General features: G+C 40.7%; 7 protein-coding genes across 16 annotated transcripts; 2 read left to right on the top strand and 5 right to left on the bottom strand.

Moving 5' to 3' along the window:
* Positions 1-8,301: 8,301 nt before the first annotated feature.
* Positions 8,302-11,781, bottom strand: LOC125891185 (protein S100-B-like). Its single transcript, XM_049580230.1, has 3 exons — positions 11,647-11,781; positions 11,326-11,469; positions 8,302-8,491 (listed from the first exon to the last, which is right to left on the bottom strand). The coding sequence occupies exons 1-3, from the start codon at positions 11,650-11,652 to the stop codon at positions 8,354-8,356; spliced, it is 288 nt and encodes a 95-aa protein (XP_049436187.1). The 5' UTR covers positions 11,653-11,781; the 3' UTR covers positions 8,302-8,353.
* A 6,587-nt stretch (positions 11,782-18,368) lies between these two features.
* On the top strand, positions 18,369-25,312 carry inpp1 (inositol polyphosphate-1-phosphatase). 3 transcript variants are annotated; one of them, XM_049560548.1, is made up of 6 exons: positions 18,369-18,669; positions 19,557-19,762; positions 19,850-19,910; positions 21,864-22,064; positions 22,170-22,344; positions 23,811-25,312. In XM_049560548.1, the coding sequence occupies exons 2-6, from the start codon at positions 19,559-19,561 to the stop codon at positions 24,301-24,303; spliced, it is 1,134 nt and encodes a 377-aa protein (XP_049416505.1). In that variant the 5' UTR covers positions 18,369-18,669; positions 19,557-19,558; the 3' UTR covers positions 24,304-25,312. The 3 variants fall into 3 exon arrangements, with proteins under 3 accessions (XP_049416505.1, XP_049416670.1, XP_049416586.1); XM_049560713.1 differs by having other exon boundaries at positions 18,369-18,649; XM_049560629.1 differs by having other exon boundaries at positions 18,369-18,637.
* Positions 25,313-26,709: 1,397 nt separating this feature from the next.
* On the bottom strand, positions 26,710-38,490 carry dnajc14 (DnaJ (Hsp40) homolog, subfamily C, member 14). 3 transcript variants are annotated; one of them, XM_049560260.1, is made up of 7 exons: positions 38,353-38,490; positions 35,301-36,736; positions 35,054-35,160; positions 33,301-33,420; positions 32,998-33,158; positions 32,678-32,780; positions 26,710-31,052 (listed from the first exon to the last, which is right to left on the bottom strand). In XM_049560260.1, the coding sequence occupies exons 2-7, from the start codon at positions 36,519-36,521 to the stop codon at positions 30,758-30,760; spliced, it is 2,007 nt and encodes a 668-aa protein (XP_049416217.1). In that variant the 5' UTR covers positions 36,522-36,736; positions 38,353-38,490; the 3' UTR covers positions 26,710-30,757. The 3 variants fall into 3 exon arrangements, with proteins under 3 accessions (XP_049416217.1, XP_049416301.1, XP_049416376.1); XM_049560344.1 differs by lacking the exon at positions 38,353-38,490 and adding an exon at positions 37,792-38,213; XM_049560419.1 differs by lacking the exon at positions 38,353-38,490 and adding an exon at positions 37,053-37,120.
* A 2,334-nt stretch (positions 38,491-40,824) lies between these two features.
* Positions 40,825-49,203, top strand: nab2 (NGFI-A binding protein 2 (EGR1 binding protein 2)). 4 transcript variants are annotated; one of them, XM_049588402.1, is made up of 8 exons: positions 40,825-40,962; positions 41,160-41,265; positions 41,549-42,469; positions 42,684-42,817; positions 44,136-44,187; positions 44,350-44,464; positions 44,648-44,833; positions 47,414-49,203. In XM_049588402.1, the coding sequence occupies exons 3-8, from the start codon at positions 41,558-41,560 to the stop codon at positions 47,509-47,511; spliced, it is 1,497 nt and encodes a 498-aa protein (XP_049444359.1). In that variant the 5' UTR covers positions 40,825-40,962; positions 41,160-41,265; positions 41,549-41,557; the 3' UTR covers positions 47,512-49,203. The 4 variants fall into 4 exon arrangements, with proteins under 4 accessions (XP_049444359.1, XP_049444375.1, XP_049444382.1 ...); XM_049588418.1 differs by having other exon boundaries at positions 40,832-40,954; XM_049588425.1 differs by lacking the exon at positions 40,825-40,962 and having other exon boundaries at positions 40,970-41,265; positions 41,512-42,469.
* A 2,499-nt stretch (positions 49,204-51,702) lies between these two features.
* Positions 51,703-59,816, bottom strand: zgc:113184 (uncharacterized protein LOC553745 homolog). 3 transcript variants are annotated; one of them, XM_049584856.1, is made up of 4 exons: positions 59,660-59,816; positions 54,737-54,865; positions 54,173-54,543; positions 51,703-54,073 (listed from the first exon to the last, which is right to left on the bottom strand). In XM_049584856.1, exons 2-4 carry the CDS (start codon positions 54,846-54,848, stop codon positions 53,897-53,899), a joined length of 660 nt encoding a protein of 219 aa, XP_049440813.1. In that variant the 5' UTR covers positions 54,849-54,865; positions 59,660-59,816; the 3' UTR covers positions 51,703-53,896. The 3 variants fall into 3 exon arrangements, with proteins under 3 accessions (XP_049440813.1, XP_049440804.1, XP_049440821.1); XM_049584847.1 differs by lacking the exon at positions 59,660-59,816 and adding an exon at positions 57,225-58,060; XM_049584864.1 differs by lacking the exon at positions 54,737-54,865 and having other exon boundaries at positions 59,660-59,804.
* A 15,124-nt stretch (positions 59,817-74,940) lies between these two features.
* LOC125891793 (probable nuclear hormone receptor HR38) lies at positions 74,941-81,971 on the bottom strand. Its single transcript, XM_049581311.1, has 7 exons — positions 81,823-81,971; positions 79,441-80,279; positions 78,931-79,060; positions 78,514-78,677; positions 77,317-77,519; positions 77,034-77,212; positions 74,941-76,928 (listed from the first exon to the last, which is right to left on the bottom strand). Exons 2-7 carry the CDS (start codon positions 80,275-80,277, stop codon positions 76,666-76,668), a joined length of 1,776 nt encoding a protein of 591 aa, XP_049437268.1. The 5' UTR covers positions 80,278-80,279; positions 81,823-81,971; the 3' UTR covers positions 74,941-76,665.
* Positions 81,972-87,211: 5,240 nt separating this feature from the next.
* dgkab (diacylglycerol kinase, alpha b) lies at positions 87,212-104,338 on the bottom strand. The gene is made up of 24 exons (XM_049587236.1): positions 104,210-104,338; positions 103,389-103,474; positions 100,451-100,527; positions 98,804-98,948; positions 98,295-98,369; positions 98,094-98,143; positions 97,079-97,153; positions 96,722-96,838; positions 96,491-96,608; positions 96,214-96,302; positions 94,658-94,768; positions 94,457-94,555; positions 94,312-94,362; positions 93,408-93,481; positions 93,181-93,255; positions 93,021-93,106; positions 91,919-92,008; positions 91,654-91,814; positions 91,453-91,517; positions 91,266-91,356; positions 90,955-91,135; positions 90,685-90,805; positions 90,420-90,480; positions 87,212-88,784 (listed from the first exon to the last, which is right to left on the bottom strand). The coding sequence occupies exons 2-24, from the start codon at positions 103,459-103,461 to the stop codon at positions 88,707-88,709; spliced, it is 2,163 nt and encodes a 720-aa protein (XP_049443193.1). The 5' UTR covers positions 103,462-103,474; positions 104,210-104,338; the 3' UTR covers positions 87,212-88,706.
* Positions 104,339-105,513: the final 1,175 nt, after the last annotated feature.

Below are 105,513 nucleotides of genomic sequence, written 5' to 3' on the forward strand. Positions count from 1 at the left end.
AACTAAGTTTGGTTACATTTGCTTAAGCCATTTTTGATTCATGAGTATCTATGTAAAATTGAACATAAAGACAAATGTTTGAAAATGCAAAACTTCACAATGGATTGACCTATCGAAATTCCTTTGATGTTTTTTAATCAGCAATGTCTATAGAGGATTCTGCTGAAGTTTCAGGAAGATTGAGCCGACAGTCTGGGACAAGTATGATTTACAGCAAAGATGCAAATAAATTGAGAAATCAATATGGTGAAGTTATGTTTTAGCATTAGTCAAGCCATTCTTGAGATAATGGCAAAAATGTTAACCTGATTGTTACAGCACCACCTTAAGGTTAATGAATGTTGTTTTTTTCTGTGCCTACATAGTGGATGGAATTTGCAACCCACCTGCCAATTTTGGTGACTTATTGTCATATGGTTTTTGCTGCACAAATGCTTTTAGCGGAGAAAAATAATCAGAAGAAAAAACAATATGGCTCCAGTAGCAGTCACTGCTTGGACCCCTAATTATGTACTGTTAAGAGCTGCTATGACTAGATGTTTTGAGTGATGTTGCAGTGATGATTGGAGCAGGGATAGCCAACACATAATGAAACAGCAAGGGAATTTGGTAATGCTCTAAGCAACCAGCGCTTACTTCACAGCTGATAATTCTACCAGCAACATGCTGGCAAGAGATCAGTTCATAACACACTTTGAGATGGGTTATTTTTTTAGGTCACTCAGTTGAGTCCAATGCCTAGCACCCCAGAATCTGCCACTGATCTGGTGTCAGAAATGGAACAGAAATTTAGAACATGCTCATGTGATGTCCCCCTCCCTTTGGTTTCAGACATCACATGCTCATGTGATGTCTGAAACCAAAGGGAGGGGGATATTGGGGCATAAATATAAACGTGATGAACAAATGAAAGTGCTGTAGGGGGTTGTGGAAAGTCAAGGCAGGAAGTTAAAGGTCTCCAAACCACTGTTAACAATATACAATCAACCGCAAAGGAGCAAAGTCCCACTTAGCTCTCTGTGAACCCAGTCAGGACCTCCAGGGTAGGGCAGTATCTTATGGGGCCTCAGATTCTTTGGTGGATTTTGGCAAAAATGAATGTGAAATAATGGGTAAAATTTCTCCCCTCCTTGTGCCAAAAGAAATGGTTAAGCCCTGAATGATCATAGTCCCTGATGACACAGTAATCCTCCTAGTAGTAATTTCATCATTGCTGGCAACGTTGGACATGCACTTGGGTCCTGTTGCAAGGGAATGTTGGAACATTCAGATTCAGTATCTAATCATTGTCATATATTGGATGCTCGGTTGGTCTGTAAGATGGAGTACGGTCTGTCAGGGTGATTGATATAAGTGATGATCCCCTCACATTAAAGGGGGTGATGAAAGTTGGCACCCTACATACAGATATTGAAGTGGGTGGCAGGGCAGAACATTTGGGTGCAGCAGATGAGGAAGGTGACCCCAATGTGCCATGGACATTTGACAAGCATTTTGGGTTATGACAGAATGGTTTTGCCACCTCTTACTTGGCAGACATCTGTGATGTGTTACAAAATCATTTAGAGGTATTCAGTGTTGGGGAGATAATTTGGGTATAACTCATTTGACTTTGCACCAGAGGGTTGTAAAACCAGTTAAGCTGCCACTCCACCTGGTTTCACTCCGTTTGCAGCAGCAGTTAGTCAGCTCTCTTGGAGTCCCTGAGCAGCACCAGTGGTTCTTGTACACAAGCAGGATGGTAGCCTCTGCTTCTGTGTTGATTATCACAGGCTGAAAAATTTAACCTGGAAGAATACTATTCATTACCATCAATTGATGATGTACTTGACAGCTTGATTAAAGCCTGTTGGTTTTTAACTTTGGACTTAGCCAGTGGAAAAAGAAGATGAGGAAGAGGAGGTAGAGGTGGAGGAAGCAGAAGGGGATGTGTGGGGAGTTCTCGAGGATGGTGCTGAACTGGCAGAAAAAAGCCACTGCTGGAGCTGCTTTTGGTACCTTTCCTTGCTCCACTTATGTTGAAAGCCAAACGATATGAGTATTTGTGTAAGTGATCTATGTTGAGTAAAGGTGCTGGGTTAGTAAAAAAGGATGTTCAGTTGCATGCAAGACTCCTTAGCTAACTTACATTAACTTAGCTTTGGCAAAGCCAACTACACAATAAAATTACTACAAAAGATCACAACAATAACTCATTGAATAGCATCAAATTACAATTAACAAAAGTGTTTAGCCTGTACAATTGTACTAATGCTGTGCCCACTTGTTATGTTACCTGTCCATGAATAGAAGGACGAGTTGCTTTGTTTTGCTGCTTCTAAGCCAGCAGTCTTCCGTTGTGGACGAGCCTGGCTTATCACAACATCCTCAGTGCCAGGAACCAGATGGATCCTCTGAGGTCTAGAGAAGTGTATCACAAGGTCTAGGATGAGTTTCAAGTTGAGCAAGTCTAGGCCATTGGTGTTGAAGAAAGGAAAAAGTAGTGGACAAGTTCTGCTTCACACTACCTAGTGATACCATTCTATCCATTACTGAGAAACTGGTGAAGATTTTGGGAGAGATCTTTGACGCCAGCCTCAAGGACTCCGCTTCCATCCAAAAGACCATCAAAGACCTTGAAGAGTGGCTCACAAAGGTAGACAAGTCAGGTCTACCAGGAATATTTAAGGCCTGGATTTACCAACACGCCATCCTGCCCAGAATCCTGTGGCCACTGCTGGTATATGAGGTCCCAATGTCAACAGTTGAATCAATGGAGAGGAGGACCAGCAGCTTCCTTCGCAGATGGCTTGGTCTTCCTTGCGGCTTCAGCAGCGCAGCACTGTATGGCATCCGCAATATCCTGCAGCTCCCCTTCAGTGGACTAAAAGAGGAATTCATGGTGTCCCTGACAAGAGGTCCAGATGGACAGGAAGTGAAGAGCAGTCAAGGCACTTGAGGTGGAGGAGTCTCAGCTAAGGCAGGGGGAGCTTGTGGGGTATGTGGCCAGAGGCCGAGCTGGCCTTGGTTACTTCCCCAGGACTCTGATTACTAAAGCCAAGGGCAAAGAGAATTATCTTCTTGGCCAGGAGGAGGTTTGAGCAGGCGTGGAAGAACAGAGAGTGAGCAGGACAGTGGGTCTGAAACAGCAGGGAGTATGGACACAGTGGGAATCTGCAGAGCAGCGGAGGGTTACCTGGGATAACATCCTGTGTGCAGACTACTTCCGAGTCAGATTTCTGATTCAGGCTGTTTACGATCTCCATGCCTGGGGCAAGAGCCCATGAGCGAAAACGTGCCTAGTACCAGGGGCTGATGAAGCAGTGCAAGAAGCAGGGCTGGAATGCTACGAGCCTGTTGAGGTGGGATGTCAGGGCTTTGCAGGCCAGTCACTCTGCAGAGTCTTCACAAAGCTGGGGATAGTGGGGCTGGTGAAGAACAGGGCCATCAAGAATGTCATCAATGCCATGATGGACATGTGGGGAATGGAAGGAGGACTGGTGGAGTACCGGTCTGCCCTTTCTGCATCCAGGGGCTATGCTAGCTTGTCCCTTGTCTACTTCAATCACAAAGATTTGCCTGGCCCACAAAGCCATATCAGTGTTGGTTATTCATATTTCAAAGTAAGATGAGAGGCTTTAATCGGGAACTGCCCATTGGTTTGACAGCCCATTGGTTCGACATCCCATTGTTCCGACCATATTAAACGAAGTCTGTTCCGAAATCATCATGATGCCCTGTGGTTAAGGTCTGGTTAGGTTTAGGCACAAAAACCACTTGGTTAGGGTCAGGAAAAGATCATGGTGTGGGTTAAAATGAAAAAGAAAGTGACAAACACATAAGCCGTGAGCCTGTTCCGCCTCAAGCCGGTTGCGGAGCACCATACGCCCGCCGCTAGCCGTTCAGCACCGCGGACAGTTGGACTAATGGGATGTTGAACCAATGGGCTGTCGAACCAATGACATGGACCAGCTTTAATCTAGTATATGCTATGTTCTCCCTGCAACATGTGTACGTCTCACTTAAATAAAGCTCACATTTACTTTAATGGCTGTCATTACCTCAAAATGTCCTTTTCTTGGTGTGTTTATTTTATTTGCACAGTCAGCCCATCGCCTACTTCAAGATCATCATCAGGTCTGTGCCGACAGAATTGGGCTCATCGGTCTCTCCTATGGAGTCTATGTGACTCTTCGAGTGGCCACTCAGATTGGTGTCAAAGTATGTCAGAAAGGTCTCTCTTTGTCATCTTCTGCTAAACCTACAGTTTGATCAGTGCAAAACTCCATGTACATGAAATATCACATCTGTTTCTTCAGAATAAACAGCCATAAAAATACTGTAAGTATAGTATATGTCAAGAGGTGGAAAGTTTGGTGAGTTTGGTGAGTTCATTTTGACAGGACATCTGTATTTAACAGTATCTGACTAACAGTAACACATCAACTCTTTTCTGAGAATGAGTAAAAAGGACTCTTCCCACAGATGCTGTCAGTAAAATGTGTTTGATGGTGAGAGACAGAGAGCACAGCGACCTGATGAAAACGGTGGATGAGTGGATTTAGTTTGCCGTGTTATTTGCTGAACTCTGCAAGAGACAAACTATGTTTCATTACCTGGCAAAGAAATCTAGTTTAGTGTTTCAGCAACACACATCAACCTGCTGTTATTTACTGTGATATCTGCTCCATCATATCATGTTTTTGTCATTTTCACTGTGTATTTTCTTTTTTTTTTTCGGACAGTTTTCAAAAAATAACTAAAAAATAATGCAAGGTCTGGTTTCCTCTGTTCACTTGTCTTTTTAGTTACTCTAATTTCTTGACATTTTATGATCAGGGGTATATGAGTTTCAGAGACGCCACCTTGCCTACAAACCTTAAGCCTGAGAGCAAAGTGAAGGTAAGGACATACCAGTCAATGTGCATATGGATATTTTGTATCAATGAAAGAAAATTCAGCCTAGAATGACATCTTGTGTTATTTTTTTGCAGTTAGAACATCTCGCCTGTCCATTGATGTACATACTGGGTGAAGATGACCTGTGCAGTTTAAGCATGGAGATCGCAGACCTGGTCGATTGTCTTTGTTTTTCCAGTATTACAAATTATTTTTGCTGGAAAGCTATATAAAGTATTCCTGGATCAATGTTCAGTGCAAACCATGCCGTTTACAGTGTTTTGTTGTATGCATTTTTTGTTAAGTCAAACATTTGAGTAGTCAAAAACACATTCACCCCTAGAAATTTTTCATACGTGTGGCCACATGGAGCCACTGAAAATTTTGGGATGGCACACCAAAATCCGTCACTGACTTTGCATTTACTTACATTGCCCCTTATTTCTGGAATGGCCTTCCATTACACATTAAAGAAGCAAGATTAGTTTAAATCTTTACATCAAGACTGAAAATCTATCTTTATTTGTTCCATTACAGCGGACATGGTCAATTCCATCATCTTTTTTTACATCCTTTAATATTGATGTTCGTAAAGTGATTATTTTATTTTTAGTTTTTTTTGCTACTTATTTGCCTTTTAAATTCTAATTGTTTTATTTACTTGCTTTATACTTTGTCCTACGTCAAAAAGCTATATCATTTATGGTGGCGTTGGCTCACAGAATATATGATGTGGTGCACATTAGAATACAGGATCCAGGGAGCTGTTCCAAATTTATGGCAGACATGCAGTTGAATGGTGTTGATGGTTGAGTTTTGTTTTTGTTTTTTGTTTTTCAATAGAAAGTAGCATTAAAGAAAATGTTACAGTTCTGCATAGAATCAAATAGATAATAATAAATCAAGTTAACATGCATCAATGATGCATCCACAATCTGGTATTTAATTATTTTCCTTCTTAATTTACATAGGATTTAACTGAGGAAATTAACTCAATAAAACACAATTGACTTTCAGACAATACATGCCATATCAACCAAATAAAATATAATCAAGGTGAAAAGTCCATTTTAAACTCACACCGGTTCTCTCTTTGTTTTACCTGGCATGGTTTGGAGCAAAAAAAGGGAGTCACAGGCCTGAAGGGCAGAGGTATATATTCTTGGGGTAGTGGCCTAGTCAGGAGTGGCAGTCGATGATGGATGTGGAGACTTGTGATTTAACACTGTATGCTTTTTAATTGTAAAGTGAATCAGAGCAAACCTGTATTGTCATTTAATATGTAAATAAACGGATGATTGGTAAAACTCACTCCTTAACATTAAGTGGTGGTGGCTGATCTTTCTATAGGCCACTGAGAGAGGGCACACTATTATAAAAACAAATGTGCTAGGTGCAGGACAGTTCAGTAGACTGCAGATTCTCTAAATGGGAGAGCTGTCTGCAGGTCTTAAATATTGCTGCAATTACTTTTCTCACCCAAAGGTTTCACAGCAGGAAACCGGAGGACTGTCTTGATGCTAGTTAGACAGTTAGCACATTAACAACACAATCCAATGTTTGAAGAGCGTATTTACGGTACGCCAGTGAACAGTAACACAAACCATCACAAAACATTTCTGCTAAAGAGCTCAATGATTAAAGAAAAATAGTTGTATCTTATTTAATAAGTTTGTTTTGGTCTCACTCATTCTTGTCTTTAGCTGTCTTTATTTTACTTATTTCTATTTCTCCTCTGGTGCATTGAACTAAATTGCCACTCAGAGTGATTTCATTCATGTCAACATGCTGAATCGGCTCAAAAATGGGGCCAACAAGGGGCAATGGTGCAGGATACACAGCACCGACCAGGGCAACAGATGCTTACCGACACCCCACACTGAGCAACAGCCAACCATCGGCTTGGTGTATCAGGGCCTTTTTTAAAAAGCCTATTGCTAACAAGTGTTAAAATGAGACTGCAGAACATCATCACGGTGAACACAGCTTTACAGCCTTGTCGTGGTGGCGACAATGAAGTCATGCAACCATGGTGTAATTCATTTATAACCTGTAATATAACATTTTTTTTCACTCCTGGTGATTGTATTTATGCTGCAAAAATCATAAAAGTGGCTGTAGTTTATCAGGCCTTTCTTATTGAAATGACAAGAAGATGTTGAGATGATGGTGAAGAAAAAGACTCCGCTGATACAGACTTGTTTCAGATTAAGAGAACTTTATTAGCAAGCCAGTATCAGATCAAGCTTCTGCAGTAGCCTGGGAGAGATTCAGCCAATCATTGAAACTCTCTGCCATCTGTCCCCTTAAAGTCCACGTTTTAAGGCCTGTAAGACATCCTCATCCATATTCATAATATTAGCCCATTTCTGATAGCATAATGAGATACAAAGCCATCCTCCTAACCAAAAGTGGTCATTCCTTTCTCCAGTTTCAGAAGGCTCTTTGTCCGTGCAAAACCGACAGATGTACAAATTCCTTTAGTTTCTCCACGTAGGTTTCTGGACAGAAATTCTAGATGCATAAACACAGCATGACAGTGGCACCTTACTGCTTCTCGGCAAGCCACCCGTGAATCTATACATCATGAGGCACAAACCTCTCGAGATGTTCCTTACAAGAAGCAACACAGTTAGCCTTCACGTATGTGCCATGCAGTTACCATATATGCATGTATTCTGTGGATGACTCCTTGTATCTTGACAGACTCATGGATTCCTGTTTGCATCTGTAGAGCTGTAGGCCCTGCAGCACAGTTAGAAAGATGGATTCATCCTTACAGTCAAAAACAACGGGAGTCTGGGTGGACAGCAGTCTCTAGAGGCATCCAAAAATAATCAGCATTAATGTACATCTGATGAGCAGACACCTCATGGTGTTTGTAAAGATTGTCTTGCTGAATAAAACATGTAAGTATCATAAACTCTTGTCTAAGGTTACTTTCTTCAATAATCCAAAATCCACTATTAAAAAAATCCCATTTGCGTATTGTCGAGGGAACTAGGGCGATGTTAATTTCCAGATTATCTTATAAACATCATCAATCAGAGAAACTGAGGGGAAATGACACAAAGTTGAAGATATTTTGAAAACCTAAAAGGTTTGGGGCTTCTAAGAAAACAGTCCCACTGTCACACTGGAATGGTTTGGAAATGCAGGTCTGACGCTGAGGCTTTGCAGTTTTACGATATTGGCTGGTCTGAGTCTGGTTTCAGGTGGCCCTCATCAGCAACACTGCAGTGCCCTTTAAGTAAATATGCTTCTTCGTGTGTTTTCATCATTTACACATTTCACTTAATACTACAACTTTTATAATACTAAGCATGTCACAAAGATACACCATCCACTTTAGTCAAGATCTCCTCAGACACCTTGTTCATGTAACCCAATAATTCCTCATCCAGACACTCTGCTGCTGTGATCCTCAAATCTTTATTGAGTAATGAGTATACATGCTAACTTATCATTGTTCACATTATGGGTTGAAGAGTTCATGGCATGCTGAGGTAACCATGGCAATGAGGGCGATGAATTCTTTGAAGTCAATCTCCAGGTCTCCATTCTGGTCAAGGTCCGCAAAAAGCTCATCCAGAGTCTCATTCTCTTGGATTTTCTGTTCAGCAGAAAAATTTTAATGAAATAGCAATCTAGATATGACTGGAAAAAAGTATATATCAAGTATTCATAAAATTTTGCAATTGGAGGAGGCAGGCGATTGCTCCTATATCGAAGAAAAATGGGAGTTGGAAGCTAATGTCATAATTACTAATTAAGAATGGGAGGAAAGCAACTTAACAAGCCATAAGATCACAAACAGTCCTATGTGGAGGGAGCTTGATTGGAAAGTTAAGGTTAGATACTTCAGGACCCCTAAAGTAGTGTCTGAGTTCATTAAAGGATCCTCACCACTATGTTGGCGAGGATATGGAATGGCTGTTGATCTTACACATATTTTTTGGGACTGTCCGAAAACTGCAGAGATTTTGGGAGAATATTAAAAGTGAGATTGCAGTTATTCTAGAAGTTGTTTTACCTTTGAATCCACTGTACTATATGTTGGGATGTATACCAACAGAGACAATTTGTATATCTTAAGAGTGTTATTGTTAATTGCAAGGAAAATTATAGCTGCTGTGCAGCAGTGGTCAGGGCCGGGCAATTTTTGGCAAAATTAGGCAATCCTGAGCAACACACACACTAAAACAAAGCATATCACAACATAGAAGTTACATCATATAATTATGGCATGCCCTTCAAATTGTGGATGAGTGGCTGAAGTGATCAGACTCTTACAAAGGAAAGAAAAAACTCAAGAACAAGAAAGTTAGAATAACATTAACTGCTAGCAATTATGAACAAACTGGCCTGATCTAGCTTAAAGCTAAACATTATCCATGGTGACAAAGATGAAAACATTTTTTTAAATGTAAAAGTAGCTATTGGATAGACTCTGCATAATGACTGATAGCTAAGCCAAATAAACAGGGAAAAGAGACAAGGGATAACAGGGAAAAGTGTTGATAAAGAGTATTTGTCTCTGCGCAAAACTGCCTGGATCATAATTATTTTAACCTCAGTCTCTAATCCACATAGTATGATGCCTGGACATAGGACTTTCACATTAGAATGTCTATTCTGCTTTAGCTGAGGCTTGAACTCACAGCTTCTGAGACTGAGGTCCATCTTCTATCTCACTGAGCTAATTGGCAAGTGACAGCTCATGTGTGGCTTCACAAATTGACTAAGCCAGTCACCTGTGTGCAAGACAGCAGCTGTTAGTGTGTAAAGGCAGATTTCAAACGGCTGTCAAAAATTCAGTTATTAAGACAAAAATCCGAAAATACACAAATTGCATCTAGACAGCATGGAGATGTTGGTAATTTGTTTTTAACAATGATTTCTTGGCTCCATAAGTGAAAACTGATGTTTAAAAATGCCATTTTTGCATTGACTGCAATTGTTCACATTAGAGCGAAATTCAAAATGCTGTAAAAAAAATTCCGTTTTTGAGATAAAATTCTGATATTTTCCAAACATCATTTACCGTGACTCCAAAATTTTGAACACTGAAAATGTGTTTAGCAAGAATTTGCAAGTATATGTTTACAGTACCGTTTACAGTCAAACATTTTGATGCACTGTAGGCTCAGTTTTCGATAAATCAAAAATCAGTGTGGACCATTTGTGTAGGACAGTCTGAAGATGCTCTGTAGCAAGTCTGGTGTCAATTGAGCAAAAATTGTGGGAGGAGATAGGTTTAATAAGTTTTATAGTTTTTGAAAAAAACAGTGATGGACTTCATCATTTTTAATAGTAAATGTACAAAAGTTTCTTCAGTATTGGGGCTACAGTTTGATGGAAGTTGTGAAGTTGTAGCACATATGGTTGATTTGTTGTGAATTTTCAAAATTTTGAACTTTAGAGGCTTGCTGTAGCGCCACCATCAGGACTATTGGCCTGTTTTTGCAGCTGAGGCCATCTGCCATGGGACTGGACCTTTGTGCAAAGTTTGGTGATTTTTCGCACATGGGAAGTATGATTTCCTCGGAAGAAGAAGAAAGAAGAAGAAGAACATGCAGGATAACAATAGGGTCCTGGCAGCTTAGGCTGCCCGGCCCCTAATGATAACTGTTTCTTGGTGGCGAAGTCAACCCCTACAGTGGAACAATGGACAAAGAGGCTAAGACAGGTGTACGTAATGTAAAACTAACTGCACAATTGCAAATTAAAAAAGACATTTTTGTAGGGAGATGGATGAATAGAACATTGTGAAGATGATACTTACCCCCTTACTGTTATTATTATTTTTAATTATTTTTATATGTATTTTTAATTTAACTTTTATACTTTTTTTTTTTTTTTTGTCCTCTGGTGATATCCTTTTTAAGTTATGTTTGCCCTTCTGAAGAACTGTAATACTTAACCAGAAATGCTGGAGGAGTTTTGTTGTCAAGGAATGTTCAAGATTGTATGGGATCAATGTACAACCTTGAAACTAAATAAACACGTTACACACCAGAAAACAAAATTGTTGGATATCTTAGACTGACCTGGTCAGCATAGCAACATTCAAAACTATATCCTGCGTACATGTGTTAGCTTTAAGCTCGGTAAACATCTAAGGATTAACCTATAACAACACATCATCATTTAATAGTTGTTTTATATTTTGATTTAATAATCTAAATCTGCAAAGTAATTTAAGCTATTAAATAAATGCATCTGAATAACAAGTAAAATATTTGCCTCCAAAATGTAGTGAAGCGCATGTATATAAAGTAGCAGAAAATGGAAAACTTATACTTTAGTACAGTACTTGAGGAAATGTACTTAATTAATTACTGTTACAGTAATAGTACATTTACATTGGGTTGTTTTGACACGTGTTATGCTGCAAAGTTCTGCCATTAACATGCCAATTATTACACATTTACTTCCATAACTTACCATTATGAAATGACTCATCTCATTGTTGATAAGATCTTTAAGCTCTGCTTTCTTCAGCTTGCACTTGTGACCTGAGTATTTGTGGAAAACGTTGACGATAGTGACCATGCCACTCTCCAGGTCTGACATCTTCTTCTTTGAAGCCTGCAACAAAATAAATCAAATACACAATCATAATTTTTTATCCCGCAGGTCTGTATGTTTTTATACATGAAACACATTGTAACGTGATGTAGACTTGTCCTATTATATTCTTAACATCTAAGCATATTTCAGTATTACAAAAATGAAATCATTTGCCGTAAATATTTAGATTCTTACCTCCATCGGAAGAAACTCCTGTGCTGTTAAGATCCAGCTGTCAGTGGGACTGATGGCTTATCCAGCAGTGTGTTGAGTCGACTGCCTCGCCCAGTTCATTGTGAACACTCAATTGTATTGATCATTCATACGAAGGCTTCTCATCTGCCAGCCACTACATAATGGACTACTAATGGATATCAGTGGTCAGAGCCTTGACCAAAAATCATTTGCTCTTAAAACTTGTGTTTCACAGTGATCAAATTTCACCATTTAGTCCAGTGTGTGTGTGTGTGTGTGTGTGTGTGTGTGCGCAGCAGTATATGAACAGCATTATGCGTACATTTTCCTGTACGTAATTGCCACTTGTGGTATGTTAATGCCACTGTTGTAAGGGTCCACTCTGTGGGGTTTGAGTGTTCCTGACATTATCTTACATATTCATCGTGAAGTTTGTTATCAAAAACTATGGTGGTTAATACAGGAGACTTGAAAGCTACATGTGGCTGAAAACATTTCAGAGTTCCTACAAACATAATTTTTGCCTCTCTCTCATAATGCGTGAGAGGCATAATTTTTGCCTCTCATGCATTATGATCAACTGCTCTTCTGTTGGCACAAATCAGGTTAAAGAATATTTGAGAATTATGTTGAAATAATGTTCAGAGATGATTTTAAAGGCTATGATCGTATACGTCACCCTTTGTAAACCAGTGAAACAAATCTGCATGAGGAATGAAAGTTTGTGAATGTGTAGACAAGATTTGTGGTTACAGAAAAAACATGAGAAAGTAAAAACAGAGTCACACAGAGAGGCTGAGAAAACAATAAGTTCTTTTGTGAACATCCGAGTACAATAGCAGAAAACTGTTAAACTCATCACTCAAAGTTCCCACACTTTTTGCCCTGATTTTGGCTGTAAAAACAGCCACAAAGCATATATATGAGTGCATACAAAACACTTAAACTGATATTGTTAAGGCTTCAGGGAGAACATACTGTATAGCTTTTGTTATAGCCAGTGCTCATAGTGTGTTTGTGGTTTTTGGTTTTGCAGGGAGAGGTAGGGGAGACCGGGGATGGTTGTAACAAAAGGATAGTTGTAACACTCTCAGTTTGGCCAATTAGAAACGAGCTGTGGTGACATCATCAACATAGTCCATGCCCATTTACAATTGGAGCTCACTGGTGAAGCCGCATGTCTCTGAGTCCAAGTTTGTCTTTTTCAGTTGCAACATTTTCAGGAACAGTTTTTCAGGTGAGAAACCAAATATTTTCATCACAATTGTTTTTTGCATAGTGTCCATTGTGTTGTATGTACAATTGTTTCGCTTACATAGGTTCAAGTAGTAGTTTCTCTAGTTTAATTTGATGTGTTTCATTAGTGCTAGCTTTGAAGCTAAATGCTAAAAACTGTTAGCTCTTTCATACCTGCTAGGTATGGGGAGGGTTGTAACAGTTCTTAAAAAGTGGGAATTTTGGGCCCACAAAGCCTGCACCCCAGGCAAGGACATCTACATTTGCCACAGCTGCCAATCAGATTAAAATACGCTATAGGTATTATGCCTTAGTTTGCTCAGATTATAGTTACTCTTCGAAAGTGCTTATTGTTCAACTGTTCAAATGCTGTTCAAACGTCAAACTTTTTTGTATTTATGTTATGTAACATCTAGTCCCTGAGTATAGCTATGCTTTTCTGTCTTTGTGCATTTTTGGTTACTTCCTGTTTTATTCTGTATTTTCCTTTCATTCCAGATCCTCACCTCCTGTCCTCCTGTGTTTCCCGCCTTGTGTGATTACCTGCCCCGCCCTGATTAGTGTCACCTGTGTCTCATTATCCCACCTTCCCTTGTGTATTTAGTCTGTGTGCATCCCTTTGTCTCTGCCAGTTCGTCTTTTCAGTTCTCTGTAAGCGTCCCAGCCTTTTACCCAGTGTTAGTCTCATGAGTGTATGATCTAGTTCTGTTTTTTGGACCCTGCCTCTGCCTTAGCGTTTTTGGATACCTCTGCCTTGTCTGACTGCCTTCCTGTGTACCGAACCTGCCTTCTTCATTAAAGACTTTTGATTTGAACTGAACCTGAGTTGAGTCCTGCTCTTGAGTCCTATCAGTTCAACCTTAACATGTTATACATTTCTATTAATTTTAATATTATAATTATTGTATTCTTACAAGTTTATTGTTCCTTCTTTATTATCCATTGAAGTGCTTGAATACATTTCGCCTATTGTGAATCTTTTTTAAGCACAATCATTTAATTGTTACATCCATCCCCAGCTAGTGTTACAACTCACCCCAGTACTGAGGTGAGTTGTAATAATATACCTCTTTGTAGTTGACATTAATTTCCACAATCTGTGATGGTGTAGTAGAGGTCAAAGTGTGTGTTATTTATAGCAGACAAATATGGGTACCACATATCAAAATTTAAGAGCTCTAACAAAAAACCCACAGAGTTACACTTGCTCAAACAAAAAGTGTTACAATCATCCCCGGTCTCCCTGAATGAGGTTAGCTTTTGTTTAGCTGTGACCTCAGTTTTCAAGAGCTCTAAAGAGTCCAAATAATTTATTTAGAACACCATATTGACAGTTATAATATTGAAACAGCCAAATCTGGATGCTGTGTCAAACATGAACATGTCTACAGTGTGTTTCCATTTCTTCTCTTTTACAATCTGTAGATAAGATTACTGGGGCTTAATTAGTAAACACAGTTGTAGTGACTATGGGCTGGGAATTTATTAAATTTGTTCCCTGGCAATAAGTGACTTTGATTTTCTGGGTAATTTGGCACTGATGCTACACAGGGAGAAGCGGCAAGAGGGAAAAAGTATATATCCACGAATGCAAGACAATAAAAGAAGCCGTGAGAAGGCAAGAGTAAATGGAGAAAGGTCACTGTGCAAATCTATTGTCCAAAGAAACACAGATGATCCAAAACATTAAAACCACTGACAGGTGAAGTGAATAACTTTGATTATTTTGTTCCAATGCATTGTTCTGCTGGGAAACCTTTGGTTCTGGCAATCATGTGGATACCACCTGACATGTTCCACCCACTCAAACACTGTTGCAGACCAAGTACCCCCCACCCCCATGGCAACAGTACTCCCCAATGGCAGTGCCTCCCCAGCAGGATAATGCACCATGCCACACTGCAAACATTACTCAGGAATGGCCCAAGGAATGTGACAAAGACCTCAAAGTGTCAACCTGGCCTCCAAATTCCCCAGATCCCAATCTGAATGAGCATCTGTGGCACGTGCCATTAACCCACCTCAAAACCGACTGGACTAAATGGATCTGCCGCCAAAGCACTAGTACCAGACACAGCAGGACACTCCCAGAGATCCTGTGTCCATGCCTTGACAGGTCAGAGCCAAGTCCGATCCAACGAGGCCCCACCTTGGCCTAGGGGTACATCTGGGATACAGGCATATCACAAGAATCCTTGAGCAGATTGGGACCTGGGAATTTTAGAAGCCCTGTCAACACTTTGAGCTTTTTGTCACACTCCACAGGCCATTTCTAAACAGTTTTTGTAGCGCGGCATGCTGTTTTTTTCTACTACTGTTGCCATGAGGGGGGGGTACTTGGTCTGCAACGGTGTTTGGGTGGGTGGAGCATGTTAGGTGGTATCCACATGATTGCCAGAACCAAAGGTTTCCTAGCAGAACAATGCATTGGAACAAAATAATCAAAGTTATTCATTTCACCTGTCTGGGGTTTTAATGTTTTATGCTGATCAGTGTGTATTGCATTATTAAGGCAGAACCCTTGGAGTAATTTATTTTATGATCAGTTGTTTTTAATCTAACAACATTACATCTTTTAATTCAGTGAAATGTAATCCATTTGGACCGTTCTTCATCAATTCCCATCTATCTAACCTTATCCATTGCATTCAGTGGGGAGTACAATGAATCAGCTAAATGAATGTATGGATGCAATTTAGATTAAAGAGACATATCTAAATAAATTGTGTTGCAGTGTTTGTCGCATGGGAACTTTTAAAGTTCTCATGTGTGAGATTTAGTGGCAACTAGCGGTGAGGTTGCAGAACTGAAACTTTTCCCATGTGCCAAGTGTGCAGGGGAACTACAGTGGCCAGTGTGAAAACATGAATGGCCCTATCAAGAGCCAGTGTTTGATTGTCCGTTCTGGGCTACTGTAACAACATGGCAGACTCTGCAGAATTGGACCATAGACTTTAATAATACTTAGATACCAGTTGCTCACCTGGCGCCAAAAAAGTTTCTAGCTTCCAGGTTTATTTCCGCAGTATGCAGCCAATGAATATGTGCAGTCCAGCTTGCCCCGCCGATGAGTTCCTCCACAGCTCATAACCTTTACATTGTGATGATGTCACAGATTCTTAAAATGTTTTTCACAGCTTGAGGAAAGTTTTATAAAGGTAAAACCTCTATGAATCAAAAAGTCATTATAGAAATAGTCATAACTGACGTTGTTTGCAGTTTGAGGTGTTGACAGTTGTCTATTTTATAATGGTGTCCTACGGGGAAAATGCTTTTTTATGCTGCAATACCATGAGTGGCCACTGGGGGAACATGTGCTGCATGACTGAGCAGCACTTATGGGTGCCTGAGGAGGACCCATGCCTTATGTAGTTTTTGACTGCTCCAGGCATGGGTTTTTTTCTGCAGTCTAATGTGGAAGTTAGCATCACACTGGTTCCCTCATCAAGAAGCCAATGGTATTTTTTCACTGGATTCTGGATCATTGCCAAAAATAAGCTCTGTGGCAAACAAATGTTTATGGTACATACACGTTTTGTTCAGCAGGATAATCTTCCCAAATCAACACTAATCTCATGATTACTGAAGCCTAAATGCAATCACTAGAAGTAAAAAGCTTCCGAAACTGAACCAAACAGGGCAGGTGCGAAAGCACCCTTAAGCTTGTGTTAACCACTGACCTTATTTCAGGTATCTAACCAAAAACCCACTGACTTTGAGATAAGGGAACTGTGAGTGGCAAAATGCTAATTAATTTCTGGCTTTAGGATTCATGACTGGTGTACTCTACAAATGGTTTGTTCTAAGGTAACAACACCACAACAATTTTAATTTTCAGGTGATTATAAACCAATGAAAACATTCATTCATTCATTCATTCATTCATCTTCTAACCGCTTCATCCTCTTGAGGGTCGCGGGGGGCTGGAGCCTATCCCAGCTCACATCAGGCGAGAGGCAGGGTACACCCTGGACAGGTCGCCAGACTATCACAGGGCTGACACATAGAGACAAACAACCATTCACGCTCACATTCACACCTACGGACAATTTAGAGTTACCCAATGAAAACATATTTATGAATATTAAATACCATTTCTGCCAATAGATGCCCCTAAAACACTGGACCTTTAAGACGAGACATGGCAGGCAAAAACATTGATTTTTCATGCAGTGGTCAATTTTGAGATTTTGGGATAGTTTACTTCTTGAATATGTATTCTTTCAAACTGCTATAAAGAAAAAAAATTCAAATTATACATTTAGATGTGTATTTTATTACATTTTGTCAACTTGCATTTTGTTATTATATAAATCTTTGAATACCGTTTTCTCAAAATGAGTTTTTTTTTGTCATACTCCAACCTCGAACATCTCAGCCTCTGTAGCATCTGTGTACACCAAACTTTCCAGTTATACACCTAGCTATATTCTGAAGATATTTACAGAGGGATTTGTTAATAAATAATTCCTAGCCTGACTTATGTGACATTTTATTCCCAAACATATGGCGAAAATCAATTTTTTTTAAGGCTATGGACAGTATATTTTGATTTTCTAGCTAATAAAAGTAGATATTCTTATTTTTTTTTTCATCTTATATGTTAACAAAATGAAAAAGAATTTTGCACCTGGCTTTATCAGATGTTTAGATTTATCTTCCTAAAATCTATGCAAATGAGTGCATATTTAATGAGATAATGCATAATTTGCATGATTAAACATGAAAAACATTTTTTTTTATACTATTGTAAGTAATCAACTGAGCAAGTTTCATGATGATATATATTTTAAAATTTTACCCTATTCTCCTGTAGTGTCTCACCTTAAAGGGATAGTGCACCCAAAAATGAAAATTCAGCCATTATCTACTCACCCATATGCAGAGGGAGGCTCAGGTGAAGTTTTAGAGTCCTCACAACACTTGCAGAGATCCAGGGGGAGAGGGAGTAGCAACACAACTCCACCTAATGGAGGCTTACGGTGCCCCAGACTCAAACGTCCAAAAACACATAATTGAAACCACAAAATATCTCCATGCTGCTCGTCCGTAGTGATCCAAGTGTCCTGAAGCCCCGGCATAAAAAGTTGTTTGGAAAAACGTCATTTGAACTCTGTTTTTAGCCTCACTGTAGCCTGTCGCTCTGACTGCCTCTCTGTGCACCGCATTCACGTGTGTGCGCTCTAAAACTTCACCCGAGCCTCCCTCTGCATAGGGGTGAGTAGATAATGGCTGAATTTTCATTTTTGGGTGCACTATCCCTTTAAAGAGACATATCTGCATTAATATTTTTTGCATTGTTTGCTCACGTGCACTTCACCAACAAAAGCAAAAACAGAAAATTATGTGTCTGCATAAGATGACAAATGGAGTTTGTGTCAAAATAACTTGTTGTTATATAGTCTGAAGGTAGAAGCTTGAATTTCACATTTGCATTTGAACGCAGCACGGCTCCATTTCCTGTTGTCCTTTCCTTGTGTATAACACTCACCGTGCTCTGTGCCGTGACGCGCCTGGCTACACCTTCTGTCTGTCGGCCTAGATGTGAGGAGATCGTCCGCCCTTCCTTCCAGAGGAAACTCATACTGACGTAAAGAAACCAGAGCAGGCAGAGCTCAGTGTTAATTAGGCGCTTTAATGCCACTGTTTTACTGAAACTACGTCCTCCCGCATTCCCGTCACTACATTATCCGCGTTTGGTGACTGCAGGGCGGACAGGAGAAAAAACAGCTACCGACAGAGCTACTGACGAGAGGTAAAACCAGCGGTGTGTAACCTGGGTTTTTGGTAAGGTTTCAGTCATTTTACAGAGCTGTTCTGTCTTTGGGCGTTTGAAATTCCTTTGCTATATTACCTAACCTCATAAATGCTAAGCTAAAGCCTAACAAACCTGTTCACTGGGATGTCAGGAGCTGTGGCGTTAATATAGTTAGCTGAAGGAAAGTTGGGTGCAGTTACAAGTCAAAACAGCTCAATTGACATTATTCATTTTTTATGGAGACCTTTTTTTTCATCACCAGAGGACATGTAGCTGCTGTAATATTTCTGACATTACTAATAGCACGTAACAGTGGCCATTTAATACACACACTGTTGTGCTTTTTGGTATTTTTGCTCCCAGTATTTTACTGTGAAATGCTGCAAGTAGCTTTATACGCTTTCTGAATAATTATTTGAAAATTTGGATACTGAATTATTTTTTGAGAGGATTGTGAACTGTTGTGTTATACTATTTTCACTTAGTATTCATCATATATCTTAAAAATATAGATATGAATGTGTATGCGGTCATGAGAATGATGTATTGAGCTTATGCAAGTGTGTGTTGGTGCATGTGGAAACATTTATATGCTGCTAACTGGATTGCTCCAACAAAGTTACATTGTTTAACACAATGTCAATACAGGACCTATCTATCTGTCTATCTATCTATCTATCTGTATCTGAATCTGTTGGGCAAAGGAGATACTGTGTTAGTTCACACACAAAGACCTGAACCCACTTCCCTCCCTCACACACTTGTCTTTTTTCAGAATTGCCCTGTTTTCATTTGGAGGCTATATTTAGCTCGGTATGTTCAAGTGTGACCTTCCTCGTCTCTTTTTCTCTCGTTCTCTCTCACACGCACAGTTTCGTTGACGAAAACCTCCCGTTTTTTTCCTCTTTCTGTTCAGGCATGGCTGATCTGCTGAGGCTGCTGCTCCGGGTGGCTGAGAAGGCAGCTAACGTGGCTCGGGTCTGCAGGCAGGAGGCTCCCCTCTTCCAGCTCCTTGTTCAAGAGAAGACCGGAGATGACAAGAACAAGAAGTTTGTCCAGGACTTCAAGACGCTTGCTGACGTGGTGATCCAGGAGATGATCAGGCATGATGTTGGTGCAAAGGTAGGAGAAATCTGAGGACTGAGGTATGGACTGTCTGAATCAACTGGAGTCGGGCTGTAATAATGTCCTGTCTGCTTTTTTGGTCAGTTCCCTGAGATGGCTGGCTTCATTAATGGAGAGGAGTCCAACAAGTTTGAAAATGGGCTTGGTAATGACTTGATAACGCACTTAACACACTACATGTTCATGGTTGTGAATCACTTAAAAGTTGAAGCAGAATTACGTTTGTCCAAATCTAATCTGTCCAAACACTGTGGTGTTTAGGTTAGGATTATAGTCAAGAACAATCTCCAGTCTGATTATTCTAGGCGTACACGAAGTCCATATCCTGAAGCATGTGTTTGGGGTCAGTTAGGGTCATGCATGGGAACATTATTAATCTAGTGCTGAATTCCTCTGCTTCTGCAACAGTTTCCTGCAAAGGCTGACATTCAGATTTGCATCGTAAGCAGTTTAGCAACTTTAATTTGTCCTTCTAGCACTATTGGGAATGTAAAATAGGAGTTTTGCAGCGTTGAAGGTGTAGGGCAACAATACTGGATTATCAAGTGGGCAAAGTGGGCACCTTCCCTGGTCCCAGATGTCCCACAATGGCCCCAAAGTCCCGTGTTACCTGCATGTCAGTTTATTTTGATTGGTTGCACATGTATTTGAAATTGCACCATGAAAGTACTGTGTCAACAAAGGCAGGTCCTGTGATATTACTCACTCCTGTGATGTGCCCAACCTCAAAATATCTTCTTCTTGAATTAGTTGATATTCAGGTTACGACTAAGGATTAATTGTATAATTATTAAACATTATAAAATAGTGAAAAACACAGTTTTCCACATTAACAGTTTCTAAAAGACCAAACTTGCGTCTTCACATGTTTTGTTTTGGTCAGTAATAAATGACTGACTGTATCTATGACAACATACACGGTGATTATGACGTGCAACAGACGCGTGTAATGAATGGACCAGCCAACGCCAATATGACAGTGTATACAGCAATTCAGCAAAACAGCATTCATAGTGGTTATGACACAAAAAAGAGGAGAGTGTGTGCCAAAGGGTCAGCTGTCGTCATTGTGACTGTGCATACAGCGATAATGACATACAAAAGGACCAAAAGGGGCAGCTACCGTTGCTATGACAGCATACATAATGATTATGACATGTTAAAGGTTCAGCTGCTGTTGTTATGACGCTGTACTCAATGATTATGGTGTACAAAGGGCTTTGCGTGAAATGATTATGACATACAAAACAGTCATATACGTGCAAATGGACCAGCCGCCATCATTATGATGGCATACAACAATTATGGCATAAAACAGGATCGATAGAGAAACAAGTCATTTCACGGGGGTAAGGACGTTCAATAAAATGTATCCACTGATTGACAGACTTCTCTTTGCCAAAGTAAGTCTATGGGAAAAAGTATTTTGGGTCCGTTAGCATCACATGACAGACCTGGACGTTTTAATTCTACATTTGGCCACTGAGTAAAACTGGCTTTAAAGCCCAGCGCTGTTTCTGGGGGCTTTAGTGGTATGTGAAAAAGGACAACCTAAGGCATCCATCGATACCAATCACGTTGGCATAGCTTGTTGGAAAGGCAGCTAAATAATGCTCTGAAGTTAGGCTTAATTTGGGTGAGGGAACAAATCAAATCAGTTAAAAACAAGTGGCATGGTGAATTTCAAAGGGGTCCCTTAACCTCTGATAAACTGAGTGAAGACAACCTGATAATGACAAACAACATCTGTGGAGACTGTTGTAGGCTGCAGGAATATTGAAACTTTACTCTGTTAAAATGTGATAAAAGATGAAGAAGTGCTGTATGATAATAATAATAATAATAATAATAATCACTCAACCTTCATATGGGTAGACTAAATACTAGCAGGACTAAAAATACACTTGACCTAATAATCCCAACTTGAACCTCACAGTGACTGAAACATCTTTCAGCTAAAATAATCAGAACATAAAGCTAACACATCAATGTATCACTGTCCAAATATTTAAGGTCGCTGCATGTTGCACTGTGTCAATATTTAAAGTTATTAGTTGTTAAGTAATCAAATGAAACCCCGCTGACTCTGTTTCACCAGGAGAGAGTGTGATAGTCACGGTGTGCGGTACGGAGGAGGACACCGCGGCGCTGCTGGCCACGGTGCTGGACGGTGACCACACAGCAGCGTCTCTGCTGGCTCGAGCCATCCACCAGGATCCAGTGACCATCGATGCCAGCACAGACGGTCTGACGGTGCCACTCAGCCCCTCTGAGCTCGGCATCTGGATTGACCCTATAGGTGAAATGCTTACTGTTTTCCTGTTTGACGCACTGAAATAATCCAGAAAACAATGCAGAGGGTTGAGCCTTGGTGAGAACTGTCTGTCTCACGTTTGTCATTAAGATGCTACCAGCCAGTACATAGAGGGCAAAGAGGAGGTGCTGGAGGAGGGCCACCTGTCTCCTTCAGGTCTGCACTGTGCTTTGGTCCTCATCGGGGTTTATCTACGGAGCACAGGCGAGCCCGTCATGGGCGTCATCAACCAGCCGTTCAACTATAAAGCTCCAGCAGGTGGAGGGTAAGTTAAAAAAAAACGCTATATGTCCTCTTCTGTAACGTTTATTTCTGAGGTCACAGTTAGTGATGGTGTTGTACTGTCCTCCCTGTTTTCATACACGAGGGGGCAGAATGTTAAAAAACATCTCTCAATATAAGATGAAAGACTTAATTGTCATCCATCTATGTACAGTTTATTAAGTACGCAGAGGAACAAAACTGTGTTTCTATCATCCCGGTACAAAACAAAAGAATGACCAAATGAGTGTAAGGTGCAAACAACAAGGTACAAACATATATCAAAATAACAAACGTGTGGTGCAATAATAGAAAAATATAAATGCATATAGTGTAAAAGCAAAAACAATGAGTGAAACAAATGCTAAGTGCTCTAAACAACAGTAAAAGCGTTTCTCTGAGGATATTTATGTAGTAACGTGACGTGTGTGTGTTATAGGCAGGATGAAAGTGACTTCATGACTGTGGACTTGTATTGGATTGCATTAAACTGTACAAGTATACCTAATAAAGTGGCCACTGAGTGTCGTTCCTCCACAATTCTTAACTTGTTGATAGATATTTTCAATATAGTGTTTTCTTTCTCAGTCATTGGTGCATCTGCACTGTTTGTACCTTTCACTGTCTTTGTCTTTATCTCTGTTTCTCTTTCTCTGTGCGTCACAAGGCCAGAACTCACACTGTGAGTTTTATCCAGTTTGAGCCTGACCAGATTCTCTATGTGACAGATCAATCAGAAAACTGAGAGTGTTTAGATGATGAGGTGACGCACCACCTGATAAAACTCCTGAACCTTGTGAATAACTACGTAACCAAGATGTTATAACATTTATTGTAGGGCCATCTGTTAACCTGAAGGAATACTTCACCTCCCAAATGAACATTTGTATATCAATTGCTCAGCACTTGTTACTTTTACTTTGTGAAGAAGACTTTGTTTTTCTGGCATATGTCCACATTGAACGAAGAATCCAAAAATGGAGAAAATTCTGCTATGTTTAACTTCATATTCTTTGCTCCGGTCACTGCAGCCTCAACGTCACCATCAAACATGCGCTCTCGCTCTCCCTCATGGCCGCACACTTGCTACGCACTCAATCTGGCACCAAAATCTGTGTCATGATTTAGTCCGGAGGGTAATTGATATACAAATAGGCATTAAGCGGGTGAAGTATTCCTTTAAAGCAGATGAAATAAATATTTTTATCATAACAGTGTATAAAATAACAGTGTAATCACCTGAGTCTGCAGCTCCCCTTGGCTTCACTGAGCCATCGTTAAGTCATCCGGTCTGTAACTTTATTGTTATGGTTCACTCTCACCTCTCTCACTGCATCATTTTCGGATGCAGCAGGCGGCAGTTTTCAGAGAAAAACCTGCTCGTCACCAAATAGCAGACACAGAGCAACTGCCATTTAGGAAAGGAAAGTACAGTATTCTCAACCTACCAATAATCATTTGTGTTCACAGCTGGAGGGGGAAGCATTTCTGGGGGGTGTCCTGCGGCAGCATCAATGTCTGCTCTGTGTCTCGGCCTAAAGAAGGACCAGGAGGGGGGCTGTCTGTGGTACTGAGCTCCAGTGAGAAGCAGGTGGTAAAGGAAGCCCTGAGCTCGCTGTGCGGTCCTGACAAGCTGATGTACGCCTCTGGAGCCGGCTACAAGATCCTGTGTGTCATTCAGGGCCTAGCTGATGCTTACGTCCTCTCAGAGGGAAGCACCTTCAAGTGGGACTCCTGCGCTCCTCACGCCCTGCTCCGAGCCCTCGGAGGCGGGGTGGTGGACCTTAAAAAGTGTCTACAGAACAGCTCTGCACCACGGGATCACCAGGCAGAACTGACCTACCACCAGTCTTACACTGAGTGTAAAGGAGCTGACCGCTGGGCCAACCACGGCGGCTTGGTGGCTTATCGAGACTGTTCTCAGCTTTGCAGCATCATGGGAACTCTGAAAGGCAAGCTGTAGTTGAAAGAGCAGTGAATGTCAGTCAGCACGACCTGACGCAGTTATTGTTGCTATATGATCATATTCACGTTTTCTATATTAGTAGAGAGAGAGGGTTGGGGGTACAGAGTGAAATATGAAGTAATATTTTAAATATAAATGATACTGTCTTTTTTTTAACCAGATATATTTGCAAGTGTATATATTACAAGATGAGCATCTGGTCTGGGCCAAATAATGTTTTCACATAGTGTCTTGTCTTTGGTTTTAATTACATAGGTCTTACAAACTTCACAAGGCTGTTAGGATTCAAGTTAGAGAGATTTGTTCAGAAGTCGAAATAACATTTTGGGTACAAAAAAAACAGGTGATACCTATCAATCAGATGCAAAATATAAAGAAGCCTGTCTTGCTCTCAGGTTTATTGTTAAAGGTCCAGTGTGAAGGATTTATGGGGACATAATGGCAGAAATGGAATTTGTTTTGAAATTGTTTTCTCGTGTGTATAATCACCTGAAAATAAGAATCATGTTTTAGTTACCTTGAAATAAGCCATTTATATCTACATAGGGAGCAGGTCCATCATCCAATAGGATGATTTGAGAGGTGGGCCTTTTATGGTGGTCACAATAATACAACTGGTAAACAATGGAGGAGAAACTGGTGGTAGCAGTTGCGAAAAACCCAGAGCTATATGGCTCAATGATAGACAGCAGGTTGTCAAACTGCCGCTGAGTCATCCTAACATATGCCTGGAAACATCCATCATTGAGGCGAAGCTCCTGGACCACACAGGTCTCCGTTTCACTGTGCCCAACAAACTACTTACTGACAGCCTCTCATCCTCAACCAGAGCTACAGCAAGGACCCTCTGCCTGTCCATTCCAATAACTAGCTACTGATTACTGTGAAATAAATGAAATGAATAAATTCATCGTAGATTGATTACACAGAAAGATTAGGATGAGGTGATGGCATGGTTGCCTGGCAACAATAAAAAGCGGCAGCAAGGGTTTTGTTTTTGTTTTTTTACTAGTGGCATGCAATTTTGTTAAAAAAAAAAAAGGCAGTGTGGTGCATGTCATATTTCTCACCCTGCAGAAGGCTTTCTGTGTGATCAGGGCATTACTGGATGTTTCTACCGGTTTAAATCGTGAGCACACATTAAGTTATCAGAGAAAACGGGTGAGCACATATTTGCCGGTGCTGGGCAAGCTGACTGTCTGTAATGTACCAAACAGCATCAGGGATACACTGATTTATAATATGAAACCGGTTTATTCAGTGTTTTTACTGGCTTTAATCACCTGGTCCATTTATTTTGTAGAGGAAGAGACCTCTGCAAATAATTCAGCTTCTGGTAAAACCTCCTTTTAACTAGTAGAAGTGCTTGATGCCACTAAATCCCCCTAAATTTTACACACTGGACTTTAAATATACCAAGAAAGCCTTGTGTCTTTGTGCATTAAAAACACACAGGAAATCAAACATACAGTTGTTGTTCCCAGAAAAAAAGTCAAAGAACTGATGTTTGAGGAAGAGGAGGTCAAAGGGTGGAGTGACAGAAAAAGTCTGGGAACCACTGATCTGCATCCTACCAGATGAGTGGGATTTGTCACGGAGGAGAGTGCAACAGACAGCAGAAAGTTCAGACAACCACAATCATGTTTCTCAGTCTTACTGTTGAGAAGCTTCCTCCTTGCAGCTCCAACAAAGTCAACATTATTTGTGAATTTTGTTTGGCTCAGACCTGATGAGCATTTATTAAACACAGCTAAGCTTTGTAAGAGTTTGTCTACGTGAAGAAAGTGTATCATGTTAGTTAAAAGCAGGAACAGTGCTCACTGCTGGACAGCTGAGGAACGCTTCACTGCCAGAGGAAAGGTAATGTGTCACCATGATGCTGCTCCTGACTGATCCCAAGGATTTCTCTTGGATTTAAGGGAGACTAAATTACAGTTATGAAAAGTGATACTACATTTTTTTCCCAGCCTGTCTAACCTGAATAAGGTTACAATAAGTCAAGTGAGTGAATGAGACTCAAATCAAGCTGCAAGAATCTGCACCTCTCTGAAACAGCTCCTTTTAAGGAGCAGAAGTAGATGTACCTTGCCCTCTTTCCATGGCCATAGCACCATTAGATAATAAGGTCAGAGAATGGAAAAGCCATGTGAGGTAAAATGGTGTCACAGAGCTCTTTTCAGTGAGGGTGCACAGTAAAATGAAATATTCAAGAATGGGACCTATGCAGGCGAACAGGCTGCTCTAAAGGACCGAAAACAGATTCTTATCAAGATGTTTGTAATAATGACATGTGTAACCTGACTTTTATCATATATGTTTTAAATGGTATAACTTTGATATGCACTGCCAAAATAAATGAGGCATCATTTACGTACCTAACGAGCATAAAACAGAACAACAATGTGCATATAGGAAATCATCTTTATTCTGAAAACCAGAGAAAGCGGGGGAAAGAAACCCAACAGTGATATTTTAAAACTGTTTGCCAGCCAGGGAACTCGCCTTACAATTCCCTACAAAAAAACCCTGATGATTGTCAGATATTTTTTGCAATACTTCTGCATATTCTGTTAAAAACTTGGAAAAGGAAGAAAAAAAAATCTGAATTGTTGGCTCTTTCATTGACCTCTTGGACTTCGACCTGCTACCTTTAAACATACAGGACTGTACATTCTCAAGTCAAGGTGGACATGTGGATAACAACGCACTCTGCTCAACGTGGATTCAGCTGTGGATCCAGTTTCCCAGATAAAGACAGATTATTTGACAATCGATTTTGATCTAAAAATCTGAAAATGTGGATATGAACCCATAATCGAGGTCTAAATGAGTATGCAAGATGAAAAATTGCATGTTGTCGGAAAAAAAATCTGGAGCAATTTAACCAAATTTGTGAATGAAATATTTTCAAATTTATTTTGGTTGATTTCTTTCTGATTATCACACAGTAACAGAATGAATGTTACAATAGCACAACGCATTTATTTGAGAAAAAAAAAAAATCTGTTTTTCTGAATCAAGGAGATCAATGTGTCAAAAATTAGAAAATTTTTCATGGGGAGGAAAATTCTTTTCAGAAATGTTCATCTTTCTGAATTAACAAAAAACAGCAGATTTTTTTTAAAGGAAAACCTTTCTTGTAAGTGTCATAATCTGCTCGTTTTTTTTTTTTTATCTCAGACTCATTAGAAAAGTTTTTATCGGGGGGAAGAAATATTTGTCATTTTTCTGAATTAATGAGACCATTATCTCAAACCTATAAGTAAAGTTTTAACAGAAAAAAATCTGCTTCTTTTTCTGAATTAATTAGATAATCTTTTTATGTCAGAAAAACAAAAACTTACGATTCTCATTCATTTAGAAAAACAAGGCAAATGTATTTTTTCCCATGAAATTTTGCTCAGAATTCTGAGATAATTCAGAAAAATAGAGATTTTATTTTTCAGGTGACTGCATCACGCTTCTGTAAAATTTAACCCTGCCCAACTGAAAAAATAATTTAAGCCCTCGTAGATCTGGTTTAGCTGTAACCTTCCTTTATGCTATCAAATTGCTTTCACCATAATCAAACAACTCAAGGACTATTTTTACATTTTAAGTTGGATTTCATTTAAAAGAGCTGTTTTAATTGATGACAACTGAATCCATGTCTGGGAAACTGGTCAAACGTATATAAAAGACAAACAATTTGACACATGAAAAGAAACATGGCAAACTTAATCTCCTGCTTCAATGAGCTCGAACAACATTTTCAACATCTTTGTCTTCAGGCTACCAGACAAACCCACATTATGAGTTACAATTATGCCAGAAAGTAGTTCTGATGCTGGGTGGTAACCAGAGTGTGATGGGTCGTACAATTCAAATGTTCTTCAAAAATTTGTCACTCATTTAACATTCAGATTCTACACCAAAAAAAAAGATCTTAATTTGCAAATGAGCTGTTAGCTTAGCGAGCTACACCTCCTACTCAGCTGCAGCTGGAGGAGTCTGGTTAGGCTAAATCACTGATGACTGTTCAGAATCCCTCTGATGTTATTACAGGGGTGGGTGTGCAAATTAACACAACAAAAAAAAAACATTGAACATGGTACTTTTCATCATCAACTGTCAATATAAAAAAATAGCCTTTATCAAACGCCTTATCACACATTTCACTACATTCTCACAGTCTTCACATATCAGGTGTAAACAATAACAGCTCTGTTTTCTTAAATTAATCTGTGAGGGAAATTAAATTATTTCTATGCAAGAACCATATCAAGAAACAAAACCCAATATTTAACCCATTATCGTTTTTCTGACCCCATCATGGCATTTCATACAGGAACAAAAGGAAATCAGTTTTTTAGATTTAGATTGGATTTTCTAACAATCTGCAACCTTGACATTTTGAAAGCTGAACCACATCCAGGTAGCAAAATTAATCAGAGGACAAGATGACACCAGTTTATAGCACAAGACTCCAAAGAGTCAGATTATGGAGCCACTGAGACGACACTGCAGACTAAAACAAGACGATAAAAATAAATAATTTCAAATCTAATAACCTGGAAATCTGATGTAATCTCTTGACACTCAGAGTAGTACAATTATTTTGAAGGTTTATTTTTTTTATGGTAGATTTTTTTCTTCACAGACGTGTCCTGAGCTGGGTGACAGTCATGGCAGATCACTGATGTAGATGGCTTAAGATCCGAAACAACATCGCTGGCATAAAATGGCACTTAACAGGAAGTAGAACTATCATGAAAATAGTGTTAATATTTAACCGACTGGAACATTTGTTTTTCCACTTGCCACATGAATAACTATGCAAATCAACTATATGACATTAACATATTGTATGTGTTGGAAATGCAATGTGTTTTTTTTTTAACTGCTGTCTTATTCAGGAATCACTGTAACGTCAGTGATGATCATATTAAAGTAAGTATTTGTAAACTAGTTCATATTTCTGAAGTCATATTACACGTAAGACTCTGATAGCTGTTAATCATAAGCTTTGTAAATCACTTTTGCTGTTTTCATTTTGTGTGGTTACACAGTGAATCGACAGGGGGTGGTGTAGATCAATTCTGTGTGGTCTTAAAAACATAAATGAGGTCCTGCCGAAGAAAAATATCAACATTTCAAAATGTCAAGGTGTCACTATTAATCTTTCGAGACCTTCTCAAAGCAGCTCAGCTGCTATTCAGTATTATAGAAACACAACTGAGTTCACTCCTGCTGTTAGATTTGAACCTGCGGTGTAATTATAACGTCAATCTGGAGCTGAGACAATAAACAGCAGGCAGAGTAACTGTGTTTGAATCAGTATATCTCAAAACAATAATGGCTCTTTAATCATTTTCCCTACTCAGGTCCAGATCTTCACTTTGACCTCTCAGGCTCAGTTAATAAATGCAGGATGTGATTCTCTGGTAGCTGCCACACAAATGTCAGCATCAGTTTTTGCATGAATACATCTGAACAAATTGCCATATATTCATACAACTTTGGAAGGATTTACTTGAACTTCTAGAGACATTTGTTATTTCACAGCTCTAGAAAGATTCAGATAATATTAAATTTTGCATACTGCCAGTCGAAAAGACAATTTTCTTGTTTATAATAACAAATAAGTAGGAAAAATAACAAATGCTAGTCACCTCCATGGATCCCAAATGCTAGAGGTTGACTGCGTGGAACTTTCATTAAGGTTTGTGTACTGAAATCTTGCTGTCTGTGGGCTCACTACCAGAGATTCACACCCTACCCTCTGATGTTACTGTAAAATCTCTCGGGCCATCTCGCCCATAAAAATGTGGCTACTGCATAAGTCTTATAAATTTCGTTCATATGTGTTGGGTTTAACTGGTTTCGGTTCATTCTTGAAATATGGTGGGCAAGGTGCAGATCGAACATGAGTAACCAGTGACACAGTTCAGCTGCCCAGATACTTATCTTCTTCATGTTAATTATAGTGATCCATAACTCACATGAACCCTCTCTTCAAGTGTCACTCTGTCTGGAACCAACGTCTCAAACTAACCTTATACAAAACATTAACAACAAAAGTGAGAAAACTGAAGTGTTAAAATGCAGGTGAATAAATCATGCATCGCAGGATTTGGCAGGAGAGGAAAACGTTTCATTACAGCATCCCAATAAGGATTTCAATGCCAAGGCTACAGTCGTCTTAAAGACCAACAAAAAAAAAATAATTAAGGTGAAATGAGAGGTAAAGCACCATCACTGCCACCTCTTCAGCCCTCCTTCAATACTTGTTCTTCATGATCCAGTCTCTCCCTCTCTCTCTCTCCTCTGGCTGGTCTGATCGCAGCCATACCCACATTAATAATCTCCAGTTCAGATCTTGGCATGCCAACAGGCAGGCGAGAGACAAACATGGCCATTATTTATTGTGTCCCTGTGTTGCTATGTTGATACACTGAGAGGTCGACAAGCTTCACCTCTGGAAGGGTTTGCGCACCTTCTTCCTCCGTCTGGGGGGTTTGCCACTTTCAGCCCACGTCTCGCTGGACTCTGGCCGTTGACCCCCCGGCATGTAGAAACCTGTCTGGCTTGGGGGAGGGGAGAACGGTGGCGCTCCAGCACCAGGTGGGTGATGATGGGGTGGACCTGAGGGGAAGAAGCCCCCGTTGGCAGCCATGTCGTTAGGAGGCCCTCCCTTGAAGATGCGGTTAAAGAAGTCCTGCAGATCTGCAGGGTTGGTGGGACCTGTGGCGTGCTCTGAGGGCGTCCTGAAAGTGACAGTCAGAAAGATCGGAGATTTTTTACACTGCAGCTTCAAGTGAAATGATGGTCTCTTGTGCTTTTATAGACAGCCATGTGGCAACAGCATGTGAGCAGAATAAATTATGGCCAATTGTAAATGAGGGAAACGAGGAATTGATAATAATCTGAAACAAAGTATATTAAAAAGCCAACAGCGCTGGTTTTGTTTTTTGTTTACTACGCATGATCTTACTAGAAAAAAAATTGTAATGACCTGAAATGTGTAGACTCCGAGACACCGGAAGTGTGTGGTGGTGCACTATCTGCTGCCCTCTGCCTGTATTTTCTTACTGTTGTTACTGTTGCTCCCAGCCAATCACAGCGCGCAGGTAAGGCGGGACTTAATAAAAATATAGCTTAGTAAAATGCCAAGCAGACAAAGCTCGTCCCGACACAATAGTGAAATCGCTAGTGGGTTGGGGCTCAGTACGCGATACCTTTAAGTTACTAGCCAAAGTAACCCAGCACAAAGTAATATCAACATTTCTTTAGTCAAACAACACTTGCATTCAGTCCTTTTTACCCAGATGTAGAGCAATATGATTATTTGAATGGTATTTCTCACAGCTAATCACTGCAGGCATTCTTCAATTGAATGTGTCATGATTGGCTCATCATTGCGGCAGCTACAGCTCATACAGTCTGTGGTGTGGTGAAGTCGAGCGTGGTGTTTCTATGAACCTGGCAGTTTAGCATATCGAGATGCAATCAAATCATTTGGAAGTATGGCTACACTACACACCTGTGGCATCTGATTGTATTTTATGCAACTAAATGCCTTCATTTGCGTGAGGGGTATGAAATGAATGTCTCTGTTGCTATTAATATCACTTTAAGGTTACTGGTATTGGTATCATAATTTTCTGAACAATACCCAGCTCTAATCTCAGGTTGGCTGTCACTTTTGCTGGCGAGCACTGAAGGAGAGGATGGGGATGAAGAGTGACATGGAGTTAGCCTGTTTTCTTTTGGACAGGTAGGTGCCAGTAACTAGCTTAGTTAGCTTGCTAAAGTATCAGCCTTTCCACTACAACAAATGCAATTTTCCTAAAACAGTAGCTTGCAGTGTACGTATATGCAGGGCAGGGAAGAGGGGCCAAGTCTGAATGTTGTGTTTACAAACAGGAACTGACAATTCTCCCATAGTAAACCTTTAACATCATTATCACAACAAAACACAAGGGAAGTCCCTCCAGCACCACACATATTAGAGTCTGGGAAATGTATCTGTCACACAGGAAAGTGCTCTGTCAGCAGAGATACAAGAAAATTACAGAAGATGAACAAAATGATTAAAATTAAGTTATTACATATACATGCTTTAACTTCTTTTTTAGGAAAACACATTTTACAAAGAGTTGTCTGGTTATCTGTTAACTGTGTCCTAAATTTGTCTCAGTAATAGAAATATCATGTACCATAATACTTCACATTTTCATAAGAGGACTCTTTTGTCTGCTACTGATATTTGTATTATATGTTTATATATATGTTTATATATAGGAAAACTATGGCAGATGTTACAGACATGTACAACACCCAAAACTATCACAAACTGCGCAAACAGACTGTTTCACTTGAGGGGACGTACCTGTGTCGTGTGGAGTTGCTGTTGTTCTTTGAACCAAAAGAGATGTGATAGGGCACACGGTGTGTGTCAGGAGAGATGCCTATTCTTTGGCAACCAGCCCACTCTGAAACAAGACAGCATCACAACAGGTCACATGTGAGGAAAACATGGATCTCAGAGATACTCTAAAACTCTGTTCTGAATCTTTTCTTGCACCTTGGAATACAAGCACTGAGTGGGAGGATACAGATAATATATGAGCTCATGCAAACTACAGAATATATGACTGTTAAGTTACTGGTGACGAGAGCAGATGATCTTCACAAAAAGCTGATGTTCACCTGTAATATCATACACCTTGCCATCCATACAGGCAAAGTATGTGATACGTAGGCCCAACATGCTGGACTCAGCCCACAGGTCCCCCTCCTCGGCGCTATGGCAACGATTGCATTCAGCACAGAACCGGGCCTCAGCAGGTTCACGATCCATCTCAAACCGCCTGCACAGACAGACACAGGTCACAAAGGAAACACAACTGTGGTGAAAGTTTACCACATCAGGCGAGACCCAGTTGTGTGTTTAATGTTTAACTTCAGGAGTCATTTGACAGTTAATGATGTGCAGGGTGTGTAACAACATACTTGTGTTTTCCTTCACACTTTGTGCACATCATGGTGTTCATGGCTTCCTTCAGGTCATCCTGCAGTTTGGTGAGAAACTCATTCATGGACTTTGAGAGCTCTGTCGCTGCCATACGCTTCCTGTGTGAGAACCAAACATACCGGCTGGTGATACATGAACATAACACGCCTAATGCTGTGTTCACACTATGAGCGATGACACTACGAGTGACAAGCAACAGTGTGACCAGCTACTGAAGTGTTGCTCAAACCCTAGTGGTTACGATGTCACAGGCTTGCGTGTGTCTGCTACCTGCCAAAAAGCACCTCAACGAAACAGCATCTTAAGTTTGTATTTGGTCCCAATATAACATCAGATTTCACTATCCTATTTCATCCCTGTGTGCACTGCACGTCATTGTAGCACTTAAAAAAGTTGAGGCCAGCTCAAATTCATGTCACCAGCTTCCACTGTAAATGACTTGTAGCCTGCTGCTGTGTCACTGTACAATTTTACGTTCATTAACCCACATAATTTCATGAGAGAACACTGGACATCTTAAAACAATATGCCTACGATAGCTCCAGTCAGTCTCGATTTGATTTGATTGAAATATCATATCACTATTTTAAATACAGTAAGACTTCAATTAATAGCCCTGGTTATTATTTGCTTAAATCACTAAAATCAACAGGTCTATATTTGGGACAGACTTTTAATGCCTTGTTCAGCAAAGATCAGGAAATAAAATCAAATTGTTTATTTAAACCAGTATGAATATTACTTCTTTAAAAATAAGGCTTCAGATAACATATCAATTATGAATCATTCACTTGATGTGGCTCCGACAGACAGAGCATCAAAGAGAGACAAAGAGTTACGGCACCTGGCATACCGACACAACACGACATTGTCCTGTTGAACTGATTAATTTTTATGAAAAACCCTTTTGATTCTTTTGATCTGAGGACTCTTACTGACTTAAGGAATATGAAAAACTTACAGGTTAAGTGAGGAATGTTCAAGGTAGAGCTAACAACTCGGTTTTATACATCCAGAGAGCTTCTATTAAAAAATGAATTGCTTGCCAACCAGACCAGGCATCTAATTAAGACAGGCATTTGTCAAAATGTGTAGCCACACTGGGCTAGTGAAAGGAACTGGGCTTTTAACTTAAGTTTTATGGTATATTGAAACTTAAATTTTGTATAAATATTTAAAGGACAGTGTTCACAGAGAGGCAGGGAATGAGAGAGAAATAATAAGTTAGATTACATTCTACCAAACTGATGACACAACTTAACTGCAGAAAAAATAAACGATTATTATATCAATGTAACTAATAAAAGATTTTTTTAAAAAGGCTACTAAGTTGTTATGGCTAGGGATACATGATAATATCAGCACATTATCTGTATTGGCCGATACTGGCTTTAAATTGAACAGAATCGGCCGATTTTTCTTATTTTGCACAATGAATAAATATTACGTACATTTGAAAGTACTGTATTTCACGTCTCCATCTGCTGGTGGACCATCACAATAAGAGTATGCATGCAAAATATGATGTTAATTCCACTACAGATGAGACTCTTGATATGACTCTTGACTCTGGATATATCGGTATCAGCAATTGGCCAAGTAAGTTTTAATATATCGGCATATCGGATATCGGCAAAAAATCCAGTATCGTGCATCCCTAGTTTTGGCAGATACTTGATTTTTTTTTTAGTTGTTTTCTTCCTGTGAAAACCGCTTTTTCTGTGTACTCACAACTCATACTCTCGTCGTGTCTCTGGGTTACTGACGATATCCCAGGCAGCCCTCAGTACTTTGAACGCCTCTCCAGCTCGTGGGTGTTTATTCTTGTCTGGATGGACCTGAAGAAGAAAGTACAGAGGAAAAGGTTGTATGAGTAAAGAAGAAAAATTCTGCCTCAGATGCAATTCGTTAGTCATTAATTCAGGCATCCAACAGCTGTATTTTTACTCAGCTGCAGGCACTTCACACACAAACACACCTGGACAGCCAGCTGTCTGTAGGCCTTCTTCAGTTCAGCCTCAGTGGCGTGCACCTCCACACCAAGCACTGTAAAGGGGTCGAGCTCATCCTCTGGCACCTCAGCCAAGGCCAGCAGTCTCTCCAGCTCCTGGCCTGGCTGGCTCCTCCCTGCTCTGCCGGGTGAGTCAGGGCTGGACGGTGGTAGTTGGCCACGTCTCTTGAACCTGCTTCGGACTCTCTCCAGCAGGGACAGCACCCTTTTCCAAAACCTTGACTCTTGAAAAGCTGTCCAATAGCGTTTTCCCCTCTCTCCGCCAAGGCGAACCAACGCACCCTTTGCCCACTGGGAGCCGAGAATAACAATAGCGCAGAAAAGTCTTAAACAAGATAAGGCAGCTGTCTTTACCCACTTTACCGACCTAACAATTTTATCCACCAGGTCTGCTCCTGTGCATTTCGTCCATTTCAGAATCCGACAAGCGTCAGCCTTCATTCCTGCAATGTCTGTGATCTTTACAAGAAGCTGCTGCCCAAAGTTGTATAGTTTCATCCCTCCAGTCTCCACGCCGACTCCACAATTGTGAGTTAATGTGACAATAATCTCAATCATCATGTGGACGCAGGAGATGCACCAAAAGCTCAGAGACTCTGACAGCATCTCCTTGAAAGCCAAGACAAGCTGGTTGCCCGTTCGCCGGCGGCCTCGGGTCTGTTGATGGTGGTGGTGGTTACGTCTGCGGGTCTGCTTGTGCCGTCCACCACCTGACATAACATTGCCTTTTTGAATGGAGGAAAAAGCACTTTGACCGCTCTGCTCTGAGACTGACCCACCGGTCTTCAATTTGCATCTCCGTCCAGGTCCTACGTTCCTCCACCCAGACTCCCCATTCATGTGCTGCTCCTTTGCAGCTTCATCCTCCTCTTGATTTATAACATGCGAGTTCTCGTGATCTGCGGTGTCATCTTGCTCAAAACCATCTGAAGCCTCCTCAGTATCCTCTTTGGCCTCTGTAGATCCACAATACTCTGCTTCACCAATTCCAGAGTCTTGTGGAGTAGCTGGATTTGGGGTGTCCTGAGATTTGAGATAGGCTGTTTCGTCCTCCTGCCCACATTCATCATAAGTCTGTCTGGCCTCCGACTGAGTAGACTCAGTCACTGAGGTGGGATCACCATCAGGCTTCTTTTCATCAGCGTCTGTAATGCCATCCACCTCCTTCTCAGCTGCTTCTCTCTCCATGTTTCTTACAGCTGTTTGATTGAGGCGCTGTGAAACTGGAATCTCATGGAAGATGATATCCTAGATCCATAATCTGTGGCAACATTTTCCCCAGGCTCTCATTAAAAAGTGAGACTGGGGGCTCCTGAGGGTCAGACTCAGGTCCACCATATCAGCAGCCGCTTCCAGGTGTCAAAAGGCTTTTACACACCTCACATCATGCACCAGGTCGTTATCTGAAAAGAAACACAGAGTTCAGTGTAAACCCACTTGTTGAATAAGCAGAGTTATAAGAGTAAAAAGCAATAATTTATATTATAATGCAGGTTTTTACACCTTAAATTTGTCAGCCACCAGAGACTTTGACATACTGGTTAAACTATGGCAGCTATCCCTTTAATCAGACCACTGGTACTGATAATGGACCTCAGCTCTTTGCACCGATGCCAAGACGCATCTATTATTTAGATATTTAGATATAGAACTCAACTCAATTTTCAAGAAAAACCGCTGCATTACACATGAACCAAGCAATATTAAATTACAACATACCACAATAGATGTTATCCATACTGCACTTCCTACAGGGCACCAGAGCTGAAACCATTTCTCTATCAGCTGATTGATTTGGTTAACAGAAAGCTGACTGCAAAGAACAAATTCATCATTTTAATTATTTATCAAACTAAAATGTCAAACGCTGACTGGTTTCAGTGTTTCAAACATGACGATTTGCTGCTTTTCTCATTGTAAGCTGAATATCTTTGGGCTTGGACTGTTCGTCAGTCAACAAAACAAGCCCCTCTGGACTCTGAACGGTGAAAGGCATTTTCACTATCTTCTAGCATGTTACAGACTAAACTGTTGAATTTACAGATTAAACAATCATGAAAATATCAATTAGCTGCAGCCCAGGAATAAACTAACACTGTATGTGGGGTCAAGTAGATTTTCTTTACCTTACACCAGCTGCTATCAGCTCTATGAAGAGGAGATCATTTGTTTTGCCATCACCACAGAGTTCATCACAACCGTATTAACCGTATACCAATACACTTTCGGAGCTTTAGCTAAATAAATAAACTAAGAACGAATGAGTAATGTCATTTATTAATGATTAACCTACATGTGCTGTAGCTACATGATCTCATCTGTCCAGCACAGAAGTGTTACAGACGTGAACATACATAAATGAAGACATCCAGACGTGTTTTGACACGTACATGTGCAATAGTGCAACACACACACACACACACACACATTACATCCAGTTTACTATTTTTTTGCTTACTTGTTAGCCAGAGAGGAACACGGTGTCTCTATGAACGAGCTACATGCACAAACGTTTGACCTTTGAGATCCAATAAAAAGCGAGAAAACCAGCCATTGCAGAGCAGTAACGTTAAATCCTGTCTGGTGAACTGGCTGACGGGCTAATTTGATATTAATGCAACACTGATAACATCACCAGATATTTTCAAGGCGGCTAATGTTAGCAGACAGCCAAGCTGTTAGCATGAAGAAGCAGCCAACCAACAGGAGGACAGACAGGCGCTACAGGGGCTAAAATTAGCTTGCCTCTGGCTGGCTAACCTGAACATTTCGACTAAATAAGGTCTCAAACGCAGATTAAACGACAGCACAGTAGCAAACTGTTTACGTCTTTAGCTAGCAGACAGCCAACCGAGCAGCTAACTGTTAGCTAATAACAGTAGCGAGCTGGACTAGCTAATATTAACGTCCCCTTCCTGTGGGGAAGCAAGCTAAGGCATGTTTTGGTCAACGGACGAGCCCAGTAATGAGGCAAATTATTTTGCATTTTGCATTCAAACAAACTAGATGTCATATATACCTCTCGGATAATTGTGTAACCTTGTTTGTCAACAGACAAGCCAAGTGTCCGTGTTGTTTTTTTAGCCACTTCTTCTTCTCCTGCTCCTTTTCCTACTTTCTCCCAGTTTCTTCTTCCTCCTCCTCCCCCTGCTTCTTCTTCGACGTTTTCTGGGTGTTAGCAAACAACTCAGAAAGGCACTACTGCTACCCACTGATTTATCGGTATGGCTGAGGCATTACAATCTTCATTTTTTTTAAAGTAGATTTTCTTTTGCTGAATCCAATATTGTATCATTTATTTTCACTCTACTCATCCTGTTAAATAAGCTTTACAATTTAACACAGCCCTTTACCCGTATAGATAGATAGATAGATAGATAGATAGATAGATAGATAGATAGATAGATAGATAGATAGATATAAGCATTAAAATATTAAATAGATCCATAGGATAACATACCACCAATATATCCATAAAGCAAATGTGTAATAATTCCTTCTTAGGATGCTTCAATGAGCATTATACACATTACTAGAAGCATTTGGACAAGCCTATCAATATGGTTTGATCAAGGTCCCTTAGTTCCAGTTAAGGGAAACCTTAATTCTTGAAAATATATTCAAATTACCTTGCATTAGTCTGGCAACCTGTCCAGGATATGCCCCGCCTCTTACGCAGTGTCAGCTGGGATAGGCTTCAGCCACTCCAAGACCCCTAACAAGATAAGCAGTGACAGAAAATGAATAAATGGATATTTAAATTACATTTAAGATGATAGTGTGCTTCCAATCAGTGTGGCAACTGAGAAAGGCCTTTGCTTGTTTTCGCATAATGAACCTTCGTGCAAGGTGTAAAAAATGGTAGATAAATCCTTTGCTCAGTCCTGACTCCAGCTAAGGAGCTTTGCAACAATCAGTCCCTTCCTGTTGTCACAACTCCTCCCCGATTACTCTGTATTCATTCAGTCAGTCTGTCAGTTACATTGCATTGTATAGCAACTCTCCCTGCCACTTCCTCCTGTCCTCCACTATCTCCTTTCCCGCCAGTTCTCCCACTTGACCTCCTCCACCCACTCACTCACTCACTCACTCACCTGCTTCCTTTTCCATATCCTGGCAGTTTATATACCGTCCACATTCACCTGCTCTATGTCAGATTGTACTCTGTGTTATCTAAGCATTGCAGCATTACTACCTGTGACCTGATCTTGATCCCAAACCCCGCTTTATTTATCGGACTTTGATTCTCGCCTACTCCCTGCCTGGTGAAGTTTGCCTTCCTTTGTTTGCCTTTCTGGTTTTTGATGCCTGCTGTTTTTGGAATAAACCTTTGGATTTGGACTTGTTTGTCTCTGAGTTGTTTTTATGGATAACTACTTGCTCTGTGACCAGTGATTGCTACTACTACCCACTGTCCACATACCTCTGGTCATATAGTGTATCACAGCCTACTAACTTTACCCAGTGCATCTTCTTTGAAGACAAAGATTGAGCATTTCTCCAGTTCATGTGTTTGACTTCACTCAGCCTGACTTTATCCTGCAAAATAAATCCTGGCAGCGATCAATCAATTTATTGTCCCACGAGAAGATGCTTTTGCAAGCAAACCAGGAAGACAGCATGTACTCTGTGGGCTGTAAATACCTCATTATGTCAAAGTATTTTATGAGCAAAGTTGTCTATGGTCCACGTTATACTATGTTCACCATGGTGACAGGTGGCTTTTAGGCTACTGCTTTAAAGACTGGAAACCTGGCAACCCTAGAAGTGAGGAGTAGGTGCACAATAAATACCACACATGCAGTCACTGTGTGTGAGCTGTGGTATCTCTGGCAAATAGCATGATGGTATATATAAAACAGAAGAGTAATGAGCCCTGGGTTGTACACACAAGAGAATATTGTGTGGCAGATCTATAAGGTGCAGAGCTGTGTGTGATGTTTTTGGGCATTAGCAGTGAGATTGTGCAATAAAAAGTACATTGGCAGTACACGCAGAGAATGCAGTAAGGTTTGCAGATGCTGATCCTGTGCATGGGCAGTTGATATTGTTGGGGATAAGCTTATTTGGGTGAACTGGTCCTTTAAATTTGCAAAGCAATATAATACCAGCATTTTTTAAAAGTAGTGGGGGGGGGGGTGTAACTGCGTTTCACCTGTACTCACAGAATAATTTACGACCACCCACCTAAGAGCAGATGACTGCTCAGTGAAACCCACATCTGTCACATCTGTTCATTGTTCTCTAAATAAGTCTCCAGCGTTGGTAGTGCTGATGACTGCTTGTTTAGGGGTCTCTCACATGGCCAAACTCCGGGAACCCCCCACAGCTTCTGCATAAAAGACAAATCTTGAAGACGCAGAGGGTTAATTTCAAGCCCCCACCACCACCACCCACATCTCCAATTTGAAAGCCGCCTCTCTACCGGGAGAGGAAGGCTCTTTTTCGGTCAGATGGCGTGCTGCAGTCCGCCCCCGTCATTCTCCAGCCCACACAGACAGGGCAGCCAGCAACCAATACGCTGCGCCGGAGGAGGATTTCTGCCAGTGATTTCAGACGAGGTACGATACGCAAAGGGGATTTACTACGCCAATCTGAGCCGGGGAAGCTGTCGGCAATAGGTAACAGGGTAAGAAACGAATAGGATAACAACTGCGCAGGGTGTTTTCTGCGAACATCTGGCTCAGGAATACTTGTCTCCAGTCGATGGTTTTATTGTCTGAGCTGGAGCCAATAGTACAAGTGTTTCTACTTTAGTGTGATCTAAATGTGACGTGCGTTTGTCTCATTGTTCAACCGAAATTTAGTTTTTTATTTCTTTGTCAGTTTCGCTCCGAGAGAACCGACCTGTGACATCGGTGGTTTGGAGAGACACCTTTGCGTAATAACAGCGGTCCCCTCACTGCACATCCGTCTACCTGACCTGAGGAAGGTAAGAGAGCTTCATGTGTATTCAAACGTCACTCATATTGGGGCATGACTGAGGAAAAACGTGATTATAAAGGTGAAAATAGTTTGCATATGAAGGAACTAGTCTGCTCCAAAGCATGCATGAACTTCCTATATTCATCTATGTTTGTTAATGCTTCATTAAAATAGAAGAGTTCAAACAGGTGCAGTCCAGATGGCAGAATCTTTATCTAAATAAATAACTTGTAAAGGATTTCTCCACCTGCAGGTTCATGTCTTTCCTTTCTCCTGCCTAAACTTTCCAGAGCTGTGCCATGTCTCTGCCACGCACGCTTGGAGAGTTGCAGCTCTATCGGGTGCTGCAGAGGGCCAACCTGCTGGCCTATTATGAAACCTTCATCCAGCAGGGTGGTGACGACGTGCAGCAGCTCTGCGAGGCAGCAGAGGAGGAGTTTCTGGAGATCATGGCACTAGTTGGCATGGCCACCAAGCCGCTGCATGTGCGTAGGCTCCAGAAGGCCCTCCGAGACTGGGCGGCCAACCCTGCCCTTTTCAGCCAGCCCGTCTCCAACGTTCCTCTTGGGGGCATCCCGCTGTTCAAAGTGGACGGGACGGGCACTGGTGGGTCAGCAGGCGGGCCCAGGAAGTCTATGAGCAACGGGCAGCCAGGGTCACCGTGTGAAAGGGAAGACCGGGCATGTCTGACTCCAATGCACAGTGGGAGCCCAAGAAGTCCTTGCTCCCAGGCCTCCCCACAGCCACCAGACGCACACTACAGGGAAAAACTGTCACCCATGGACCCACACTGGCTCAGCCCAGAGCCTGACGGGAACTGCACTTTGACATCTGCATCTGGAATAGAGGAGGAGCCACCAAGCCCTCCTCTGCTGTCAACATGTCCTCCAGGTCCCTCCACATCTCCCAGCTCCTCTGCCTCTTTTACCCCGGCGGCCTTGTCAGCCTGGCCCACAGGACAACTGGATGGGGAGACGGCGAGGGCGGTGGTGGAGAGCGTGGACCGGCTCCTCAGGACCCTGCCCAGGTCAGATCCTGCAGAGGTGAAGACTCTGCTTCGGATGAACAAGAAGATGGCAAAGACTGTGGGACACATCTTCAAGATGGGGTCCCAGGACGTGAACAAAGAAGAAGAGATCCGGAAGTACAGTCTCATTTATGGACGCTTTGACTCCAAGAGGAGAGAGGGGAAGCAGCTCACACATCACGAGGTAAAAGCACCAAAGACAAGAACAAAGGGTTTGAATGAATCACATCATGTTTTATACCTGCAATAACCTGTCAGTGACGAGACGTTCACATCCAGAGGTCAGCTGTAATCAGCCATAAATATCATTTCAAACAAAAAAAATATGATTTCTTTATTGTCTGCGTGTTATTTTCACAGTGTCCGTCCCTCCTTCACACAGTGCTTTTCCTCCTCAGTTGATCATCAATGAAGCTGCAGCCCAGTTCTGTATGCGCGACAATGCCCTGTTGCTGAGACGGGTGGAGCTCTTTTCTTTGGCTCGGCAGGTGGCGAGAAAATGTGCCTACACCTCCACACTAAAGCATGCAAGGTAGGGGCGCTGTCTTTAAAGAAGAGTGATGTGTTCACCCAGCAACCAGTAACCATCACACCTCACACCTGCTGTCTCTTCATTGCTCCATCTTGAGAAAAAAAATCTGTTAGCAAATTAGGGATATAGTCTTAATTTAAGTCCAGAACCTCCACAGCAATGTAGCGAACCTTAAAATACATTCAAGGTAGAGTAGCATCTTGTTATAATAAGCCACATGTGAAATAAAGACATCATATCATAGCTGCAAAAAAACACTTATGAGTCATCTTCCCACCAGTACATTCATTTTCTCAATGAACCTGGTTCAGATCACAGTGGGAATTAAACTCCAGCCTCTATAGTGTTCATATATTGAGCTAACTTTGGAGCCACACACGAATCCCCTCTGTTTGTTAACTTGCACAAAACATCACATCATTTTTGTGAAAGTAAATACCAGCAGTTTGTCATCAGTTTTCCCTCATGATGAACTGCAGAAAATAACAACAAGCACTCATGAAATTATTATATCAGAGTTAACGAGTGTTTCAAATCCCGTTGTTTAATAGTGTCTTTATTTCAGATATATAGATAGTTTTCATACATTTCCTAGTCAAACGATTCAGACAAAATACATGTATGCTAAGAAAAAAGTTCCCCCTTCTACTCACTACCACATGGCAGCCTAATGTTTACACCCTCATCCAAAATATATGTTTGCACAAAAATTATTCTGATAACTACATTTCGTTTATTGGGAAAGTCATAGAAAGATAGTGCACAGCGAGCAGGTCATTATAGAAAATAAACCCCAACAGGGTGATACACAACCCTACGCTAAGCAAAGCGGAGGTCCTGCATCAAGGCACACTGCACAAAATACTGATTTAAAAATGATTTCATTGCTTCCGTTAAGCATCTATGATTAGAAGCGTGTCCATAGCAACTGTCTGTCAGAAATAAGAGACTGCCGCCATTGACCAATCAGAATGGAGTATGTAACAAAGCAGCATAATAATCACAGTTAATATTATGTTCCAGGTCTTTTCACAAATTGAATAAAAGTTGTATTGACTGTGACTTGTCTCTTTCTGTGTCTTATTCAAAAACATTAGATGATGTTTTAAAGGAAAACCGCCAAGGACGTTTACTAGCTTTGTTCCTTAGACTTAAACCAGAACCTCTATCTACTGAGAAAGACCTTGCTGTTAAAAGCTCTGCGAAGAAAAACTGTTAAGTTGTGTCAGAGTTAGAATCTACTTTTGTAAAATTACTTGTTTCCGAGGTCAAGAACGAACTTTTATGTTAAATTGGCTCCACTGTTTTCCTTCTGCAGGTCGAATGCAGATGAGAACAGTGTGCTGTCCCAGAAGAGGCCGAGACATGAGGTGAGTTTTCAGAGTTTTCAGAGCAGCAATATTCAGTGTGTCTTCTAGACGAATGTGTGATTCTAACACAGGACCTTGTGCGTAAACGTAGCCAAAGTTCAGGTCACTTGTCAATTGTTGGAAGTGGGTCATCAGCGTTACATTGACAGTGATGTGTTTTAGGTAATTGTGCCTGAGAGCGTGTCATCACTTCTCGGAGTGGAGGGCTCAGAGAGTTTGACCCAGAGGGCAGATGATGACAGCTTATCTGCAGAAAGCCTCGACAGTGTTTCACACGGTAAAGACCTCTGACCTCTTAGTCATAAAAAATGTGCTTGTTGTTTTTGCCTGAGCTGTAAACTGGTCTTCAATTGATCATTTGATCAGCTGATCTTCGCCTCCAGACGTTCTTCCTGCCTGTTTCTATAAGAACTTAGTGTTTGAAGGCAGCGTTGACACCCAAATCTGTCTGTCCTATTAGACATCGGCTCACAGTGCAACCAGTCTCCATCCCCCCGTCCCCACACCGACACGTCCAACCCCGCCAGCTGGAGTCGCCACCTCATACAGCAAACGCTAATGGACGAAGGGCTGCGATTGGCTCGGATGGTGTCACATGATCGGGCTGGCAAGATCAGCCTAGGGTCAGAACGAACTCACTCTTCAGGTGACTTTTCCAATAATGACTCAACTATATCATGTGCTTAACAATGCTCACAGAATAAAAGTCTATTTTACAATGTTTGTCCAACTTTGTTCAGGTTCAAGAAATAGTTTGACATTTTGGGAAACATGCCTCTTTGCTTCCTGGCCAAAAAAGTTAGATGAAAAGATTGATGCTACTTTTATATTTGAGCAGTAAATGTAAGGCTACAGCTAGCAGCCGTTAGCATAGCATAGCAAAAAGACTGGAAACAGAGAAACTGCTGGCAAGACTCTGTCCAAAACTCACAGGTTAGCATCTTTGTTTGTTTAATGGGAGTAAAATTGTAAAAACAGTTTTTAAAATCACAATTTGCCTTACGACAGGGGGTTTATGTGCTATTTCTTGGCTGGAAGCAGCTCTCGACTTTGTTTTTTGTAGAGATTAAACACACAAGATATAATGTGTACACTTGCTAGGCTGCTATTGAAAATTAGAATTTGTTCTTGATGATTCGCCTGGTGAAATAAAGGTTGAATAAAATAAAAAATAAAATTATGTTACCCTCGGAAAGAGCCAGGCTAGCTGTTTCCCTGTTTCCAGCCTTTATGCTAAGCTAAGCTAACTGGCTGCTGGTGTTAGCTTTATATTTGGCGCACAGAGTTGAGAGTGGTGTCAGTGTTCTCGCTTAAGTTTCTGCAAGAAAGCAGTTTAGCTTATTTCCCAAAATATCAAACTTTTTCTTAAAGTTGGAATTTGAGGGGGGATTAAAAGAGAGCGAGCTGATGTTGGGGTCGAATTGAAAATGACAGACAGAGACTCCCTAACCTTTCCCTAACAATGAATATTTTATAGCTCTAGAGCTTGAACTGTAGTGAGTCACAATCTCTCTGAGGTGACGCCTCCCACCATGCACAGCTGAACTTCACCAGACTGTAAATTAGAGAGGATAGAAGTTAGAGGGGGAAACAGAAGGAGGTGTAGAGCGATATATAGAGAGGAAAAGAGTGAGAGAAGGAGGGTAGAGAGGGAGGGGGGAGGGGGGTGTTACACTGTTATAGCACTTCTTTAATACCCTGTTACTGTAGCATTTTTCTGATGCATCACAGCTTCTCACAAGAAAGAGAGAAAAAAAAGAAGCAAGTGATCTGGGCAAGTTAGTCGTTCTGGGCTGTGATAGCCAGTCGAAGAGATGAAGCGGAGAGAAGGAAGCCAGCAAAGACATGAGGGGGCGGGGAGGGAGGGGAGGGGGGGGATAGGAAGTACTCTGTGGGCGGCAGAATCGGACCCCCCCTCTTGGCAGCGACTGACGTCAGAGTGTGTTAGGTGCGTGGGCTGAAGGGCGGGATGGATGGGGCGTGGGGGCGAAGGAGTGGGAGGTAATTGGAGGGGCGTTGCATTGACTCACCAAGCGACAGTGTACAAAAATAAAACCTGTGGGCAGGGAAATGGCACAGTCTTTTTTATACATCTTCTCCCTCTACCAAAAGGACTGCGGAAATAACAAAAAATGACATATGTTTCATCTCTGACGTCGATCTCCTTCGCTTTGTCTTGTTTTTTTTGTCTCCCTCACTCATCCAAGTTTCCTCCGTCTGTCTCTCTCATTAATCAGAACTTTCTCTCACTTCCTCTCAACGTCACTGCTCTCTGCCATAACTTGTCTTCCGGTATATGATAAGGACGTCTTTTCTCATGCATGATTTGACATTCATATCATGAATTTAAAATCTGATTAAATCTAACCACATGTATTTTTCCATGGTTTGTCACTGAATATGTGCTATTAAAATTTTGTGATATCAGAACTAACATTCTTCACAAGTTATTATAATACTGCTTGCTGTGAAAGCACATGAGCAAATAAATAAATGAATAGTCAATAAATGAATATTTCTTGACTCTTAAACATGGGAAACACTTTTACAGTTACAACTTCTCTTGCATGCGAATGAATGCACATCAGAGGCACTTGTTTCAATACAAAAATACAACGAACTTTTGTTTTTTGGTTTATTCACGTGTCTCTTTCACTTGATCTAATGACTGCATCACTACTTTGTCAGCAGCCCAAATCCAATTAAACTTGTAAGGCTGCAGAGTTTCTGTTATTCAACAGCTTGGGTTGTTGGTCATATAAACCATGATGACTTCACTGCACGTGGGAGAGTTTCTCGCTGAATTCCCCAAACTGTTATTCAAAGGTCTCAAAACACTGGTTGCATCTTAATTACTGTGACTTCTAACTTATATTTATCCTTCACCTCAGTACTATAATAACTGGCTGTCCGGCCATTAAAAACTAGCTGCTGTTTATCTAGCACTCACAGTGTTCTCAGCAACAGTTTCTGTGCTTGATATGATGCAAAAACACATCAAGCTTGACATATTTTATGTTGCTTTAATTTCCCAGTTGACTGACATGGCTCGCTGTAGATTTTAGGGTGTAACAGATGAAAGTGGATCCATTCATCATCCTAAATATCACTTGCTTCAGTCTTTTTACACTTTTCATTGGCTCTCCTAACTAGAGTTTATTCTTTAAGTGTCTCCTAAGTTAGTTTTCATATCAGGTCTTATTTTAAACTTTACCTCTCTCCACAGACCATGACAGTAAAGTGGAGAGGCGGAGCTCGATAACGGCGTGCAGGAGCAGCAGCCATTGCATCACCAAAGATGACTCTAATCACCGGGGGAAATGAAAATTCTCAGCTTTTGTAAGGGAACTTGTCCTCAGGCCCACCACCCAGCGCCACTCAGAGTCTGCTCTACAGGCTGCTACTGACACCTGTTGAGGAGAATCAAAATCAACACAGTAATTGTCCGAATTTACCAGCGACCTATATCATAAACCTGCAGTGACTTCTAAACACTGAAATCGTGCATCAAAAGTGTTCTGTTTTGACTTTATATTCAGTAAATATGTAGGGGAGACACTTTTTTGGTTTATTTTTTTAAATACATGGACGACATGTCCTGCAGATTTTAGCTCATATTGGAAAAAAAATGACTGATTTTATCAGGAAAAAATGATATTTTGTTGTGAGACGTGCCATGTGTTGACAGTGCCACCTGTTTCTGATGAAATGGGCTCGACACAGCAGGGGGCACTACAACTTTGGAAACTGACACTCTCAGCTTACTCCAGTAACATACTGTAGTTATGTAAAGGAAATTTGGTTCAATTACATCTACATTTTCAGCTAAATACAGTATGAGCAGCTCTTCACCCTCAGGAAACAAATAGATGTCCTGGTTTTTGAAGTCAGTGTATTATGTGGGATTCAAAGATGAAGATTTAAAAAAAAAAAAAAAAAAAGGAGGGTGTGTGGCCCATGTTAATATCTAGATTACCCAGAGTGTACACACAAACATTGCCGTCAGGTTCAGGGGCCTTTTGTCCTTTGCTGCATCTTCTAATCGAACAGGCGAGTCGAGGTTTATGAGCTCTAAAGGTCTTCATCATCCACTCCCTCACGTCTTTCTGTAATGATATTTTGCACAAGCGGCTGATGTGGTGTTTGTAAGAGATGATACTTCAGGCTTTTCATTATCTTTAATCATGTGATAATGTACTCCTTTTCTAAATGGGGTGGCATGAGATAAGAACACTGATGCTTTTTTTATTTCCAGTCGACAGTTAATTTTTTAGTTGCCTCTTTATACAAATCAGGTTTCAGGGTCCTGCTACAGGGCCTTTCAGCAGGGAGGATGCTCGCTGTCATCGGCTGCTCCTTCCTTTCATCTATACTTTAATGTTGGTCCCAATTGGTGGCATTGTACAGCCTGTGAGGAGACTGCATACAAAACTAGACTGCGAGATTTAGAGAACTAAGAAACAACATGTACCACAGTATTTTCAGAGGATGTGGTGATTAGTGTAGATTTTTGATGCAATTTTTTTTAGGTGTAGCGCAAACTTACGATATGGCAATGTGTTTTTTGGGATGATTTCCGTAGGTATTAATTAGGTAAACCTTATGTCAGTTTCCTTCTTTTGTCCTCGGAGACTTATAGTAAATTAGGGTGACTAATCTGTCTTTACTTTCTGAGCTTTAGAAAAAGAAAAACACACACAGAGGTTTACAGACAGAAGTCTCATGGTGCTTGACTCTTGATACAGCAGCTCCTACATGTTTCATCAGCCTCTTTGACCCTGTTTAAATAGTTTCAGTGTATTCCGACTTCATATACTGACAAAGATCGTGTTGATAATGACTAATAAGTTTAGGGTTTTTGTAAACTTAACCACAGAGTATGTCAGTGAGGTAGCTTGCTGTGCATCAGTTACACCTGCCTGTCTCTTGAGCATTGGTGACCTCCTCAGTTTATTATGTTGCAAAACAGATTATTTATTTTGTTACATCTCAATAAATGTTATTTTATTGCTTAAAGCCAACGTGTGTTGCATTGTTTTTTCCACAAAGAATCATTCTTTCTTGGCACTTCTGATGTGTGGAAGAGGCTGCAGGAGCTGCGTCACACAGCCAGCAACACCTCTGCTGTCGTCTTGTTTGTTGCACTGACGCTCTGCGCTGAGCCTCGATGCTGGCATGACTCACCTGTACCAGAGATGTCATCAGCGCACACACACACACACACACACACACACACACACACAGACATATACACTCTCCCTCGCTCGATTTTCAGACAAAGATAAAGACACACACAATCCGTCATCAGACAACCTCAAGGAATTCAGTTGTAGGATTTCACTCCTGATACATAATTTGTGTACAATGTGTTTAAACATTGAACATTAAAATTAAGCTTTGCTATTGTCTAGGAATGACATACTGTAAAGGGGTTTGACACTTTTCAAGACTCTACTGGTCAAGCTAGTCTATGCTGGAAATAAAGGTGTGTTGGTCCACCACTTTGGTCCAGAGTGAAATAACTCAGCAATTATTTATTGGATTGCCATGAATTTTCTTTGTGACATTTTTGCCTTTATTTCACAGATGACAGCAAAAAGACAGACTGGAAACAGGGGGAGACAATGATGGGTATGGGATAATTGAACCTAGCACTTTGTGGTTATGTAATATGCACTATAATCACTCAGCTAGCGGAGTATGGTACCGCTATTTTTTTTTTAATTCATAGACTCAAAGGATGAATAGGATGAATTTTGACTCTAGTGATCCATGGATATTTCCTCTAGCCCACCATGAGGTTGACATTTTTGTTTGTTTTTGAGATATCTTGACAAGATATCTTGATATCCTGTAGGGCAGATTGTCCTGAAATTAGGTCCAGACATTCATGGTCTCCAGAGGATGATATGTGAAAAAGTTTGATCCCCTGACTTTTAATCTAGCGCCACTATCCAGTGAAAATTTCTGTTTATCCAGTACCTTGATTATATGGCCAAATACCTGCCAAGCTAATGATGTTTCCATCATCCTCATCTGAACTTTATTGCTAATTAGCAACTGTCAGAATGCTAACATGCTAAACTAAGCTGGTAAGCATAATTGTGTTGAACATTAACATGCTAACACGCTTGCTCAAAGCACCACTGTACATGGCTATATGGTTGTATGCCTCTGTATACCTGTCAAGTTTGTGAAAACATGGATCGCACACATCTTCCCCCTGGCAGCACAGAAGATTTATACAATCAGCACATTTTCAAGGTGGACACCCAGAATTAGTGTCACCAATTCAGTATCTAACCAAATGTCTCCCCTTCTGTTCCTGAGACATGATGTTGAGTAATGGCCAGAAAAGTGTTTTTGCAGAACATTAGGATGTCACAGTGAAGTTGACCTTTGACCTTTTGGATATAAAATGTCATCACTCCATTATTATATTATATTAGACATTTATATGACGTTTTGTCATGATTAGTGTAAGAATTCTTGAGTTATGGCTAAAAACATGTATTGTGTGGTCACAGTGACCTTAACCTTCGACCACTAAATTCTGATCAGTTTATTATTTGGTCTTAGTGGATGTTTGTGCAGCATTTGAAGAAATTCCATTCAGCCGTTCTTGAGATATTGCGTTCACAAGAATGAGATGGATGCAAGATTACGGTGACCTTGACCTTTGACCCTTAACCACCAAAATCAAATCAGTTTGTCCTTTGAGCCCAAGTGAACACTTGTGCCAAATTTGGAGAAATTCCCTCAAGGCGTTATTGAGATATTGTACCTCCAGCCACGACTATCGCCAGTACAGAATCATAAAACATTGGTTAACACTGGGATTTTTTTTTAAAATTATAATAGTATAATAATATAATAATTGAGCTTTTTTTTTTTTTTTTAAATTGTCAGGGAGGATCCTCCAGTTTCCGAGACAGAGGTCCAACCTGAGCCCCACGTGTCCTCAAATCCTACAGACGCCCCTGTGAACACCCCTCTGAACACCCCTGTGTGGGACTGCTGCGACTGGATTTGCAAATATGAGTGAGGTTAAAAGATCTTTGACAGGTTGAAAAAAGGCAATTCAACTTCCTCTTTTACAGGACAAAATTCAAGGACACCTGGCCAGATGTTGAAGGTGGTATTTATAAATAACAGGTGTTTTTCTCTTGGATTATATAAGAGCAATAATATCCAAGTTGGTTTTCTTTACTGTGATTATGAGAGCAACAGTTAATGTGGCAGCAGATGAAGGGAGCCGTCATCATCAATCAGCTGTCAGCACCACTAATTAGGGAGTTAATTCTTTGAGTTTATTCTTAGCTGATGTTCATTCCTCAGTAACACAGAGCTGAGCACCAGACAGCTGATCAGTTTAACGCTTGACAGCAAACATTTCAAAAGCGACAGGAAGACTATTTATGAAATTAGGAAGTCTAATTAAATGCATGTACATCTTTAAAATATTTTTTTTAGGATCATCCCCAAGAGCTTTTGCTACATGCACCACTTCTCCACTACATGCAAATGTGGGCAATGTTTATTGGGATATTTCATAAGGATAAGAGTTCAAAAGGCTTGTAAGAAAAAGTTGTCAATAATAAACTTAATCAGATTGAACTAATTCATATTTTTGGCTCATCAAAGCTTACCATAATAAAAGCAGATCTAATAATTACTTAAGTCACAGTGAAATGCAAAAATCAGCCAAGACCCATACTGCCACAATTCAGACTGTAAATCTACACAAGAGAAGATTTTCCTTATGACATACAAGCATTAAACAATTATAAAAATGTTGAAATTTGCATTTAAAACCAATGCAAACAAAGTCACAGTTACATAAAGGTCAGTGAACACCGAACCCATTTCACAACAATCAGGTGAGATGAGAATGATAAGCACAGCAGTAGATGCTCCCCCACCTTTGCTACAGATTGATGGTAATGTGTAGAAATTCAGCTATTTCAGTTCAAACAATTTTCTTTATAATTATCTTTTCAAACAGTTACTTCAGATCATAAACAAAACAATGTGCCTCACTGTCCATAACTGGCCCTCTTGTATCTTATCTATAGCACATGATAACAAACCCTAATAAACACTAGATTTTCAGATTAAACGGTACAATAGTCCGCCATTTTTTTCCTGAACATGACAAATGACCCTATTTATTTCAGTGATTTATTCCCCTGTATATACTTTTATATTTTTAAAACACAAGATCTCCATTACTCTCATATTGTAGAGTAACATCTCTGTTGTCTGGCTATTGTAATTCAGTAAAGTAGAGAAGGTATTCTCACAATTTTGCATTTTCAAGCGCAATTATGGGCTACATTAAATGGAAACACCAATTTACCCAATTTAAATATATTATTTCTATGGCCTAGGTAAGTTCAGTCTATATTTGTGAACATGAGCTATTCTCTGTCAAAGCCAGAAACCAGAGAAGTGAGTAAAACCTGTGATGTCATTAAGTAGTAATTTTGGAGCCGCTCCATAGACAATGTATGGGAGGCTGATTTTATGGCCCCACAGAATGATTGGGAGATTTTTTTATACCCAAATGAGCTTTATTTCATTTTAGTGTTCTCAGTTGTGAAACCGAAAATGTGCCCATATGCTCTCAGAGTCATCTGTAACATCTTTCACAGTTCATTGTCTACGGAGCAGCTCCAGACTTTATACTTGATGACATCACAAATTTGAATTTGGCTCTCTAGTTTGGGGATTTGGGAAAGTGTTGTTCATTTTTACCTATATTTCTGAACTGTCTCAGACCATAGGAATAAAATGTGTGAATTTCAAAAATAGATGAAGTTCCCCTTTAAAACACCAGGGGAGGATCACAGTCAGTGTACATGAGGTAAGGAGGCCTTTGAAGGATGGATGATTTATAAGATCTTAACAAATACATCATGGTTGCAAGTTGTAACTACAATAAAGGCTATATGGGCAATGATTTATGCTATCGTGGATTTTCTCTATGTGAGTTACATGTATTAAATGAGGTGGCTTGAACCATTAGCTCAAGACAAAAAAAACCACTCTAGTTGTATCTGGCCATGCAGATAAGTTTTTGTGTAATTAACCCCAGTCTGGGTTGGGTAAGATTAACATCACTTTCTATAACAGGAATGGTCCCTATAACAACTGATACAGTGAGGTCTTTAGATCTAAATGTCCAAACCTGGACAAATAAAACCCTGGCTAAATACTGGCACTGCAGTTGTAAGTGAGATGGTAAACTGAACCTACGTTATCTCAGTACTTTCACATACAATTGAAGCAAAGCAAGTTTCCTGCCCTTCATTTTATATCTCAGAAACAGAAAATGGGGCCGTCGGTGACTTAGTGGTAGAGCAGGTGCCCCATGTACAAGGCTGTTGCCGCAGCGGCCTGAGTTCGACTCCAGCCTGTGGCCCTTTCCTGCATGTCACTCTCTCTCTCTCTCTCTCTCCCCCTTTCAAACTTATCTGTCCTGTCCATTAAAGGCTAAAAGGCCCCAAAAAATATCTTAACAAAAAAAAAAAAGGCAACAGAAAATGATTCCTGCACAGTTCATCCACAGGTAAACAGCTAACAATATGAAGTGCAGGTTGATTTCAACGCTGCTTCCAGAGATCAGGTGAAATGAGCTACACCTGCTCCATCACTGCATATCATGTGAACACACAACTCATGTGTCAGAAGGACAAAACAGATCAGTCTAGGTGACGTGGGTGTAAAGATGTCGCAGGAACTCTCCTCCGGTGGTTGTGTCTCCGGGGAAAACCGCCTGGCAGAAGTCACAAACGTGAGACTGTAGCGCTACATCTGACATCAGCATCCCACCAGACTGACTCAGGCAGTGTCCAACCAGGGAGGGAGTGTCTGTCATAGGCATCTGACAAGAACAGAGAGAACAAGACAGATTTTTTTTTTTTTTTTTTGCGGAAGATCACAGTAAAATCCAAGCCCTGCCCTGTTCGGTAAAGACACTTACCCCTACAGTGTGCATTGTCCTGTCTCCACAACAAGAATCAGCATGCTTTGGATTATTTAAGACATTGGAACACGCTCCTGGCCACTTAGTGATGTCCTGGCTTATAAGAGGTGCAACCGTTTGCTCAGTCATCCCATCTTCCTTTCTCTGACGAGGCACTTCCATACAGAGCTTAGACATATCCTCAGCGAGGAGATCCGAAAAAGTCCCAAGGTTTCTAGAGGGCCGATCGACACCACATTGTGCTGCAGGTTTGGGTGCCTTGGCTGTTAGTGTTTGAGGCCCGTCATGGAGATTTACAAGGATTTCTTGGGTACACTGGACGGGGAGGGACATTGCATCACTCAGTTCTCCATTAGGAACAGTGGTACCTGCAGACAGAGAGTTTCAGTTGTGTTAAAGAAAAAGGTCAGTATTTTTCAACCAGTTGTCTCCATTAGTCACTGGGACCCCAAAACATAGGAAAACAGGGTCCAGGTTAAAAACTACTGATGTTTCCCTCTCAGTAAATGATGACTGACACATATTTATGGGCACTGCATTTACAGTAAGTTGTATATGAACCTTGCTGTTTCTGCAAAGCCGTTTTGAGTTCATGTAGCAGAGCTGCCTGTCTCAGGCAAAGGGACCTCAGGCAGAGAAACTGCTGGTAGAGTTCATTGTACGCTTCCTCCATCTCACCAGCTCATGTATCTGCAAATAGTAAATAGAGGAAATTACATTTACCCAATATGCACACAGTATACAGATGGATGACATATTAGGAACAAGAGTTTAAAGCCATGCTAGCAGCTAAGGGTGGGTGGTATATCAACATTTTAGGACAGTGGTCCCCAACTGGTCCAGCCACAGGATCCAGATTTATCCTTGGTCTTTAGCTCAAGGTCCACAAAGTTTAGTATATTCGGCCATGTCAACTTGGCATGGGCCATGTCTCAATTTGGCCATGTCAACATGCTAGTTTGCTGTCTCTCATAAGTAGTTGTCCGTTTGTCACTCACTCTAGTTTTTTTACAAACTTGACACATTTGCAAGTCACTTGAGGTCCATTCAGAATGGACCCTTGACCCACTTTTGGACAGGCACCCAACAGTTGGGAACCACTGTATTAGGGTATATCGATTTCAAACTAAAATTACCACCTTGCAGTTGTATGCCTCTGTGTACCAGTCAAGTTGCAATTACAGTTTACATCTATGTCTGTGAAAACATGGATGCTTCACACATATCATCCCTCTGACAGCACAGAAGATCTAAACAATCAGCACGGTTTCACAGTGGATACTGAAGGGCACCCAAGATTAGTGTCACCAATTCAGTATCTGACCAAATGTCTCCCCCTCTGTTCCTGAGTTGTGACATTGAGTAATGGCCAGGAAAACTGTTTTTGCATAACTTATGATGTCTCAGTAAAGCTGACCTTTTATATATAAACATAAACATAAATTCCTGAGTTTTGGCCACAAACTTGTTTTGTGAGGTTACAGTGACCTTGACCTTTGACCTTCAACTACCAAAATTTAATCAGCTCATTGTTGAGTCCTAGTTGATGTTTGTACTAAATTTGAGGAAATTTCTTTAAGGCCTTCTTGAGATATCACATTAATGAAAATGAAATGAATGAGGTCACAGTGACCTTGACCTTTCACCACCAAATTTGAATCAGTTCATCGTTGAGTCCAAGTGGACGGTTGTGCACAATTTGAGGAAATTCCTTCAAGGTGTTCTAGATATATCATGTTTACAAGAATGAGATGGACGCAATGTCATAGTGACCTTGACCTTTGACTTTTGACCATGAAAATCTAATCAGTTTATCCTAAAGTTCAATTGGACATTTGTGCCAAATTTGAAAAAAAAAAAAATCCCTGAAGGCGTTCATGAGATAGCATGTTCACAAGAAAGGGACGGATGGACCGACAACCTGAAAAAATGATGCCTCCGCCCACGACGAGGCATAACGTAGACATAGAATGAGACAGTACAGTTTATATAGATATAGTCTGATGTTGGGTTATGTAAGCCTTTTCTTCTGTAGCCGTGCCAGCGTGCATCTCTTCTGTCTCATGCTTTTCATGCAAACTCAGTCATAAGTTCTGTTGCAACATGGAGAGAGACACACTGTTGGTGCTCTATTTTAATCTGTCTGTTATTGTTTTTGAAAACAACTGAAATAGGATTCTCAGAAACAGGCCTATTTTTATTTAACATAGGCTATTTAATTTATATAATCTTTCATTTCCACGTTTTTTAGCAGTATATTTTTGAACAGGAAAGGAACCCCATTTTATTTTGATCACAGTCTATTTTAGTAATAGTGCCTTTACTTACAACTGAACATAGAGATATGTTTCATGCATTGACATTTTCAACTAACAGGAACAGTGGAGCTTTGAGCTAAATGCTAATGTCAGCATGCTAGGGTAATACACTGCAGGTTCACCATCTCAGTTTAGCCTGTAAGCATCAAACTATTTAGTGACCCCTTGTGCCCAGTTTGGACACATCTGCATTAGTTTTACAGTTGTCTACTCACTGGTATATCCAGCTTATTGCAATAAAATTCTGGGGGAGAAATGCTGAAGCCTTTATTTAAATTTTTAATTTGTCGGCCTCTAAGTGGTCAACAATACTGGAATCAGCATGTAAAGTATTAAAAAAGTAAAAGTAAAAAAAAAAATATATATATATATATATATATATATATATATATATATATATATAATCTCAGTGTCTGGATTGTTCCTGCAGGTGGAGATTTTGAATCCAAAAACATCCAACAACAATCAAACAACAATAATTTCATTACCTCTAATAGAAAATATGTGCATTAAGTCTTCTCCCTTATAAAAATGGCACGTGCCGTTTGATCCTGAATTATGTGCATTTTATTTTACAGTACCAACCAAAACTCATCTAACATTTCATAAGGCCTATTAAAACCCTAATGTCTTGGTCTTGTTTTTTTCTGTCTCTGTGTGAATGTGTAAAGCGATTTCAAACTCCTACCTCTAACAGACAGTACACTTCCTTATAGTGCTGATTTATTTACCCTTCATAAACTCATCTGTCACTGCTCCGAGATTTCGGGACTCCTTGTCATTTCTTCCAGCCGTGCTCAGCCTCCTCCATCTCCAACAGGACTACTGGTATTGTCAGAGAATCAGACACTCTCTCCGTGTGTAAATCCAGACTAAAAGCACATTTACGTAGCACCACATCAACAAATTTGTGACGTGAAATCCATTCTGCAGATGAAGCCTTACTGACCACAGTGACTGTATGACAAGTCTTTTTCTCTGAAATTATGCTCGACTCATGTAACAACACTTGGACGCATTGGAAAATGTTAAACATAAGGAAGTAGCTCTTAAAACAGGGAAGTGAAACCACTTTAGTATAAAAAGGAACCTCTGCAACTCTTAGACTGTAACATGAGAGTCGGCAGTCTGCATTTTTTAGCATAGACTCAAAAGAGGTCAGGCTTTATTTTTGTACAGTGCTAATTATTAAGATTTTAAAATATTTGACTGCCAATGATTTTACCCTCATGTTGTCCCACAATGTTGCTCCATCTTTGCTTTAAATTAGTTTCAGTGAGGAGTGTCAGAAGACGATAGAAGACGGAGTGGCAGATCAGAGCAACTGTTTCCTGTTTGCTTTTCAAGTTACTGCATTCAGAACAGGCATTAGACAGCAACAGCAATACACTTCATAAAATGTGCACCCAAACATATTAGTGCTGTTATGGTAAGATATGGACTTTATAAAACATTGACTGCATAATGCCTCATCATCAGTAGTGATAGAGGTTTACTTAATGAGTAATACCACCTAATTTAAGAATTCCAAGTTCAATCAATATAAGTGAACATGAGCTACTCTCTCTCAAAGCCAGAAACCAGAGGAGGAAGTCTCAAACTTGTGATGTCATCAAGTATGAAGTATGGAGCTGCACCATAGACAGTGAATGGGAGCCTGATTTTGTGGACCAACGGAATGTTTGTTTTCTTCTTCTATTTTATACCCAAATGAGCTATACTCTGTTGTAGTGTTCTCAGTTCTGAAACAGAAAATGCACCAAGTCATTGTCAGTTTCATACTTTATACCCAATGACATTGCAAGTTTGAATTTTAGCTCTTTCAGTTTTGGATTTGGCAGAGTTGTTCATGGTTACTTGAAATTTCTGGACTGTCTTAGATCATAGGGATAATTCCACATGGAATAATATTATTCCATGAGGAATGATAATAATAAAAATAATAATAATAAAACGAAGCAATAATGTAAGAGTTTCACTTAAAATTTTACTGAAGCAAAAAGTGTATTAGCAGCAAAATCCAATAGAAAAAGTAGGACTGAGCAATACATCAATATCATTTTATGAAACTAGAAATCATCTTAGATTTTAAGTGTTGTGCTTTCCTGAATTTAAAGGCTGTATTACAGTAAAGTGTCATTTTGTTCAGCCGTCTTATTATTTGCCTTTACCCACTTAGTCATTATATCCACATTACTGATTTTAAGTTATCATAATCTTATTGTGTTAACATTTTTGAAAGCACCAATAGTCAACCAAACAATATCTTCGCCATATCAATATTGTGGTTTTTGGTCAAAAAAACACATGGTATTTGATTTTCTCCATGTCCTCCAGCCCTAAGTATGAGTCTACTCATAATGTAGAGAATGAGTCCAGTAAATGTTGTTTTGAACTGAACTGATTATTACTAATGCATTGGTGTGTAAGTAGCATTTTATTGTATTAGTTGGTTTAAGTGAATCCAATTTTACTGATACTGTTGGGTATTTTAATCATTCACAATGCAGCATATCTCATAAGATCATTATATTGTAGGCTCTGCAAATATATCTTAGTAAGCTGACTAAATTGGAAATACTCAAATAACGTACAGTACTTGAGTAAATGTAATTATGATATATTCTAACACTGTACATATATGTTATGTTCTAGTGTCATTCATCATAAGATGCCACAGAATAACCAGAAAGGCAAACATGTCTCTCTGATACAAAGTTACATAGGTGAGGTGGAAAAGATAGGTGAAATTAATTGTATTGACTGTCATTAGATATTATGTTTCCAGATTGCCTCCCTCCATAATGCACCCAACAGATCAATCTGCCTGACCAGCAGCTTCTCCTCCAGTAATAATTCACACAGTGCCCATTATGGAAATGTCTCTTCCTGTTTTCCAGCACTCATGGATTCCCTTCACTTGTTAGTACACTTCGAAACAATAGTACAGAAACAGCTTTGAACTTTCTACTCTCTCTCTCTGACCTTACATGAATCACAACTGTGTCAGTGGAAATTAAGAGTCACTTAGTTGCTCAGTTTCACTGTAAAAATGCGGAACTTGAACCGACATACATTTTCGGTTTTCCAGCTTTTCCAGCCGAGACTTAAATCACGTGAGAATAGTTTTCCATTTGAATCATCATAAAAAGTAAAGTTTACTTACACTCTGAGTAATCGATCATTCCCAGCAGGAAGTGCAGACGCAGCTGATAGTGATGATGATGACAGACCTTCCTCTCCCGAAATGGACAAGATCCGCATTTTTACTCTGATGACGTTTCTATCCCAACCCGCAGCACAAGTTCACCTGAATGAACCTCAAACCAACCTGCCAAAGTAATACTTCCTGTTTGATTGCCTTCAAAATAAAAGGCATACTCTTTTGTGGTCATGCAGCAGAAGTCTCAACACAACTTAAGATTTGAAGTTGGTCTCATAAATGTATAACACTGGGTAAAGCATCATAGAGACAGTTGTATAAATTACCAAATAGACTTTAAAAAACCAAAGACATGCATCATATTAAGCTTTCATTTTTATTGTTGTTTTTAATGCTTATACTATGAGATTGATAATAGAAAGGTCATGCGTCCAAGTCCCAAACCCAACACTACACTCTTCAAAAAAGTTTGTTTTAGAAAATTATTTTATAAGTCTTTAAAAATATGTATTTTTGCATATTTAATTTTGGCAATTAAATGTTCAGTTATATTTTCTATACAACTGAATTCCTGTCATGAAGGTGTACTTTCTGTTTCAAAGCCTTCTCCACACTGTCAGTAAAAAAAAAATAGTGGAAATACTGAAGTCTTTATTCACTTTGTTTGTCTGTTTGTTTGGTACTCATTTTTTAAATGCAGAAATACTCTCATACTTTACCTGTTTAATCCATGTGTTTAAACTGTAGAATGTAAACTACCCCAATGTCCATAAAAGCCTCCAAAAATACCTGGGGAAGAAAACAGAGGACATGACATGATCTCCACAGTGGTTGATACAGTCATTGGCCATTAGTTTTTCATGTGTTGGTAAAGAACCAAAGTACTGGACCAAACAAGATGAGCCATCATCAGTTAAGAGATCACCAAAGTAATTACATTTCATTGTGAGGGGATATGTGTGCCAGATTTAATGACTACCCATTAAAGTGGAAATAGACATGTTTTACTTTAATTTATCATCGCAAAGTAAATGCTGATTGCACAAATGCTGACTATAGAATAAAGACAACATCAGTGTTTAAATTTGTTCCATATCCACATCATTCCTGATGGCACTACTGTAGAAATGATTATGTGCACGACTTCCAGTGAGATAGCAGTAGCAGTAAGCTAGTTAGTCCCATAGACTGTCTGTGGTTAGTCCCAGTGGCTACTCTTGGTGGCTAACTGCCAACGCTGGTTCTCTTCAAAAGTAATTTGCCTTCAGTTTGGCGAATACTGATTTATTTTTAACAAATATTTAACTAATGTTAACTTAGCATTTTCTAAAATGTCTTTGCGGAGCTCTGGTGCCTGTTGCACTGTCCATGTCTGTAATGACTAACAACCAGTCTAAGCTAATTTTTTGTCCTCAGCAACTGTGTGTAGAACATGTAACCAGAACAAAAAGGGATTGTTCCTGTTGCCAAAGGTACCATTGATATGAGAAATAAAACCACAAGAGTTTCACAAGACACGCGAAAAAGTATTAAATCAGAATTTGCGGAAGAGAATGACACCTAGACTGACAGGTCCGTCACTCAACGTCAGTACATGATATCTCTATCTTTCCCCGTCTGACTTCACTCTCAACCTACATTGGAAAATAAACTCAGCAACATATCTTGAAATATGTATGTAGGGCTGAGAATGTGTTACTGATTTACTGTACTTCCTTTATATTACATAAAAAAATGAATGCTAAAACATTTATTTTACTACTACTTTGTATTACTGTTATTGAAGTCTGCTGCTAAATTCAGCATCATGTTTTGCTGTTTTTAATAAAGTAGAACTTAGACAATTCACATGGAGCTACAGTTAATACTGAATTATGTTAAATGTTTGCCGAATGTGTTGGTATCTCTTAGTAAGTCATCAGAAATCAGAAATCATCTTTAGAAGGAGCAGATGTTTACCTTAAACTAGCTTAGGCAAGCTAATTGCTAGCATGCTCTGTTGAAGGGGGGCTTTGAGATGGCTGTCAGTGATGGCAGAGGTATGACCACATAATCCCATTTGAGCTATAACAGGTAGTGTGCTCCATGTTTTATTTCCCAGTTGCTCTTGGAAAGAAGAACAGAGTACTGTCAACAAACTGTTACCAATGGAAATGCACCAATGTTTTGGTTCAACGCCAGAAGTTACATCCATAATTCACACAAGGTATCATGGGGGCTAGGAATAAGGTGGACAAGTCTCACTTTCATGATGCAAGTTTGTCCTCTCGCATCAACCATTGTGCAACAAAAACAGGAAGAGGATTGCGCTTTTGCTTTTCCCCAGATCAGTATCAGTATCAATGTAAGTTCTTTGCAGTTACTATCCCCAGAAGCAGAAATGGAGGGTGTTGGAACAACAGGAGTTAACTGTGGAAAACAAAATGTAGTGTGTGCCCTGGCTCTGAGGAAAACAGAAAGCGATCCAGTTGTCTTTGTAACTGCTGTGCCAACAATAATACCACTTGGATACACTGGGGGTGGGGTTTAAAAGTTGTCTATTTCTGCTCTTAATAGTTGTTGAGATAATTCACTCAAAGCTGCTGGAGTCACTGGAACGAGATCTCTCCGTGAAAATGTTTAGTCATGTTTAGTCCTGTTTCCCCAGGGGGGTATTCACTGTATGTGCGTGTGTGGCATTTTGGGCGTTCAGTCATGTGTTGAATGTGCCTGATATTGATTTAAAAATAGACCAACATTAAGTCAGCAGAGTCCTGTGGGTGGCGGACAGCCTTCAATGCTGTCCATCTACTTAGGAGGAACAGCAGTTTCTGCCCTCAATGTCAACTCCTGACAGCTGAGTTCACAGCCAGTACCTTGTGATCTTAGAGGGGTGCCAGCTCCCTTTGCTTCAGACTGGTTATGTAACTCTGTGAGAGGGATGGGCAGCCTTCAGTTCTCTGATACTGAGTCCTGTCTTTGTCAAGTAACTTCTCCTCAAGAGGATCCATTTATGTCCTTGCCTTATTTTTGGCAAAATACAGCTGCTAATATGCAGTATTTGCTTTCTTATTATCATCTCGTTGTTTTGTTTAACTTTGTTTATCTGCTTGCTGACCTGGTACAGTGTAACGTCAAGTCAGTGCTGCATACTTTGTAATCCAGCCCATGATTTACATTGTAATTTTGTTTTAGTAATCAAGTACCAATAAAATACTTAGAGGTTCTGACTGGTAGCCCACTTAAATGTAGGTACTGTATAAGAAAGCAAGACAATGGCGAACAAGAGAAAAACAACTGGGTATTTTAGATAAATGTAGCCAAAAGAAGCAGTAGCACTACTCTGAGCTCCCTCCAGATGTCGTAGCTCCTCACCCTATCTCTAAGACTGAGCCACCCCACCAAGGAAATTCACTTGGCCAGCTGTATCCACATTCCCATTCTTTAGGTCACTAACCAAAGCTTATGACCATAGGTGAGGTACATAGAAAGACTGGTAAATCGAGAGTTTGCGCTCTGGCTCAGCTTCTTCTTCACCACAACCAAGCAGCACAACGCCTGCAACACTGCTTATGCTGCTACAATCCGCCTGTCCATCTCGACCACGACATACTTGAACTACTCCCAACCCAGAAGGAGCAATCCTATGTTTTCCAGGTGAGAAGCATGGCTTCAGACTTGGAGGTACTGACTTTTATCCTGACTGCCTCACACTTGGCTGCAAATTGCCCCAGTGCATGCTGGAGTTCAGGGTCTGATGTAGTCATCAGAACCACATCATCTGTACAAAGCAGGGACAGAATTTTAAAGTCCCTAAACCAGGCACTCTCTTCCGTCCAGTTGCACCTTAAGATTCTGTCCATGAATATCACAAACAGAATCAATGACAAGTGACAACCCTTGCAGGGTTGCCTTGCGTGCCACTTTGTGCAGAATATCCAATCACAGCTCTTACTTTGGTTATGCAAGGACCAGATGGCTTGTAGCAATGGCCCCTGTACCCTATACTCCCACAGTACTCCTCACAGGACTCCCCAGGGGACATGGTCAAGAGCTTTCTCCAAGTCCACAAAGCACATGTAGACTGGATGGAGGAAGCCCCACGACCCCTCAAGTAACCCTACAAAAGTGGAGAGCTGGTCGACTTTTCCATGGCTCAAACAGAATCCACATTGCTCCTCCTGAATTCTAGACTCAACATTCAGTTGGAGCCTTCATTCCAGTACCCTGGAATAAAGTTTCCCAGAGAGGCTGAGCAGTGTGACTCCCTAAAAAATCCATCACACCTTCTTGTCCCCTTTCATAAAAATGTGAACCACCACCTGTGTCTGCCACTCCACAGGCAATGTACCACAATACTAAAAAGGCCTGTCAGCCAAGACAGCCCAAAAATGTCCAGAGCATTCATTTTCTCCAGGTGAATTTAATCCACACCTGGTGCCTTGCTGCTGAGGGGCTTTTGGACTATATCGGAGGTCTCTGCCAGGGATATGGGTGAGGCTCCCCCAAGTCTTAAAATCTGGTTCCTCAAAATTCTCTTTCCATTGCTTGACAATATCCACAGTCCGGGTCAGCATTTTTTCCCATCTGAAAACAGCCAGAGCTAAGCCCTGCTGTCCCCTCCTGTGTCAACGGTTTTTCAGATCTTCCTTGAGGCCAACCAAAAGTCCGTCTTTGTAGCCTCCCTGAATTCCTACTACAGCCGGGTTTTTGCTTCAGTGATCACTAAAGCTACAGCTAGCCACCAGATACCTATATGCTACTTCAGGTGACCCTTGGGCCAGCCAAGCTCAAAAGGCCTCCTTCTTCAGCTTGATGACCTCCTTCACTGCTGGTGGACACCAGCAGGTTCTAAGGTTGCTGCCACAACAGGGCATTCTGACCAAAAGCCCTGACAGCTGCCTCCACAGTTGAGGTCCTGGACATGATCCACTCAGATTCCATGTCTCCAGCTTCCCCTGGGATGCACGAGAAATTCTTCTGGTGGCAGAAGTTGAAGACCTTGTGGACAGGGGCCTTGGCCAGATGTTCTCCATTCGCCTTTCTTCAAGGATGCCACCCAGACACTCTGGCCAGTACTCTGAACTGCTTGCATAAGCGCAGCCAAAGACAAGCAACTTGCAGTAGCACACAGCCAGTGAGTATCCTCACACTTTCCCAGTGCTTCTCACCCTGGGCAAAAAAAAAAAGAGTCCAGCACCTCTCGAGGCGTTTGGTTCAAGAACCGCTGCTATGCCTAGAGGTGAGTCCAACTCTATCTACCTTCTACCACTCCACCTCCTGTGCCAGATCTAGGTTCCTTTCCTGCCAGTGAGGTGATGTCCCATGCCAGCATGCCTAGATCTTTGCCTTCGCCTGCCATCCTTACACTGCACCTGCCCCCAGTGCCCACCTTCTTCAGGCTGCGCTCAGCTGAGCACCATGGGTCAAGGCCTGGCTGAGCTCCCCTCCTGGGTCTGTGCCATGAGGGGGCCCCAGTATGGCAGGATACGACAATGTCAAAGAAAACCACACAAATCCTAATTTTTATGCCAAAATAATTTGGCAACAATAACATGGACATGAACATTTGTGTAGCACCTTACTAGTCTTCCAACCACTCATAGGGCTTTTACACTACACATCACTTTCACACACTGGTGGTTGAGGCTGTCATACAAGGTGCCCCCCGCTATTCAGTTAACCACACACACTCACACACCGATGGCACAGCATGGAGCAATTTGGGGCTCAGAGTCTTGCCCAAGGGACACTTTGACATGCAGAGGAGGAGCGGAGGAACTATTAGCTAATGACCCACTCTACATCCTGAGCTGCAGCCGTCCTGACAAAAGTATCATACAAAAGTATTAACCCCCATACAGTATTTCATCTTCACACGGTGAGAAAGTTTGTATGTTAATTCCTATTTTTAACTGCCCCTCATGTTTCCAAGGACATGTGTGATGCTTTATCACGTCCACAGCTTTTAATGAGTTGCAAGTGTCCAAAACTGTTGAAGAAATGTTGCTTCCCATAATGGTTATAAATCCAACAGGTTTACAATACACATTAGCATTAAAGAGGCTTCGCCTACATAATTTTTTTTAGAAGTCAGAGAGTAAATTGTTGATTGATGCAGTTATTTATATTCATGTTGTACCTTATACCAACAGCCTGCACAAGTTGCTGGTTTGCCCCATGTATTTGCTCCGACCTTGAACCTCTCCCTCCACACACACACGCGCATACATGCACACACACAACACACCCTGTCCACCAGCTCCCCTTCCCGTAGCACCATCCCTTTACATTTGATCCCTGTGTTGGGGCTCTCTGAAGTGTGTGTGGTGTATGTTTGTGTGTCGTGTGTGTCGTGTGTGTGTGTGTGTGTGTGTGTGTGTGTGTTTGTGTGTTTGTGTGTGTGGGCTTTGCTGTGAATAACTTCTGGGCATGCAGCCAGGAACTGTCATCTGCTAGGGCAACACTATCCATCCTGTCAATCTTGTTTTATAATTGTAACATTCTCATATTCTCCGGCTGAGCAGGGAGAAGTTTCCAACATAGTGAGATACACACTCTCACACACACACATACACACACACACACACACACATATTGCGAACATGGATTGTAAAATTAAACAGTCGACCTGTTTGCACTCACTCTCTCAAGCCCTTTTTAGATAGGAATTGTGCAAATTTGCAGAAAAGCCCGATCAGTCTTTTTTCAGCATTGGCAGTATAAAAAACAAAATTTGGGATAATGCTGCCTACCTGCTTTTGTTTATACAGAATGCGCCTTTTTCGGGGTAATGGGGGGCATGAGCAAGTAACATAACGTGTAGCTCAGTGTGTGACGTAAACAGTGGGAGGGAAGCCGCGGCTAGTCAGGCGGCGATTCTCTCGTAAGTCAGCCCGTTCTTCACCATCCACATCATCTGACGGTTAATGGCCTCTTCGTTTGCGAGGGTAAGGAGGGTGCGCAATTCCTTGTCTCCTCAGTTGCTCATCTTTACAGTGTCTGTCAGGTTTATGTCTCCCTCTTGCTACTACAGTAGCTGCTCACTAATTCCTGCTATCAGCTGTTTCCTGTTTATCCATCGCCAGTGGGTCGCACGTGCGGTGTCATCAACAGCTCCTCCCACAAGTCATCAACAGCCCCTCCCATTGCAGAAGGCTGCCTCGGTCTGTTTAAACTAAAAGGGTTCCGCCAATATGACTACCCTACGAGGTGGAAAATTGGGCACCTCGGACCAACTCGCCAATCCAGCTCTGTGTGTATAAACGCTCACAGCTGGCCGTCAAAACGACCCAACATTCACGGAAAATCTGGCAGTGTAAAAGGGGCTTCTGTCTTTATCTTTCACCTGTGTTGCTCCAAACACAGTTTTTCCTGTATTATTTATTTTAAAATGTAGGGCAAAGTAAATAAAATAGAATTCAACTCTTTGCATATATTGTGAACAAAACATAACAAAGTATACAGTTGTTTTTTGGGGTAGTAATTTAAACTACTTTAAAATATATATATATTTTAAAAGCCAAACTTCAAAGATTTACGGTGTACTCTTAAATCTCTTTTTCCAACTTCTCTTTTAAAGGGCCAGTGTGTAAAATGGGTTGAAAACAGTGACATCAGTGGTCAAATTCTAGATTACACGGCTCACTCACTCACCCCTCCCGTCGGGTAAATGACGGTGGCCTCGTAGGGCCAAAAAGCCTTGCGCATGACACGAGTTTTTCAGGAGTAGGTCTATCTAGCGACGAGGTGAATGTTTATTTAGAAATCTAAACCATGTTACGATATTGTAATGGATCCCTCACGAGCAGGAGACCAGAGGAGCGTTCGGGAAAAAGGCCCGTTTATTTGAGCACTCCAGAAACTCCAGTAACACTCCAGGGGGTAAAAGACTCCGTCCCAAACTCTGACTCTTCCGGCGTAACAGACACACTCCATACACACATACTCACTTACAGTACCTAGCGGGTACCCCCTCCCCTCTCTGCTCCACCAACCTCCAGCCCGCACACTGACTGACAGCGTAGCCGGTAAGCAGAGCTCAGCTGTTTATTTAGCCTAGCAATATCTCTGGACTATAGTAGCTGCAATGGATGACTTTGAACGTGATTTTGAAGAGTTTCTTGTAGCGGACACAGACCCAGAGCCATACCTGTTTGAGCCGGAGCATACAGATGAGAGCCGGAGTACACTGAGCGGGTGAGAAGAGAGGCTGAATCCTCCGCTCCCATTTTGCTGCACAGAATGGGATTCGGTGCTACCATCGTTGGGGAGATGCATCATCAGGAGGAAAAGCACTGCAGAGAGTGCATCACAAGGAGTGAAGTTGCGTCTTCTTTTCCTCGCAGATGACGGTTCGGGTTCATTCTCTCCTGTTGCGTGGTAAGTGTGGTCCATTCGCAAACTTTATAACTAAAAAAACTTTTCACTACTCTCTATCGACGAACTACTAACACTCTCTGCTGTTTCCTCCTCCTCCTTCTTCCTTCCTCCCGCTGTCTTCATTGGTTCATTTATACACGCAAACCCGTTCTCTGGCTGGCTGGATTGTCCGCTCGGGCTGCCTTACATACATGGCGGCGCAAGATGGCGACCTCTCTAAAGCAAGGCCCTTGCTATATATATATATATATATATATATATATAAAAGCATAATTATAAGGCTACGAAAACCAAACGAATTTTATTTTATAGCGATTATACACTTATATAAACATATTAATGGGTAGAATATTCAGATTCAGATTCAGATTTGACAATAAACCATGCCAAATATTACACACTGGCCCTTTAAAATAAAAACAACATAATTATAATTTTAGGGGTAATAGCTTTGAAGCAGGTTGTCCATCCTTGAAGTGCTCCACTGAGTGGCCACTTAATAAATTCAATACCCAAGGACACAACGAAGACACCCATGTCCACTGAGCAAAGAGGTTTCCACCGTCCCTTCCTTTCACACACTTCAGAATGATAATTCAGCTGGCTCACCATCCACTTATTAATTTAATCCAGCGGAGACTAAGGGCTTAAGACGGTGATGTGGGGCGTACAGTTATCGCAGGGATGGTATGAGCAATGACGTCTGCCAACTCATTTATCAGCGGACTCCCTTAGTGAAAGAGACAAGATCCAATTACAGAGGTTTCTATGGGCTCAACAATGGGCTGCTATAAATAGACTTACAGAGGGTTTTCCACACTCAACAGCACACCCACATACATACAAGGACTGTTGCACATACACAGTACATGAACAAATGAATGTGTGTCTAAATGAACATGGGAGATTGTGGTCACCACTGGAATTAAATTATAATGCCAACATCTCTGATGGGTTCATTTTGGTCTTGGTGAGGGATTCAGCATTGTGCTAAAGATAAATATCTACAGAGTCTTGTGTGCACCTGTGTGTAAGTGGGTGTGCATAAAAATGTATAGAGGAGGAATAACAGTGGAGGAGGAAACACAGAAGCCCCCACTGAGTGCTAAACAGCTTCACAAAGTTATTTACAGCTCAATCCATCAATAAACGACAGGTGCAGCATCTTCACAAACAAACCTATTAGCTTTCCTCCCGCTGGAACAATATCCTCTCCAGCAATCAGCTGCTCTCTCTCTCTCTCACTCACTCACACACACATACACATACACATATACACAAACACCAGCGTCTTTGTGACAGGCCAATATGGACAATTGTGATGACCCTCTTGCTTAATTCTTTTAAATTATGCAAAACAAAGAAAATTAAAGGGATGTTGTTGGTTTACAAAATATGCTTCCTATATTTATCACTATCAATGTTATCCTAGCAACATATTCAGATGTCAGCAGCTGTCAACAGTGGTGGTAGAACCAGTAAGTGTCCGACATTGAAAATTTTACCCGAGTGAGAGTAAGCAAGCGTTAATAGCAAAGTATAATTTGTAGAAAGTATCTAGGGTAAAAGTGTAGCATTTTACTGGATTATTTTTTAGCCATGCCAGCTAACAGTAGGTTGGTTGGCCACAAGTGTGATCCAGTCCCAAATATCTGAAGCAAGTATTGAAGTATAGCCACTAATTGTTTTACACACATTCATTGTTGTGTGAGGATGAAGTCTACTGAGTTTAAGAATCCCCTGACTTTTTTCTCTAGCACCACGGGCAGGTCAAACTTTTTACTTTTTTTGTGCAATATCTCCGCATCCACTAAATAGACTGGCACCACAGACATTGTACAGACATTCATGGTTTTCAGAGGATGAATCCCCCTGGTGCCCTCATGTGCAAAAAATAAAAAAATAAAAAATGATGTAAATTTGCCCTCTTGGATGCCCGACATGTTTATATCCCAACTTATCAAATAGTGACGCTTACTCAGTGGTCCTACACATCAAAATAAGATGTGCTAGGTGTAGGTACCTTCCTGTGTCAGTTTTGGACAATCAGGGACGGTGTGTTAATTCACACTCATTACTTGCATTGTGTCTTTTCAAAATTTGCCTCTGTCTTCACAGGAAATGTACAGTTTCTACTTGTGAATGCATACAGTCTTTTTCAAATAAACTTATGTCAAGGTAAAACACATCTATTTTAGGTTTTATTTCCTTATGTTTAGGCACCAAAAGCCTGTGGTTGGGTTTAGAAAAAAGACATCATAGTTGGGCTTAAAATAAGTACAGTTGTTACGAATGTAGTGTCACATGACATACGTCAGTAGCATAGCATGCTACACATACTAGCACACTTTGTACTTAAAATAGCTCCACTGAATTTTGGTTTGATGCAAGACACAAACAACAGGCTCCTGTGTGGAAGTCCAGAGTTTGTTTGACCCATGTACCTCCCTTTCCAGAATATTGCAGAATATTGGCTTGGTTGTGCTATAGCTCCACCAAGGTGTTGGTCCCACCACTTAACAACCAAGAAAATTTGCCAAGCAGAATGAGCCAGCTTCTTCTTTTTTCGTTTAGTCTTATTTTTTAACTTTATGTTGTCTCTTTGCTTTGGCTCAACAGCGCCTCCACAACACCTACCGTATGTGCTGTATTCTGTAATCTCATGTGCCCATCAGGATGTAATAACTTTGGTGAGCCCATGACTTTCCCATCAGTTCTTCAACATTTGATTTCTTTTTTGGATTTCCCATCAGCCTCAGCTGTACATGTAAAGCTATGCTGATGAACAGGTAGTTCAAACATTATTCATGCCTAATATAAATAAATTAGCATGCTGACAGGTATTAGTATTAACAGCAGCTCAAAGCACCACATTGTCTGAGTGCAGCCTCACAGAACTGCTGGCATGCTGTAGACTTCAGTGCCATTTTTGATGCCTTACTGGTTTCATTTTCAAAATGTTATTCTGCAAAGTAACTTGTAACTGCATCTGTCAAATCAGTGTTGTAGAGTAAAAAGTAAGATGTTTGCTTCTCATTCATTCATTCATTTTCTGTAACTGCTTATCCTGTTGGGGGTCACAGGTGTACTGGAGCCTATCCCAGCTGACACTGGGCGACAGGCGGGGTACAACCTGGACAGTTTACCAGACTATCACAGGGCGTTTGCTTCCCAGTTGTAGTAAAATATAAGTATAAAGGGACATGATATACTATACTAGTAATTGTACTTAAGAACAGCGCTTGAGTAAACATACTTAGATACATTCTACCACTGATTATAAAGATATAATTGTCATGTAAGCAGTTTATACAAGAAAGCCCTGCCCAGTTTGATGTTCTGGAGTGACTGACCACATATTTCACTGTGCAACATGTTCTCAAACCTTTCCTGTCACGTACAAGGTGGTGCAGAAGCATAAAACGTGGAGATCAGCATGTTCGTCCAACAAATCACCATGACAAGCGAGCCACACTTTACTGGTCAGAACATAATGTCTCATGTGTGCAGGGTGTAAGGCTTCAGTCTGTCCTGAATGCAGAGTGTTGCATGACAGGGCACAGGTCAAATGTTACGGGGCCAATGGCAGCTCCAGATGGTACCTTTCCACTTTTGGAGGAAGATGGTGTCAAGAAAGACAGCAACTTCAAACATGTGATATATTGGCATGGGGATGTATTTTGAGTTTAGGTTTGGACAGTGAGTAGAAGCAACATGTCTGACCTGTCATGGATATATGATCAAAAAGAATGAAAGTCAAAAGGGATTAACACAGTAGATTGTTCTGATTAAAAGATAGGTTTTAGTCAGAACCAAAAGAGCCCTCTGAGCTGCCGCATTCATCTAAATCCTTCTTATGAAACTGTACTCGTCTGCTGTTCCCATTACATCTGACTTGGGCAGCATGCTTGCCATTTTGTAACATAATGAACACCTCAGTGCAAGCTAGCTTTCATATGCCTCCTCCTCTTTTCTCCCCTTGTCCCTATTTTCCACTTAGTCTGCCAACACCAAAATCCAGATGACCGGAACGTGGTGTACAGTAGGATCGGGTGTCGAGCGGCTGAATGCAGTCGGTGTTGCAGTCTGCTGTGGCTGAGAGTGGCACGGTGTCGTCTTCCCTTTGGTCAGGGATGTTGCCAACCTTAACGCCATGTGTGACAAAACAACACAGACTCAGTGAAAAGGAGATGAAGGACTAATTTTGGTCACTTTTCATCACGTCATTAATATGTAACAGGCTGCAGCACTGTGAGTGCTGTGTTAAATAAAGACTAAGCTTTGTTTTCTACACTGCTCACACTGATGGGGAGACATTTTCTAAACTCTTCTTAAAGGATAAGTCTGTTGATATTTCTTTTTTTTTGTTGTCAAAAATCTAATAAAAAGGCCAAAAACATGGGGCATTGGTGGCTTAGTGGATAGAGCAGGCGCCCCATATACAAGGCCTTGCTGCAATGGCCCAGGTTCAAGTCCAGCCTGTGGCCCTTTGCTGCATGTCATCACTCCTTTCTCTCTCTCTCTCTCTCTCTCTCTCTCCCTTCACACTTGGCTGTCCTGTCCATTAAAGGCAAAAATGCCCAACAAAATCTTTAAAAAAAAAAAAGACCAAAAACATCAATGAATCAATCTTTACTACAAAGTTTTGCCTATAGAAAAAGCCTGATAAAACCTATTCTACATCTGGCTGTGAGGCTGTACTTAAAACAGTTGTATGCAGCGTATTAGCATAACTATGATTTACACTGGAATTCTACTGGATGCGTGTCCGTTGCGGAACGGCTGCGCTGGTTATCCACTGCATGCTCCGCCGTCCATCAACACCCACTGGCTGCATTTGCTGTGCGGAGCGGTGCAGCTCCGCCAGACAACGGGAGTCACGAGGACCCACGAGATCTCACAAATTCACACATAACCGCATGATATAACGAGATGTAGTTTCTATAAACAGAACCACAAGTTCGGGTTTGAGTAGTAGGAAGACATCTCGGTGCACCTCCATGATTAACATCTCCTCATCCATGGTGTCAATGTTAGCATGTGCACAATGACAGTGCTAACATGCTGATGTTTAACATGCTCACCATTCTAGTTTGGCATGTTAGCATGCCAACATTTGTTCCCACATTTGTGGGATTGTCAAAGTCAATCTGACAATCCGTTCATCTATAAGATGAATAAGCCATGTTGTTACGCTTAGTGAGATGTTCCTTGATTACACAGAACCTGGGTACTGCAATTTATTTTACAATTGACCTATGGCTAAGTCCCACCCTCAAACGTGATGAGCCAATCACAGCGCGTATAGCCATTCTCCTACACTTGGACATTCTTTGCTTTTTTTGCAGTTTTGTTCGGTTTTGTGAGCTTTTTCGGAGATTTGAAGTTTAAAAATGGTCAAATGGTGTGTATGGGGTACATGCAACTCCGACACAAGGTATCCTGAGAGGTTGGGCGACGAGGTGTATTTTTTTTACACTTTAAACCACATCTCAACAGAGAAAAGTGTCTCCTTTGGATAAAGTTGTGTGGTAACGTTAGACCACAACATCAACTCAGCGTGAACAAGATTAACAATGATGTCTACAACTGTTTTAAGGTAAGTCAACATTGTGTTTGAGGCAACATATTGTCACTTTGTTGGAAAGAAATATGAAGTTATCTTTAACGTTAGCTAAAGTTAGCCTAACGTTAGCTCTTAGCTGCGTTGTTCATCATGTCACCTTGTTTGCTGGGAGTTCATTGACCTATTTTGTTCTAGTTTTATACTTTGGTGATCGTACGTCATTGTTAGCTGTTGTCCATAGGGCTCTAGTTAAGCTAACGTTAATGTCTGGAGCTTAGCTTCATTAACTTATCTGTAATGGCAGAGATAACAAAGCTTGGCAAACGTTATGCTGAATGATTCAGTGTAAATACTGTAGCACCAAACTAACGGAGAGACACTCGTGGTAAAGATGGTAAAAAGGCCGGTCTCCTTTTCTCATATTCTGAGCCAAAAACCTTAACTTCAGTGGCACTTTAACTTGTTGTCTTTGATGGTGATGGCAACGAGATGCAGTTCACAAGCATACACTGTGACCTGTAAATTTTGGCTTGTAATTTAAGTTTTTCATCGACCTTCTCAACAATAAAATGATTAATACATCCCTCCAGTGCATAGTTTAGGCCCTTTTGGTTACTTCTCAATGACATCTGATCGTTATGTCTCCAAAAAATCATCAATTGCCTTCTGCGAAATGTCGTGTACTGAGACACCTGCCATAGCCCCTGGTCACTGAATGACTGTTGATAGTTTGTCGGAGTGAGTGGAGGGGGCGTGGCTTAGCCATAGGTCAATCGATCCAACAAACACAGTTCTGTTGCTGTCAGCACTCAATAGCACGACAAACCTGCAGCTGAATATAGTCCCCATCAAACACATACTTTACTGTTTGAGTGGCAATTGCAAAAAGGTTACAGTGCCCAGCAAGTTCAGGGGATTATTTAGCCTTTTAAAAAACTTTAAGTATACGTTAGTGACCTTTTCATCTTCAATAAGAAACAGTGTGATTGTGGGTGAGAGCCAGGAACAGTAGTAGGGAAGTTGGAAAGTATTGAGATACAGACCAAAACATTGTTGATTTTGGTCTTTTTGTGTAATTTGCTGACAATATATAGAATATCATCAGCCTTATCCTACAACCATTTTTGTAAGCCAGTGCTTCCTAAAACAGAATATAAAATTCACCCCCTTTGAAATTTACACCATGATGAAATGCAACAGAAACAGAGAAACTAGCACTTACTCATCTTCCCCAACAGGAAGCAGAGGACACTAAAAATATATTTTGGTAGACAGCATAGAGACAATAATCTGACACAGGCCACATGGAAATATATCACTCCATTTCCTAACATATAAACAAAGGCAGCCACTGATGTATTTTCAAAAAAGATTTAATATCAAATATTCTCTGTCTTTTAACCATAGACTGTATATAAAGAGCCTATGCTTTTAACACTTCTGCACCATTTTACTAAAGCCCTGGCAGTATTTTCAAAGTCCACACACACACATGTCCCAAACAAAACACATACAGTTGAAGAAAAAAATGTGTTCTTCATCTTGTTTTCACACTGTTTGAAGTGCTCTTAGCTGCTCATCTTCTCATCACATGTCACTGTGATTCCTTAAGATATTTCTTTAGTTCATTTTGAGATGAAAATACAAAATAAATCCAACATATAAAAACTGCAGAACTCAGAAGAATGTGGAAGACAGTAGGAGAGCTTTACAAACACATGCAGGGTGATGTGTTTGCAGCCAAAGACAAGAAACCAGTTGATGTTGAATATAAAATGTCTGCTTAAGCATGTGGATTTTCTTGACTTGTTGGGTTAAAAACAAATCATTGAATGGGGTATACTCTATCTAATTGTGGATGCAAGGAGACTCGTGAAATGTGCTTTGACTTCATTTAGTCTAAAACTGGACGGCTTTGCTGCTGTTATAAAGTTCACTGCCTCAGGAACATGAACAGGATTTAGTTCTTATAGATCCTAAACCACATGTCATCACTTGATCTCTTCCTAGTTTTGCAATGTGAAGTGTGTGTTCAAGTATTGTATTCTCTAAATTAACAACCTCATGCCTCAGGCACTTCATAACAAAAGCTGGCACAGACCTGAAATCATATTCCAATACAAAATTAATTTTGATGGTAACACTGAAATAGATAATTTCACATCTGTAATAACAGGGTCTTGCTGTGTGTGATATTTGGAATGAAAATTCATTTAGTGTCACTTAATTAATATGGTTCGAGGACTGAGGTTTTATAAAAGGCACTGCATTTTCATTCAGCAAGTCCATTTTGTTCTCTAAAGCCCAAAAAGTATTGGGTAAAGTTGTTACAGGGACATGCAGTTCAACAGGAACGCTGCCAGCAGCAGCCTTTACAAGGTGTTGCAAAATGGCAGCACAAGAGTTATGGCAGAACATTTTGTTTAGCTTAAGGCAACAAGGTTTAAGTGGTAGTATCAAAATAAGAGTAAACTTTGGTCCAAGACCTTCCACAGGAGCACAACTAGGACTAAAACTATCTTTTGTGATTCAAAGAACTTAGTATTTCCCTTTCTTAAATTAGGACTCCACAGTTCTTTAAAGAAACAGGTGATTCTGCCTGCTCTTTTCTACTAAAAATTATATTATCTCAGCTTCTTAGTGGGAACAAAAGCAACTTTAAAAACATGCATTTTAAGAGATTAGTGTGTTTCTTTTGTTTTTAGAAAAAGCTGAGTATGTAACACTGCATTGCATCTACCCAGATATCCATGTCTCACAAGCTGCATAGCAGGACAACATTCACACATTGAGCACAGCAATAAAATCATTTTACAAATGCACACAAAAAATATATATAAACTGTGTCCTGAACTGTAACACCATCTCAGCTCTGTCTGGGACAGTATCCTTGAACTGAAATAAATCTTTATGTGGTACTCACACAGGTACCATGTTAGAAAAATAATCTTGAACCATGTCAGACATTCGTCAGTACACAAGTCAGTGTGACAAAAGGAGGTTCATCCATAGAGTTCAATGATAGAACCTCACATTAAGTGCTTTTTTACAAATAACACATTTGTGTTATTGTTTTTTTTTTTCAGAACGGCAGAGTATCCATGAAGATTTTCTCCACTATTGGTGGAGGAGGGACCAGGTCCTCCAGTTTCAGGTAGAAGATGCGCTGCAGGCCCTGTGTACATAGAGTCCTCAGTTCAGGGAGTTTGCCCAGAAGACGAGAAAGATAGTTGGGCTGGGTCCGGCTCGGCTCTGATCCATTTCCGTTCACGTGTTCCCTTAAACAAGTGATGAGATGACTCTGAAAGTCTTCCACCCGTTTGGGCTCTTTGAGGCCATGGCGATCTAGATGCAAAAGATGTTCTCATGAGAAACACTTTCCTGAATACAAACATAAAATTCACCCTTCAGTAATATTCACCCTAATGAAGACCAAACAGAAGCTCTCACCTGTGATGATAACTAATGCTGCGAGGCAGGCAAACAATGAGACGTCTAAGTTCATGCGGTGAAGGCTTTGCGAGAAATCCATGATGGAGTCAATCCAGTCACCAAAACTGCGAACGCACTGCAGTCGGTGGAGCACCACACCATTACAGAAGATCAGCTTGTTCTTCTCAGGATTTGACCTGCACAGTTTCAAACCAATAGAACAATCAGTATATTGAAAGGTGCACATAAATCCAGCGAAATATTCCTTAGCCAGGCATTTTTTAACTGTAAAAATGCTGACCTGTATGCGAGTCGCAGAATGAAGAGCTCAACAAAGGCAGATTCAAGCAGCAGCTCTTGGTCTTCTGTGCAGAAGTCTGTGAATCCCGGGATGGTTTCAGCCCAACTTCTTATCACATCCAAAGCACCGGTCAGCAGATCATAAAACTGCTGGATATCACTAGCATCCTCCTTTTCTTTCAGGTTGTCCACTGTCTCCTGGTACTGAAGAGGAAGAGAAGGAAAGCGTCAATACTGAAAAGAACTGCAGACACCATCAATGAGATGTTCACTGTCATGCTTCATCCTGTGCTGTGGAAACTGTTACTGTCTCAAATCGAACGCCTCTGTACTTAAACTGGCTATTTTGAATGCATAAGTGCAATCCCACTGAGAGGTATGGCACAATGCAGGGCACTATGAGTGCGCAATTTGGGGACTCAAACGGTCAAAAAGCCAAGTGTGTAGAACGAAACTTCTCACACTCACTGGTCGCCTTGTGGCCAACGTAGCAGAAAGAGCGGGACAACAACCACAATTCAAACTTGTGAATGCCAACTACTGCGATAATCCCAAAGCATTGTACAAATATACATGTCCATTTTTTTCACTACCACTCTAAGGTTGTCGAACATAGGTCATCAGTTTCTTTTTTGGGGTTAATTCTGTAATAATTTGGCACTGCAAACAATAACTCCAATGCTAACGTTAGCTTCCTAGCTAGCTAACAGCGGCACATTGTATCATCAGGCACTGACGTGATGTGGTGTAGTGTAAGCTATACCTTTAGGTATTTATGCATGTTAAACTGTCGTTTTCACCGTAAAAGATTTTAGTATCACATTTGTGGTCAGATACTTGACAAGTTGTAAATATTTGCAAAATGTAGCAGCTCATTAACTCAGTATCAGCCATGGACATTCATAGATATAGAAATGTGCCACGAATGCACGTTCATTTCATTCGATAAATAAATACAGAGGAAGTCAAGCTGGCAAAGAAGCAGATATAGCATGCATATATTTTGGCAAATGACAATCGTTCATCAGATATCAGCAATAGTGCTCCGTCTGGTTGCAATTCACCATGCAGAAGAAGAAAAGCTGGCAGATCTTGTGATTGTCATATCATATAGTGTATGCGGTGTACTAATGGAAGTATCCAATTTGAGACACAGCATGTGTGATCTGATCTGATAGGTACAAGTCTTGAGCCTTACCTCAGAGTAGTCAAGCTTTCCAATGGTTGGGTTTGAGTCCAAATGAGCCCTGACAAGGGAGGCAATGATGTTGACACTGGGGGTTGTTGATGAAGCCTCGGCCACAGTCTTGGGTTTGGAAGGCAGACGTCCCCGGCGACCTTTGAGGCTGTCTGTGCGAACAACTGGGACAGGGACAGAAAAGAAGGACACTTCAAGCACACGTTTGTGACTCTCACATGGCTGTTGCTGCACCCCGCAATTTAAAAAACAACTGCTGTATCAGTTTCAGTTTCTCTTTTTCTGCAGCTGGCACTATATGGCTCCGGTTACATATGCCTGTCATTCCTAGCTTTGGTTTCACAAGACTGTCATTACAAACCCCAGTTTCTTGTCGTCATACATAAGTCACTGAAAGTGAGTCTGACATTGTTTTACCTTCTTTGACCATTCCCACTGCGAGACATTTCTGGAAACGGCAGAACTGGCACCGGTTTCTCCTCCTCTTGTCCACAGGACAGTCTTTATTGGCGAGGCACACATACTTTGCATTTTTCTGTACAGTTCGCTGTTAAATTGGGGAAAAAATACATTACAATGGGTCTGTAATGCTGAACAGATAAAACAATGTAAATGGCACAAAGACAATAATAAATCTGTGTGCTGCCTCTATGTAACTCAGAAGTATAGTCTGATCAATACTGGATTTTTGAAGCTGATACCAACACCAATATTCAAGAGTTCAAAATCAAATAATTACTTTTTTACATAAACATAGGGAGACACTTTTAATAAGGATCCCTTAAATTTGTCCTATCACCTGACATATACACTGATACCAATATATCTGTAATAAGCTATTATCAGCTGATCTGCTCGTCTGAGCCAATTTATCAGTCGAGCTCTATTGAGAAGAATAAACCAGCAAAATGCTGTCCAGCTATTTACCTTGAAGAAACCTTTGCAGCCCTCACAGGTGCGGACTCCATAGTGCTGACATGATGCATTGTCACCACAAACTGCACAGCGGCCCTCACTGGATCCTGGGTTGTGGGTTTTAGGCGATGTCAAAGTCCCCTCCACTATCCTGGGGCTCTCCAGGGGTCCATGCTCCAGGGACATGGGGGGGCAATGAAGGGGAGAGACATGCTGCTGAGGAGGCAGGAAGAAAGGGTCATCATGACCTGGCTGAGCATCCTGATGGTGCCCCAGGGGGGAGTGCTGCTCTGGTGTGGGGCTGAAGGTGAAAAAGGAGAGCTGCTGGGCCATGGCAGTCTTATCAGCCACAGAGGATGGGGGGGCTGAGGAGTAGGGGCTGAAAGGGGAATCCCAGACAGGTGCAGACTGGGCCTGAAAGCCCGATGTTGGAGGGGAAGCAGCGGCATAAACCGGGCTGCCATAGTAGTCGGAGCCACATGAAGACAGCGTTTCATCAAGACAGCTCAGCGCAAAGGAACCTGGGTAACAGCCATACACCTGGAGATCATCTAGCTTGAAAGCTTGGCTCTGCATCTGAGGGCAGGAGCTTTCAGCTACTGCGTTGTGGCTGAATGAAACTGTAGAGGCCGGAGGAGAGGTGGTAATCTTGCAGGAATAAGCATCAAACTCCCCCACATAGCCATTTCCCACCAAGGTGTTGATGCTGGGCAATGAAGATGTAGACAGCTGGTCCTTTTGGCCACTGATGTCCATCATCAGTTTGGCACTGAGGTCAGGATTCAAGAACTCAGAGCTGAAGTAGGTGTCATGGGGCAAGGATGCATACTGGGTTTGTACACAGGGCATCGCTAGAACAGAGGACAACAACAATTACTGCTGATGAAAATAAACCTCTATGCTTGTCCATACACATTGTAAATAGAATAAAAGTAAGCAAAATCACTTGGGATAACAGGGCTTGATAAGCATACAATGAAGTTCAGACATCCCAGTAAATTAGACATTCCTTTAGGTCAGCATTTTTGTAAATCTGTCCCCTGTAACCATCCAAACAGTAGCCTACATTCACACCTTGAACGCACACGGTCTCATTTCCCCAACATGCCATTTCTCTAGCTTAAGGGCTAATCAGTCCTCTGTAGAAAATGCAGAGGGAGGTCCAGCGGAGCCATCAGATATCGTCACATATTGTGTTACTGGCTGTTAATGCTTTGAAAACCTCCTTCAGTGGAGGGCAACCCTCTTTCACAGGAACTGTACCAAGGAGTGCTGCAGATTGTATTTCAGGGTGGGCTACATGCCAGCTGAAATAGGAAAGGTGGCAAAGCCTGTTTATGTGTGTATGGTGTCTGTGTGGCGTGTCTATAGTTAGGTGGATAGGCGTGTAACAACAAGTGCGAACTTCCTCGCTCTGTGGCTTTTTCAATACAAAAGTGAAGCACACCTGATGATTCTTTGCAAAATTGCTTAAACTTAAACCTGACTGTGAAAGTACATTCATAAACCCACAATTGAGCTTGATTAATGGGGAGACCACACTGCTCAAGTGTCCAAGGTGTGTTTTATGACCTATAAATACACCCTACTCTATAACCTACGTCTGCTCGTGTAGCAACAGTAATAGATCCACATGTAAAACATGCATGTAAAATCTTGGAAAGTAATTACGATGACGGCACACTGACATACGCTCTGAAGGATTTAAGTTGACACCAGACAACTGATTAAACTTTTAGGAAAGTACTGCTAGCACAGTTGTATTACTAGCAGAAGTCACTAAAGACAAAATATACTCTATTTTAGCAACTATTTAGCATATAACAAGATTTGCACTTTCCATAAGAATAAATTATGTTCAGTTTATGTGTATTAGGTACGCCTGGCTTTATACCAGAGTGGTGTTGATGCAACTTTTTGGAGGCTGTAGTTTGTTCTGCTGGTGTGGTAATATGTCTACCCTATTCTATCAATAAGAGTAATATAGTTACATCAACACCTCTCTAAAACAACATCAACAAAACTAAACCCTATAACCATGAAAGAAAGATTTTTATCGGGGGTGCTGTATTAGACTGCATGTGTTTTAGCCAGGTGCAGCTACCTAACAAACCTGCAGCTGAGTGTGTAGCTCTGACTGCTACCCTGAGAGGGAGGCTGAGGCACATATGGCATCTTTAAACATTATTTCCATTCAAACTGATTTAAGTATAACATGTTTAACTCTTGTATTAGCAGCCATGTAAGCCTTACCATTTTTAATTAAGGCTATATTATTATAAAAGCTGCTATAATGAAGCATAAAGGCAAACATCATTCTGACATCAGCCTTCATGTGACACCCTACATAAACTAATATCAAAACATGCAAACCCACAGTTCCCTCTCACTCACCTGGTTCAAGTAAATATCCGGATTTTGAAGCTTTTCATTTATTCCAAACGACTGAAACTGATGAATGTCACCTCTGCCAGCTGCTGTCAGCACACACACTCATTCAAACACACGTTCACACACACATACTGGGTCAGACCGACGCAGGAGGCTCCATACACTCTTGTTTTATTTTGGCTGCGTCGACAAAAAGGGCGGGTCAATGCCCAAACATGGTGAACAGGGCGGTGGAACGTTCCGGCTCGGGAGCCAATCAGCGTCGGCCCGACATAGACGTTCTTCCGTGTGACGCACGGACGGAATTCCATTGACGCAAGAGCCGGGGGAGCGTGCGTTCTAAATATAACCCAACAACGACAGCGGGGCTCACGTGGGGCTATTACTGGATGAAAAAGGCTAAAAATAGCCGCAGTTTGGAGGTGCACACGTTTTATGAGTGGAAATGTAGATGATATAAACGTTTACAGCAGGGAGGTGTGTTGTCACATGACACACCAGGAAACACCTGTGCGTTCTTTTTTCCAACAATAGGATTTCTGTTTTGAAAGAATTGCTAGAAACTCCCTACCCTCTGCCATGTCTCAACTAAACTCGTGGAGGAAAAGGTACCTGCTATAAGCACACATCACTATTCAGCACCTGAACTGTGAACAGTTATTGTTTATTTATGATTTTATACTAAATTGTTTAAGCTCAGACTGTACTGCTGTATATCTCCGACTTGTCACAAATATGTTGTATTTAATGAAAAGATAGTGAATTAAACCGTGCTGGTTGTCAGTTAAGATGCCTTTGATGGTAACCACACAATGTCACTCTTACATGAATTATTATAAAGTGGATAAAATCAAAAATTCATTTTTTTTGCGATGCTAAAAGTAGAAATTAACAATTTATCTTTAAATGTATGGCATTGTAATGGATGTCACATATTGTCATTTAATTTGCACAGTTAAATGTATGGAGACTCAAACACTGCATACATTTTTAATATATAGAGGCCCAAAATGCTCAATATTCAATTTTTATCTCAAAGGAAATTAAAACGAACAAACAAAAAAAAAAACACCTGGAACAATATAAAAGTGACCTGCAATCAACTATTTTAAAAAGAAGCAGGAAGTAAAAGATGATTATGAGTTTAAAATATTTCACAAGTATATGGTTATAGTATAAGCCAGGGATTGGCAACCTTTACTATTAAAAGAGCCATTATTGTCCAATTTGAAAAAGACATCTGCCTTGAGCCGCAAAACATATTTGAATTAAGGTAACAGCCAATTAAGTCTAAATTAGCCCATCAACATTACGAATATGTCTTAATGAGCATTTATTAATATGATTTACTACAAGGTGGCTACTCTGCACTGGGCTATTTATAATTATTTGGTACTTACACTTTGCAGCGTTGGTGGTGAAAGCAAATTAATTTGTCCACACAATATTAAATCCTTTATTTTCCTCCAAGACTTCTAGAGCTACAGGCTAACCACTGCTACTGAAGTTCAGCAAAATTTTGAGGGAAAGGCACCAGATCGTAGACGTATGATGCACAATTTTAGTTGATGAAATGTTAGAACATTTTTAAATTCGATGTAGGCTACACATTTTTACAGCTGTCGAATGCAATAATCACTTTAGGCCTACAACAATGAAAATCTGAATGTTAAGATAACTGTTCATTTCATTTCCAGATAATTTTATGTCGGAGCCACAGGGAGCCAATGGAGAGGGTTTAAAGAACCACATACGGCTCCAGAGCCACAGGTCGCCTACCCCTGGTATAGGATATGTTCTGTTCATATTCATATGTTCATTTATTTCATTATGTTTTATTATTTGTTTAATGATGTCCATTGAGGATCTCCATAATAAAGTAGCTTATATCTTTTATATTCAACAAAATACTCTTATCTCAAGGTCAGTTAAAAGCTGTCCTGTGGGCTTTTGATCGTATCACATGATCTTCATCAGCAGATGGAGTCTGTCCATTTGGCGTGCAATTGGAGACACGTTTCAAATACTGTATCGACTTCTCGTCCACGTTGGCCCGTGCTGAGATGGTTCATTCTTGACACTGAAAACAGCTATCAACAAAACAGTCTCGCCTCAAGGTCAAATAAGTAACTCCTTCATGTCACATGATCCAAACAAACTCATCCAGATCAGATGAATGGGAATTTTAATGTGTGCATCAAGTGATATGGTTGAAAGCTCCAAAATAGCCACAGCTATTAAAGGGGGCTTGAGGTGACATTGTTTTGTCTGTCAACATAAGTAATTATCTGAGCACTGTGAGATCTTCAGTCTGACTCATAAAATATGCCCATCACGACTGGTCACACGCTGAATTCATGAGATGTGAAATCACAAACCATTTCACATCATAAAGTCATCATCAGGCAATTTGCACTATGGATGTCACGGTCACAGCTGCAGGTGTCCATTTGTCAACATCAATTTAAGCATCACCTAATACCCCTCACCTCTTAACTTTTCCACAACAACCAGAAAAACCAACACTCGCTAACACTTGAACCTACTCAGGGGATCTATGGGAGTGATCTAGTTTCACTTTTAAGTATGAAGAAAGTGAGAGGGATCATTTAGGGTGAGAGGCAGATGAAAGTTTCTCTGAAGAGGGAAGAACCTGCAGCCGATGTGACTAGACAGACCGGCTTGTTAGTGGAGTGAATTACAGGGATCTGAGCATGATGCTCGGTTTGGTGCAGTAAGAATATAAAATAACAGGCTAGACTGGACTTGTTCTTTCCATCACTTTCACACAGTCATGCAAGAACACACACGTGCTGGCATGTTGCGCACGTACACAAATACAAATACAAAAGACATTGCATGTGTCAATTAAGCATGATTAACATGATTAAGAATTAAACACAGCCTGTTACAGTTCAACTTTAGCCTCAGACATTCTTTACTAAACGTTGTTAATACATTTACTGCACAATGTTGAGACTTCAATATAAGCCATAAACAGTTACGGTGGTGGTCTCATTTAACTGTTGCCAGACCGTCATCATTAGAAAACTTAACACTCTGCTGAACACAAATGCCAGAAGTGTTTAATTCTCTTCACCTCAGTATGCAGACATGATGAAATATCTTGGCATAGAACCACACAGATCAGCAGGTAAGGTTACAGTGGTGGAAAGTAATTAAGTACATTTATTCAAGTACTGTATCTAAGTATAATCTTTACATGAGTATTTACATATTGTGCTATTAGCACTACATTTCTGAGGCAAGTAACGCACATACTACTTCACTGCATTTATTTAGCATCTTTAATTACTAGTTACTTTTCAGATTCATATTATTTTTACGCAATATAATCAGCAAAGAAATAATGATGTATTAAGAAACCCAGCAGTATATAGAGCTTATTAACATTAGTTTCACCATTACCAGCTGCAACATTAAAAAAATGTAATCCAATAATACATCCATTATGCATTAGGAGTATTTTACCTTTAGTACTTTAAGTACATTTTGTAGATAGTAATTAAGTACGTTTACCTAAGTAAAGTATGTATGTTAAATTGCTTTTGTTACTTTCAACTAAGTACTGTTGTTGAGAGGTGAAATGTTCTGCAGCCCCATTATTTGATATGTGCACCTGAAGCACGACCACTCTGCAAAAAAATCATTTTCCTTGAGAAGAACAATCAGACTTCTTCTATCTCATTTTTGTACAGTATATTCTTGAAACAAGTCAATTTTGTATTTAACAAATCGTTCATGTACAGTATGTTACCATTTGTTAGCACCAGCAGAGTTTTTCACGTGAAAACTATTCTGATGTTATAACAGATTTGATTTATAAAATGAGATTTCAGTGACATTACGGACACATTTTGACAGACATGCCTCATGTCTATCAAGCAGCAACCTTCTGGGTTTAAAAAATGAAGCCAATGCACAAGTGCCAAAAACTGCAGTTCCTCTAATGGCCACTTGAGGCTGGCTCTAAAAGTGAGTCAGTCCCTATAGACCTTCAATGTTAAAATGCCCAACTTTACAGCAGAAATAAACTTGTTTACAGCCTGGTACAAAAAACAGTTTTGGTCTTTATAGCGAATTCCACCTTCATAGCAACTGTACAGTGGTCTAAGTTTTATGTAACTCACCCATTTACATTTTATGAAGGCTTAAATTTAAACATAATTGACAGTGTGGCTGATTTGATTGACAGATTGTCTTCAGGGCGTCACTACAGTCAGGCTGTTTTTACAAACTGTTTGTATGTTTTTCTACGAAAAGTAATGCACCCTAATTCATACATATCTGAGAGGCTGCGATCACATTACCAATACACTGCAGGAAGCAGTTCCGACTGGGTAGGGGTGGTGGATTGGTCACAAAAACCCAGACTTTTCTATGTGACTTTCCCCTGGAGTTGTACATTCAAAAGGTACGTCTTCACCATGTTTCTTCTCCTAAATCTAACCACATTAATTTTACTTGCCTAAGGCTAACCTCCGTAACTTTATGTTAAGTATGAAACAGCACATTGCGGACATAACATCATTCATGTGGCAGGAATTCATTGGATATCCTAGCAACTGTTGTGCGTGTATTTTTCGTAGGATGTCATACAAACCATTCTGTGAAAATACGCTGCTACAGTCTATGATTTTTATCCACCTCTTGCTCCTCCACAGCTCCACCCCCTTGTCCAAATATGGTCACTTGTGGTTCCCAAGATCCAAGATGGCGACAGCCCAAATGCCAAAGACTATATATGCTTCAAAATGGGAGTCCACAAACCAATTGGTGACATCGTGGTGACTAAATCCTCAATATCTGTCTAAGGTGTCTATTGATAAGTAATCTGAACAAAGATAAAAATTTAAGATCCAGTGTAGTCTTGCTTTGCCAGCATTGGATAATCCCTTTACACTCAACACAAATACAAAAAGATTTCACATCAGCATAAGATTATTCCACTTATTTTGTCAGATTTTCATTTTCATTTTCATTTTCAGTGTATGCATATGAAAAGATACTTATGTAATATTTTCCACCAACTCCCCTCTCTGCTCTTTTTCCATCACTCCCAGCCCTCAGTCAGTGGCTTCTTGCTTTTGTTTGATGCCATCTCCCGAGAGAGTTCAAGTGTGTCACAAACACACTCACACATACCATCCGCACTGAACTAACCGTTTGCTGTTGCCACTTCTGGATTAGTCCTGCTTTCCCTCCCACACTGACGCAAAGCCTGCCTCACTGTATGCTGCCATGCTTTGGATTTAGGGAAATTTAAGCAACTTAGATTGAGAATTTAAATAAGTGGGCTGCATGCAGGGTAACACTGCATACACACAATCCTATAAATAATCACACAAGTCAGTACTTTTAAACATAAGCATTGTTACGTGCTGAGAAACATTTTTATGACAGATAATTATGGAAGTACACTTCACACTTACATGGATGTTTTTACAGGCAAATTTGTGTTTTTTCTGCTTTGACAGGAGTGTGAGAAGCATCTTACTAAGATCTGTACCTTATAATACCATGTAAACATTTGGCTGTGCTGCCATTTGTGCTTTTATTATAGAGACAATTCAGATGAAAATGGTGTTTTTGTACCCTCATAATAAGCAGCTTAATGCACAAGTTTCTCTTATTCCAGTGTAACCAAGACTTTAGGAGCTTAATATTCAGCTGCAGCATACATATAAACAGGGCAAATAATATATCACAAAGATAATTGTAGCTGGGTAACAGAAACTGCAAGAACTTCTGAGGACAATTCAGTAACTGTGATGCTGTCTACTGAAACTGAGTATGCAGTACTTTCAAGACAAAGGACAACTACACAATTTCACATTAAGACAAGATGATAAATGAACATGCGAGCGTGTTACATGTAAATAAGTACACTGAACATCCATCACAAGACTAACTATTGAAAGTTGAAGACATATAATGCACATCACTAAAACAAAATCTTAATATCAGCATTTTTCCAGTCACACAAACAGATTATCAGGTGAAAAATGTCTAATTTCATTAGATTTTTGAAGGTTTCTGTGAATTTTGTGACTGTTTTAAAGAAGCCCGATCAATGTGAGAACCTTGTTCCATACAGTAGATGGTGCAAAGACATAAATTATCATCAATGATGACAACAGGAAACTAACTTTACTCTCGTACAGTGCCATTCAATGTATTAAATACAATGGAATGCTGTTTTTTTTTTTATACTAAACCTGCTAGATTTGGGAAAGCGATATCAAACCCTCAGTGCCCAGCACTAATTGTAGAGCAGACCTTTACAAAGCCACATTCAGTTACATTCATTCCAGTTTTTCTCACATCATTTCTTTACCTATCGAAGAAACAGTAAAAACCACTTAAAAGTTAACACACTGACAGTGAAAGACACGAGAACAGACAGGTAGGATCGTGTTGCTGAACAAGGTGAGCTGCTGTGAGTTTCTGAAGGCCGAACAAAGACACTGATGTAAATATAATTAACCACAAAAAGCTTGTACAACACAAAATAAGCAAATGTATTTCTTACCACTGTAGTGTAGGTAAACAACAGGCTCTGCTCTTTTATTTACATAAACAATAAAATGAATGCATTACATTGAAGTTGGCACACAACAGCAGCAATCAAACTGAGTAGTGAAACTCGCACCTTTTATTTGGTCTGTCAGTGTGGTCTCTGCCTTAGTGCAAGCTGTCTGTACTGAACTGGAATTATTTAGAGTTATATCAGGGATTAAGACCAAATGACACACACAACAATACGTCATAATAGAAACACACAGTTACACACTCAGCGTTGGATGTACTCTTTAAAATGCCTAACACCTCAGCAGATGGGAGGACATGGTGGAAGAGTTTATCTACTAGAAGTGAAAGAAGCCGGTTGGTTTCGCTGGTGCAGCCATCAGCATGTTAGCTTGGTTTTTGTGAGTTATGTGGATCTATAATAAAGAAAAAATAAGAATTTGTGAAAAACAACAACAAAACCAGTGTATTTTTACTTTAAATACTCATCCCTTCCTGTGATATTTAATCTCCCACTGGCCCAATTCCAATAACCACCCTCAGCCCTGAGCGCTGAATCCTGCCTGACTGAACATAACGTCAAACGCATGATCAGTGAGTATAACAGGGTACCAAGGCTCCAAACTCGCAGTTGCCAGTTTATTAGGTACACCTAGCTAAAACTAATGTGGTCTTACACAGCAGTCCTGCAATTAATCCATCCTTTAGGAAGGTCATAATGTTCACTTTACGTTCAAACTGTTTGAGAGAGGTGCTGATTCACCTGTATGAACATATTGAGGTTTGTGAAGCTGTGAGGGCAGAATAAATATTACAAAGAGCTGCTATTTGCACGTAAGCCTGTACTTGGGAGATGTTGTTTCAGAGTTTAGATTTCCCCTGCTATCATTTCTAGGATTTGGACACTGAATTGTGGGTAACTGGGAGACAAAGAGTCAGGTTGTGTTCAAAATCGTATTCTAAAAAACTGCCTACTACACACTCAGTCTGTATGTACTGCAAACTGCCTACTTAATGAATGATTACATATGCCTTTACCAACGGACTGTTCACATTTAAGTATACTCAAACAAATCAATCATGACTGTATCACATGAATGACAGCCGGTCTGATCAGGCCAGCAGCTGTCACATCTCTGAAAACATACCAGGAAATTTCCAAAGGTGTAATTTGGATAAACTGACCATATATTGTGAATCTAAATAGTTATTCTCCCGTCTAAAATAATATTAAAACATAATTAAGTGACATTTGAACAGCTTTTAGCCTGGCTCAACATCTCTACCACTGCACAGTCTGAAGAGATGCAATGCATTGTGGGGAAAATTGAGTATGTTCAGTAAGCTAATTTGTGTTTTGTATGATAGCAAAGCCATGATCTGCCCTACTTAGTCTGCCTTAGTCTGCCTCTGTTTGCCTTACCCTGACATTCTTACCCTAACTTTTACCAATCTTACACCTCTTGCCTAAACCTAACCAATCCAGCCAACAAAGGCAACAAGTCCCAGCCAATCAGAGGGAGAGAGGGCGGGTCATGTCTGCCATGTTATGAAATGTAAATTTCCATCCAAAAGGCTCATGTCGCATACCTGGAAATTCTTGCACATGTATTCACATGTACTATACATCCAGGTATTTCTTGCATACACAAAATCCACAAACTATGAAGTGTGACTGCACTAAATACTCCATTTTACATCATACTTAATAGGAACAATATAGCACATGATTTCAAACATAGCCTCAGTTAGTTGTTTGCTTTTAATGACAAGGTTGGTGGATTGAACCTCAAGCTTCCCCTGCCCAAACTGCACACAGTGTATCAGTGCAATAACTATAAATCACTTTGTATAATATCATCTACTAAATGAATGTAATACAATGTTTAAAAGGAGAGTCCTCGAACACTTGCTGATTTCACAGTGTGATAGCCCTGAGAACTCCCAGATTAGGCCCTCGCTAACTGGCTTTAAACACCTCACACAGATAAACATGATCTAAATATGAACCTAACATGTAACGTCTCTTGGCACTGGTTAGAAACACTTACAGTACATGGAGGCTGCATCCAGGGCTCCCCATCGATTTGCATGGGCAGGGCTTTAATTGTCCTGCACACAGGGAGGGAAGAGACTGAGATTTAATTATACTGTACTATTTATACTGTTTACAACAGACTACATAGAGAGAGATAAAATACCAGAATCACCTGACAATATAATACAGTTGAAAACAATAGCCACATTTAACCTTGTTTTTGTTGTCTTATACTGTTAGGTATTCTTGTTATCCACTTGTAGGTAAAAGTACACAACCTGATAGTAATTTGGGAAGACTGTGCCAGCCTGTGCCCGGCGCTCTTCAGTCCTGTGTAGATCTGTCCCATCTCTATGACTCCTTCAAGCCCCAACACCTCCAAACGCTTATCACTCATATCTGTGGAGTGACGAAACACACACAGATCAAGTTCAATGAGTTAGTCATAAATTAAACAAGGTTGATAACATCTGTGTGCATGATGGCAGGGAGGGTTTACTGTCAATATTTGCACACAAAAAGATGTGGTGATTTAGGAGAGTACAGACCTTGAGAGATTGTTTTAAGAACTTCAGGGTCAGTGATAACTTCACTGTGCTCTACCTCTGGCACACTATCAGACTTCTTGGACTCGCCCCAGAGGTTGGAGCCTCCATGCATGCTGGGTATGTTGAGGACAGCTATGCCCTCCAGAGGCATGCTGCTCAGGTCCAGAGTCTTCCCACAGCACTTGTGGAGGCAAAACAACAGGTTGTTTATGCAATGGAACAACAGCAAGACTTAAAACATGAGCAATTATGTAAATTACAGATAATTACTTTTGGCACAACAGCAACACGACTGCATTAGATATTCTAACCTCAATCAAGAGACAGTCCGTCAGCCTCTTGCAAGATGCAGAGATCGTCTCAGAAGTGGCAAACTCAAGATACCAAAGTTTGTTCTTCATTCTAATGAAAACAACAAAGAATAAGATTTTAAAAAACTGAACTCTGTTAAACTTTTCATTGGTAAACACTGTTCATACAGTTAGTGTGAATCCTCACCTGCTGTTGAATCTCTGCGGATATTTCTCTCTCATTGTGTGGAAACGATGAGCGATAGAGGCATCCTGTCAGGGATTTTTTTTTGTGTACATCAATAACAAATTACAAGAAATGTTTGTTTTTTTGCTTTTTTTTGTTGGAGAAATAGATCAATAGTCATGTGTGATGTTATCATTCCTCCCTGCTGAGGCAGTGACTCACCACTCCAATAGAGAAGTAGTTGTTAATGATGTGGTAGGGCACAGGGTCTCCTGCATCTTGGGGGTTCTCTGATATCACCTGGATGCTCCAGCGGTCCAAGGGCATCACCTCGCTCGCTTCGATCTCCTTCAGGATCTCTCTCAAGTCTGACCCTTCATAGCCTTTGGCAGGATTACGAAAAGAAGCAGAAAAAGTAAACACAGGGAGCTAACGTTCGAGCAAATACCTCAGTGATGGATCGCAGCAAATGTGACAATGGTGTTACCTCCTCCCCAGCGTAGACAGCGAGCCAGGTCATTCCCGGTGCCCAGAGGCAGGACAGCTATTGGAGGATGCCATGGCAGGTTTTCTTTGTCTGAAATCAAAGGTCCATTATTAACCTTTTAGACAGAGGGGATCCTAGACTCTGAGGGGCCCTGGGCGAAGAAGCCCATCAAGGCTCTGTTACCTGTAATAAGGTAGCCAGATGGGCCGCTACTAAAGGGGTTTTTGACAGTGGCAGTGTATAGCGGGGATAGAGGTTCGATGGGGTTTACTTCATAAGCTGTTTATGGATCAAACTGTTCTGGGGACTCCCTGAGAGGAACTGCTCACTGCTATAGAAGATTCTTTAAATGCTTTAACAGATCAAAATTAAGTTGTACGTCCTCCATTTCAGTAGGTCATTTGTTTGTGTTTTCTTCTGTTTATGTGGCTAACGGGTGTTTTAAAATGGCAGTTACTGGTGCTGCACTGGCTCATGTGTTCAACCAATAAACACACACACTTACATCTATCTATCTAAGGGCCCTGACACACCAAGGTAATGGTCAGCCATTGGCCAATGTTAGGCCTTTGGTGAGTGTCTCCTTGTTCGTGTGACGCGTCCCACGCTGTTGGCATTAGTCAGCTGTTGTCAGCATTCCTGAACACCACTTCCACCTGCTGGTGTGGAGAATGATTTCTTCTCGCACAGAACGTAGTGCTAATTAGGCATCGGCTGTAGTGTTTACGGTGTGTTCAGGTGTAACTTTTTAGCCGAGACACAGGAGATATGAGGTGATGCAACAGACGGCCTTTGTTGCCACTAGTTCTTTGATCTCAATCTCTACATGTCTTATTCACCCATTCACACACAGGTGGTCAAGGCCGCCATACAAGGTGCCACCTGCTACTCAGCAACCATTCCCTCGCACTGACACACCAATGGAACAGCCATCGGGAGCATTTTGGGGTTCAGTATCTTGCCCAAGGATACTTCGACACGTGGGCTGGAGGATCCGGGGATCAAAAGGCCAATCTACCGGTTGGTGGACGACCCACTTTACTTCTGAGCCACAGTCGCTGGTTACCTTAATCATTAAAAAAAAAAAAAAAAGCCACAATACCTATAGCATCCAGGAGCCACCCGACAGTGCCGTCTCCTCCACACGCCAAGATCCTGTAGTCACGCATATTGCGGAAGAGGTGTAGTCTAAAGGAACAAACAAAACGTTAATATGAAGAAACTCAAATGTGTACAGTTACAATGGTGAAAGTGTACTGTACCCTGGTGCAGGACCTCCGTTGGAAAGGTTGTAGACTTGACGCGGGTTCAGCATGTACTGAAACTTCCTGAGCACTCTGTGGAAAACAAGAGACGCACACACACAGTTAAACACATCCAGGAAGTGAGAGGGACCATATTCTAAAAATGACATAAAAATGAATAGATTGCTTTTACACTAGGCGTAAAAGAAAGTTACACAAACATATTGAGACTTTCAGCTGCTTACCGTTCACCCTGCTTTCCTCCACTTTTTGGGTTGACAAACACCAGCAGAGGGTGGATGTTTGGAATCGAAACAATCTGAAGAAGACATGACAGACTAAGATCTGATGGATAATGTAACTGTACAGATCTTAGATGTATATAATGTATAATAACTGTGAGGCAGCAGCATTCTAACGTTTGCTACTGTCGAATAAAGAAGATAAGAGGAGGTTTTATAGATAGCCTGGGTAAAGCGCGGTAACTCTAAACCATCCATGACGGACCACAATGCACCATGACTTCTTTGTGTCTCACGCTAAAAAAAGTTTGATATATTTAATATTAAAACATCATGATGATATATTGTGATTGCCATGGCAGATATTTTTAGATTTCAGGAATACTCAAATGAAAAATGTTGGCAGTGAATGTTAAAAAATGTGCAGAAACTGAGCAACAAAAAGAAGCAGTGTATTTAGCCATATTTACGAGAGCAGAGAATTATGCTGCTGGAGTAAGTTTTGGTCCTTCATTTCAACAATGAAAACTTGTTACCATAGGAAGAGATTGAAACCAACATGATTTAATGCTCGTGACAGGAGGTGAGTGTCTGGTACTGTAAATTTTGGATCAGTGGGCCTGTCCCATCTGAAGTGAACATAACCGTGATGGGCGTATTTGTCCAGGACTCCATCCAACACACTGAACCAAACAGACTCAGAAAACACTGGTACAGTCCTTTTAAACATAAAAACCTTCAAAAAAAATAACATGACGAATCACAGAAATTGGAGATTCTCCCGAGAACAGCGATATGCAGATGGTGGTTTGAGTTGACAACTTGAAAGAGACCTCACAGAGAAAACACATGGGTGTACAGTTGGGAGAGGAATAAAACTGTGTAGGAAGATTTGATTACAGCAGACCTGGAGGATGTGGCCATCAGGGGTGACGTTTAATAAGCTGGAGTCCTCGTCCTGCAGGGAACACAGGACAATTAACCAACGAACACACAATAATTCTAAAAATGTAAATCTGCTACAGCCAAATTTACAGTGCTGCTCATTTTACCTTGGAGACGGCGTATATCGCCCACGGAGGCAGTATATGATCTTTCAGTGGTCCACAATCACAGGGCGATGAGCCAGAGGAAGTGCACTCATCATGACGCTTAAAAAGATACAAGACTAAGTGACCATCGACAAAAAGAGATCCCCTTTAACTTGTTCACTAATGTCCTCACACATACACACACATACACACACTCCTCACCATCTCCTGGCACCATGCACAACGCCTCCCTGCTAAAGTTTTGATCTTCTTGTGGCAGACATGACACTTGTTGGACTTACAGTCAGCTCTGATCCAGTCGTGAGCTGCTACCTGAGATACAGAGGAGTGAAAGAAGAAAAAGGTGGGGAAAAGATGTAAATCACCACTATAAGTTATCTTTTTTCTATAAAGAGAAACAGTTTGATCGATGGAAGTGATTACAGAACCATGACTTCCTCGTCCATTTATAATCACCTAAAGTAATTATCACCTGTCCCCACTACTCATAATGTAAAGGAAAGTCTTAAAGGGGCAGTTCATCTCAAAATTGTTTCTCTTACAGACAATATCTCCAACACTCTGCAATTCATACAGATTTTGCAGTGTACTGTCCCTTTAAAATGATATCCAACTTCCGTTCCAGGATCAACGTTCATGTTGACTACAACGGTGCCAAACCACAACCCAGCCCTGAATGACTGCAGGAAACATGATGTTATAGTTGAGTTAGAATCAGCACAGACCACACCCTCCGTAGAGCAGCTGTGGAAGTTAAAGACAGCGTCAGATTTATGACTTTCTGGATAACCATTGACAGCCAGACATGCATCAACAGATCAGATATCCCTGAAGCACACTGGCCTATCAAACCTCCGGAAGCAGCTGACGAAAGTTGGCCAGTTCACTGTTGTGATCCATTACAGATCGTGAGTTGTGGTTTTGACACCGGAAAAAGACAGTGAACACATCATTGTCTAAGTTTGTGCAAAATCAGGATGTTTAGCAGATGTGCAGAGCAGACTGTGCCGGCTGTATTTAGTGCTGCTGCCATTGGTTTTTGGTCAGTAAAAAGAAAACTGACGTGGTTTTATTCAAATGTCAAATATGAGCTTTCAGTTCATTCTTGACCTTGAAAACAGCTGTTTGACAAAAAATAATTAACGCAAGGTCACACAGATTTGATTTAAATGTAACAAAAAGGACTTTAAAGAATAATTCTGGTGATGTTGTATATTATTGATCATCTACAGTGATTGACTGTATACCCACAGCCTGATTCATCTAATTTCTCTGTGCCATCGGCCTCCACTGTTTTCCAGAAACCATTAAAACACATCTATCAAACACACCGTTGCACTGGAGAACATGTTCTTTCATTACAATGTACATGCGCACTGTAGTTTATTTTGGGCCAATCCCACATACACCGCCCTGCTGCCAGTTATATTCACTCGTAAACAAAATGTGTATCAATCCACAGCTGAAAATAGTCCCCAACAAACGCACATTTTACTCCTTTGACTTAGACTTTTGACTGATGTTTGCCGACAGCTACAGCGCCCAACTGTTTTAGGAGTTTACTGAGACTTTTAAAACATGAAACTATCTATCTGTGACTTCTTTCCACATCTTCAGTGTGAACAAATGGGCTGATAGAAGTCGGAGAGTATTGAGAGATGGACTTATGTTCCCTTACCTTATGTTCCTGTAACTTTGAAAAACAGAAACAAAACACATGTAAGGAAAAGGAAATGAAGTGTTGCGTGTGTCCTTACACCAATCTCCTTCTTAGATTTGACAAAGGTCCGAGCACAGGGGTCAGGATTCTTGTTAGCACACTGATTGTGGACAGTGTACTTGCAGCCTGAGGAAGAAGATTAGAGAGGTGACTTGAGGTCAAGATAAAGCTTTCTCCCCTAAAAGCCTACATGATTCCATATTAAAGTATGTGTAATTATAGACAATGAACTTGAAAAGGTGTGACTCCTCCACCTCATTTATACTGTGCATGAGGTGCATGGCTGCCCCCTGATGGCGGCTGTGAGCTCTTACAGTTGCAGCAGAGTCCCTGCTTCCCGAGGCCGAGCAGCATGCTCTGACACACACCACAGTAGGTCGGCTTGTTAAAGTGCTTCATCCTCCAAATGTGCTGCCCATCCTTTTCTGTCATCTGTGGGTGAGGGGAAGACAAAAAGACTAAATAAAATATAACAGGAACCACAACTGGGGATTTTGTGGGAAAACGTATGTGTTGTATGTGAAGTCAAGTGTTTGTTCTGTCACCTTCAGTCCAAGCAGAACGAGTAAGGGCACGTTGTTCATGCCTCCCTTCACCCATTCGTCCAGAGTGACAGTCCCACTGCCATCCGCATCGATCGCTGTCATCATTTCTTTGAGCACCTGTTCAATTATAAAAGCATCTGCTCACTATTTATCATCCTGCATAGTAATCTTCCTTTTACATCTCTCAGATGCTGTAACTGAGCTCTCTTTCTGGTGTAAAACAAACTTTAATTATCTTACTTGTCAAAGATAATAAGTTATCTGACTACTTGTTTACTTTTTCAAAAGATTAAGACATTATTTAATGACAGAATTAAAAGCTTAAAAATGAAAAAGCAACCAAAATGAGACTCATACTGGTCTGAGTTCAGTCACATCCCAGCCCAGGTAATCAGCAGCTCGCATCATCTGGATGATTATACGATCCACCTCCTGATGGAGAGACAACAGGGTTTATATCAACAGTCACCATATTCATCTTAATCAATGAGTAAAAACCTAAGTGGTATATTATAAGGACTTTTGTTTTGTTTTGTTTTTTTTAAATATGTTTTTGGGAATTTTGCCTTTACTGGATAGGACAGCCAAGTGTGAAGGGGGGACAAGGAGAGAGGGGACGACATGCAGCAAAGGGCCACAGGCCGGACCCAAACCTGGGCTGCCGCAGCAACAGCCCCGCACATGGGGCGCCCGCTCCACCCACCAAGCCACCGACGCCCCAGGACTTTTGTTTTTGAAATAGACTGGTTTATCATTTATGGACTGTTAAAGGGACAGTTCACCCCCAAATCAAAAATACATGTTTTTCCTCGGCATGTCATTAATGGTGTCCTCCTCAGCTGAACTGTAACATTAGCTAGCTCAGTGATGCTAGGTGAGCTAGCAGTAGATGCACAAGTGTCATCTACTTTATTTATATATGAAAGAGGGCAGATATCTCTACAGCGGACGCTCAGCAATTCACACCAGAACAATCTAGATTGATAAAGAGCACTACAGGTAAGAAGAAAAATACATCTTCATTTTGGGTTGAACCGTCCCTTTAAGACTTAAGTAAGGCTTTACAAATATGCAGCATCGGAGCAGGACTTTAGTGGTAAATATATTATTTAGCTTTCATTTATAGTTTGGTCAAATTTGTGGGGTCAAATTGTATCCATGTCACTACCTGTCGCACCAGCAAGATATACAGTACATTAGCAAGATGTTCATTGTCGGTGCTGCTTCTTCACCTTTCAGCATTTCAACTTACAAATAAACTTTACAGGCCATATAGAAAAAATAAAAGCACCCTAAATATTTGGTTGATTTAGACATAGGTCATTAATATAGCGCAGTTAGAAAGACTTGTCAGTGATTTTGAGTGACTTACAGAGCTGTCCAGGAGTTTGTTGCAGTCTTTATCGTAAAGTTTGAAAGTATCTAGAAACAAGACAAAGTCAGTCAGTGAGCTGAACAATGAGACCTTACAGATCATCAATCTTAATTATTTATCAATGGTGAAATGTATGTTAAATTCAAATGCACTATAATAAATATGTAGCAAAATGCCCAAAAGGAAGATTGGACCAACATTCAAGCTTCTCCCGCGGCTGTCCTTCCTCCAGCACCGAGAAGTAACAGGACACATCACGAAGAAAGACCCCACCTGAAGATAAAGAAATGTACACAACCTTTTGACCAAGCTGAAAACTTTTATTACTTTCCTGAGGTCTAAAACAGCATGTTTGTTTTTTTAGCTTCGCATGAAAATGTAGAACTGCTGCAATGAAACAATAAAAGCAAACAGAAGAACAAAATACAAGTGCACTAATCTCCAAAGCTTCTGTACGCCTACAGCATCATTCCTATGACGCAGCACTACAAGACAAAACGAAAAGACAAACAAACAGGTGGGCGTTGGACAAAGTGTCCAACAGGAAATACTCTTTGCAGCATTCTTTATTTCTTTGAGTATTTTCAGGATGTTCTGCGGTGCATTCCCAAGCACACTCAGAGCTGAGTATGACTGTAGAGCTTTTCCTCTTCACACCTGCTCAATGCTGTTATGTAAAAGGAGATCAGGCTTTCAGAATGATTTACCTCCTTTGGGCAGAGGGCTCTTTGTGCACCCATCCTGCTCCACATGTTGGAAATAGCAAAACAGCCGTTGGCAGAAATCTGGAGGGACGTTATCCAGTTCTAGGTAGGTCTTGAGAAAGAGACAGAAACCTGCCTCATCGACAGACTGTGGAAAGAAAAGAATCTCAATGTCAGCAGTGGCACCCACAGAAATGTTTTCATAGATGCCAGATGGGCCCATTGAAAACCTTGGGGTGGCACCAAAACCAAAAGCCATCACTGAATTTCAGGAATTCGATTATGAAAACTATGTCAATATGAGAGATAAGGAATCGTATACTGACACACTTGTTTCTTATTTTACAGTTAAAGCAACACTTACCTTTCTGGAAATTTTAAGCTGTTCTTTGTTTAGGTTAAAATGCTATTACTAAGCTGATGGCACACTAAAATGTAAGTGAATTCCACCAGAGATAAAAACTCATAATTATACCATTCTCATGTGAGTCAAAGAAAACTCCGACCAATCATTGCCCGAGCGTCCTGTCTGTCTTCCCCATGTGGAGGCCTCCCACCTCCAGCCGCTCCAACAGGGAATTCAGTTGGCAAAAGAAAGAATATTGCGAAAAAGCTAACACTAAGAGAGAACGTGATGCTGCAAGAACCAAAACTCGGGTCAACATCGGCTCTGCTTTTGAGCGATGGCGAAGACTGATGCAGCTTCATCCTGAGCTAAAAGGGGATGAGATGGTCACAGAGTTTCTGCTGGACAAGCATTTTTAGTTTGCCTCTAATGTAACATAGGCTATAGCGTTATACGACTCCTCTTCTCTTCTACTCTTCTCTTGGCGTGCTACACTCGTTCTCCTCTTCCGTGTATCTAACGTTACCTTGCCAACGCCTATGTTTATCATAGACGTAATGAGGACATAATGGAGGAGGGGGGAGTAGGCCTTTGGAGGGAGGTGGAGTTGTGGATGTTCAAATTTTTCTAAGTGAAGTAAGTAAGCTGTGTGAAATGCAAGAAAGCTAAGAGTAGCTTTAATCTTACTAATTATCTGCTGTGCGTAGACTAATGCTGCCACAGTTCATGTTTTGAGTCCCACAACAGTTTTGTTTTAATATGTTATGTATCTGTATATGCAAATTGGCTAGTTGTCATTTTTCTCGAAAAGACAAATATACAGCTTTAATCTGAATGAGTGGGGAACAAGCCAACTCACACAGAGGCCTCCAATTATTTTTTTATTATATCCATAAGGGGGACCAGGAATAGTATCACAGTGGCCATGACTCCCACTCACCCCTTGGCGGTGCCACTGGTTGTCAGGAGACTCGGGGTCAAAACAATAATGTGGTTTTTTTTATAATGTTCATAGTAATGCTTTATTTTACCACAACTGTAATTCCTAGGTAATTCTCAAACAATATCCAAGAAAAAAAATCAAGCAGACATCTCACATATGTGTAGAATAAAGTTTCCAATATCAAATAATCAGTAAATGAATATAAAGTTGGTTTTTATAGTTTTTTTAAATTCCTATTTTCTCTTTAATTAATACCAAAATAATAGTTATCTTCAGAAACTTCCCACAAAATGTATCAGAAGAAATGGGAAATTACTACCTCATGTATCACTGTCTAGAATGGATCTGTGTCATGACTTACCTCTCCAGAGCTGTGCTGGGCCAGACGACCCCCAGCCTGAAACTCCTTCATCACATCTTTTACCTTCAAATTGCTCTCTGCAAAGAGAAGGGTGCATTAACAAATAGAAAATGACATGAGAAAGGAATAAATTCTAAAGCCACTAACTTTTTCTGATATGAATCTTTGCTCTTTGTCTGTTATGAACATGACTGATAAAAAAAGAAAAATGTTCTGGAGTAAAAAATGAGAGCAGAGGAGCTTAGTCCGTCCATTGTCTATCTGCCATTTGTCCCACACTGTAATTACATGGCTCCTGAGTGCTAAAACAGGAAGCAAATGTCAGATGATCCCTAATCGTGGACATGAACGTACTGTGTGTATCGTACAATAAATCCGGGACGTGCTGTCAGAGGTAAAACTCAGCGGTGCTTTTCTCGGGTCCGGAGAGGAGCGGGTGTAATTATCCCTTCATCCATTATCCAACAGTGCAAATTCTCCCTCCCCTCCCTGACACTAAAAGCCTACACACCCATTTCATCTCTTTCAAAGCCTCTGAGTGTACAGCAGAATATTTTTAGCCCCATACCACTTTTTGTTTCATGTCAACAGGTCTATCCAATTCTGTATTAGCTCCAAGTCCAACACAAAACCATGAAACAGTTTGGACTTTGTTTGTGTTTTTGGGGTTGAGACTGACTGACCCTCAGAGGATCTATCTGGAGCAATCTGAGGAACCTCCTCAGTCACTTATTTTATGACAGATGCTTAGTGACTACTGCTGCTCTCACTTCATGTGACTGATCTCAAAGGAGAGATTTTCAAGTTTTAAAGAACTGGAAACAAAAGTAATTGATCCATCAGATGCAAGAAAAGTCTGCATACCCAAATCAGTCAGATAAATCTAGCCTCTCAGCTTCTATATATGTAGCACACAGGAGTAACTTGCACAGATGTTTCAGTGTGTCACTCCACTTTACTCTCCTGTGCTGGACATATAAACTGAAAAAATGAGATTGCAGGAGTACTCTGACTGATTTAAGTGTGTGAGCTTGTCTTGTTCTTCTCACCTTCAACTATAATTACACTCTCCTCTTGACTTAGTTTTTTCCTCTACCTTCATAAGTCACTGATCCAACTATGTGTTTCATTTCTCACAAATTCCAAATCATCAGGGTTGCTAAAAAATTCAGATCAATTTGCTTAAAGGGTAACGTCAATATCTTTAACCTGGAATCTATTTTCCCATGTTTTATGCCTATGTGACTAATGGGAACAACAATTTTTGAAATTGGTCCAGTGCTGAGCAGGAGTGCTGCAGCCGACAGCTGCAAAGCAGGATGTGAAGTTAACACTTGGGGCATGTTTGCACTGTCAATAAGTCCACTAGAAATGCTTGTTTTGGCCACAGACAAGCTCAGATTGTTATCTTAAGTGTCTGGTGATATTATGGAAAGGATCCCTCCAGAGATAAACCTTTTTGTTAAAGAATAAGATCCTTTTTATTTAACCAGAAACAGCCCAAAGTCACTATTGACAAACTCACCAGACTCCATTTAAATAAACAGTAATTTCATCATCATAAAACAGACTTCATTCAAACTTAAAAAATAAAATTCACAAAAGCCATCTTGGTTCATTTTTCCACTGTTTCAACAATCAGCAGCTCTGGTTGGGTTGAAATAAACCCTGAATTCACCCAGTTAGATGTGTAAATATGCTGGTTTTTAAACACACTAAAATAACTGTTTATTCAAATGGACTCTGGTGGGTTTGGCATTTGCAATTCTGAGGGCGTTTCAGGTTAAACAAAAAGGATCTTACCCTTAGACAAAAAAGTCTATATGTGTAGGGATCCTCTACATCATTTTGTCAGACATTGAGACTATGATCCGAGCCTGTCAGTGGCAAAAACAAACACTTTTATTGGACGTAAATTGATGGTGCCAAGTGGTTACATTGCAGCCAGTTTCCCTGCTACTGGTCCCATATCAAAAATTGTTGTTCCCATTAGTTACTTAAACACAAAAACATTAGAAAAAAGGTCCAGGTTGAAAAATACTTAAGTTTCCCTTTCCTTAGGTAAACATAGCATAGAATTAGTGGTGCAGGAGCACAGCAGCTGTTCTTGTATGTACTGTTGGGTAGTTTAACTTATAACAAAACATCATATTTTAAAGACTCTTAATATGTTTTGTATGCAAATAATCTTAATTTGTAAAGTAACTAGTAACTAAAGCTGTGAAATAATTGTAGTGAAGGACTTGTGCTTAAGTAGTAAGTGCAAGAACCCAAATATGTGTAATAAGTACAATACTTGAGTAATTGTACTTAGTTACAATCCAACACTGCATACAACAGTGTAAAAATACTATTACAAGTCAAAGTTCTGCATTCAAAATTCAAAATAAAATTACAGAAGAAGCAAAAATATACATTAAAGTATTGAAAGTAAAAGACCTATGATGTATAATACAGTCAATTATTTAACTATTGTTACTGATGCATTGATCTGAAGTTATATTTAGTCAAATGTTGCAGTTGTTCTAGCTGACACTGTAAACATGTACAGTTGGGTGGTTTAACCTGTAACGTGTCACATTTTATGAGCAGAGCTACATGTTATGTATTTAAAATCTTAATCAGCAAAGTAACTGTTGACTGTCGGATAAATGTGGTGCAGTGAAAAGTACATTATGTCCCTCAGAAATGGAGCAGAGTAGTGTAAGGTAACAAAATGGAAATACTTAAGTACAGTACTACATACTGGAATCATAGGTCTTTATATACACATACTCACATAAGCAGATATAACTCACTACTACTTCAACTTGCTTTTCCTCCACAGTGAGGACTGACAGCCTCTCCAACTGGACTCTCTATGTTTAACATGCAACACTGACAATCTGGTAATATTAATAACTGTTGCAACAAAGAGAAGTGAGACGGTGATACTTACCGTCCATGTAATGCTGCAGCTGGATAAAATCCACAGGAGTCAGAGACCCTTCTGCATCGTCAGACGAGGCCATGTCAGTGAGGTGACTGAGCACAGAGAAAACAATGACAGAGCCGTCACACAGAGGTGTCAGGGAGGAGAGCAACACCAGGACCAAGCGTAACAAGACAGTAGTCTGTCACCCACTGTTTCAGCAGTGACTCACATAAACTGGTTTACCTCCATTCCTTGGATTGCACGGGCTAGTATACACTCCCCTCATTAGAGATAGTGATCCCCCATAGTGTCTGGTTTCAGATATTCAGACAGGCTTCTAGCTGAGGAATCCCAGGAATCACTAGTAAATATTAGCCCAAGCTTGCTACACCACATTCAATGAGTTAAAGAGATACTACCATGCAGACTTTAGTTGACACGCCTTCTTAAATATAGAAACGAGACAAAGGTCTGTGACAAGATCTGACATGATGAGTTTGCCTACCATGAGCAGCTATAAACAATAATAATAGCATAACAAGCTGAATGCTGCCTCCAATGATTGATTATTAACTTTGACCGGCTGAGAAGAAACTTAAATTAAACACCAACCTGTGGAGATATAAAGTGCTGGTAAATGTGTTCTTCATATATGTTGTATATGTAACACTTTGCCACAATCACCTTATAAATATTAATAATCACAAACATTCAATTAGGAGCAACCTTTTAAAAGAGGCGTCCACCTGTCAGCATTATAATATGAAGCCAGGCACCTGTCTGACTGACTGACTGACAGGTACGACTCTACTGCACTATGCTCTCAGGTGTTCACACACTCTTACCTTTGTCTCTCCTCAGACTTAAGTGGAAGTAAAGAGAAAAACTGTCCCGGACTCGGAGCTCCACAACACGGAACTTTGCTGTGTTGTTTGACGGGCAGCTGGTGCTTGTGGGTAACGTCAGTGGCGGTATTAGCGGATATAAGGGATTAAGACCGGGCGGAGGAGGAGCTTTCGGCCACATAATTACAGTTAGTGGCGCCGCCTCGCGCGCGTGTACGCTCACACTAACGCAGTACCCGCGCACAAGCACGTGCACTTGTTTGATTTGTTGTACCCTGCCAAACAAGTCAACACTTTCCCTAAATACTGAAGCTTTAAGCCTCAAAGTCAGAGTAAGGACCAGGCTGTCCGGTTCCAGCGTTAACAGGGCGTGAATGAGCAGATGTGGATGAATGAAATACTGAATATGGACTCATAAAGTGGCTCTGACAACTCATGCATGATGTTCTAATGGGTCTTTGCAGAAGGCTCTTGCAGACCGGGCCTTAAAATTCAAGATAAAATTATTAAAAAAAAAAGACAGTAAATAGTTTTCTTCAGCTGTTACTGAGGACATGTCTGATCCAATAGAAACCACCTGATCAGGCCTACAGACTCAGGCTCAGTGTATTTAAGGCAGGCTGAGGTCTATGAGTCAGATAAGATATGTTGCAGTGAGCGTAAATGCACTGAAGATAAAAATCCCACAAACTGAAAGTTTGGCAGGTCAAAGGTTTCCTGATGACACAGTAAGAATGTACCATGCTCTAAATACCTGTGTCCAACTCAAAGTGCATTAAAATATACAGTATATACATGTGAAGACAGGAAAAGGAGGAAAACATTAAAATGAAGGAACATTAGAGCATATTCCAGCCATGGCAAGGTTATACAGGACAAAAAAAGAGATAGAGGGGGTCATAAGGATGCAGGGTCAGTGCAGACCACTCATCTGGCCCCATTGCAATGGACAAATATGTTGTATATATTCATATGATATTATATTTGCAAAACATTGTAGTAGGCTTATATATAAAATTATATATTTGTAATTGTTTAAAGGATAATTTTTCAAAAAGTATTGCGCCTTTCTAGTCTTCTGACCACTCAAAGTGATTTAACACTCTACATGCCACATTCAGCCATTTGCTGGTGGCCAAGTTAAACATTCATACACACTCACAATTTGGGGTTCAGTATCTTGTCCCTTTAACATGAGGATTGGAGAAGCCAGGGATCAATCTTCTGATTAGAGGATGACCCACTCTACTTCCTGAGCCACAGCCACCTATATTACATCCATTGTACAAGGTTGACAGAGTAAT

Source organism: Epinephelus fuscoguttatus, linkage group LG1, assembly GCF_011397635.1.
Source record: "Epinephelus fuscoguttatus linkage group LG1, E.fuscoguttatus.final_Chr_v1".
NCBI lineage: Eukaryota > Metazoa > Chordata > Actinopteri > Perciformes > Serranidae > Epinephelus > Epinephelus fuscoguttatus.

Excerpts from the sequence above, each read along its gene's own strand:
- LOC125891185 (XM_049580230.1), bottom strand. Across the intron at positions 8,492-11,325 it reads AGATGAGTCATTTCATAATG|AAAATCCAAGAGAATGAGAC; the intron begins GTAAGTTATGGA and ends TCTGCTGAACAG.
- inpp1 (XM_049560548.1), top strand. The coding sequence starts at position 19,559 with ATGGCTGATCTGCTGAGGCTGCTGCTCCGGGTGGCTGAGAAGGCAGCT. Across the intron at positions 19,763-19,849 it reads GGCATGATGTTGGTGCAAAG|TTCCCTGAGATGGCTGGCTT; the intron begins GTAGGAGAAATC and ends TTTTTTGGTCAG. Across the intron at positions 22,345-23,810 it reads AAAGCTCCAGCAGGTGGAGG|CTGGAGGGGGAAGCATTTCT; the intron begins GTAAGTTAAAAA and ends TTGTGTTCACAG.
- dnajc14 (XM_049560260.1), bottom strand. The coding sequence starts at position 36,521 with ATGGAGAGAGAAGCAGCTGAGAAGGAGGTGGATGGCATTACAGACGCT. Across the intron at positions 33,421-35,053 it reads ACACGACGAGAGTATGAGTT|GAAGCGTATGGCAGCGACAG; the intron begins GTGAGTACACAG and ends GTTCTCACACAG. Across the intron at positions 32,781-32,997 it reads CAAGGTGTATGATATTACAG|AGTGGGCTGGTTGCCAAAGA; the intron begins GTGAACATCAGC and ends GTCTTGTTTCAG.
- nab2 (XM_049588402.1), top strand. The coding sequence starts at position 41,558 with ATGTCTCTGCCACGCACGCTTGGAGAGTTGCAGCTCTATCGGGTGCTG. Across the intron at positions 44,465-44,647 it reads CCTCGACAGTGTTTCACACG|ACATCGGCTCACAGTGCAAC; the intron begins GTAAAGACCTCT and ends CTGTCCTATTAG. Across the intron at positions 44,834-47,413 it reads AGAACGAACTCACTCTTCAG|ACCATGACAGTAAAGTGGAG; the intron begins GTGACTTTTCCA and ends CTCTCTCCACAG.
- zgc:113184 (XM_049584856.1), bottom strand. The coding sequence starts at position 54,848 with ATGGAGGAAGCGTACAATGAACTCTACCAGCAGTTTCTCTGCCTGAGG. Across the intron at positions 54,544-54,736 it reads GGCTTTGCAGAAACAGCAAG|GTACCACTGTTCCTAATGGA; the intron begins GTTCATATACAA and ends CTCTGTCTGCAG. Across the intron at positions 54,074-54,172 it reads GGACAATGCACACTGTAGGG|ATGCCTATGACAGACACTCC; the intron begins GTAAGTGTCTTT and ends TGTTCTTGTCAG.
- LOC125891793 (XM_049581311.1), bottom strand. The coding sequence starts at position 80,277 with ATGCCCTGTGTACAAACCCAGTATGCATCCTTGCCCCATGACACCTAC. Across the intron at positions 79,061-79,440 it reads GCTGCAAAGGTTTCTTCAAG|CGAACTGTACAGAAAAATGC; the intron begins GTAAATAGCTGG and ends CCAATTTAACAG. Across the intron at positions 78,678-78,930 it reads AGTGGGAATGGTCAAAGAAG|TTGTTCGCACAGACAGCCTC; the intron begins GTAAAACAATGT and ends TCCCTGTCCCAG.
- dgkab (XM_049587236.1), bottom strand. The coding sequence starts at position 103,461 with ATGGCCTCGTCTGACGATGCAGAAGGGTCTCTGACTCCTGTGGATTTT. Across the intron at positions 98,949-100,450 it reads CCCAGCACAGCTCTGGAGAG|TCTGTCGATGAGGCAGGTTT; the intron begins GTAAGTCATGAC and ends TTCTTTCCACAG. Across the intron at positions 97,154-98,093 it reads ACAAACTCCTGGACAGCTCT|GAGGTGGATCGTATAATCAT; the intron begins GTAAGTCACTCA and ends TCTCTCCATCAG.